We start from the raw sequence: 135,289 nt of genomic DNA on the forward strand, positions 1-135,289 counted from the left end.
GTCGCTGGGTTGGGTCTTATTGTGTCACATCCTTGGGGTTGCCTATTTCTGGGTGCCCAAGAACTGACATCTCTAGCGGGGAAGCTTGATCTTGCCACAAAGTGTTCAGGGAGAAAGAGAAATTTCTCTGCAAGATGCTACAAGAGGACTTGCGAGGTGATTACTGTAATCTGCCTCCATACTCTTGTTGCTTATCTCCCTGAATACAAAAATCTTTATTCCCAAAACGGGGATAACAAGTTTGTACTTTGTTACGGCCTCGAGGCGATCTAGCTGCAGCATGCTTCTCAGGAAGCCAAGAAGTGTGCGTGCAGACCCGAGTCATTTGTAAAGTTATGTAAAAAGTACTCGAGTTATAATGTCGAGTAGTTGTACTGTGTCGAGTACTTATCCTTGTTTTGGAATGTAATCCCAGTTAAGGAAAAGGGTGTCGAGTAATCGACTAGGTATGTGAGTATTTTCTTTTCCAAAATGTAATCTCAGAAAAAGGAATGTCTCTTTAAAATCCCGTTTTTTCCGTGATTTGCAACGGACTTTTGGCCTGTTGGGTGTTTTTACCATGTTGCCACCGCCATTATAAAATGAAGTGGTAACTTAGGTTTTACCCCACCAGCCGCCACTTGTTTTTATTGCTTCAGATCTGTCTTTTCGCTCTCGAGCTCCCAGATCCAAAGTTCTTATTTCCCTTTACTCCCCACTATCGCCCTAGGGTTTTCGCTAGTGTGTGCGCGTGAAGCGATCCATAGATTTCCGGATGGCCCCCAAGAAAACAACCAAGGGAAAAGGTGTAGCTGCAGAGCCAACCCATGATGAGGGTTGGAACACAAGTAAGTGTTTTCAATCTGACTTAGATTCTCTAGTGTCGCAGGGTTTGTTAGTTCCCAGACCTATTATCCAATGGTATCGTGCCTTGGGGAAAGATCATCCATATGAGAATACGGGGGAAATCATTGCTTTTACCTCATACTTGGAATGAGGATTGGGGTTTCCTTGCTCTTCTTTCTTTTCTGGACTCCTGCGCTATTACAGGATCCAATTGCATCATCTGACCCCAAATTCCTTTGTTCACATTTCCATCTTCGTGCATTTATGCGAAGCTTTTCTGGGCATCGAGCCCCATTTCGAACTCTTTTGCTTTCTTTTTCATTTGAAACCGCAGCCCAACAGATTCGTCTTAGATGTAGTAGGGGGCGCGGGTCTCCAACTTAGGCAAAGAAAGGATAGAGTGTATATCCCTTATGACTGTAAGGATCACCGGGGTGTCCGACCCTAGAGGGGGAGGGGGTGAATAGGGTCGCTAATCGCTTTTTAACCTAGGGCTGAATCTACTTGCATAAGATAAACCTAACACGTCCTATGCATGCTAGTTATGACTAAGGTTTATCTTTGTTACTCTCTACTTACCCCAAAAACTTACAACCTATAGCCAATCATAATCAAACTAACTAGGAAAGTAAAGGCACGCAAGAAGAGTAAATGTGGAAATGTAATACGGTAAGTAAAGAGGTAAGTGCAAGAGGGATGCAAACTCCCGAGTAGACACGGTCATGTAAAGTGGTTCGGCACAAACACCTACGTCCACGGGACACCGAGGCTCTTCCGATCACCGTCTTGCACTATGCCACCAAGGTGATGCCGGCAAGCAAAGGCAAGTGCCCACAAGACACCGAGTCTCGTGCACCGCCACCGTCTCTCTCGGTCACCCGGCCGAAATCCAATACGGAGCTTCTCCATCAAGGAGGGGGTCTCCTCTTCCCCCGCACAAAGTGTCGTTGCCACTCCACACCAAGTTGGAGGGTCACACGACGGATCACAAGGATTGCTTGCCGTAGCAAGACTTCTCTCAAGGGAGCTCTCGCAAGAATTAATCCCTATTACAAGCACTAAGCACTCTCACAAGTGTGCTTAAGCCTATATGATGTACAATGAAGCTCTATGGTGGTTGGAGATGATCTTTGGCTCTTGTATACTTCCTTGGTCTCTAGCCTTCACAAATGAGCCGTGGGGTGGCATATATATAGCTCACACACCCCAAACTAGCCGTTGGAAAAAGGCTGACAAAAAGTGCTATCACCGGTTAAACCGATGCTCCCGTTTTTGTCATCACCGGTTTAACCGGTGAGTGCATTTTCCAACTAGCCGTTATACTTCAACGGCTACTCCAATCGACCGACGTATTCAACCGATGCAGCGTCGGTTTAACCGGTGAGTGTAGTTGCTGAAAAACTAACTCTCTGGACAACTGCACCGACGTTTACCAATAACTAGCGTTGGTTTAATCGGTGTATAGATTTTGCCTCAGCTGCTGAGTTCATTGCACCGACGTATTCAAATTCTCTGGTGTTGGTTCAACCGGTGTTACCAAAACTTCCAGACGGGCTCCAAGTCAATGCACCGACGTATATAATTTTCTTAGCGTCGGTTCAACCGGTGATACTAAAATATCTCTGTCTTGATTGTTTTGACTTGGTTTCTTCACGGTCTCTTCAATCTTCGAACCCTTCAGGCCTAGCTACGCCTATCTTCTCCTTGTCATCACTTGAACCTAAAAGCCTAAGAATGGTCATCTTAACAATCATATTAGTCCAAGTGTTGTGTGTGTCATTAATCACCAAAACATTATATTGAAATATGGCATGAGAGGCCATTTTCGCTACAATGACCTTAGTAATAAAGTAATCGAATGGAAACCCAAGTGGTTCTATGTTGAGAACCAGTCGAGAAGTTTTCCATCCATTACTCCCGGCCCTCCAGTCCAATGGCTCGAGTGGAATAAAAAACTAGTCGACGAGAGTCAGATTTCTGAACTACTCGATCGGATTGCCATCTTGAGACAAAACTTGTTAACTGGAGAGGCGGTCGTATTTGACTGGATGAAGAGAAGGATCCAGCCATTGCAGGCTCGGGAATCGCTTGGGTTCCAGTATCAGGGAATAACAGACCCGTCAAGATACTCGAAGGAAGAGATCTCGAATGATGTAGTTTTTAATCGAGTACAGCGACTTCTGAAGAATGTAAATAAAATCTCAGTTGTTCCTGGTACTTTTTCTACTGCGAATCCGCCGAAGCAGGTACTTGATAAGAGTAGTCAATTCGTAGAAATCAAGTACTTTACCATAGTATAAATCTGATAGGATTTGCTTTCTGTAGGAGGATGTGGATCACTTTAAGAGTAGGCCTTCTCTACCAGGCATTTGTTCGCCCTTTTGTTATTCTAATTTCCTCGATCTGTTAATCAAATCTTAGTATGCTCATATGAGATTTCATATAAATAGTACTGATATCCAGACTTGGTTGTGCAGATGAGGCAGCGTCTGGGGAAAGGTGTGATGGGGAGCATAGCCCCACTCCAAGTGCTGATGCCCAGACCGAGCCCCCAAGGAGTACTCGGTCAGCGGCGAGGAAGCGTAGCAGCTCCTCCCATATTACTAGCGACAGGTAAGTAGCTAGTTATTTTGTAATCGAGTACTTTCTAGTTGTCGATTTGCAAGTTTTGATTTGTGTTTTTGCTTTTCTCAGTCCGGCGGCTAAGATGCCACGGACCTCAGTATCTAGGGATGATGCTGTGGTGGAACAAACAGTCCCCTCCACCACAGTGGACCCGTTGAGTGGGATCGGGGCTACCCATTCAGTGAGTAGTTCCGATGTAAATAAGACCGTCAATGCGAGTAAGCTGGCCGTGATCGCAAAGCCTGCCCGCAAATTTAGCATCAAGGTGTTTGCCCTGATAAGAGCTCCTGCGTAAGTTCTTTAGAACTTGTATGTGTTGGATCTGTTTTGAATCTAGTAGTTTGTAACTACTTTGTCTTTGCAGAGACGCAGTCCTGGGAGAGGACGTGGGAGCTAATAGCCACTCGGCTTCTCAGCCGGGGCTGGAGAAGCCCCCGAGTACTCCTGAGATGAGTGCTCATGATGCAGAGGTGATGGCCAATAGTATGCTTCTAGATTCTCCATTGCTCGATCCTGAGAGGGCCAATGAGGAAATCCCAGAGGATGGTGGAAGCATCAAGCTTCTAGGAGAAGGAGAAGGCGAGAAGTTTCCTAAGGGAGGCGATGATAAACAGCTTGCGGAGACCCCTGCAGGTAAGCCTGTAGTGCCTTGTAGAAAGGCATCCTTTTGTTTGCTCTTAATGTAATTAAATAGTATGTTCTTCCTTTAGATTCCCAAAATATGGGGAATACTGTAGGAAGAATTGAAGAAGTACCCAAAAAGGCTGTTGTTGTGGCGAGTATTTCCCAAGTCACATCGGGAAGTGACTTGTCACGAGAGAAGGTGGAGCATGCTTTTAAGCTGCTGGAGGTAAGTAGTCGAATGCTTCGAGTACTTTTATAGTAGATCGAGTAGTATACTGATCTTTTTGTTTTGCTGGAGGCACTGGGATGAAAGGGTGTGCAGACGCCAGATGAGATAGAGCTAAATGCTCTTAAAGAGAGGGTTAAGACGCTCTCATCTGAGAAGACTGCTCTTGAAGGGAAGCTGAAAAAGCCTTCCCAATCTAAGAAAGGTTAGTCTTTAGCATTTGATATGCACTCGACTAGTAGATCTACTTAGTGTTTATAAGATTTTCTTTCTATCGAGTACACAGCTTGTGCCAAATCTTTAGAGATTCAGGAAAGCTTGGTACTGGATTTAAAGATTCTTATGTACCGAAACGCAGATGAAATAGAGAAGCTCAAGATGATCAAGGAGGACTTTGACTGTGAGGCAGCATCGATGCTGCAACAACTCAAGACTTTGTCATAGTCTCGAGACTCGATGCAGCGAGAACTCGTGGAGCTGAGAGATGTCAGATATGCCGCCCTGGAGGTAGCCGAAGCCATGGATATCCCAGTTAGAGATGGAAATGAAGCGCTCACACTGGCAGGGAGGCTTCGCAAAGTTTTCGGAGCTTTTGAGAGGATTGTTTCGATCATCACTCACCAGTACGTGGGTCACGTACTTGGGTTGATGAAATCTTATTGGCCAAGTACTCGTCTGGATGCTCTTGGACGAGGAGCCAAGGCTGATTGTTCTGAGAATCAGTTCCGTCAGTATTTGGCGGAAACTTCCGGGGTGGCTGATCAGATTGTAGAAACCTTGAGCAAGGCAGAGTCTCCTTAAGCTTTTCTTGTAATTGAGTTGGCTTGTGAGCCGGAAGTACTTTGAACAAATGTTGGATATTTGTGTAATGTTAAGTACTTGATGGTAGGATTGTGGAATCTCTTGTTGTGTCGAGTAATTGTACTCGTGGGTCCTGAGTGTAGGCAGCATCGGGCCCACTCAGTCATAATGGTAGATACGATGCATTATATCCGTGGGTGCCTTAGGAGGCAACATATTCTCGAATCAAATCGAGTTTGTATGGTTTTGAATCATAACCATAGTGCTGACCGGTTAGGATTGAATCCCGCGGGATTAACCAAGTGGGAATAGCACTAGAAGGTATAAGAAGCCGTAGCTTAGAATAGATTTCCTTTTTTGGAGGAAATTTTTTTTCACTAGCATGTGGCTAATATGGACTTTGTTGTCCAATCGGGGGGAGAACTCTTATTGAGTATTTTAGGAGGTATAATAAGTTTCTTGATAGATAAGAAGACAGGCAGCTCTCGACAACTACTCAGAGCACTAAAGGAAAACAGGAGTTCTTTTTGTATCTCAAGCAAGCGAGTAGTACCTGTCAAGTACTCGAGGCAAAAAGATTCTGTAACGGAGATTCCTATAGTAAACCAAGCAAGCGGGAAACTTGTGTCAACTTATTTTAGAGTATCAAGGGCTTATCTGTACTCTTTGAGGAGTTTTCGTAGTTGATCATTTTGGATAGACCTTGTTCGGTTACCCAGATAGTATGCAGCTGTTTACGAAAATGGCCCGAACTACTCGATCGTATCGAGTAGTATGTCCTATTAATGGACTGGATTGATTTCTAGAATAGGAATGTTAGGATTGAACTCCGTCGAGTTAACCAAGACGTGAATATTCTAGAAACATCCCAAACTTACTCGAGCAGAGCGAGTAAGGTGTCCAAGATGAAGGACTGAAGTAACTCTAAGGCAAGTCTGTTAGGTACTAACCCCGTCGGGTTGTCCAAGATGAAGGTGCCGAAAGATTATCCAAGACCTTCTCGAGCCAGCGAGTAGGGTGTCATTTAACCAAGGACTGGAGTAATCCATAAGACAGAACTGTTAGGTACAAACCCCGTCGGGTTGCCCAAGACGTAAATGTCGAAGGGATATCCAAAACTTACTCGAGCAAGGCGAGTAAGGTGTCCTTTAACCAAGGACTGGAGTAATCCTTAAGATAGAACTATTAGGTATGAATCCCGTCGGGTTGCCCAAGACATAAATGTCAGAAAGATATCCAAAACTTACTCGAGCGGTATGCCCATCTCTACACGGATGGCGTTCTCGTTCATCCAGTGTAGCCATGATTGAGTAGGAGTTAGCCCCTCAGGCTCCTTAATCCTGGGTTTGTCATAGTTTGAGTCGCTGGATTGTTCTGGAGCCTTGGCTTTTCCTTTTTTAAGCTTGGCCAGTTCCCAAAGAGCGTCGGCATGCTCGGTTGGTTTGGCCATAGCGTCCATGAACAGCTCGATGTTGTCTGACCACTCTTCAAGATCGTCAAACGGTTCAAAGTTCTCGAGACTGTTCATGAACGATCAAAGTCCTGATCGAACTTGGACTCGACTGGTTTCGGAGTCCGAGTGTGAGCAGGTTTCGGTGAAGGGCTCTGAGGTATCCTGGAGACAGACGGTCCCATCCGAACAAGCTGGGGGTTTGTCTCACCAGCTCCCCCGCAGATTCCTCCTCCTGATTTCTGCTCTTTGTTTTGCAGAGTGCTTTCAGCCACCTTAATGCAGTTGGCAAGCTTCGGATTTAACCGATCGACCCCTGAGAGCATATCGCCCGACCTCTTCTGTGGTGGGTTTAGTGCTTTAGGGTTCTGCTGTGGCGCAGATGAGCTGAGAGCGGTTTCTGCAAGTTTGATGCAGCCCTCAATTGATCGTGAAACTTGATCTACTCCGGTGAGTAGTTCTGAGTTTTTGATGTTAGGGCGTTTGATTGTCTTGAGATGAGCCAGGTATTTTCCAAGAGTTTTGAAAATGTGAGGCTTTTCGGAATCAGAATTTATGTCGAACTCGACCAAACCAGGAGTTCGGTTTTGAATTGACATGTTTCCCGGATTGTCCGAGTCGAGTTCGGGTGGAACTCTTTCCTCGTCGAGATCCGCGGACTCACGGATGTCGGCGAGTTGGGAGCGGGTTTTCGATTTAGGCGAGTTAGGTGTGACAAGGTGGCTGGAAAAGCCTTCCGTTCCGTCAGCCGTGCAAGCCCAGGAACCGAAAATGAAGGTCGTGCCTTCTGGCCCTCCGTTGGCGTTGCTTGGTCCGGCCATCGAACTCGTTGGTGAACTCGCCGAACCCCCTACCTGGCGCGCCAGCTGTCGGTGTTTACCGCCAAGCCTGCTCTGGGATACCCTTAGCAGTAGGGTTTGTAGGTAGGAATCGACTGCTCTAGAACTCGATGGTACAAGGAACACAAAGATTTAGTTAGGTTTGGGCCGCGGGTTTGCGTAATACCCTACGCCCTGTGTGGTTTGTATTGCCTTATATGTTGATGATGATTGTTTGGAGGGGGTCCCTGCCCGCCCTTATATATCCGGGTGGACAGGGTTACATGGAAAGTCCTAGTCGAGTACAGTTGGAGTCCTACTACAACACAATTGGGTAGTTTCCTTTGTACTGCAGCTAGTTCTATGTCTATTCAGGTAGTTATAAAAGAGGTAATGTACATCCATGAGCTATCCCTTACTCTAGAACATTCTATATCTATAAGCAGTCCCGCTGTCCCGGGTCTGACATACTCTGTTGACCAGAATTATCCCTAAATGCTTTCATATCTAGACATCTAAACCATTGCTCAAGTATCTACTACTATGAGCAAGGGGTAGGTCTTAAGAGTCCGAATCTGTCATTTTACAATTCCTGTAATCACGACAATCTTCAACAAAGTTGTTTTTCCTTTAAATCGACTACTTGGCTCTCTCTCAATTATGGCCCATACCCTTTTCTACACTACTTCGAACTTTTTGCTCAGCATTCTCATCAAAAAGCAACTATCGAGTAGTCTTTAGGCTACGGCTGTCGGTGTTTACCGCCAAGCCTACTCAGGGATACCCTTAGTAGTAAGGTTTGTAGGTAGGGATCGACTGCTCTGAAACTCGATGGTGCAAGGAACACAAAGATTTAGACAGGTTCAGGCCGCGAGTTGCGTAATACCCTACGTCCTGTGTAGTTGTTTGTATTGCCTTAGGTGTTGATGTGTTTTGAGGGGGTCCCTGCCCGCCCTTATATATCCGGGGGGACAGGGTTACATGAAAAGTCCTAGCCGAGTACAGGTGGAGTCCTACTACAACACAATCGGGTAGTTCCCTTTGTACTGCAGCTAGTTCTACGCCTATTCGGGTAGTTACAAGAGAAGTAAGGTACGACCATGAGCTATCCCTTACTCTAGAACATTCTATGCCTATAAGCAGTCCCGCTGCCTCGGGTTTGACAAGACCCCGAGCTCTTCGTAGCCGAGTCCTGCAGGCGTCGAGTACTTGGTCAGGCGTCTTCGAGTACTTCAAGTAGTCAGAATGTCCTTCTGGTTGCTTCTAGGCATTCCTTCAAATACGTTGAGTAGTCCTCCAAGTACTTCCAGTTGCTTCGAGGCTGTGAGGTGCTCAGGCCCCGAAATCTTGATCATATATGGTGTGCGAAGTACTCGGGCTCCATATAGAGGAGCCCCCGAGCCTTAGGTTGAATCGCAGAATCAGACTGAGGGTCACTTCAGACTTTTTTCTTCATTATTTTCCAAAAAATTTAAAAAATAAATCTCTGATACACATATCCCGCAGTCCCCGAGCCTTAAATCAAAATCCCTTATTCTGCGGGTAGCTCCCGAGCAAAAATTTGGAATTAAAGATCTAAGACGTGGCATCAGAATTTATTCTTTAGAATATCTGCAGGTTTAATCAGATCCGGTATTCGAAAAGACCTCTTTTTCGGGTAAAAAATCCTAGAAAAATGATTCGATTGGATACGTCACACTGATTGCACCCGAAATATCTTCAGAAAAAAAACTCAGGATGTATATCTGTTTACTGTACGCTCACATGGGACTGTACTGTATGGCAAATCTGTATTATTACATTCATGAGTGCTGCCACTGTAGCATCACAGGTTATCCTCCAGTACTGTCCCTTGTGGCTATAAAAGTTGGGCAAGAGATCTTTGCCAGAAGCACCAGCATTCTAAAATCATGGCTTGCATTTGGTGTTCTTGCTCTCGCCCTCCTGAAGTTTGTGTAGTCCTTTCCAACAAAAGATGCAAGAAGAGAACTTGCGAGTGACAAGAGAAGCCCCTGCTACCTCATCCTGCAACCCTGCTTCTCTTGACGGATCCATGCTGGACATCATGTCCTTGCATATTCCAATGAGGCAGGTTCTTTGTGGACTGGTTGAGTCTTGTTGTGTCACATCTTTGGGGTTGCTGTTTTTGGTTGCCCAAGAACTGACATCTCTGGTAACGAGACTTAATCTTGTCATAACGTATTCAGGGAGAAGGAGAAATTTCTCCGCAAGATGCTACAAGAGATCTTGCAAGGCGATTACTGTAATCTGCCTCCAAACTCTTGAAACTTTTCTCCCAGAATATGAATATCATTATTCCCTTAATGGGAATAATAAGTTTGTACTTTGTCATAGCCTCAGGCCGATCTAGCTGCAGCAGGCTTCGACTAGAAGCTCCAGGAGATCTAGGAGGTGTGCATGCTGGTCCGAGTCGTTGTAAAGCTAGTTAGGAAGAAGTACCTCGAGTTGTAATATCGAGTAGTTGTAATGTGTCGAGTACTTTTCCTTTATTCTGGAATGTAATCCCAGTAGAAGGAAGATGAGTCGAGTAGTTGTCGAGGGATATGAGTGTTTTCTTTTTCCAGAATGTAATCTCAGAAAAAAGAAATATCTCAGAAAATCTCATTTTTTCCGCAATTGGTAACTGACTATTGGCCTTTTGAGTGTTTTACCATGTTGCCACCGCCACTATAAAATAAAACGGTAACTAGGTTTCTACCCCACCGGCCGCCATTCGCCTTTACTGTTTAGATCTATTCTTGCCCTCAAGCTCCCAGATCTAGAATTCCTTGCTTTCTCTTGCTCCCAAATCTCCTTAGGGTTTAGCCAGTGTATGCGCGTGAAGCGCTCTGTTGATTTCCGGATGGCTCCGAAGAAGTCGAACAAGGGCAAAGGTGTAGCTGCAGAGCCAACCCGTGAGGAAGGATGGGTCGCAAGTAAGTCTTCTAAATTTGACATAGAAACTTTAGTTTCTGCTGGTCTTTTGACGGAGAAATCCGTCATCCAATGGCGTCCTGCCTTGGGTGAGGATCGTCCGTATGAAAGTACGAGTGAGATCATCACTTTTGTTCCTTATTTAGAACGGGATCCAGTTTCATCACTTGACCCCCAATTCCATATTTCTATCTTCGTGCATTTGTGCGAAGCTTTTCTAGGCATCGAGCCCCATTTTGAACTCTTCCGATTTATGTTCCATCTTAAACCGCAACCAGATTCCTATGTTTTAGATGTAGTAGGAGGTGCGGGTCTCCAGCTTAGGCAGAGGAAAGATAATTTGTATATTCCCTATAAGCTTAGTAGCAAGGTGATCGACTGGAAACCCAAATGGTTCTACATAGATAACCAGTGGGAGAGCGTACCAGCAATTAACCCAGGTCCTCCAATTCAATGGCCTGAATGGAACAAAAAACCAGTCGACAACAGCCAAATCCCTGAACTTCTTTCGAGAATTACCGATCTTAGGAAAAAGTATTTGACTGGAGAAGCCGCTGTATTTGACTGGATGAAGAGAAGAATCCAGCCGCTACAGGCTCGGGAAACATTTGGTTTCCAGTCTCAGGGAACAACTGACTCATGACAATTCTCGGAGGAAGAGATCTCGGATGAACAAGTGTTTAGTCGAGTCCAGCGACTACTAAGGGATGTAAAGAAAGTACCTGTTGTTCCTGATGCTTTTTCTGCTGTGAATCCTCCAAAGCAGGTACTTGAGAAGAGTAGTCGATTTGTAATAATCGAGTACCTTACCCTAGTGTGATTCTGATAGAATTTTTTTTTCTGTAGGAGGACGTGGATCATTTTAAGAGTAGTCCTCCACTGCCAGGCACTTAATCGTCCTTTTTCTTTCTCCATGCGCTCTTGTTCTGTCAACCAAGTCCTAGAATGTTCACATGAAGTCTTATATAAACAATACTAGTACCTGACCTTGGTTATGCAGACGAAGAGGCAGTTGGTGAGAAGAATGACAGGGATCACAGCCCTGCTCCTAGTCTAGATACTGAAGCCGGACATCCGAAGGGTGTGCGGTTAGTGGTGAGGAAGCATAGTAGCTCCTCCCAAACCACCAGCAACAGGTAAGTAACTAGTCGATTGTAGTCGAGTACTTTCGTCTTTGATTTGCCAGTTTTGATTTGAATTTTTGTTTTGTCAAGTCCGGCGACTAAAATGCCACGGACTTCAGCATCAGGGGATGATGCTGTGGTGGGACGAACCGGCGAGTAGTTCCAATGTAGATAATGCCAGAGATACGGGTAACCGGGCTGTCATCGTGAGGCCTACCCGAAAGTTTGGCATGAGGCGGCTTGCCCTGACAAGGGCTCCTATGTAAGTTCCTTAAGACATGTAATTGTAGGGCTTGTCTTTGTTTTGAGTACCTGATTTGTCTTTTCAGTGACGTACTCCTAGAGGCCAGGGGGGAAACTGAAGATGATTCAGCCCCCAAGTCGGTAGTGGAGAAGCCCCCGAGTACTCCGGAGATTAGTGCTCGCGATGTGGAGGAGATGGCGGATGCCATGCTTTGGAATTCTCCACTACCGGATGCGGGGAGGAGTGATGAAAGGCTCCTGGAGGGCAGTGGAAGCGACAAGCTTCCAGAAGAAGGTGGCGACGAGAAGTTTCCTGGGGAAGAAGGTGGCGAAAACCTTCCTGAGGAGGAAGGCGGGGAGAAGCTGCTTGAGGAAACCCCTACAGGTAAACTTATAATGCCTTGTACTGAAAAAGTACTTTTCTTTGCTCTTAGTTTGGTTAAGTAACCCTTTTGTCCTCTAGATTCCCAAAATCTAGGGAATACTGCAGAGAATGTTGAGGACGCGCCACATAAGGTAGTAATTGTGGTGCAGGCGATTACTTCCCAGGTCACATCGGGAAGTGTCGTTGGGGGTAAGTAGTTGAAGCTTGCTTACAAGCTGTTGGGGGTAAGTAGTTGAATATGTCGAGTACTTATATATAGATCGAATAGTATATACTGATCCTTTTGTTTTTATTTCTTGGCAGGAGGTATTGGAGGAGGAAAGTAGCCAGCCCCCGGACAATGCGGAGCTAGATGTTCTGAGAGAGTGGGTAAAAACGCTCTCGTCTGAGAAGGCTATGCTTCAGGAGAAAATCAAGAAACTCTCCAAGGCCAAGAAGGGTTAGTATCTAGCATATATGATGCACTCGACTAGATTGTTCTGCCTGGTATTTATAAGTTTTTCTTGTAATCGAGTACACAGCTTGAACAAAATCTTTAAAGATTGAGAAAAGCTTGGTACTGGATCTAAAGTTTCTTATGTACCAAAACATAGATGAAATCGAGAAGCTCAAGAAGATCAAGGCAGATTCTGACCAAGAGGTGGCAACTTGTCTTCAGCAGCTTAAAACTTTGTCAGAATCGCGGGACTTGATGCAGCAAGAGCTTGAAGAACTCAGAGATGCTGCTCAAGATGTGGCCGGACTTGTGGAGATCCCGGAGGGGAATGAAGACGAACCGCTTACACTGGCGGGGAGGCTTTGGAAAGTACCCGAGAGTTTCGAAAGGTACATTCCCACAACCACCCGACAGTACGTGGGACATGTACTCGGGTTAGTGAGGTCCTACTGGCCACGTACTCCCCTTGATCCACTTGGGAAAGGTGCAAAGGCTGACTGTACTGATGAGCAATTCAATTAGTATCTGCAAGAGACCTCTGCCATAGCGGATCAGATAGTGGAGACTTTGAACAAGTCTGGGTCTCTCTGAACTGCTTGTGAAAGTTGTTTGGCATGTGGGCCACAAGTACTTTGAACAAATGTCTAATATTTGTGTAATGTCAAGTACTTGTTTTATTGTAGGATTTTACAATCCTTTTTGTCGAGTGATTGATACTCGAAAGGAATGAGTTCTAGCGGCATCGCGCCTGCTCAATCGTGATATTGGATACAAAGGGTTGTACCCATAGGTGCCTTAAGAGGCAGAGTATTAGGGTTGAGTTGTATGGTTCTTAATCAGAACTCAAGTGCTGACCGGTTAGTATTGAATCCCGCAGGATTAACCAAGTGGGAAAAGGGCTAAAAGGGGCAGTTTAAGCCGTAGCTTATTAATTTGAAACTCTTATGGATTTGATTGTCCACTTAGAGGGGAACTCTTATCGAGTACTTGGAGAATTAGGAGCCTTGGATTGCATAGGTGAACAGGAGACTCTCTATAATTACTCAGAGTATCAAGGGAAAACATAACACTTTTGGTATCTCGAGCAAGCGAGTAAAACCCGTCAAGTACTCGAGGCAAAAAGTTACTTAGTTGAAAACTCCCTTAGTGGTCCAAGCAAGCAGGAGACTCGTGTCAACCTAATTAAGATACCAAGAACTTGTTTTATGCTCCTTGGAATAACTTTCAAAGTTGACAGTTAGGATAGACCTTATCTGGTCACCCAAGTGGGAAAAACTTTTTGTGAAAATATCCCCAAACTACTCGATCCAGCAAGTGGTATGTCCTGTACAAGGACTGGATTGCCTTCTAAAATAGGTCTGTTAGGATGAACTCCGTCGAGTTACTCAAGACGAAAATATTTTAGAAGTACCCCAAACTTACTTCGAGCAAGGCGAGTAAGGTGTCCTCCCCAAGGACTGGAGTAATTCTTAAGATAGATCTATTAGGATGAACCCCATCGAGTTACCCAAGATGAAACCATCTTAAAAATATCCAAAACCTACCCGAGCCAGCGAGTAGGGCGTCCTAACCAAGGACTGGAGTAACTCTTAGGACATGTCTGTTAGGATGAACCCCGTCGGGTTACCCAAGACAAAAATGTCGTAAAAGTATCCAAAACCTACTCGAGCCAGCGAGTAGGGTGTCCTAACCAAGGGTTGGAGTGATTCTTAAGACAGGTCTGTTAGGATGAACCCCGTCGGGTTACCCAAGATGAAAATATCATAAGAATATCCAAAAATCTACTCGAGCCAGCGAGTAGGGTGTCCTAACCAAGGATTGGAGTAACTCTTAGGACAGATCTGTTAGGATGAACCCCGTCGGGTTACCCAAGACGAAAATATCGTAAAAGTATCCAAAACCTACTCGAGCCAGCGAGTAAGGTGTCCTAGCCAAGGACTGGAGTGATCCTTAAGACAGGTCTATTATGATGAACTCCGTTGGGTTAACTAAGATGAAAATATCAGAAGAATATCCAAAAACCTACTCGAGCCAGTGAGTAGGGTGTCCTAACTAAGAACTTGAGTAACTCTTAGGACAGGTCTGTTAGGATGAACCCCGTCGAGTTACCCAAGACGAAAATGTCAGAAGAATATCCGAAAACCTACTCGAGCCAGCTAGTAGGGTGTCCTAACCAAGGACTGAAGTAATTCTTAGGACAGGTCTGTTAGGATGAACCCCGTCGGGTTACCCAAGACAAAAATATCGTAAAAGTATCCAAAACCTACTCGAGCCAGCGAGTAGGGTGTCCTAACCTAGGACTAGAGTGATCCTTAAGACAGGTCTGTTAGGATGAACCCCGTCGGATTACCCAAGACGAAAATGTCAGAAGAATATCAAAAAACCTACTCGAGCCAGCGAGTAGGGTGTCCTAACCAAGGACTAGAGTAACTCTTAGGACAGGTCTGTTAGGATGAACCCCGTCGGGTTACCCAAGACAAAAATGTCATAAAAGTACTCAAGGTAAACCATAAAAAACTACTCGATTGCTGCTCTAGTGCTGAGCATAGCTTTCAGAGTGGTATTTAGAGGTGGGGTATGGTTCAGATAAGCGAGAACAAAGTAGTCGATTTATGAGGAAATCAACTTTTATTAAAGATTTGTCAAGATTACAGCGATTGTAGAATGACAGACTCTGTCTCTTAAGACCTACCCCTTGCTCGTAGACGTGAGCAATAGTTTACATAACTAAAAAAGTATTCGGGGGTAAACTAATCGATACGGCGGTCGACTAGATTTTGGGTAAAGTCTCTTTTACCAGTGGTGCCCCAAGGGCCTTGCGAAGCGAGTTGCACTCAAAGATCGTGTGAGAGCTCTTTGGGTGCATAAAGCACTTGCGTAGGAGTATTTTGTTGATCTTGTCTCCGCCTAGAGATGTTTCTCCATGGTGTTGGGTGCGAGGCTTACCCTAAAAAGGGGTACCTACCGGCTTGCGCTTCTTGAAGGGTGTGGAAGCATGTGGTGGAATGCGATAGTTGGAAGAAGGGTTGTATGCTTCTATTTCCTCGCGCTCCTTTCTCCTTGAGATAATGACATTGCGTGCATCGCGACCAATGTTGATCACATTGCGAAGGTCACTGTTGGAGTAGTCGTAGTTGTCGCCTTGCTGTTCCTGCTGGTGGTTGGCGAGGCGCCGGCGCCTAAACGCCCTTTTCTGGTTAAGCAGGCGACGACGCTCGTAGAGGTCTTCTGTTACATGCTGCTCTTCCATTTGGACGGTAACTGTTACTGCTGGAGGAGGTGCAGACGGATTTTGCTTGGTAGCAGCTTGGACTTATGTATCCGTGGGAGGAGTAGGTTTCCATATTGTCGAAAAGGTACTCGTCAAAGTCATCAGAATTGTAGTCGTTGAAGTTGAGACGCTCCGTGGAGTCATCCTCTGGTTCATGAACTTCAGAAATGCGAACCATGAGGATTTCACAGCAAAGATCTTGAATTTCTTGGTCTTGTTTGCTTGAGGGCGGGTCTAATGGAGTGCTCTGTTGAAAGGGAAGATCTGTTGGTGGAGAGCTGAGGGCGTTAGGATCTTGTGTCCCCTTCAGGCGCACTGTACGTCCTTGCGGCGTTGCATATATGACCAAGTTTGGGAGAGAGTCCTGATCAGACTTGGAATTCTTAGTCGAGTTGGATTCGACTTCCTTGTTGTACTGGATTAGTTCGTCCAATTCATCCTCCGGGTCAGAAGAGTAATCGGAGTCGGAATCGGTTAAGCCACCGATTTTTGAATATGTGTGCTTTGGGTGAGTAAGAAGTGGGATGCTCATCTCTATGCGGAGGGCGTTCTCATTCATCCAATGAAGCCATGATTGCGTGGGAGTCAATCCTTCAGGCTCCTTGATCCAGGGCTTGTCGAAGATTGACTTGCTGGATTCTTCTGAAGCTTTGGATTTTCCCTTTTTGAGCTTGGCCAGTTCCCAGAGAATGTCAGCATTCTGGGGCGGTTGGGCCATAGCGTCCATGAATAGATCGACATTGTCAGACCAATCTTCGAGATCATCGAATGGTTCAAAGTTGTCGAGGATGTTCATGAATTGATCAAAGTCCTGATTAAATAAGGGTTTGGCTCGTTCAGGAATCCGACTGTGAGCAGGTTTCGGTGAAGGATTTTGAGGTTTCCTGGAGAAAGACGGTCCCATCCAAACAAGCCGGGGGTTTGTCCTTCCAGATCTCCCGCAGATTCTTCCTCCCGATTTCTGCTTTTTATTTTGCAGAGTGCCTTCAGCCATTCTAATGCAGTTGACGAGCGTAGAATCTACTCGATCGACCCCTGAGAGTATGTCGCCCGACCGTTCCTGTGGTGGGTTCAATGCCTCTGGGTTCTGCTGTGTTTTTGATGAGCCAAGAGCGGATTCTGCAAGTTTAATGCATCCCTCTATTGATCGTGAAACTCGATCTACTCCATCGAGTAGTTCTGAGTTGTCGATCTTGGGGTGTTTGATTGACTTGAGATAAGTCAGGTATTTTCCAAGGGTTTTAGAAAATTGAAGATTTTCGGGGTCAGAGTTTGTATCGGACTCGGCTGACTCGAGAATTCGAGTTGGAATCGACACATTTTTTGTAATATCCGAAGTAAGCTCGGGTGGAGCTTGATTTTCGTTGAGTTCTGCAATTTTGCAGACGTCGGCGGATTGGAAAGTGGTTTTCAGTTTAAGCGAGTTGGGCGTGACAAGGTGGCTAGAGAAGCCTCCCGATCCGTCAGCCGTGCAAGCCCAGGAACCAAAAACAAGGGTTGTGCCTTCAGGCACATTGTTGGTGTTGTTTGGTCCGTCCATCGAATTCGCCGATGAACTCGCCGAACCCCCTACCTGGCGCGCCAGCTGTCGGTGTTTACCGCCAAGCCTGCTCAGGGATACCCTTAGCAGTAAGGTTTGTAGGTAGGGATCAACTGCTCTGGAACTCGATGGTGCAAGGAACACAATGATTTAGACAGGTTCGCCCTGTAGTAGTTCCCTTTGTACTGCAGCAAGTTCTACGCCTATTTGGGTAGTTACAAGGGAAGTAAGGTATGACCATGAGCTATCCCTTACTCTAGAACATTCTATGCCTATAAGCAGACTCGCTGCCCCGGGTCTGTCAACGGCCTAGCTTAAGGAGCGCCTCTAAAGCGAGTCCCACTTGGGTAACCTGACGGGGTTAATCCTAACCAGCCGCCTTTCGAGAATACTCCAGTCCTTAAGTAGGACTCCCTACTCGCTGGTTCGAGTAGGTTCTGGATACTTCCAAAATGAGTCCCACTTGGGCAGCCTGACGGGGTTAATCCTAAACGTTCGATTTTAGAAGTTACTCTAGTCCTTAAGTAGGACGCCCTACTCGCTGGCTCGAGTAGGATTTAGATATCTTTAAAGTAAGTCCCCTCGGGTAACCTGACGAGGTTAATCCTAAACGGTCAACTTTTTAGATTACTCCAGTCTTCGAGGAAGATACCCTACTCGTTGGATTGAGTAGGTTTATGGATATTTTTGAAGTTCTTCCCACTTGGGTAACCTGACGAGGTTCACCCTAACCGACCAACTTTGGAAATTACTCTAGTCCTTAAAAAGGGTGACCTATTTAAAGGGCAGAACAATACTTAAGTTCTTAATACCCCGAGTAGTTGACGAGAGTCTCCCGCTTGCTTGGACCACCGAGAGTGTTACACTAAGGGCTTGATGCCCTGAGTAGTTGATGGGAGTTTCCCGCTTGTTTGGGCCACCAAGTTCATAGAGTGTTTCATTAATGTAACAAAACCGCCTCAGTTAATATGTATTAACAGAGGCGGTTACGTTAGACCAACTGCCTCTGTTAATACATTAACAGAGGTGGTCCTCATAATCTAACCGCCTCTATTAATGCATATTAACTGAGGCGGTTAGATTATGAGGACCGCCTCTGTTAATACATTAACAGAGGCGGTTGTGCAGCCGGCGGCCCGGACACCATTAACAGAGGTGGGCAGGCCGGTGGCCCGCCTCTGAGCCCTTTTTTAAAGTGCCTCGGTTAATCCCAAATTGTAGTAGTGTGCACTGTCGTATGGCCTAGCCGCGCCGGCCGTGCCGGTAGTAAGAGGGGTAATGCTGGCAGTGGAGGCCCCTCCCAACGCCATGTCCAGTGCTCTAACCCTAGCCAAAACGTTGCTACCCACTGCTCCTCTTTCGGCAGTAGAGTACAACCTTCCTATACTTCATGTGCAAAGGTAATGGCCATAATGATTTCTGTTTTTTACCAGTACAATAGTCGATGATACAAAAGGTAAAAGGGCAAAAGGGTCACAAGAGGGCAAAATGCATGTATTTTATGTTATCAAATTGATTAAAAGCATCAAATCTGAAGTATAACAATGTGCCAATGTATCAAAGGTCATTTTAGCAAAGTCGACCTTTGGTGTACTATAGTTGCAATTTTCTCCTTTTGTTGGCAAGTGTGACAGCTGACTATGGCTGATTCAATTAAATGCTCTGATGCAGTAATGATCCGCGCTCAGTGATATAGGGTGTGTTTAGTTCACTTTGCATTTTACATTTTTGCATTTTTAGAAGAGAACATTCAATATTTGAAGTATTAAATATAGACTAATCACAAAACTAATTACAGATCTCGTCTGTAAACTACGAGACGAATCTAATGAGCCTAATTAATTCATCATTAGAGCTTTTTACTGTAGCATTATTGTAGTAATTTAGTGTCTAATCACGTCCTAATTAGGCTCATTAGATTCGTCTCGCGATTTACAGTCCATTTGTGTAATGCGATTTATTTTTTGACTATATTTAGTACATCATGCAAGCGATTTACAAAAATTTTGTATTTTGCGTTTTGGAATCTAAACAAGGCCATAGTTTTCCCCATTCAAGTGGCATTTGATATCGTTTCATCATTTTTGTTTCTCTCAGCGCAATGCTGCAACATGGACCTTTGGCTTCCGAAGAAGTCTTCCTGTATGGTGACACAATCCCAGTTTTAATTATTATCTCTTGCTGATGCAAGGTGCAATTTCACAACAAAAGCAGTGAGAAAGTCCAGTGTCTCTTCCTCAATATGAAAAAGAAACACATTTATACCCATCCTTATCGAAAATATTTCTTTGTCTTTTTTTTACGGAGTTAGATTCTGATCTTCTTGTGTAGAACAAGAAATGACTTGACACTGTGGCCGTCTATTGGAACATAAACGTTGAGTCGTTCATGGATAGTGGACTTTGTGATTCTTGACGCGTAACAGACATCTCTTGGGATATATTCTTCACACCATCACCTGATGAGCATAGAGTTCCTTAGGGATTCCTGAGTGGTCGTTCTCTTTCCTGTAGGTTTCTTTTCAATGCAGTGCCAACGGTGTGAGAAAATTCCCTACTTAACACTGAAAATTCAGAATTACTTATTTGACATTAAAATTTTCAACTTCCCTATTTGCCACTGAGTTCAACGTTTGTTCCTCATGTGAACAGTAACATGTGGACTCTGTCCTCAAACTAAAATGACTATCAAATCACATCTAAATTAATTAAACTTTTTTGAAGGGATATAACGAAGGTTGATGAATCCATTTTGCATAAAAACACATATGTGGCTCTTAAAACCTTGAAATGAAAATTATCAAAATATATGATACTTTTGAAGATTATCTGAATATTTAGTGCACATAAATACTTTCCAAAAATTATAAAAAATACTTAATATTCCTACATTTGGATGAAATAATTCATAAAACTATCTTCAATCATAAGTTTCATGGGAATTGATGGAGGTGTCTAATAGGGAACAAAAATTCAACTTACTGCCAAATAAGAAAGTTAAAAATTTCCAATATCAAATAAGTAATTCTCAATTTTATCAGTGTTAAATAGGAAAGTTTCTCAATTAGGGGCCTGTTTAGCATGGCTCTCGAGCTGAACTCCACGAACTCCAACCAATTTTCTAGCTAAACGCCCAGCTTCGAAACTTCATGGAGCGCCCCCAACTACCCAACTATGGAGGTGCAGTGCAAATGGGCTTGGAGTTTTGGAGGACATGTTTTGCAACTCCAAACCTCAATATGCCCACCACTGTCACTAATTATAAAAAAGTCATTTCGATCTTTCTTTTTTTCTTCCTTGACTCACGGAGACCCCGCACCTCCCTACTCGCACCTTCCTCCCCCGCTACTGCTAGCGGCTTGGCATCCCAGGCCACGCCACCTCGCCCTCCCCTCGCCACCATTATCGCCGGCGACCCCTACCTCACTGGCCGCGCCACCCCACCCTCCCCTCCCCACAGCTCGCCACCAGCGGACCCTCCCTCCCGCAGCTCGCCACCACCACCGCCGAAGAGCACGTAGTGCGCGTGGCCGGCGTGGTGGGCCTCAAGGTGGACCATAGGGGCGTCATCGATGCAACGGATGAGGAGGCGTGAGGATACGATCCCAAGGCTTAGCCGCCGCCACCTCCTGCTCCTGGCAGGCCGCCATGTCTCTAACAACCTCCTCTCCGGCAGCGGCTGCGTGCGGGTGCAACAAGGCCGTCCTTGCCCAAGAGGATGGTCTCGAGCTGCGCACAGTTGTCGCTGTTGGGGAGCCGGAGTGGCTCCAGGCTAGGGATGGCAGCAGGTACCTGAAATCCGAAATTCGATGGATTTTTTCTCTATTAGGGCATGGATCTGGGGTCAATTTCTCGACCCGTGGGCTACGCGCCCGCCAAGCCCCGCGCCCGCCAAGCCGCGCGCTCGCTGGTCCGCCTTGCCACCGCCTTGTTGTGTTCACACGGGGTGCGGGCGCCCCCTCGGCTCCACCTCCACCCCACTGCCAATGTCGTCGGTTCAGTGGTGCCACTCTCGGGCACGGGCAACCCACGGGTCACCCCACAACCCGAGCAGGCACGAGTTTGGACGCAAAATCATACCTGTGACGGGTCACGGGTTTCTTAAAGGACATTTTTTTGTTGACGGGTATAAGTTTGGAATGGGTAAACCCAGCAGTTTTGTACCTGTTGCCATCCCTACTCCAGGCCCTAGAACACACCGCGGTGGCCTCATGGCGCTGCATTCGCCGGTGCTGCGTCGAACCCTTATTTGCATTTTTTCTAAAGCCTGTTCAACCTCATATCACCTAGAACAAGTCATGGACTTCTTCAATGAAAGAAAGTCTCATGAAAATGTTTTCAACGAAATAAGAACATACAAAATAGATTTCTTTTTTAGGAAAAAATTTTTATTTGCTGTTTTTGTTTTATCCTAAAGTCACCTCGCCGCTGTGGGGCTCGACAAGGGAACCCGTCGTGGCCCCAAGGCATGTCCTCCAGCAACGGTGAGTAGAAGATAACGCAGAAAAGAAAAATAAGACAGAAAAGAAAAATAAGGATAAAGAGTATGACATGGGGTCTCACGAACCAATGAAAATTATGTTTTTTTACTTGAGAACACCCTCAATAGCTAAACACCACATTCAGACAGCTCAACTCCACCTAGAGGTAGGTTCACCTGGAGTTTTGAAGTGGAGCATGTAACGATCCGACCCGGGATAACGGCTAAGATCTACTCATAAATCACATCTGCTAAATAACTCTTTTACGATTTCATCCTCGTTTCGGGTAAAAAATTGCAACCGAAGTTATTCAGCTTCTCTGGGCCTGGTATTTAGCACGGGACTAAATTCGTGATGCTACAGTAGATGCTACAGTAACTCCGGATTTGGCCCGGCCCATCTGGCCCATGGGCTGTTACAGACCAACTCGAGGCAGAGTTAGAGCTATGCCAAACCCTAAATACGGGAGAGCAACTTGGTCAATTAATACAGAACTACCTTTCCTTCGTGGATCATAAGCTTCAAGATAGGCCTTGCTGCCAGCCAAGAAGCCCACATCACGCCTAAACAGGCCGTACGAGAGCCTGTCAGTCAGTCTGTCACCGTTCCGACCGTGGGCCGTTTCGTCGAGCCGAGCTCGCCACGCGATGCTTTTGCGAGCGAGCACGCGGGTGCGGTGGCCGGCGGACGAGCGGGCCCCGCTTCGCCGCCCGCTCTGCTTCCTCCCTCCTCGAACTCCGCCGCCGAGGCAGGGAAAACTGCAGGCCACTCCGGGAGCGACGCCGAAGCATGCGCCACCGGGAACGCGGAGGGTTGGGGTGGGCGTGCCGCTGCCGAGGAGGAGGTGCTTCCCCCAACCATCACTGCCACTGGCCGTGGCGGGGCGCTCCCATGGCATGCCGCGAAGGACATCCTGGCATCGCGTCCATCTGCAGTTCTTCACCGAGCAAATGCAGGTGCAACCTCGACGGTATACTGTCTCCGCCGCTTGCCCCTCCACGTACGCCGCCCCCCCCCCTCCTTTCTCAACACACACACAGTGATTAGCGGTAGCACCACCTGGCACCTGGTTATATGTGCACTTGTCACAAAAGCTCTTCCCTGATGTGAAAAAAGGTATATAGTAATCAATTTATTTATCATGTGGAAACTCAAGTATGTAGCCCTGCCATTATTTGCTAACCTATGTCTGATACTAAATTAATTGGAAATGGGAAAATCCACTCCTTTTCGGGTTCGGATAAACCATTTGATCCAAGAGAACCAGACTCTCTGCTTCTGACCTTTGAGCTTCAAACATCAACTGAGCCTAGTCCATTTAGTTGTGAAACTAAACTTGAGCCACTTGGTTACCTATGCTAGTTCTGTCTCCCCTATGAGCAACTTGTGAACCATGGTGGGCGGATGCTGTTGCCTTGTTATTTTGTGTGCAGTGCTGTAGCTGATCAGTATTTGTGTTCGGACTATGAGGCATGGATATTATTGTTGCTTGGTTCTCTATATCATTGCATCTTTCATTATTTTTATTGTTTTTGTCTTCTTCTTGAACATGCTCATTTTCTTCTTGTTGCCCATGTCTGTATTGACTCTGATCATCCATGTTGATCCTTGCCTTTTGTTGACCCTTTTTGTAGTGGTTGGTCAACAAAGCTATAGAAAGGGAACATGTTGTTACAAATCCAGTTAGGAGGAATAATCCCCCAAAATTGCCAAAAGTGATAGCACCCGAATCAGCAATTTTTTCGTCATTTTGACAACTGTTTTGATCAGTCCATTTCTTCTCGATTTGAATGATACTGTCTCCTTCTGTTATGTTGAGGATTGCCCTTGATATTTCATTAAGTAGTGGAGATCACTTCGGAAGTGCCTAATTGTCAAAGAGAAAGTTCTTATTAGCTTGAGTATACAAGAATACTACATTATATCTGACTCCGTAGTCTGTAGGAGGCATGAAAAGTTAAATTTCTGAATCTCACCCGATTGATCTAACTTTTGGAGTTTAAGTGATATAATGGAATAAGGAATTCAATGCACCACGTGGAGATAATATTTCAAATTTATATTTTCTATCTTAACTTAGTAGAATTTTTTTTTCACATATTTAGGAGAGCTCTAAATAATTGGCTAACAAAGAGTAGCTGAACTTACAAATGCAAAGCCAGCACTTTTGTAAATAGGTCCAACCATTGTGTAACCTTTGCAGTATTTGGCAAGAAACAATTTGATGTATGGGACTTCCAGAACGAGAGCAGCAACACCACCATATTTGCCTTCCTTAGAAAGTGCACTGTGGAAGTCTTCAGGAGTATCATAGGCTCTTATTCTTGATCTGTCAAAACCAATATCTTCCAATAAACCCTCTATGTAGGAACCTCGGTGGAATCCTACATACCCTCCTTGCTTCTGGAGTTCATGAATGTCAGTCACCGTTGGTGAAAGCTTCTGTACAGTAAGCATCGATGCAAAGCTTGCTGTATAACTTGATGCAAGCACTAGAAGAACAAACATCCAAACAAGTAGAACTATTCGAGATAGAAAGCACTCCAGCTTCTCCTCTGCGAAATTAACCACAAAAAGGTCATTTTTCTCATACACTAAGTCAATTTGTCAAGCAGAGGTACCGCGATGCATACTACCACAAAGATGGAATGTGCAATATCTGTTACTTTAGATGATAAGTTCAAGTCTTCATCCATCAAGACTACTTAATTATTAGTTTAATTTTTAATAACTTCTAATATGACTTACCTAAGATTTGTTTGCAAAAAGTTAACACTACTGTTTTGTTGAGGAATTCAAGATCAGTCAGAACGCATTGTTCTTTATAAAAAAGTATGAAGCTTTACTTTCACAATCTTTCTTGCAGGTACTTTTCAATGCTTTTTAAACTTTTTTAAGGACGTTCAGTGTATGTTTTATCTACAAAAACTATAGATCAAGATATTTTTGTCACTAACAGTCATGGTTGTTCGAAATATGTATATAGCAACAAAATTAGTAAGAAATCTGTTTGAGTGATTTACTCAACTCTCTTCAAATATGGAGAAAAACATCAGAATCCCAAGTTGTTTGAGAGAAAAGGGACCATGAAGATACCCATTGCCATTTAGACGCTCTAACAGCCAGACTACAAGTGCAGTATATATAAAGAACATGATGCTTCCAAACCACATTCCTTTGCTTAGTGGTTTTGAGAAAATCCACATATTGTTCACTTTTTCCTTGACTGGTACAATCATCGCCACTCCTGATTCTGTGTATGGTACCGTGAAATCGACATACAGCGTTCTGTTATATCTGATTGTTATATCTCCAATTGCTATGTCATATCTCTGCATGGCATCAGTTAGTTATATTTGATTGTGATTTGTAAATTTAAAAGGAAATTCTACTTACTATGTCATATGCACTACAACTGATTTAACAATGCATGCTCATTTATTTAATAAAGGGAAATAACTAGTGATCAATAGATATTGCTTTAGGAAAGCAAGATACAAGCCATTCTCGTTTATGTCCATTCAGTAGACTAACTGCAAGGTTTGATTGTGATGGAAAATAGAATTATAGTGTTACTCTGGGTGGAATTATGAAAATTATAAAATATATGCAAATGCGATTGAAAATAGAATTATAGTTTTACTATGGGTGGAATTATGAGAACTATAAAATATATGCAAATTGTAGTTCCTTCACTTGGCAGATTGAGAAATTGGATAATATCTTTTAGAAATTATTTCTTACCTGAAGATAAACTTGGTAAACAAAATCATTATAGCTCCCTGTACTTTGTGTATCAACTGTATCAAATGCTTCATATTCGTAAGAAAGTGCAAAAGGCAATTTCTTTGCTGCCTCCTCAAATATGTCTATTGAAAGGCCACTTGCTCTTGTTGCACTCGTGGCTGGATCCTTCGATGTCCTTATAAACTCTGGATATGCACTTGTGTGCACACCAACCCTAAGCTTGTTACCACTTGCAGGAAGTTCCCAACCCCTTGGTATTTCTGTTGACTCTCCTGGCCAAATTACTGGATTTAGATTGAGCATTGAGGTTGACCTTGTTATTTCCGAACCATTTTGATTTAGCTTGCGTGAAAGGCGATTTTCCAAACTCCAAAATCCAATATGTCTCCAACTTCTCCCAACCACATTTATTATTTGTAATGCAGAAACTTGCAGTTGTCTGTCTGTCACGTCGAAGTTTCCACTTAAGCCTCTAAATTTGCTTTGTACAATTTCTGTTAGGAGCTGTGGACCATTTGTGGAAACAGCTAGCGACTCCAAGCATGTAGAGTTTTTAGCGGACTGCAGTCTATTATTTTTGTTACTCAATACCCTAATCTTTTCTGCTGCTAGTGCCAATGCCCAAACTGTATCGTATCCCCATAGCTCAACAACACTCAGTTTATTAACTGGCGATTCATTTGGGTTATCTTGGTGGTACATTTTGTTCCATCTTATGGAAAAACTATCAAGTTCTTTTGATCTGGGGACATGAAACCTTACTCCTATTACCCCATTCATTGCTTCAATAACAGATGGATTGAGTGAATCGATTATGTTTGCTAATCCATTTGTTATGATCCACACATATCCTTGCTTCATCATTCCTGCCTCCTTGGCCTTTGTAAAGAGAAGGGATGCCCTGGTTGATGACATATGGACAATGAATACCCTCGTTTGCATCGTCCTTAGCTTGTAGAGCTCTTGTATAATGTTTTCACTTGTTGCTGCCATAGAGATAACACTGCGATATGGAATACGAGCATCTATTTGTTGAAGAGCATCAATGAGGTGCGGTAGAATGCCCCTCCCATAGTCGGTATCATCATATACCGGTACCACCTCTCTCCATCCATAGGCTTTGATAAGAGAGGCAATACTATCCACTTGAACTGAGCTGTTCAATGTTGCACGCACAAAATATGGCATAACATCAGAAGTGGTTGAGGGGCTTGTTGCCGTGAAGGATACAATAGGTACTCGGGCTGTATTCCCTAGCTCGGATATAAATGCAGCTTCTGAAGATTTCTGGGGACCAATGATGGCTTGCACTTTGTAATTCTCCAGCAGTTCGATAGCTTTGGAATTGCATAAGAAAAGAAACTTCAGCCAATAATATCAGCAAAATAAAACTGTACTCAGCATCTTTATGTCATCAATGCTTTCATAATTCCAAAATGGAAAGTTTTGGTATAGGAGTCAAGGTTTTAAAAAACGCTAGACGGTAGGTGAACGCTAGCCTATGGTTTAGAGTTTTTTGTGATTAAAAGTAGATTAAACGTCTTTTGTGATTAAACGACACTGTGATTAAACGCAACGCTAGGCCAAAGTTTAGCGTTTAATCAAGATTAAATGTAGTTTTAAAACATTTTTTAAAACAGGGATAGGAGCATAGGACTGCGTTTTTTTTTCTGGTGGACACTAAATGTCCGGGGAATCTATTCATCGCGCGCGCGAGTGCGAGCGATGCCGTCGCAGAAGGAGGATGAGGGAGAAGAAGCGCCGCCACTGTTCATCTTCCTCGCGGAGACGAGCACGCCAGTGAGGGGTGGGAGGTGGGGAAGGTCGGCCGGGGGTGGGAGGTGGGGGGAGCGGCCGCCGGCGAGGTCGCTGGCGGCCGGGGTGGTGAAGGGCAGGGGCGGACCTTTAGGGTTTCGGGTTGCCGGGGCTTCCAATGGCTGGCGGCCGTAGAAGAGGGGGCCGGAGGCAGCGGAGGACCGGCGGCGGCGATGGTTCGGCCGGCGGAGGGCGAGGCGGCGCGGGAGCGCCGCCGGCCGGGCAGGGCAGGAGCCCTCGTGGGCGGTGGTGGCCGTGGGGGTGAGAAGGTGGCGGCGGCGCGACGGCGAGCTTGGTTAGGGTTGGCGGCGGCGGAGGGCGGCGGCGGAGGCGCCGGGGCGGCGCCGATGGTTCGGCCGGCGGAGGGCGAGGCGGCGCGGGAGCGCCGCCGGCCGGGCAGGGCAGGAGCCCTGGTGGGCGGTGGTGGCCGTGGGGGTGAGAATGCGGCGGCGGCGCGACGGCGAGCTTGGTTAGGGTTGGCGGAGGCGCCGGGGCGGCGCCGGAGCCGAGGGAGGTGGGGGTTGGCGGGGGAGCGACGCCGGAGAAGCTTCTGCGACGCAATCGTCGCGAACCGCAGTTAGCGACAAATAGACGCCCCCCTAAATGTCTGTCTATGGTTGAAAATGGATATCTGCACTTTTCAGAAAAACAGTGTCCACCTGCAAAAACCAGTGTATCTTACAGCACAATTCGACTCGGAGAAAAAGGATGACAAGTTTTTTTTTCTCTGTTTATGTTTGTTTGAGGGTTCTAATCTAGACTTACAATTGATACCCAGCCTCATGTCTCTCTCCAAATGATATGCTTTTTCTTTGTCTAAGTTGCAGGTTTTTGACATTCTTCTATGATGTTCATGATAATGCTACAAAACACATACCTGCTGAAGCAGCTTGGACATCGTTGCCCGCGGAATCCCTGACATGGAGGACTAGTTTCCTGCTGCAATTCTGGCAAGCTGCATAGAAATCTTTGACAGCCAGTGAAACGCTGGTCCGTGCTACTTTCCCCACCAAGGAACCCAAGTCGAGGATCACACCGACATGGAATTCATTGGAGCTGCTTCCTGTGGTGTTCTGAGCTGCAGTGGAATTGAAGATGAGTAGCAGGAAGAGGACGTACTGATTTGCTCTCGCCATTTCCCTTTTTGTGGAAGGTATGCAAGTCCTTTGTGAGAGCAAGGCAGTGGAACTGATATGTAGTCTATTATCAGGATTGCGAGATGACTTTAGGCACCGGTTCCTAAGTCAGGTGACCTGGTCAAGCCGGAAGTTGCAAGGTAGTTCAGTCACTAATTCCGGTGATGCAATGTCTCCCTACCAAGTATTCACCGGTGACTGAAAATACTGGCACATGGAGACCCACTTGTATCAGTTTCGATGTTGATTGGTCCTGTAACAGTGTAATGTGATTGCCGGCCAATTGTTTGAATGGTCGCGCAAGCGCTGGGAATTTCTGCTGAGATTCTTACTCTATGATTTACATTTAATATTTAACTTTTCGTGTGCAGGTAAATCGAGTCTGCATCAGATTTGACCGGGCAAAAACGATGCATTGACTTTCCCTCAAATTTTTCTTTCATTCATTAATGACCTTATTGGGGGTGGGTTAGAAATTTGTCAGCCCGACAAACTATGGCGGTGTTTGTTTTTGCTTCTCCCAGCTACGCTTAGATTATAAAATGAAGATTTTATCACTTATCGCTTTTTGTAGTTCATTCAAATCTCTAAAACGGGCTTACCACAGAAGCGAAAATAAGCAGAATATTTCGTAACATTATTGCTTATTTTTGCTGATAAGCCAATTATAATCAGAAAAAGGCCTATTGATGATTTGCACGGCAATAGGCCGCCCGTCAGAGAATATGCTTGCGCCCAGCCCAGCCCAGTGTCCAAAACGCACATCTTTTTCCGACCCACCTCCTCCAATTTGTTCGTAGGCCCGTGTTGTGTTGTCTTCGCTGTCCGCCGCCGCTACGACAGTCCCCGACTCCGCATCCCTCCGAGGCTCCGACGTGCGGCGCCGAGGCTCTCTCAGGTACCCCCACGGCCCCACCCTCGCGACAAGAGGGCCGAAGCGGCGGGTGACAAAGGTCGCCGAGCTGCTAGCTCACTCTGCCGCCTCTGCGCTACCCTTCAGCTCTCAGGTTTCCTCGATTCTATCCGGTACCGTCTGTGCAGTGCTCCTGATTGTTTCTTACGGCAGTGTTTCTATGTAGGTATAGTTTCCAGCGCGAACGTGTCTTCTCCACTTTCATTTCTGTTCTTTCTGCTTAGTAGGGTGCTTGGTTTGAGGAATTGGGTCATCTATCGTCTTCTTGTCCCTCACGTTTTTATTTTTGTTTATTTCGAGTAGAGTGGGTTGATCCGTCACCGCCTCATTATTAATTATTAAAAAAGTGAGGGTTGGAGTCACCCCAATAAAAATTCATTGGGTAAACATATTGTGGACCATCTCATCTCATATGAGAGAATCCCTCAAATCAAACACTCCCTAGAAGTCAGTAGATTCCAGCACTGTGGTTCTCTGTTCATCATGAGATTTATGCAGCCAAGATGCAGTGCTACGGTTTGTGCCATGTTGGTGATCTTTAGAATGCCAGTACAAAAGTGGGGAAAGGATTTCAAATTTAAAGAGAGAAAAAATGATAAAAATGTAGTAACAGGAAGTTCCGTGTGCTGGTGTAGTGGTGCACTTGTTGCTATAATTCTTCTCTGATGTAAAAAGGAGGGGGTTCGTAATGATCAATTATTCATGTGAAAAGTAGGAGGCACTCAAAACTCTCAAAGGAAAAAAAATGTATGGGAATTGAGTGGCCTTGATGTAACTCATGTCTAACATAGAATTATCTGAAAATTTACTTATTCGAATCAACATCAACTAGGCGGTCCCCTCCCCTGGAACCTACAATGTAACGTCAACTCTGCTTGTCTCATTTAGTTCAGAAACTAAGAGCAACTTTGTGACATACTAGCTTCGCCCTCCCTGTGAATGACTTCTGAACCAAAATGAGTTGTTGCTGTCATCATGTTATTCTGTGTGCAATCTCCTGGCAGGTCACAATTTCTGTTTGTACTATGAGGCACCAACATTCTACCTTGATTATCTATATCGTCGCCGTCTCCATTTTCTTCATTACCTTGATCGCCATCTTGAATATGCCCATTTTCTCCTTTTTGCACATAACTTTGTTTATTTGGCTCATCTTGTTTGGTCAGTGCCTTTTGTTGATCTTTTTTATAGTGATTCATCAGCAATGCCACAGGAATGGAACAGGTTGTCACAAATCCAGTTAGTAGGAATAATCCCCGAAAACTGTCTAAAGTGATAGCACTGCCTGAGTCATCTATTTTTTCCTCATTTTGACAACTGTTTTGATCAATCCATTTCTTTTCGAGTTGAATGATAGTATCTCCTCCTGTTATGTTTATTATCGCCCTTGATATTTCCGCAAGTAGTGGAGATCGCTTGGGAAGTGCCTAATCAGTAAAAAGAATGTTTATATTAGGTTGAGCATACTAAACTAAAAAAAGAATACCACATTGTATCTGATTCAATACAAGCCATAAAAAATAACTTTCCACATCCTGATTTATCTGACGAAAAGAAAACTCGACCATTGGAGGAGGCTCCCCCCGGGATTTGTTCTAAGAAAATGTTGAGCTTCAATTTATCTAACCTTTTCAGTTGAAATGATAATACGTTGGAATGTGGATCCAATGCAGCACATGAAGATAATGTTTTAATGGTACATTTTCCACAGTAGCTTATTAGTCATTTTTAGGTGAAAAATAGAGATCTCGAAATACTTGGCTAGCAAGTGTAGTTGAACTTACAAATGCAAACCCTGCACTCTTGTAAATAGGCCCAACCATTGTGTAGCCTTTGCAGTACTTGGCAAGAAATAATTTGATGTATGGAACATCCAGAACAAGTGCAGCGACACCACCATGTTCACCTCCATTAGAAAGAGCAATGTGAAACTCGTCAGGAGCATACGGTCTCATTTTTGATCTGTCAAAACCAATATCCACCAGTAGACCTTCTATATAGGAACCTCGGTGGAATCCTACATATCCTCCTTGCTTCTGGAGTTCACGAATGTCAGTAAACATTGGCGAAAGCTGCTGTACAGTAAGCATTGATGCAAGGCTTGCTGTATAACTTGATGCTAGTACCAGAAAAACAAACATCCATACAAGTAGAACTAATCGAGACAGAATGCATTTCAGCTTTTCCTCTGCAGAAAAAACAATAAAGAGGTTATTTTTATAATACACCAAGTTAATTTGCAAAGCTGAGGGACAAACAAGCATGCTAGTATGGGATTTCCAACTAAGCATTTGCTCTATTTCTTTACACTACACATCCAGTCTTAGTTAATTAAGTCTATTTCCTTCTACATTTTGATAATTTCTAATTTGGCATTCCAAAGACTTGTCTTGCATTAAAAAGTTAAACTACTTTTTTCCTGATGAAATCAAGATGAGTAAGAGTGCATTCTGCTTTCTAATACAATGGAGCTTCAGTGTCACAATCTTTCTTGTAGGAACATTTCAATGTTTCTATTTTTTAAGCAGGTTCAGTACTTCAGTGTATGCATTATCTAGGAAAATTGTACATTGAGCTTATTATTTGCAATGACTGCCATGGTTGTTCAAAAATTTGCATAGATAGATCAACAAGAAAGAATTAAACTGTTTAAGCGTTTTACTCAACTCTCTTCAAATATGAAGAAAGACATCAAAATCTCCAGTTGTCTAAGTGAAAAGGGACCATCTAGATGTGTGTTGCCGTTTAGATGCTCTAACATCCAGACAACAATTGTTGTGTACATAGTGAACATGATGCTTCCAAACCACATTCCTTTGCTTAGTGGTTTTGTGAAAATCCACATGTTTTTCTTCACTGTTTCCTTGACTGGGACAATCATTCCCACGCCTGATTCTGTGTATGGAATTGTGAAGTCGACATACGGTGTTCTGTTGTATATGATTGTTATGTCTCCAATTGCTATATCATATCTCTGCAATATCATTAGTTAGATTTAATAAAGTTAGAGCAAAGGAAGTATTAAGTTATAGATCTCACTGAGAGCTATAATTTTCATATAAATTTGTCTCCATCTTATTTGATATGAAATAATTATGAATTTTCAAAGTAAAGCTGCAAATTTGGATCAAATCTATATTAACAGTTCTTAGGTTTAAACATGTCATGCGATTATCACAGTTGGTTGGTTGATAGAACCATTGGTAAATTCAGTTCGTGTTTGAACCAATTTTGTTCTAAATTTAACATGGTAGTTAGACAAAAACCAAATGTTTTGTTTTTTAACTGATTGTACGAGCAAGTTCTACACTAGTGATAAACCAGCAGCAAGGCATGATTGTTGTTTGAAGGCATAAAATTATTTACACTAGGTAGGACTTTGGAAAAGAACAAAACACAGATTGTATGCTGTCTCAACCACCAGAATATGTTTGTACAGTAAAGCATGTGTAACTTTTTGTTTACTAGGCAGATCTAGAAACTGAATGGTATTCTTTCCAAATTTTATTTACCTGAAGATAAACTTGGTGAACAAAATCATTATAACTTGTTGAACTTGTTGCATCAATTGTATCGAATGCTTGGTACTCGTAGTGAACTGCAAAAGGTAGTCTCTTTACTACCTCCTCAAATATGTCTATTGAAAGGCCAACCGCTCTTGTTGCATTCGTGACAGGGTCCTTTGATGTCAGTACAAACTCTGGATATGCACTTGTGGGCACACCAACCCTAAGCTTGTCACCTCTTGCTGGAATTTCCCATCCCCTTGGTATTTTTGTTGATTCTCCAGGCCAAATTACTGGATTTAGCTCAAGCATTGAGGCTGACCCTGTTATTTTCAAACCATTTTGATTTAACTGTTGAGAAAGTCCATTTTTCAAAGTCCAAAACCCAATATGTTTCCAGCTTCTACCAACCACATTTATTATTTGTAATGCAGAAATTGGTAGTTGTCTGTCAGTGAGGTCAAAGTTTCCACTTAAGCCTCTGAATTTGTTTTGTACAATTTCTTTTAGGAGCTCTGGACCATTTGTAGAGACTGCCAACAAGTCCAAGCTCGTGCTATTTTTACTGGACTGCAGTCTCTTATTTTTATTTCCGGATACTCCAACCTTTTCTGCGGCCAGTGATAATGCCCAAACTGTATCATAGGCCCATAGCCCAAAGATGCTTGGCCTGTATAGTGGCAATTCATTAGGGTTAAATTGCCGGAACATTCTATTCCATCTTATTAAGAAGCTAGAATCAAGTTCTTGTGATCTGGGAACATGAAATCTTATTCCTATTACACCATTCATTGCCTCAATGACAGACGGATTGAGTGAGTCGACGATGTTTGCTACTCCATCTGTAACGATCCACACAAATCCTTTGTCCATCATCCCTACCTCCTTAGCCTTTGTAAAGACAAGAGAGGCCCTGATCGGTGACATATGAACAATGAATACCCTTGTTTGCATTGCCATTAACTTGTAGAGTTCTTGCATTATGTTTTCACTTGTTGCTGACAAAGGGATGGCACTGCGATATGGAACATGAGCATCAATCTGTTGAAGGGCATTAACGAGGTGTGGTAGAATGCCTCTCCCATATTCAGTTTCATCATATACCAACACCACCTCTCTCCATCCATAGGCTTTGATAAGAGAGACAATACCGTTCACTTGAACTGAGTCGTTCAATGTTGCACGGACGAAATATGGGATACTGTCATAAGTGAGAGCAGGGCTTGTTGCCGTGAAGGATACGATAGGTACTTGTTTTATACTCCCAAGTTTAGATATGAATGCAGCTTCGGATGATTTCTGGGGGCCAATGATGGCTTGCACTTTGTAGTTCTCCAGCAAGTCAATAGCTTGAGAATTGAATGAGGAGAGAAAGTTTGGTCAAATAATATTTGTGAAAAACAATTCTCCACATATTTGTATTCCCAGTGCTTCAAGATTGAAAAATAAAAGGAAAAGCAGGCAATTTCATCCCTCAACTTTCTTCACAGGCTCAAATTCATCCTTCAACTACCAAAAAGAAACTATCGAAAAGGCTAATTTAATCCTCAAATTTTCATTTGAGCTCAATTTCAACTCTGGTGTGATCTGGCACATCTACGTGGCATGCTAAGCCATCCCAAAGCACATGTCAAGTTCTTGCGGTATGTTATGTATCAATTTAAGTGCTATATGAACCCATAATTCATTGATATAGCAAAAATAAGTTATTATTGATCTTATGTCTATGGATAAAAGGTTTACACTTTTGCTTATTTGTGCACTCTAATTGATTATTGAACCATTTTTTATGAAACATCGAACGTGAGGAAAAATATGAGGTTAAAGAGTTTATTTATATCTATCGACTCATTTTAGGTCACCAATTGTTGACTAGGAGTAGGACTAGGGATGAAATTGAGCCCAAATAGAAAGTTTGAGGACTAGGTTGGCCAATTTCATAGTTGAGGGATGTATTTGAGGCTGAGCCAAAAGTTGAGGGATTAAATTGGCTATTTTGCCAAAATAAAAATGAAAGCTCACCCGGCCTATTAAGGGTTATAAATGATTTTAGTGATTAGTGTCAACATAGTCATTTTGGCTAATAATGTGTTTCAATAGTATTCTAGGTTTTCATCTAATGAAACTAACAGCCAGTTTGGATGTCCTCGGCATTGGCGGGTGGAAATGCATCACAATGCCAATCGGTATTCACCGCACCTACAGCCTGTCGCCCGCAATACCGACCCCCTACCCCTCGGTTTTGCGTGGAATTTGCCTCGCCCTTGAAAAGAAGCAATTGTACATTTTCATGGAGAAGGGGTAGCGATGGCTAGCAGTATATGTGAGGCACCATCAAGCAATGCAGATACCATGGGTATCTACAATGAGCCACGGCCACACTGGTGGTCGTATTTGATTAATTGGTGCCCCCCCTAAAATATAAGGGACTAGTTTTTCCAAAATGAAATTCAAACTATTTCAAGTCTGATCAAGTTTATTGAAGGAATAATGATATTTCTGATATCAAAGACCATAGTTGGATCAATATGAAATGTATTCCTTATTTGATATTGTTGAAGTTAATACTCTTCTCTATAAACTTGGTAATTTAGAATGTTTGACATAGGAAAACATATGATCAAGACAAATGGAGTATATTGCTGATGAAGTCTAACCAATAACACAAAATCTAACCCTTCCAGGTAGGCCCTGAGGGCCCAGCAGGAGCCTCTGGCAGCCACCCACTAGTACTACCAGTGTCCAGTTGAGATAATTCTTGTGCCGATATGAAGGGATCTAGGGAAAATTTTCTCCACGAGCTAGTTTTCTAATATGTTTTGTAACCAAGTTTCTTTAGGCGATCATGGTTAGGCTTGCTAAGTTTTTGATATAGTAGTAATTGTGCTTTTCATGCATAGGATTATTCCTTTCCATTGACTATATAATAGAAATGTCACCCCACCTCATTTGGTGTGTGGTGTTTACTCTCTACATGGTACCAGACGATCAGGTTCCTGATCCTCCCTTCCGCTGCTTCCTCCTTTCCTTTCCATGCTTCTTTTCCACAGCAACTACGTCGTGAGATCATCACGGCGCGTCCATGCACCAGCCGACGGGGAGATCTAGCATCCGCACAAGATGTTCAGCACCATGCTCATTCAGGGAACTAGCTCTGTCCACCAAAGACGAACACCAGCAAGCCCCACGGCTGTGGCAGAGCGCCGCCAAATGGATAAGGTGGCTACTCTAGCTACCACCGCCCCCTCCCCTCCGACTCCAAGCGCCAGGGTGGCGGCGATGGCAGGAGCGGGCAAGCATAAGGGGAAAGGGCAGGGGGGTCGGGGCGCCCAGGGTAGTGGATCCAAACCGCAAGCTGCCCCTCTCTCCCCCACCTAGCAGGCCTCCTTTTTCCCCTTCCGTCATGTAGGCACGTGGATTTGCTTCAATCCATGTGCCACGTAGTATGGGGCCACAACCCACTACTAGAGTGGGGGAGGCCACCATCCGAACGCAGGCTGGCGCACCCTAGCCTCCTCGGGGCATCTCCATAGGCCCATACGGCCTTTGGTCCAGTCCCGGTTTCGCCACTAGCCCAAGGATGGGATCAGGCTAGGCTGATCGTGGCACTGAACCAGATGGCCGACGCTCCAGAAAAGCGGGTGGGTGATGGACTCCAGTGCACCCACTCACATGTCGTCCATGGATGGTATACTCATTTCATGCCTTCCACCCTCCCATTCTGTCACCACCGACGGAAATGGCAATACCATTCCATTTCTATCGTGGCACATCTATTCTACCCACTGCTTCAGATTTTTACCCTATAAAATGTTCTAGTTGTCCCATCTCTAGTCCGTAATTTGATATCCGTTCATCAATTTACATGAGACAACAATTGTTCCATCGAATTTGACACTCTTGGTATCTCTGTAAGGATATCCAAATGAGACATGTGCTTCATTGTTGCAATAGCGATGGTTCCCTATACATCTCCTGTAACACCCTAATTTTCATTTTAGCAACCCAAATAAATTTAATTGAACTAATTATAGGTTCGATAAGGTTCATTTCAATTTATCTTGTTCTCAGAGCATTTATCGCGAATTAATAATTTATTTAGCCATAAAAAGAAATATAAGGGAATTCATGCTGCCTTGCATCATTTTACTGTCTGTAGTTCAATTTGAATTTGAGTTCTATGAATTTGAATTCAAATTGAATTTGTTTGTTGCCTTTTTCAGAAAAGTGCAAAACCCTCTCCATTTCCTTTCTCGCTTTTGTCCCAGCCCACTCCCTCTCTTCCTTTTCTTTCTTTTTTCCACCCGGCCCGACCTCCTTTTTCTCCAGCCCAACTTGCGCTCGTGGACCAGCTCCCGCACCGCAGCCCGCTCCGCCCCCACTCTCCTCTCTCTCGCTGACAGCGGGTCCCGCCCATCAGCCCCGTCTTCTCCGCCGCGCCGGACTCAGGTTCGAGCCCGAGCTCGACCTGGCGCGCCTCTCGAGCCCCGACCCGCACGCCGAGGTCCCTTGACCTCTACAAAAGGTGCCCGCGACCCCCTTGACCCTAACCTCAAGTTGCAGACGCCGCCGCCGCCTTCAAACCCGAGCCGCGCCATCGTCCTTGTCGAGCTCAGAGCTGCCACCGCTCCTCGACGACATCGCCGCCCCGGAGCTCCGCACCGCGGTGAGAATCACGCCGGCCCCTTTTTCCCTCTTTTTCCCCCTCCGTTCACACGCGGATTCCTCGCCGGAGCGAGCTCGCTCCGCCGCTCGCCGCCGCTGGACCCGCTCCGCCCTCCAAACAGCCGTACCGATGCCCTAATTGGGTTCGCAGTGTCGCGCGCATGCTCCCGAGCGAAAATCGAGCCGAGTTGGGGCCCGGGCGGCCACTTTTGGCCTACGCTGGCGAGCCCGCCGCCGTGCGCCGCCGCCGCCGTCGCTTAGCGCCGCCACCCGAAATCCCAACCAAACCCTAGCCGTCCGATCCTGATCCGGCGGCCCAGATCCGATCTAAACCAAGTCAAATAAACAGGATACCGGTCAACTAGGGCACTTTTGCGAAAGAACCCTTGGTTTTCTTGAAATCAACCCGCGGTCCGTCATAGTTCAAAAATAATTGCAAAATAGCCCTTTCTGTTTAAACCCCTGCTCTTTAATAAAATTAAACCCACCGTCCAGGGGCTGTCCCTTTGCGTGCTAGCCCCTATGAATTAGATTTATTTATGTTTAGGCCCTCAATTTCTTTACCAGAGCCCCTGTTCTTTTAATTTCTTCGCAAATAAGCCCCTAGAACTTGTTTTGGCCATAACTTTCTCGTTTTAAGTCCGTTTTAAGCGATTCTTGCGCTCACGCGATCCTTGCAACGCATACAACAGTTCTTCATTTTGTATTGTTTATATTGATGCTTCTATGTACATGTGTGATAGATGATACATAGTTCGAGCAGCAGCCCGAGCAAGGATTTGAAGACGCGCAGCAGCAGCAGCAGTTTGAGGAAGGCAAGTGACCCTTAATCATACTTTGTCCCAAATAATTCACAAGTTATTCATATTTACTTTATTACGTGCATGAGTCTATAATATGTTGGGAACCCAATTAAGGATATGCTTATACTTGGATCATGGTTAGAAATACTTGAGACAAATGCTACATATGTTACTTCATGTTCTTTGGTTAATGTTGTTAAGCAAGATCATATGCTTTAATTGGAACATGGAGAACCAACCAAGAAAACAGTGCAACCACAATACTACATGGCTCTGGTCTTGGCTAATTAATTAGAAACTCTAGTTTATGATGATCTTATCGAAAGGGCAAGAGGGGTTGCATCGACGGGGTATAGCTCGGTCATCTTGGGGTAGCGGTCTTTGCTAAGGAGCTGACCATTAGGGAGGGTTATGACCACTTTGACTTGAAATCTTAGAGGGTTGTCAAGAATTAGGGAATTTTTGTAAAGGCCTCGTAGTGAACCTCTCGTCACTCACCAAAGGAAGTGTTTAAGGGCTTTGCAAACCCGGGTGACATAGGGGAACACGAATTGTGGGTAAAGTGTACAACCTCTGCAGAGTGTAAAACTAATATATCAGCCGTGCTCACGGTTATGAGCGGCTTGGACCCTCATATGATAATTAAACTTGAAGATGATCTAAATCGATGGGTTATTTATGATGATGCTGTTGTTACTCTACTCTTACTTGGGTTAATGGTATAAACTTACACTTAATTAAGCTTGCTAATAAAACTTGCCCAATTAAAATTGCTCATCGCAGTCAAACCATGTCAGCCTTACTCTTGACTTAGCCTTGCATGTAATATAGTTGTTTCCCTACCACTTGTTGAGTACTAACCATAAGTGTACTCACCCTTGCATAAACGATGTTCAGACCAAGATAACAATTTCCCGGAGTATCTTGAAGACTTTAAAGATTTCTAAGCGTGTGTCTCCTAGTCAATTGCCTGTGAAGAAGATGATTCCGCTGTTTACTTTGAGACGCTATTTATCTTCTTAAGATTAAGACTGTCAGTCATGTAATAATGTTCTTATATACTCTCTTTCGTATGACATTGTAATGGTATTTCACTTTATTTATCTATCGTGTGTATGGAACTTGATCCTAACATACATATGTGATGCATTTCGGTTTCCCTCATAAATCGGGTGTGACATCCCCCCCCCCCACCAAACACACACACCTGCCCGCCCGCCACCACCACCACTCCACATGTCCGCCTCATCGTATCCTCCAATTATGGCATCACTGTCTCAGTCACCCAGGCCCCGCCATCCTAGACATGCTTAGAAACAATTCTTGCCAGTTAAGAAAGCATGTGCGGCTTCCTTTTGAGACATCTACTTCTTACAGTTTGGTTCCCTTTGATATCGTTCATTGTGATTTTTGGACCTCATCGGTTCCTAGCATTTATGGTTTTCTCTATTACCTAGTCATGTTGGATGATTTCTCTCATTTTTGTTGGACCTTCCCTCTCACACATAAGTCAGAAGTTCACACACACATTGCCAACTTTAGTTCCTTCACTCAAACACAATCTGGCCTCCCAGTTACAAACATCCAAGTGGAGTTTGTAAGCCACAACCACAAATCATTTTTGTCCTACCGAAGGATCTACTTGCGGTTGTCGTGCCCTTAAACGTCTCCTCAAAATGGTGAAGCCAAACATCTTCTACGCACTTTGAACAATATCAGTCGTACACACTTGATCCATGCCCACATGCCACCTTCTTACTGGGTCGAATCCCTTGCTACAACCACCTACCTTCTCAACCGGTGGCCGTCGCCCGTCCGCCATACCATTACCTACGAGCTCCTCTATAACGAACCCCCGATTACAATCATTTATGTGCTTCCGGTTCTCTTTGGTATCCGAACCTCACCGCCAAGACAAAACACAAGCTCGCTCCATGCTCCACAATTGGTGTCTTCCTCGGCTACCCCTCCTCTCACAAGGGGTATTGTTGTCTTGACTTGATGACTCGCCGCATCATCATCTCTCGGCATGTTGTTTTCGACGAGGTGTCCTTCCCCTTCAGCTTGCAGCCCTCGCCTCACTCTGGTCTAAACTTCCTCCTAGCCGGTCGTGCCGGCCCTGTTGGCACTCCCTCAAGGCTGCACCTCTTGTGCAGGATCCTCAGCTCACACACACACACACACACACACACACACACACACACACACACACACACACACACAAGCTCTCCGGAGGTGGAAGAAGAAGTGAGATGAAGAGAAGCAGAGAGAGAAACACGGCAAGTGTTGCTGCTTAATCCTGTGAGCTGCAGTTGCTCTCCTCTTTATAGACACATAGACAAAGGTGAGAATTTACATGGTATAGCTCTATAGTACAACGCAGCCTCTACCTCTACTTGCTACAGCTAACTACTGCTACCATGTTGCTACAGGCAGCCGCTACTGTACACAACAGTTCTTGCCGCCCAAAATTCAAGTGGCAGCCTTAACTAAGGAGGAGCTAGAGCTCCTACCAGCATAGAACAAAGACAAGCAGGAGCATGAGTAATTATCTAACAGGCCCTTCATCCTTTAATTGTTGCAGCTGCAGGAACCCCTACAGCGGCTGCTTTGTCGCTTGCCGACATCGAGCAGCCACATGCGTCCATCAATGATGAGGATCCGATGATTAGCCTAAGTATGCATCTTGTTTGGTGATTAGCCTAGGATTAAATCAAGTAAGTGCTCGCAGTGTGTCTTGGTGCTCTTGTGGCATCAAGTCTTCTGAGACTCTCTACTCGTGTTTGTGAAGTACCTAACAATGTCTTGTACATGAGTAGAGTGGCCCACATTGGAGTTTTGTGAAGTGCGCCCATGAGTGAAACAATGGAGAACAATAAGGTCAAAGACCCTTAATTACATTACGCCAAATTTGCATTCTATAACTTCTACATGATGCATTTACCATATGTACCTTCGAATGTCATGTGTAATTTATAAGATCATTAAAACTTAGGTTGCAAATACGAGTAGGTTATCTTTATAGCAGTAGAGAGCTAGATATAGAAACATATAGAAAAGTCATAGTGCAATTATAGAAAACTTAGGTAGGTTTTTATATGTGAATCCTCAATCTTTTCGAAGCCTAATTTAGCCCATCTAGAACATCGCAGCCCCCTCAAAGGTCTTTTCGAAGCCTAATTTAGCCCATCTAGAACATCGCAGCCCCCTCAAAGGTTAAGGCAACTTTAATTTAGTTTTAGCTTTCTGTTCATGTTAAGCTAGGTTTCTAATTTGCTGTTCAGTGATACCCAACCTCATGCCTGATATGCTATTTTGTCTGAGTGACTGCTATTTGACGCATGTCACTGTCCCCTCCTATACCTTTATATGCCATTGGCACTCAGAAGCCATTTGTCTTGATTGTGATATGTTTGACTTCTGATGTAAAAAAATTTTAGAACATTTCTAGAGGATTATATAAATTTATATGACTGAATTATTTCGAACCATGACAGAAATTTATCTACTTCAGTGATTTTGTTTGACCAACGTACCTGCTGAAGCAGCTTGGACTTCATTGCCCATGGAATCCCTGATGTGAATGGCTAACTTCGTCCTGTAGCTTTGGTGGACTGAATAGAAGTCTTCCACAGCCAGTGAAATACTGGTTTGTGATATTTTCCCCACCAATGAACCCAAGTCAAGGATCACCCCTACATGGAATTCTTCTGCCCTACGTGCGGTGCTATTTTGAGCCGCACCAAAACTAAAGACAAGTAGTAGGAAGAGGATGGCTTGAGGTTTTTTCTCCATTACCGTAGCTTCAAGGCTAGTGAATTTTTACTCCTGTGCAGCATTTATAGAACTGCTGGTCGAGGACCTAGATAGTTCTTAATATAAAAAATTTCACTTTTCAATCTTTTAACTGTATATAGCTTCAGTGGAAACCACGTAGAAAAAATTAATCCCTCTATTATGAAGTCAAATGAATTAACGCCCTTTGCCTTTATCATGTCATAGAAGGTTTTGCTGTGACATGGCATCCACGTTGGCATGTCATGAGTCATGACTCAGCAAGAGTCACATAGCAAAAATAAAATATATAATCCCCATTACCCACATGTCAGATTCAAACCCATTTTCTTCCCTCTGCACGTGGCCAAGCTGGACTGGACTAATCATCATCATAAACTCAAAAAAACATGATTATGCAAATGGATCATAATGTGGCGCTTGTACTGAGTGCTTGCATATGAAGAAATGGCACATGTACTGAGTATCTGCATATGAAGAAGCTGTGACCGGTGCATGATCTCGCGTCATGATAAAGCGGTAAAGATCTAACCTGAATAGCTTTTCGTATTGCAGACTTGTAGGGTAAGAACAAAAAAAATATATCCATATTGCAGATTTGTGGGCTAAGAACCAAAAACTAAAAATGCAAAAGAAAATCGCCCACATATACTTCTACGTTTTTACCAGTGAATCTTGTAACCAGTTCTGTATATGTTGATTAATTCTGTATCCAGTCTTAGTAGACTTCTGGTCTTTGTTCCTTTGGTAGTCCAAACATCGGAAACTTCAGCTTAGTTGCAGCAAGATATATGCAAGTCAAGTCCAAAGTAACTGGTTAGTGATGGAATTTATTCTCAGGAAGAAAAGGGTGTGTTGCAAACTGCGACTTGCGAGGCAGTTCAGAGTAAGTTTCTGTCATCTAATATCTCACGCTACTTAGTGGGGAGGCGTAGACATAGCACCATATGGCACATATGCCATCGGCGTATAATCTTATCAGGGTATGTCGGCTCATTTTCCTTTTATTCCCGGAAGCTAAGGCGGTGTGTGAATGTACTTGCACCGCACATAATCAAGAATCTTGGTTCAAAAGATAAGAAATTAGGAACCGAAGAATATGTGAAAACGTCAGCACCATTTAGCTGACATGCATGAATAAGATCTCCCTCTCTTTCGTAAAAAGACAAATCAGGGTCTCTTATCAGAAACTTCGTCGGAAGGATGCAATGAATCCGATGCCATCAACTCTAACTGAATGAACTAGTAAACAGCGGACCCGACTCGGTGGTCTCCTAATTTTCCAGCCAAGCGAACAACAGGGAGCAGTGCGCGAATTGATTCTAGTAACTCGCCGTGGGCGTCGATTTGGACGAAGGAAGTAAGTGGGACTACTACTCCCTCCGTTTCAAATTGTAGGTCATTTTAGCCAGTCTAGATGCATAATTTTTATCATGCATCTAGATATAGTGTTTATTTAGGTGCATAATAAAATCTATGTATCTAGATTTCCGAAAACGATCTACAATTTGGAATTGAGGAAGTAGTTGTCATTTGACCTAACGATTTCTGGTCATCAACGTCTGTAGGACCCTTTGGATGCCCAAAACTTTTCCATTGAGTTTTGCAAATTATTTGACAGCGAGATTCAAGAGGACGCGCTTTGCGACGACATCCTCTTCCAAGTCAAATTAGAGGGAAGGATGATGGGCCGTATCTTAAACTGGTTGGGTGGGAGGGAGGAAATTTGTTGGGCTCGGCCCAGTCTAGTATTTATTAGAACTGCAGTACCCCTGGGCAATGGAACCATTACAGCGCTTATTTGATATTGCAGCTGCTGAGGGATACCTCTCACCATTGGGAGGCCGGGTTACAAAACTGAGGGCAAGTCTGTATGCGGATGATGCGGCAGTGTTTCTAAATCCGGTCAAAGAAGAAGTGCAAGTGGTGGCTGATATTTTGCAAATGTTTGGAGAGGCGTCTGGTCTCCTTTTTTTTTTTTTGAAAAGGGAAATTTTATTGATTTCAAGCACAATACATCAAGGTGATACATCGTCTTGAAATTTTCCCGACCTCTGCCTAAACGACACACAGCCTAAAAAGAGTTTGATAAAGATTCTTCCACACTAATGACTGTCAATCCGAAGACTAGACCGCCACCCATGTGCCCGGGCAAAAAAATCCTTGGCCACCTGTGCCAAGAAATGAGAGGCCGCTACAAGCTTGTCCTGCAAAGTATACTTCTGAAGGATAGCCCATGTACGGAGCCAGTGCGTAGTTGAGTAGATAACCTGCAAAAAAGAAGATTTTTTGTTATCGAACACCACCGCATTTCTGCATAGCCAAACAGACCAACACAAGGCTGTCGCGCCCAGAAGTACTAGTGGCTTATATTCTTTAGAAATTCCATTGAGCCAACTCCCACACATACTAGGCATATTATGAGGTTTTGGTATGCCCCAGGCCGCATAGACCGAAGCCCATACCATTCTCGCGAATCGGCAGTCAAAAAACAGATGTTGTATCGTTTCATTCTCATGACAGAAACAGCACTGTTGGTTCCCCTGCCAATTCCGTTTTGCTAGATTATCCTTTGTAAGAATGACGCCTCGTCTAAGATACCAGAGGAATATCTTTATCTTGAGTGGGGCTTTTAATTTCCATATTCTCTTATTTAGATTAGGAGTGTTCTGATTGATTAAACCCAAATAATGTGACTTTACCGAAAAAACACCTGTCTGGTCTAGGTTCCATTTAAATTCATCCCTTTCTTGGCTGAGAACTATAGTTGATAGACGTGAGACAAGATTATTCCACATCACCAACTTATTGCCAATTAGATCTCTACGCCAGGAGAGGTTCGGGATCTGTGTACTTAGTACATCAGCCACCGTATCATGTTTCTTCCTGACTATATTATAAAGTTGTGGGTATTGATCGCGTAAAGGACTATTTTCTAACCAAGTGTCTTCCCAGAATCTTACTTGAGACCCATCCTTTATCACGAATGTTCCGAATCTTAAAAAATCTCGTGTTACCTTCATCAGGCTTGCCCAAAAATGTGAATCTCCGCTCTTCCATTGGGCATGTACCAACGGTTTAGACCCTAGGTATTTATTGCGTAAGATCTGCTGCCATGTACCATCTGTTGTTAACAGGCGGTACAACCACTTACTGAGCAAAGCTATATTTTTTAATTCCAAATTATGAATCCCTAGTCCCCCTTGATCCTTGGGTTGACACAAGATGTCCCACTTTGCTAGCCGATACTTTTTTTTATGCTCGTCACTTTGCCAAAAAAATCTAGATCGAAAATAGTCCAACTTCTTACGAACCCCTTTTGGGATTTCAAAGAAGGACATCATGTACATAGGCAAGCTGCTAAGAATAGAATTAATGAGTGTTAAACGACCTCCAGCTGAAAGGTGTTTACCTTTCCAACTACTGAGACGTTTTTCAAACCGTTCTTGGATCTTCAGCCAATCGCTATTAGACAATTTTCTATAATGAATCGGAATGCCTAAGTATCGGATTGGGAAAGATCCTGGATTGCAACCAAACAGCTCCATGTACTGACTTTCGCAATTCTTCGCTTCTCCAAAGCAGAAGATTTCACTCTTATGGAAATTAATTTTGAGGCCCGATAGCTGCTCAAAAGCACAAAGAATAGTCCTCATGTTATGAGCCTGCTCCAGGTTATGGTCCATAAAGAGAATTGTATCATCAGCATATTGTAGTATTGATAGCCCGTCATCTACCAAATGGGGAACCACACCACTCAGCAAACCCTCTGCTTTTGCTCTCTTAATGAAAAGTGTGAGCATGTCGGCTACTAAATTAAAAAGGATGGGTGAGAGTGGGTCTCCTTGCCTAAGTCCTTTCTTTGTTTGAAAATATGGACCCACCTCATCGTTGACATTTATTGCAACACTTCCACCTGAGATGAAAGACTTAATCCAATCAATCCACTTGTTTGAAAAGCCTTTCAGCCGAAGCGTCTGAATCAGGAAGTTCCACCTCACTTTATCATAGGCTTTTTCAAAATCTATTTTGAAAATTACCCCACTCTGGTTCTTGCGATGTAATTCGTGAACCGTTTCATGCAAGATCACAACACCTTCTAAAATATTTCGGCCACGCATAAATGCCGTCTGTGAAGGGCTAACTATGTTATCTGCAACCGAATTGACACGGATTGTCGCCACTTTCGTGAAGATTTTAAAACTCACATTCAGGAGGCATATCGGCCTGTATTGCTGGATTTTACTGGCTTCTTGTGTTTTTGGCAATAACGTTATGACACCAAAATTTAGACTGAAAAGGGGAAGATCACCATTATGCAGGTCATGAAACATTTGCATGAGGTCCCCTTTGATGACATCCCAAAACTGCTGATAGAATTCAGCTGGGAAACCGTCTGGTCCTGGCGCTTTGTTATGATCCATATCAAAGATTGCATCCCGAATCTCCTTTTCAGTGAAAGGAGCTACGAGGAATGCATTTTCTAGTGAGGCGTCTGGTCTCCTGGTTAATCTTAGTAAATGCGCAGCCTTTCCTATCAGATGCCAGGACATCAACATGACAGAAGTTTTGGAAAGTTTTCCGTGTCCGGTCAGTGAGTTTCCATGCTCCTACTTGGGATTGCCGCTGCACATACGTTCTCTAAGGCGTGTGGACTTTCAGCCGATAATAGACAAGATTGCAAATCGCTTACCGTCATGGAAAGCAAAATTCATCAACAAAGCAGGCCGCCTGAAACTAGTAAACACGGTGCTGTCCTTGATACCGGTATACTTCCTAACTGCTTTTGAGCCGAAGAAGTGGGTGGTCAAGAAAATCGATAAACTCAGATGAGGGTTTCTGTGGAATGGCACAGCGGAAGCAAAAGGAATTCAATGTCAGGTAGCCTGGGGAAAAGTTAAATGCCCAAAGGTTCTGGGAGGTCTAGGGGTGCTTCATCTGGAACGGTTCAGTAGGGCTCTGCGGCTAAGATGGCTGTGGTTTTCGTGGACTGATCCTGACAGACCATGGGTTGGCGCGGATGTTCCCTGTTCTGCTCTTGATCGCCAGCTTTTTAGATGCAGCACTATTGTCACAATTATCACAATTGGAGATGGGAGGAAAACGCTGTTTTGGGATTCACCATGGTTTCATGGTCATGCCCCGCGAGACATGGCACCAAACCTGTATAAGCTTGCCTAGAGGAAAGGTCTGACAGTCCGGGAAGAAATTGAAAATCAAACATAGACGCGCGGCCTATGGCGGATGTCAAATGCAACTGACATGGCTGAATTTGTGCTAGTTTGGGAGGCGGTTCAAGAGGTCCACTTTTCGGATTTGCCTGACGAAATAGCTTGGAAATGGACGGCTAATGGGGTGTACTCGTCACAGTCGGCATATAGCATCCAGTTTGCAGGGAGATTTTGCACGTCCAACAGTCGTGCGATCTGGAAGGCAAAAGCTGAAGGCAAACATCGTTTCTTTGCATGGCTTCTCGTTCAGGAAAAGATTCATACGGTGGATGTCTTGCTCATCAAGGGGATACAGTGCAACCCGGTTTGTTCCTTGTGTGACCAGGAGCGTGAAACTGCGGCTCACCTTAGTCTGCATTGCTGCTTCGCTCAGGAAGTTTGGTGGCTTGTGCATATTTGGACGGGGGGCCTCATAAGTATTCCGGAGCCTGGGATTACGGTGCAGGATTGGTGGAACTCGTCGATTCAAGCAGCGGGAGCCCAAGACAGGAGTAGAGTGGCGGCCATCCTCATCTACACGGCTTGGAATGTTTGGAATGAAAGAAATCGCCGCATCTTCAACGGGACCTCGCTTTCGCCAATGAGGTTGCTGGACATGATTCAATCAGAGATGGAAGTTAGGAGGCGGGCATGTGAGGCAGCGACTTCAGTGCAAGCGGTGGTTGCGTGCAATCGTGCAAGTACCGCGTCTGGGCCTTCGGTTCCTCATCCGACCACGCTGTGTCAATTTGCAAAATAAACCCCGCACCAGCTGCTGCGTTTTTTCACAAAACACCCCTGCGGCCAATTGACCTACATGCAAGACGTTTGGTTTCTTCTTGCCCACGATCGTTCCAGCCGCCGCCGCCTTGTCTTGCTGCAATTCCGCCTAGATCGATCGGATCCTTTGTGTGTTCCTGCGGTGTTCTGGTCCCATGCAGGACGCCGGCCAGACCTCATGCGATGAGGTCCTGCCCGACGCCGTCCAAGTGCCGCAGCCTCCCGACGTCGTCCAAGTGCCCGACGTGGAGGAGCCAGATGTCCAGGAGCTGGACCACGATGATGACTTGTCTTTCATGGCAAACGACATTCAACCAATGTACGATGACAACAGCCCACTACCTATCCTGCACCATGACATCATCTCAATAGAGCAAGTAGACGACATGGGGCTCCTTAATGCCGGTTTCGATATTGGTTCTTCACCTGTTCGTCAGGAAGTTGTCGTGGAGCAAGGTAACTTGCCATCTCTTTACGTATCCTCTAGTTCAAGTGCAAGTATTCATATATGATATGATTTGGTGTGTATTCATCTGATAGGTAATGATGTAGCCATTGATATGAATGATCCAGTGATCACGACACCAACAAAGAAAAAAAATTGTTCTTAAGGTAACATATTTTTGTATTCATATTTTGTACAGTGAAATTTGTTCACGTGATAGACTACTAATTTTAAGCAAATTTTCAGAAAGGGATGTTATTTGACATTAGACTACTAATTTTAAGCAAATTTTCAGAAAGGGGTGTTATTTGACAATGTCGAATCTGCTAAGAAATTTTACAAGGATTATGCACATGATTTAGGATTTTCTATTCGTACCGGGCAGCAAAGATTAGATGGCAATGGAGTCGTTGAGTGGAAGCGGTTTTCACACATGAGGTTTTTAGAAAATTTCAAGAGGAAGTGTTAGCAGCAAGGGAGCACTGTGATGTGCAAACAACAACTGAATTGGAGGATAGAAGAATTGTCTATGTGGCTGGCAACTCCAACAAAGTTAGAGAGGTGATTTGGAAATATAATGAGCAGGTATTTAATTGCTCATGCATGCTATTTGAGTCTGTTGGAATATTATGTCGCCATATTATACGTATGTTACGAGGTGCAAGGATATCTGAACTGACCATGCAATTCATCACAAAAAGATGGACAAAAAATTGTAAAAGGTAACTTCTATTAATAAATAGCATATGTTCCGATATTGAGTAGTATTTGTATAACACTCAGTTTTTCTTTCTTTAGAGAGGCAGCATATGATAGTCTCGGGAATTTACTACTAGATAACTCAGTTGTGCCCATTGATGATGTTAAAAGAAGGAAGATGTCAATTGCCCAAAATAAATTTGAAGATATTTTTCAAACAGCGAAGACTTCAGAAGACGCCATGGACATTTTGATACAAAACTTGGAGTCTCTCATTGTTGTTTCAGCCACCAACTCGCACTAGACAAGAGGAACAAGAAAGTTTTATTGGGATGTCCATTCCAGAAAATGTAGAAGTCCATCCTCCTAGTGAGATTCGTTCAAAGGGGAAGTGCAAGAGGATACAAGGCCATGCCGACAAGAAAAAGAAACAAGGTGCAGGTCCACGCAAATGCACGACATGCAAAGATGTTGGACATGATAGGCGTAATTGTCCAAAGAAAGATGCAGCCGCACCTTAAGTTCTGAAATTTATGTATTCTTTTTTTTAAGTCATGTTATAATTGTGCAAACTGGTTCTGGACACATATGTTTTTTGGTTTTTATAAACCTGCAAATGATCAGGTTTCATGCAACCAGATTCTTGATATATGTTGTTTAATTCAGTTAAAGTAATAAGATTGTGTACAATCAAATGTCAGAACAGCTGTGTGAGTTTCATAGTTAACTCTCAAATCTATAATGCTTATGGTTGAACCAAGCTGAACAAAAGCGAACCAAGTTAAGCAAAGCTGTAGAAGAACCTTCGGCATAACTGAACCAAGCTGAACCTTTGACATAACTGAACCCTTCGGCATAATTGAACCAAGCTGAAAAAAATCCAAGCAAGCAGCTAGCTGCCGCAGGCCTTCGCTGACGCTTCTGCTAGCACAACTAAACCAAACTTCGCTGAACTGATTAACGGCAGCGGCATGTGCTGACCACTTCGCCGGCGACGGTAGCGTATTCATCGAGTAGACACCCCACGCCAACGCCGGCACAGCAGGGGCGGCGCGGCACGGGCAGATGCGCGCACCCCACATCAACGGCGGCAGGGGCGCATGAACGCATTCAGTTGGTTGACGACCGGGTCAACTCGTCGATTGGTTGGCCGACGGGCGGCGGCGCGAAATTCACCGACGAGAGCATCACGGAGATGGGGATCCTCAGACCGTTTCCATTGTATATTGTAGTGTGGGGTGTTTTGTGAAAAAACGCAGCAGCTGGTGCGGGGTTTATTTTGCAAATTGACACGGCGTCATCGGATGAGGAACCGAAGGCCCAGACGCGGTGCTTGCACGATTGCACGCAAGCACCGCTTGCACTGAAGTCGCTGCCGGCATGTGAGTTCCTTTAGTTTTCATCATGTATCTTAAGCTTAAGAGTGCGAGTTTTTTAGTTTTTTTATGTAATCACAACTCTGTAAGAACCCGCATTCCTCGTCTTCTTATATGATTCGACGGTGCTGCTGTCTTTAAGTTCAAAAAAAAATACCCCTGGCCCGGGCCCGTTTCCCGCGTCAAGCCTGGCCCACAGCAACGCGGAGAATGGGCGAATGGCGCAGCCGACCGCGGCGGCGGCCTCCGCCACGAAGCAGCCGAGCAGGGGGTGGCGAGTGGCGACGAGCGGCGCGGCCTTGGATGCCAGCCGGTGGAGGACCGGAGGGCGGTCTCGGAAGCAGGCAACCGAGGGCACACAGCCTCGCCATCGCTGGGGCTACCCTCCCGCGGGAGGCGATGGGGGCTCCTCATGCTCGTCGGCGCCCATGATGAGATCAGATGTCAGGTGGGCGCAAGGGGAATCTGTCAGTTTCTTTTTTGGTTGTTTTATGAGATTTTACTGCGCGTGCCGTCGTCCATTGGTGAACCCATACACATGCCAGATTGTTCGTATGCTTGTTTTTCTGTTGGTATTATGGAAGTGAGGAATAAGCATAAAAGAATTAACCATCGGACAAGTTTATTCGTTCTGGCAATTCCTTGGATCACAGGAATGGTATGGCTGGTTGATGTACAATTGATGCCTGATGACTAGACTACATATGGAATTAGCTTACTGTTTGGTTCCTGGTTTTGACTTGAGATGCAGTGATTCATCAGTTTACATATGCGAGTAACTTGCTGTTGGGTTGCTGGTCAGCTGGTGTGATGACTAAAGTCCAGGATTGCACATATCAGCATGCATATACTTGTCACGGGCAAATTCTGGAGAATGAGGCATGGAAATCTAGATTAGGCTGACTTGTCATTGTACGACAAACTGTTGTCTGGTGTCACGCGAGATGCAAATATAGGACTTGGTTGGACCTCTGAACCAGGGCTTGCGAATTCTATGGATATTTCTATCTCTTGTTGGCATGTACCATCTTCCGGATCGTTTGGCACTATCACCTGCATGCTCTGGGCCTGGTCGTAGTCTAGTTCCCTTTCTTCATTGTGTTTGTTTGCATGCTCTGGCCCATATCCTCCCTGAGTCTGAACTCGACTTATACTGTTTCTTATCTTGTGCTTATTCTTGTAGAGTAACATCACCAGGGCTATTAAAAGAGCAGAAGTTGAAGCAACTCCTGTGACCAGAAAGAGTCCTGAAAAACTTTTGAAGTTTAGACTGCTTGAACTGGCAATGGCACCATCATTTTGACAGGCATGTTGATCTCCGACCCATTTCTTTTCTATCTGAATGATAGCGTCTCCTTCTGTTATGCTGAGGATTGTCCTGGAGAAGTCATTGACCATAGGGGATCTCTTGGGGAATGCCTACTCAACAATTAAAATAAATTCATTAATATATAAATTGATTAAACAATGGATCATTTTTTTATAAAAAAAATAAATGGCTAGCATTCTAGGATTCTCCATAGAGATAAAAGAAAATAGAGTAAGATTAATGAATTGAATGGTAGTTCACAACTTTTGCAGATAAATGTTTGTGGTTAGAATGATTCTTTTATTATTTACAATTCTGGTTTCAAATCTGTGAATGGCTGTTGTTTACCTTTTTGTTTCCCCTTGTCTTTTTTTTTGCAAGGACCCCTTTCTTAATTGAATTGGGATATGATTTTTTTTTGGATTGAACAATTTTTTCACTGCATATGCTCATACTCTATTATACATATATTAGAAGTTAGAACCGTCATGCCACTATTCATTTGCAATAGCAAAAAAATGTGATATAATAGTAACTAACTGCAAGTCCTGTGTGCTTGTAACTCGCAACATTGTCTAATGGTCTCTGTTACCTTAAGCTTCCTACAATAAGAAAAGGTTTCTTACAACCATATGACTTACAGTAGTCACTTATTACTTTTTGCGATAAATGATACTGCGGAAGATCCATCCTGGCTGGCCTTGTTCAATTGATTTGTTTCTTGTTATTGTAGAATAATAGGATTGGTGTAACTGATGGATTGTATTGCATTGAGGCCTCGGCCGGTATATATAAGAATACAAGACTTGGGGTGCAAGGCAACCCCACCGGATATGTATGGCAGTCCGGATACAATATCTAAACTACCAAATATACTCTAACATCCCCCGCAGTCACAGCGGGAGCACTGTAGACGGTGAGACTGGAGGAGAAGCCGAAGGTAGGAACTACCATGTACGAAGGAGTAGAAGTGGACGGCGACGATGGCGACGAGGTGGTGCTGGACGAAGCGACGAGGTAACCCCGGACGATCTGGCGCAAGGCCTGATGATCCGGAGGACGCGGCGGCGGAGCTCGAAGAAGGCGACGAAGAACTCGAACAGCTCGGTGAAGACCATGTGCGCACAAGGCGCGCACTGACGTAGTCGTAGACGATGTCGAAGATGCGGTCGAAGTGACCGGCGTGGACGAAGTCGAGGACGTAGTCGGCGGCGGTGAAGATGCAACGACGAGGAAAACCATAGATTGTACCACTGCTGCCCGAAGAGGCGAAGCAGCGACCACCCTCCATACTCGGGGAAGAGGCGTGCAATACGATGACGAACGTCACGGGTGTAGGGTCGAGATGGCGGACTAGAGGGGGGGTGAATAGTCCTTTCTAAAACTAATTGCGCCGGCTAACCGAAACTTATGCGGAATTGAAACTATTCGCTTAGCCAAGACTACACCCCTCTAACTATAACTCTAAGGCACCTCCAAAAAGATTCTACACAAAGCAAATGGAGTGCCAAGCTAGTAAGAGCTCTCTTAATAATTCTAATGCAAAGTCACACAAGCCTAAGCACTAGTACTTCACAAACCGGGGGAGCTCCTACACAATTCTAATGAGCAAAAGCACAAAGCCAACCTAAGCTCACTAGATGCTCAAGGACAAGGATACACAATCCAAATCCAAGAGCTCAACTTGCTTAGTTACACAATCTAAGCAAGAGCAGCTAATTAAGCTACACAAGCTAACTAGATACACTAGGATCTCTACTTCTAGCTACACAAGCAAGAAGATGATTAGCAAGCTACACAAGCTAACTAATCACTAGAGAGCAACTACACAAGCACAAGATATAGAAGAATGTAAATACAATGCTTGTGATTTGGAGAATGCAAACCACCGAGAAGAGTAGACAAAGTTGACACGGTGATTTTTATCCCGAGGTTCACTTGGTTGCCACCAAGCTAATCCCCGTTGAGACAAGCTCCAAGGTTGCCGCCGATCCTCTTGCTAGTGGTGACTCTCAAGTCACACTCTCCCACGTGGAGTGCTCACACCGAGCTCTAGCACATGATCCGGCCGGACCACTTGTTGCTCTTCACGTCTCGCTCAACTAGAGTTGCTCTTCGCGGCTCCCGCGGGGTGAGCACAATACCCCTCACAATCTCTTCTCCGGAGCACCGCACAATCTTCTTGCGGGCTTCAACGGAGCCTCTTGCCACCAAGCCGTCTAGGAGGTGGCAACCTCCAAGAGTAACAAGCACACCGGCTTGCAACACGATCACCTAGTGCCACTCGATGCAAACTCTCAAAGCAATCGCACTAGAATCGCTCTCTCACTCGATCGGATGATTACTATCAAGTTAGAGTGAGTAGAGGGCTCTCAAGCACTCTCACACATGGACACCAAGTCCCCAAGGTGCTCAGCACCTCAAATGGCCGGCCACACCCTCTATTTATAGAGGGAGGCCCCAAACTAGCCGTTACACTCAAATCCCGTGAAAACTGAGTTTTCGCGGACTGTCCGCCTCACAAAAACCGGACCGTCCGCCATTTAAAACCAACGGCTAGAACTGCAATGATTATGTGTCAGAGTCGACCGTTAGAGCCCCGGGCGGACTGTCCGCGCCCCTGGGGCGGACTGTCCGTGGTTCAAAACTTCGAACCAACCGATTTGCAAACGTCTCTGACTAAATCTGGAAGTTACCGGCGGACTGTCCGCTCCCCAGGGGCGGACTGTCCGCAGTTCAAAACGTGAGCACACACAGAAACCGCAGTGTTTCTGTCCCAGAAATTTCAGTAGGAGGCGGACCGTCCGCCCCCAAGGACCGGACGGTCCGCAGGTCATTTTGGGCACCCAAGACAGAACAACCAAGTTTCTGCGCCCGTTTCAGCTTTTAAAGGCGGACCGTCCACCCCCATGGACCGGACGGTCCGCAGGTCATTTTGGACCACCCACAGAGCCAAAAACGGTTCTGTTTGAGCTCAACCGAGATAACGGCGGACCGTCCACCCCTTAAGGGCGGACCGTCCGCAGGTCTAGGGCGGACCGTCCGCAGGTCTATTTCCAGCAGAAATGTACCTCGGTAAAACGGCCATAACTCTTAGCTCCGATGTCCAAATTAGGTGATCTTGGACTCTATGGAAAGCTAATTCAGAGGGCTACACAACCCAACTGAATTCTTGATCCAAAACACAATGGATCAAAGCAGTATTCCACTCCAAGAGACAACCTAATTTCCGGAGAAAACCAAAAGACCTTTCTTGCTTCCCAAAGTTGATCAACATCAACTCCAACTCTTTCTCCTTTGCAAATGTGCCAACACCACCACGTGAACAACACCATGTGCATGTGTGTTAGCATTTCACAATCATTTTCAAAGGATTTTCACTTGATCTCACCACGCCACTCGATCCTAGCAACATCGCAATGTTAGATCGCTCAAGTGGCACTAGATGACCGATATGCAAACAAGTTTGCCCCTCTTGATAGTACGGCCATCTATCCTAAATCCGGTCATGCACTTCTCTACACAACCTTTGACCGGTGAAATGAAATGCCCTACAAGTCATACCTTTGCCTTGCGCATTCCATTTCATCTTCCCAAATGTTGATGCCACACAAGCACCAAACTCCATCAAGCCTTTTGATCATCATTATGAGTCAACACTTGGCTTGATCTTTCTTAAATGATATGATCCACTCCATATCATCACATGACCTCTTTGGTCCATCGATCTTGACCTTGCTCGCTCTTCACCGTTGCCTCGGTCCATCGGCGCCAAATCTTGCCCAAGCTTCACCGCCTCGCGGTCCCTCGCTTCAAAGCCTTGACTTGCCCTTCTCCATTGCAACCGGTCCATCAAGCCAAGCCTTGTCTTGATCTTCTCCACTTTGGTCACATAACTCCATGTCATGTTTCATATACAATGAGCTCCTCGATCACACTATATGAGCATAGCATCAACACTTAGCCATTTCTCCTCCATGGCACATGTTGCTCATACTAGTGTCTTTGTGTGGACTAATCTCCTGTGTATGTCAACATAAACACTTATTAGTCCACATAAGTTGTCACTCAATTACCAAAACCAAACAAGGGCCTTTCAATCTCCCCCTTTTTGGTAATTGATGACAACTCTACAAAGATATGGAAATTAAGGATATTCCAAGCTAGCACTTCACATACGTGTAAATAGCTAACTTGGTTTGGATTTTATGTTTCTTATCCACCATTAAGACCACTTGTAAAAGATTGGATAAGCACCATAAAAATCCAACTTGGTAGTGATAACTCCCCCTACATGTGTGCTCAAGAGATTTGGTTTTAAACTCCCACACATGCATAAATATGAAATTTGTGGAATTGTTATCACTACTAAGTGATGCTAAGGTATATAGGATAAACCTTCGAAGCGTGATACCAATTTGAGTTGCATCCTTGAAGTTCATTCCTTAGCATCAATGAGTAACTAGACATTTATCAAAAAAACTCAAGATACCTCATGAGATCAACAATATTAGCAAGGCTCTTGATTCACTTGTAAAAAAAGTCTAGCTACAATCTATGCATGCTAGTTATCAAATCATCAACCAAGTTCTATGACTAGCATACATCACACACAAGCAATGCATATATAAATTTTAAAACTTATGCAAATGCAAACAAGCACATGAATATGCACATATCAAATGCAAACAACTAAGTTCATGAGCTTGCTCCCCCTACTTGTGTGCTCCTCTTGTCCAAGAATATTGATCCTCCTCAATATTGCTCCTCTTGATCCATGTCCATGATTGCACTCTCATCTCATCTCTCCCTTTGTCATCCAAGGATAATTCATATCTTTGTTCATTTCTCTCCCCCTTTGTCATCAATGACCATAAAAAGGCCGAAACCACATGAAATTGGCCATGTGAAGATAAATGGCTACCACTTGAGGTTGTACCTCTTGTACTTATAGGGTTACCACTTGAACACCCCTTGTAGGCAATCATATGAAGCATTTGTGGTTTGATACAAAGAGTTGGACTTGGGTAGATGGTTGAGTCTTGAATCTTCATTTTTGATGGACACTTTCAATTTGATTGGAATTGACACCACTTGTAACAACAACATGTGGAAGCATGAAGATCACCTTGAAATGCCACATGTAGGATACTAGTAGGATCCTTGACCTTGATACTTTGTAGTGGGGCTCCTCCCCCTATGTCAAAGTGTTTTGTCAATCTACTTGAATCTTGAGCTCTTCTTGATGAGGATAGCTTTCTTGATTTGAATTGATCACTTAAAGTTGAGGATCACTTGTGGAACCAACATTATTGCACTAGATCTACTTGAATGAATACTACTTGTATGACCATGTATATCACTTGTAGAGATACAATGATATACCTTTTGTTGAATCTAGTATCACTTGTAAAATCATGATGGACCACTTTATTGAATTTGACATTGATAACCAATTCTTGAATTAGATTGTTTCCATGAGCTTCTTTCTCTTTGACTTGATCTAGACTACTTGCCCAAATAATTCAACTCGGTTTGAACCAATGACAAGCTTCTTCACACCTCATTCAAAGGGTTATCTTGACAATGTTGAGTTAAATACTTGAAAACTCATTTTCTAGATCAACTACTTGGGTTTACTAGCTCATGAACATGTCATATGTTACCACTAGATCATATCAACCATAGAAGCAATAGTGGCATCATAAAACATTTAAAAATATTTTATTTTTCATGAATGATCACTATATATGACTATATGCACTAATCATGTCCTTAGCATATAATGAATGCATATGTCAAGCAATTTCACCTTGCTATGTTGGAGTAGAGGATAGTCATTAGATTCCGATTTAGTTCTCCAACTAGCATCATGAAGTCCAATTATAATAGCTTGGTGAAGACAATGAATACCATCCTTCACCCATATGAAATGAATACCACTTATCATAAAATGCACTATTTTGTTGTGGTTGGCTTGCTTCATCTCTTTGATCCTTACTTTCATGAGAGAATACCATTTGAATATCACTTGAATTATCATGAATTTCTCTATATTGGGTATTGCTTACTTTTCTTGATCTTCCAATTTTAGTACCAAAAATGTGATAAGTACACTCTACAATCAAATGGCCTTGTACCTAATACTTGTCATGCTTCTTGTCATGCTTCTAGATCCTCTCAAAACCAAACCTAAGTTCCTCAACCACTTGTAACGATGATTCCAACTTGAGGACCTTTCAATTTAAGTGACTCAAGATCAATCCAACATTTGTCACTTTTCTGGCAGATTTTGTACTTCTCAAAGAATACATCAAATCTCTCAAAGTACATGTTGAATTGCCACAAAAATTTGTGGAGATGTGTGGCACTAAGTCATCTAGTAGTCATAAAAACTTGAGCTTCAATGCTTTTCTAGATTGCTACCAGATTTCACATCTTCACTCATGGGTGCATGCTGAAAACTGCTGCACATGCATTGACAAGATCCACTCCAAAACTAAAGTATTTCTCATCATATTCTCATGAAATTTGTACAGAAACTAGTACCATAAGTGTAGGGCATGCATACCAAATTTCAAGCCAATCCAAATAGATTTGATCATCCAACTATGGCTATCTTCTCAGCTTACTCAGATTTTCAATAAAGGATAGATTTTGAGCAATTGAGCTATACTTCATCAAATTGAATCAAACTTGATGTCAACTTGTTTGAATACTCTCACAAGACATATATTCAATTATATCGCATACTAAATGTCATCTCAAGATCATATCCTTTCAAATTAACTCAATTTTGAATACTAAGCATTTAATCCATTCAAACATCTTATAGCAAGCAACACGAGCATATATATCCAATTCAAACATCTCATATGCACCCAAATGAATGTGATCAACTAGGGATATACCTTTGTAGCTCATGATAAGTTCAGCTGTCAGGATCCTCCTTTTTGTCCATTAGCGGACTGTCCGCGATATCCTAGCGGACCGTCCGCCTTTGAATTTTCACATTGCCGCTCGACTGAAACTGCCTCTGGCAAATACTGCCCAACACAGGCGGACCGTCCGTGGTCCTTTGGTGGACTGTCCGCAGTGTATTTTTGCGATTGAGAACTTCTCTGGTGAACAAGTCCCATGAACGGCGGACTGTCCGCCTCTTACCTGCGGACTGTCCGCACTACCAAAATTCAGACAGCCCAGAATTTTGCCAACTTTCACAATTTCAATTTTGAATTTGTATCATTGCTCATATAAAAATCCAAAAAAACTCAAATCTTGCATGAAAACCTTCCAAAGACTCATATGAACAAGTTACAATAAGAATTCAAAAATAAAACGAGTAAAATCATGAAAACTCATAAATGGCTCAAAATTGCTTCAAAAAATCAGAAAAATGAAACAAAGAGTATCCATAAGAACCAAATGTCATATGTACTAGTTTTCAAATCATTTTTGAGAAGTCAATGACATTTAACTCATTTTCCAATATGCAAAATGATTTTTCATCCAAAACAAGATTCAACTCAAATAAATTTGCACGCCATCAAATATTTCCAATAAATCATCGCAACTAGAAAAAGATACTTGTATGTTGTAGTACTTGGACTTCATTGTTTTGACTTGACATTGGGATGAGAATAGCACTAGGCTTCAATTACTTGACTCAATCACATGATGAACAAGATAAAACCAATTGAGTCAAGCCTCCAATGTCATTGGTACCTACACACATTTATCCACGTTTTGATGGTACCCAAACTAGGTTGGGTCCTCTCAAGTTATGAGCAACATACTTTGGCAAAGCCTTAGTATGAATAGCGGGATGTTTTGTAATAGCAACAAATGAGGTACCCTTACCATCCTTTCTAAGCATAATATTTGCATCAATTGAAATAGGCTTAGAATTATTACCTAAGGGACATGAATAAGCCATGTGTCCCCTTTCCCGGCATAAGTAGCATCTTCTCTTTTGTTGAGCCTTTTCTTCCTTACTCATTTGATGCTTCTCATTGCCTTGCTTCTCATTGTTTGCTTGAGCCTTCTTCTCAAACTTGTTTGGGCAACCCGAAGCTAGGTGACCCAATATTGCACAACTATGGCACTTGATGTGAGCATGTGGATTCTTATCTTGAATCTTGTTCTTGCTCAACATCTTGGCATCTTGAATATGAGTTGGATGCCTTGCTCTTGCCTTGCCACCCCTTCTTGTTCTCTTTTTCATCATATTCAAATCATCAACTTGATCATCATGGTTGATCTTGACTTGAAGTTGGGGTGCCTTCTCTTGCTCAACTTGTGGCTTTGGTTGAGGTTCTTGTTGCTTCACCAATTGCTTGGTTGGGCACATTGAGGTGAGGTGACCCCAAGTGCGGCACTTGAAGCATTTGATATGTTTAAGCTTCTCTTCTTCCTTCTTCAACTTTAGCTTTTCTTTGTTGGGGCAACCATTTGCAAGATGTCCCATCTCATGGCATTGAAAGCACATGAAATGAGATAGCTTCATTTCTTCTTGCTTCTTCATCTTTCTATTATATTTATTTTTGCCCCATTTCTTGCCTTTGCCTTTGCTCTCGATGAAACCAATGCCACTCATGTCACCGAAGCTTCTTTGATTTTTGATTATGCTTTCAAGGGTGACTTTTGATTTTGTCCATCTCTCTATCTTGTTGCTCAAATACTTCACTTGACTTTGGAGCTCTTTGTTTTCTTCTACAAGGTTAGTCTCATATTGCATAGTAGAAGAAGAACAAGCATCTATATGTGAAGTACATGGCATAGACAATAAATCATCACATGAGCTGGATACATGTTTCTTTCCTACATCACAAGGGTTAGCAATATTTTGCAATTGATCTTTTAACCCATGTGATGAGCTCTCACTAGTTTTAATTCCTTTATTAGAAAATTTGTTAGTGAGTAAAGCATGGTCTAGTACCAAATTCTCATGAGCAACACTAAGCTCCTCATGAGTCAATTTTAGCTCATCATGTGAACAACTCATGACATAAAGTAGATGCTTTTGTTGTTCACATGTGTCTTTGAGAAAAGAGTTTTCTTTTTCAAATTTGATTGTTTTGGCTAACACTTCCTCAAATAATTTGGTCAAGCTAGCATATCTACTCAAGAGCTCATCATATGAATTAAGATCAATCACATTGCAATTTGATACCTTTGTGTCACCTTGTGACATGAAGCAATGTAGAGATGGAGATGAGCTTGACATAGCAATATCATCCATACATGAGCCAACTTGATCATCAAGTATGCTTGGAGTAGAATCATAATTTGCAACACTTGAATCATCATCAATCATGTCAAGTGAACTTGTTGTAGATTGATTATCATCGTCATCACTTGACCATGAGGTGGAGCAATCTTCCACAACCACCATGTCATGGATGTGCTCATCATCCTCATGCACTTCCTCCTTGGTCTTATAATCATCATGATCATCGGAGGCCGCCCCACATTTCTCATTTAGATAACTCCAAATCTCATGGGCGGTTTCCTTGTCCATGATCTCATCAAAAATGCAATTATGCAAAGATCTAAACAAGATGTTAGTAGCTTGGATGTCTAGATCTAGGCATTTCTCTTGTGTTGGAGTTAGATTTCCTTCATCTAACACATGAGAAAAACCTACATCCACCATCCACCACATTTGAGGGCAAATAAATTTAAAATTACATATCATCCAATTTTTCCACCGTGCAAAGTGTGTGCCATCAAAAATATGTTGACACTCAACATCTAGCCCATAAGTCGCCATCCTCTCGGGTCGGTAAGGACCACAAATGAGAGACCTCGGCTCTGATACCACTTGTAGGGTCGAGATGGCGGACTAGAGGGGGGTGAATAGTCCTTTCTAAAACTAATTGCGCCGGCTAACCGAAACTTATGCGGAATTGAAACTATTCGCTTAGCCAAGACTACACCCCTCTAACTATAACTCTAAGGCACCTCCAAAAAGATCCTACACAAAGCAAATGGAGTGCCAAGCTAGTAAGAGCTCTCTTAATAATTCTAATGCCAAGTCACACAAGCCTAAGCACTAGTACTTCACAAACCAGGGGAGCTCCTACACAATTCTAATGAGCAAAAGCACAAAGCCAACCTAAGCTCACTAGATGCTCAAGGACAAGGATACACAATCCAAATCCAAGAGCTCAACTTGCTTAGTTACACAATCTAAGCAAGAGCAGCTAATTAAGCTACACAAGCTAACTAGATACACTAGGATCTCTACTTCTAGCTACACAAGCAAGAAGATGATTAGCAAGCTACACAAGCTAACTAATCACTAGAGAGCAACTACACAAGCACAAGATATAGAAGAATGTAAATACAATGCTTGTGATTTGGAGAATGCAAACCACCGAGAAGAGTAGACAAAGTTGACACGGTGATTTTTATCCCGAGGTTCACTTGGTTGCCACCAAGCTAATCCCCGTTGAGACAAGCTCCAAGGTTGCCGCCGATCCTCTTGCTAGTGGTGACTCTCAAGTCACACTCTCCCACGTGGAGTGCTCACACCGAGCTCTAGCACATGATCCGGCCGGACCACTTGTTGCTCTTCACGTCTCGCTCAACTAGAGTTGCTCTTCGCGGCTCCCGCGGGGTGAGCACAATACCCCTCACAATCTCTTCTCCGGAGCACCGCACAATCTTCTTGCGGGCTTCAACGGAGCCTCTTGCCACCAAGCCGTCTAGGAGGTGGCAACCTCCAAGAGTAACAAGCACACCGGCTTGCAACACGATCACCTAGTGCCACTCGATGCAAACTCTCAAAGCAATCGCACTAGAATCGCTCTCTCACTCGATCGGATGATTACTATCAAGTTAGAGTGAGTAGAGGGCTCTCAAGCACTCTCACACATGGACACCAAGTCCCCAAGGTGCTCAGCACCTCAAATGGCCGGCCACACCCTCTATTTATAGAGGGAGGCCCCAAACTAGCCGTTACACTCAAATCCCGTGAAAACTGAGTTTTCGCGGACTGTCCGCCTCACAAAAACCGGACCGTCCGCCATTTAAAACCAACGGCTAGAACTGCAATGATTATGTGTCAGAGTCGACCGTTAGAGCCCCGGGCGGACTGTCCGCGCCCCTGGGGCGGACTGTCCGCGGTTCAAAACTTCGAACCAACCGATTTGCAAACGTCTCTGACTAAATCTGGAAGTTACCGGCGGACTGTCCGCTCCCCAGGGGCGGACTGTCCGCAGTTCAAAACGTGAGCACACACAGAAACCGCAGTGTTTCTGTCCCAGAAATTTCAGTAGGAGGCGGACCGTCCGCCCCCAAGGACCGGACGGTCCGCAGGTCATTTTGGGCACCCAAGACAGAACAACCAAGTTTCTGCGCCCGTTTCAGCTTTTAAAGGCGGACCGTCCGCCCCCATGGACCGGACGGTCCGCAGGTCATTTTGGACCACCCACAGAGCCAAAAACGGTTCTGTTTGAGCTCAACCGAGATAACGGCGGACCGTCCGCCCCTTAAGGGCGGACCGTCCGCAGGTCTAGGGCGGACCGTCCGCAGGTCTATTTCCAGCAGAAATGTACCTCGGTAAAACGGCCATAACTCTTAGCTCCGATGTCCAAATTAGGTGATCTTGGACTCTATGGAAAGCTAATTCAGAGGGCTACACAACCCAACTGAATTCTTGATCCAAAACACAATGGATCAAAGCAGTATTCCACTCCAAAAGACAACCTAATTTCCGGAGAAAACCAAAAGACCTTTCTTGCTTCCCAAAGTTGATCAACATCAACTCCAACTCTTTCTCCTTTGCAAATGTGCCAACACCACCACGTGAACAACACCATGTGCATGTGTGTTAGCATTTCACAATCATTTTCAAAGGATTTTCACTTGATCTCACCACGCCACTCGATCCTAGCAACATCGCAATGTTAGATCGCTCAAGTGGCACTAGATGACCGATATGCAAACAAGTTTGCCCCTCTTGATAGTACGGCCATCTATCCTAAATCCGGTCATGCACTTCTCTACACAACCTTTGACCGGTGAAATGAAATGCCCTACAAGTCATACGTTTGCCTTGCGCATTCCATTTCATCTTCCCAAATGTTGATGCCACACAAGCACCAAACTCCATCAAGCCTTTTGATCATCATTATGAGTCAACACTTGGCTTGATCTTTCTTAAATGATATGATCCACTCCATATCATCACATGACCTCTTTGGTCCATCGATCTTGACCTTGCTCGCTCTTCACCGTTGCCTCGGTCCATCGGCGCCAAATCTTGCCCAAGCTTCACCGCCTCGCGGTCCCTCGCTTCAAAGCCTTGACTTGCCCTTCTCCATTGCAACCGGTCCATCAAGCCAAGCCTTGTCTTGATCTTCTCCACTTTGGTCACATAACTCCATGTCATGTTTCATATGCAATGAGCTCCTCGATCACACTATATGAGCATAGCATCAACACTTAGCCATTTCTCCTCCATGGCACATGTTGCTCATACTAGTGTCTTTGTGTGGACTAATCTCCTGTGTATCTCAACATAAACACTTATTAGTCCACATAAGTTGTCACTCAATTACCAAAACCAAACAAGGGCCTTTCAACGGGAGCCAGGTGGATCGCGCATGTCGGCTGATCAGACCGAGTATGCGCAAGGCGAGACGACGATGGGCAAAGTTGATGGAGGCATCCCGATCGGTGGAGGCGACGACGAGCCGGCGAAGATCGACGTACGGATGAGGCGATGAGGTGGGCGGCACAGATGGGCATCCCCTAGGGCACCGTCCATGTCGCTATGCCGCACAGTTGAAGACGAAGAAGAGGCCGGTGAAGTCGATGCCGACGTCGAAGTAGAGGCGTGAGGTCGACGGGCGATGGGCGACTCAATCTCGATCAGTGATCGAGCGAAGAAAAGATACAACAGCAATTTTTCGTGTAGAACTCTTGATATGCGCTTAGCAGAACACATCACCCATCTTATCTTCTCCCCTCTCTGCACATCACGCATCACAGTCTTGTGCGAGAGAAAGAGAGAGTAGAGGGGCGTCACGGGTAGTCGATTCGGAGGGCCTGCTTCTTGGGAGCGGAGCCGCCTGCTGGATCCCGCCAGGGAGGGGCCGCACGGAGGCAGCGCGGAGCCACCTGCCACGGCGCCCAGCCTCTGGAGGAAGGGCGCACCCCGGGGCGGACGCGCGCAGCCAGCCGCGGCAACGTCCCCAGACGGACCAAGGCCCGGCGGAGCGGAGCGGAGCGGATTGGCGCGGCGTCGTGGAAGGAGAGCGCGGTAAGAAGCGATGGAGGAGTCCGACGTGGATTCACCGGAGGAGGCAGGTACGCTGGAGCCGGACGGCCGACAGCGGATTCCGCTAGGGAAGAAGCGGTAGAAGGGGAGGCGCGGCCAGGCACGGCCACCGCGGCCGCCGGGGTGCCAAGGCCTGGCGGGCGGAGCCACGCCGTCGGTCGTGGAAGATGCTGCCGGATCCAGCGGAGTCCGCCGGGGAAGGACGTGTAGAGCTGACCTGCCGGCGGCGGATCCTGCCAGGGCAGGAGCGGGAGGAAGGAGGTCAAGACCAGCCCACGGACGGCGACACCCGGGTGAGTTCTTCACGATCTGTTGCTGCGTGACGACGACGATGGCGGCGGATCAGATCGATCTGCCGCAACACCTAGAACAACGGCAGATCGAGGGATCTGCCGGGAAGAAGTGGAGGGCGCGCCCCCCGGCGGAGATCGACATCACGCCGGGGGGGGCGCTAGGGGATCGTCGTGGGGGCTTGCTGGGGGCGAGCCAGAGATGGCCGGCGGCGCCTGAAGAACAAAGGCGCGAGGGGCAGCGGAAAAGTTAGGGTTTGTGGCCGAGGATCCTAAACCTAAACTCGTGATACCATGTAGAATAATAGGATTGGTGTAACCGATGGATTGTATTGCATTGAGGCCTCGGCCGGTATATATAAGAATACAAGACTTGGGGTGCAAGGCAACCCCACCGGATATGTATGGCAGTCCGGATACAATATCTAAACTACCAAATATACTCTAACAGTTATCTTGGTTATTAGCCTCTTAACAATGTAGCTCTTACTTAGTTTAAATTGCTCTTTCCATGTGTCCTTTTTTTATTGAGTATTCTTTCAGGTTCTTCTTAATCCTGAGAAGCTCTACTTTTAAATATTTTGCACAAAATATATCTGGTGTAGTTAACTTACAAAGCCAAAGCCTTCGGATTTGTAAATCGGCCCAACCATTGTGTAACCTTTGCAATGCTTTGAAAGAAATATTTTGATGTATGGAACTTCATGTATGACCGCAGCTATACCACCATTTTTGCTTCCTTTTGAGAGTGCATCAGCAAAATCATCTGAAGTTTCATATGCTCTGACCTTTCTTCTGTCAAAGCCAAGTTCTTCTAATAAATCTCCCACATAAGAACCATTATGATACCCTACATATTCACCTTTTTTAATGAGTTCATGAACATCAGTTTCTGTGGGTTGAAGCTGTTGCACAGTGAGTATTGATGATAGATTGGCTGTATAACTTGACGTAATCACGAGGAGTACAAAGACCCATACAATGACAACCAATCTAGACAATATACTGTCCACCCTCTCCCCTGCAAAATGGCGGAAATCAAATATGAATGAATCTAGGTTTGATGGTATACATTCTTAATAATATATGTTCAAACATCTATCATATATGAAAAATGATTGTGGCAATACACTGCAGTGGGATAATTGCATAGTTCTAAAGGTGTCCTAGGCGTCTAGGTGGACCCAGCTCGCCTTGGGCAACAGCCACACCTTGTCGCCTAGGCGTCCAGGCGTACCCAGCTTGCCTTGGGTCGCCTTGTTGCCTCATAATAGGTTACTTATTTTTCAGTCCCTATTTTTTTTCTAATTCTAATAATATACATGTTAGATTTGTGTCTTCCAAAAGAAGCAATTTACTAGTTGTGAAAAATGCAATTCGTCGTATTGAAAGAAGAAATTCCAATAGCATAACTCACTATCTGAAAAGGAGAAATATATTGCTATCCCAAGCTGGCGAAAAAATGAACCAGTCAGTTCAGCATTATTAATGCGTCTCTCCAATAGCCAGATGACAATCCCTGTGTAAATGAAGAATGCGATGCTTCCAAACCACAAGTCAGTAGTTAATGGCTTCAGGAAAACCCATGCGTTCTTATTTGTGTCATCCTTAACTGGCACAATCATTGCTACTCCAACTCCAGATTCAGTGTAAGGTAGGGTGAAGTCGGCGTAGGAAGTTCTATTGTACCTGATGGTTATATCTCCGATTGCTGCATTGTATACCTGCAAGCATGACCTTTGGTGTTATATAAGAACGAAGCCATTTATTTAATTTAATTACTGGATGATCAATATGCCCTTCCTTAAGCCCTGCATGCATTGGCAATTATGAGAGCTCATGTACAACAAAAATAGTAATAGCAACAGTTACAATGGGGAATTCTATCATGTCCCAGAAAGGAATTAATGTTCTTATGCTTTGAGAAAACATCTAGTGAGTCTTGCCATAATTTGTTGGTTCATGCAATTGATAATGCTCCTTGATCTTACTGACAAAATAAGAACAGCAATTCCTTACCCCAAGATGAACTTGGTAGACAAAATCATTATAGCTCCCAGAGTCTGCATTATCAAATGCTACATATTCGTAAGGTATTGCATACGGTAGTCTCTTTAACACCTCTTCAAATACATCAATGGCATATCCAGTAGCAGTTATTGCACTGGTGATAGGATCTCTTTCCACCTTCATAAACTCAGGATATCCGCTTGTCCGTACACCTACACGGAGTTTTTTTCCATTAGTAGGAATTTGCCATCCCTTAGGCACCACATATAGTTCTCCTGGCCAAATTACTGGATTAAGATCAGGCATTGAGTTTACATTTGTTATTTTTGATCCATTTTGATCCAGCTGCCTAATGATCCCATGCTTTGCTGTCCAAAAGCCTATCTCTTGTGAACCTCGTCCAACCACATTAATTAATTATCTGGAATATGGAAGGTTGCAGCTGCCTATTTTCAAGGTCAAAATCACCACTTAGGCCTCTGAACTTATTGTGTAAGATTTCATCTAGGAGTTTCGGACCAATTGTAGACGCAACCATAGTTCCAAAACACGTTGAGTTCTTCCTGTGCTGCTGCTTGTGAAATATGTCGTCTACCTTGCTGACCTTCTCTGCTGCTTGTGCCAAGGCCCAAATAGCATCATAACCCCAGAGTCCGAAAGTGCCTAGCTGAGATGGGCCGTTTTTTCTTTTTTATATTTTTAAAAAATAAAAATTTCAAAAATATATGTTCGTTTTGAAATATTTCAAAAATATCCCCCTGTCGCCCTCCCATAGGGCGACAGGCCCTAAGTGTAATTTTTTTTCCTTCAAATTCGCAACGAAGTCCCTGGCAAAAAAAAGGGCTTGTCGCCTGGGCGACAGGGGCCTGTCGCCCACCCCAGGGGCGACAAGCCCCTGTCGCCCGTTGGGGGGGCGACAGAGTTCCCTCCCCCTATATAAGCCCTGGCCGCCATATGCCGCCATCCCCTTTGTCATTTGAGCCTAAAAATTCAGGAAAAAAGAGAGGGGTGAGGAGGAGAAAAGCGGCGAAGCTCTGCCGAATTGCGTACTTGTGATCTACCGGTAACTTCCGTATGAATCTATTGATATTGTATAAAAATTTAATTTAATTAGCGGATTAGCTGAATTAGATTTGGTGCTTTAGAACACTCGTTTAGTATTACAATTTCAGTACTATTACAGACTTGTTTTTAAATTAATTATGAATTAGAAAAGAATTACGAAAGTACCTTATTGATATTGCAGCATAAGGCAATGGCTGCCTCCAATTGTGGAGGATTTTCATGGACCGAAGAAAAATCTACTATAATACTTGATATCATGACACATCTTGTTATCAGTAAGAAGTTGGATCCGTTAGCGGATGGTACGATAGAGATGGTGTTGTCCAAAGTAGTAGAGTTTAAAGATTTCACATTATTTCGAGGTATTACGACGCAAGATGTAAAGGGACACCTGCTAGAACGTCGGAAGATATACATTAGAGTATGTGAACTAGCGAATCATCCTAATATCATTGGATTCTTACAAAGTTCTTGTAAGATATGGATGCGGCCAGAGGTTTATGAGATGCACATTAATGTAACTCTCATTCAGTTGTAATCCCGTCCGTCATTTCGAATCCATATTTATGAAACAGTAACATTGTTTTTTAATTATATGCTAGGATTACCCCGAGGACACGGAGTTGATTAACAAAACGATACTAAATTTCCGTAAATTGGTATGTATCTTCGGTGGTGGACTTATGCCGCAAACTAGACGAAGGAGGCGGATAAGATCTTCGGGTGATAGTACTTGGCCTGCGCAAGAACAGATGCCTGGAGGTTCGTCAAGTCATGTTGCACCACCTGCAGCACAAACTTGTGTTAACTGGGATGACGACATGGATGACTTCATGCCCCCCAAATCATGGCCTCCAACACATGATGTTCCTCCCCCTTACATGAACCTAGAATCAGAAAGGAGACAAAGGGAAAGGCAAGAGGTTCGTCAAGTCATGTTGCACCACCTGCAGCACAAACTTGTGTTAACTGGGATGACGACATGGATGACTTCATGTCCCCCAAACCATGGCCTTCAACACATGATGTTCCTCCCCCTATACATGAACGTAGATCCAGAAAAGAGAGAAAGGGAAAGCCAAGAGGTTCGTCGAGCCATACTACACCACCTGCAGCACCACCATCTGTCAACTGGGATGACGACCTAGATAATTTCATGCCATGATCTATAACATATGATGTTCATCGGTTTAAGATGTATTCGCATTTAGTATTGTTAATGTTGTATTATGCTTGTATGTATGTCTCGTACCTAACTTGCATTCACTGGACATGTACATAATGTCGAGTTTGAATCGTAATTAGTCGTAATGGAGCATCGAAGTATAAACATGTCACTAGAATACTAAAAAACACACATTTAATTAATATAAGGATAAGAAATAAGAACTAAGAAATGCATTACATAATGTGAACCATCAAATTTTACATCATAATACAACGATAATGAAACACACATCACACATGCAGTGGCATGGAAGAATCCGTTGCAAACTACGGTAAACAGATTCCGAACTAACCTAACATGCCTTAGGTAAATTTAAATAAAAAACAGAACAAACACAACAATGCAGCATGTCACTACCATTAGGGTAGTCCTAGTAGCCGTACCCCCACGTAGCAAACTGCGTTGAGCCTTCTCCGCAGTATCCACCCATTGCAGGTGGTGCAGGCGGTGGTGCCGGAGGCGCAGAGCCCTTCTTCTTGTGACAAGGGCAGTTGCAGTAAGGAATAGTGCATGGTTCATCCTGTGAACTGGCAGCATTGCTGGAATCATCAACTTCGTCGTCTTTGTTACCCTCGCTCACTTCCTCATAATGGTTCACCTTGCATTCCAGATCAAAGATCTTTATCTGGAGGTACTCGATGAACTCCTGAACAGAATCAATTGGTGCAGGATCGACCCACCTAGTAAAACCACAGTTTTCTGGAGCATCGGAAGACTGCAAAATAAATTTCATGTAAGGTGTCTCATTGAAGATAAAGAAATGAAAGAACCGAGTATTACCCATGCGTGTGGACATTTAAAGAAACGCCGACCGCCATCCATCACGTCGGTGCACATCTGCACTAAGCAGTCCTCACCATGTTTGCATTTTGGCCACGGTTCTCTACGGTTATCGTATTGTCGAAGAGGAGTTTCATTGGTAAATTCACTCTTGTGCTGTGGCGGAAACTCAAACACTGGTTCCGGAAAGGAATCAGGTCCAAGAAGCCCCTCCCATATTATGGGGTCTCCCTTTCTTCCCCCTTTTCCTTTCCCAAAACCGTAGTAATTCTTTCTGCTAGACCCACCTCCAGACATTGGGTATACAATGAGCTTTGGTGTTTAAGTGCTGCTGGGAGTTCACAAACTTCGGAGTATTTATAGACGCACAAAGGTCTGATACCCGGAGTGTGGAGTGTAAATGCACCTAAAAAAACTATATGACAACACAGTGAAGAGGCTAGCTGACCTAACACTGAAAAGGCTAGATTCGATTCTCGAAATGACTACTCGATGCAGACTCACAGCGCTGCATTGATGCCGCTCGGTCGATCGGGCCTAGATGCCGACTTTCCCACTACACGCCACAGACCTGTGCTGTAGAATGACAGGTTCGTCGTCCTCGCCAGAGAGACTGCTTTGAAGGTGAGCTGGAGTGGTTGCCGTGTTGTCACATCTTTTTGAAATGGTGGAAGGGCACTGCTAAACATGTCACGTATGTCTGGGCAAAGAATGCGACATTTGGGAAACCTGTGATCGCCGTGCTGAGCAGTGGCAACCTGTGATCTCGTACTCGCAGCTAGATACACTATGGTTCCTATTTTGAGCTATTCGAGCGTGTAGTCATCATCATCGTCGGCAGGATCTCGGCCGCTAACTCCTACCGCACCTAACTTGTCCTTCATTAAATCACGGAAAAAATTCGCAAGAACTTCCCTTATTTCACGAGCATTATGGAACCCACAAACATAACAAGTTCACATCAATAGTATGTATAGAATCAAATGACAAGTAAACTAGCACAATCATAAACATCGGATACAAATAAGCGGTCCACAGCTATCTCATTACAAATAAACATCAGATATATCTAACCACCCCTAGGGCGTCGGACCCTCTTAGCCCTCTGCTGGGCACGGACATGGCCCTCGGAGTAGGTGAGAACATCCGGAGACCTCACCTGTCGCTCAGGACGCGCAAGGGGCTGCGGTGTCTGCTGCTGAGAAATCCCAAGTGGTGCTCCTCCTAGCTATGAATACCCCAAGACATCGGGGTCACCTTGCACGGCAGGCTCTTCTGGAGACAAGCTGTCGAAGTCGTCTAAGGTGGAGGTCTCGTTATCTGGTCGAAAGGAGGAAGAAGAAGGTCCGGCGCCCGCATCGGGGTAGAATCCTACGCAAAAAATGTGGATGTTAGCGTACGCTCATATATTTCGTAATGACATGTAGAAACCGAAATAAGAAACATAAACTAACCTGTGTAGACCGATATCTGTGGCCCCGGTACCATCCCTGGATACGGTCCGCCAACTGGTGCTGTCCCTCTAAACATTCCAGTATGGCCGAACGCAGTAGCTGGATCGTATCCTGTATGTGATATTAGTAAATATGTAAGAACACTTGATCTAATTTTAAAGAGATATGTACGTTACCTGCACTTGGGAAGAACTGCGACGTCGGCCCGTGCACGGTCGACGGACACGGGAACGACGACGAGGCCTGGGACTACCTGACACGGACACGGTCTTCGTACTGCACACGGCTTCCCAAGTTGTGCACTACCTGACGCAACTGATCACGCTGCCTCGACCATGCCTCTGTCTGCTCAAACTGGGTCATTGGGGATCCGGCACGTACCCTCGTCAGGTAAGTCGAGCAGTCCGTCTCCATCATGTTGCAAAGGCGAAACTGCATCCATTCAGTAAAGGTACAGTTAGAAACACATGAATTATCTTACGAATATGAATATATATATATATATGCAAATATGATCAAGAGACTCACCGCGCCAGCTAGTGCCTCCACGTGGTGCCGGGCATAGCCATCCTGAGGCCTCGCCTGGTGTGGTTGCGGGTGAGTGTCAACATAAACCAGACGAGCCCGAGTCCGGGGTAAGTACCAGGTGAGGTAAGCCCTAAAGGAGCGGTCTGTGTGTGGTCCTGTTGGAGGGACCAAGTGCTCGTCTGCCTGTTCCCATTGGTCCACCCACGGCTGCATCTTGGTGAGCCAATCATCAGAGCACGGCAAGCCACTCCTTGACAACCTACAAAAGTGGACCCCACGAAGAATCGTTAGATTTGACACGAATGTATGAGCCAAGTTCATTCATAATTACATGTGGTCCTGGCGACTGACACGCTCCAACGCGGTGGGCACCGGAAACTCCTGGCGCTGCCCAAACTGTCTCCTGACTCTCCAGGGGCAATATGCCTCAACCGCGATGTCATAAACCAGGACGGCGGTAGTAAGCCACAGCCTCGCATTCGCGGAGCAGTGCGAAGACAGGCCTGCTGGTGCACGGGTAGCCACAGCCTCTAGGCTGTAAGGCTCCCAGACAACGTCCTCGGGCGTCAGCATGTCGAGCTCCGAAACAAACTCAGGATATGCGCGTCTAACCTGCGCATGCGCCCAGGACCTCTGCATTCCGAATAAGTAAAATTAAAAGTGCGCTAATACATCATGTAACAATGAATAACAAAATTAGATTTGTTGCTAACGTACCTGACGCCAGATCCAGATAGTTCCCATAGTGGGCCTCTCGTCCTCCTCGTCGCCGTACATGCCCCCGTGGTAAGACTCGTGGCTGACTATGGGCCGACCAACGGCTAGCCTCTCGTACGACCAAAGCTGTAGCAGTAGTGGGCACCCTGCCAGGATAGCGTTCCCATGTGTCTTCATGCAGCCGTCGCAGAGTCCACGGTAAGTGGCTGCAAGAACCGCCTCACCCCAGCTATAGGGCGGTACGTCCTCGTCCCCATCCGCAATCTCCCGTGCATACGGAAGGAGAATCCTATCGACCGAGTTGCCATGAGTGTTGTTGAACATGATGTAACCAAACAACCAAAGTAGGTACGCCTCCAGCGATCTGGTCACACTATACTCGCCGGCATCCGCAGCCAACAGGGGCAGGCTGCATAAACAATTAAGATTAATGGTTTCAACTGTCAATGGAACATGTGAATTGTAACAATTAAATTTATATATGAAATGAATACGTACTGTAAACTGCAGGAACCAGGTCTTCGAAGGACCTGCTGCTCGCGGGTGTGGGTTGATCGGACCTGCTTCTTCCACGCGGTCAACCAGGGCAAAACGGGCCTCCAGCTCATCCTTCCACGAGGCCGCCACCACACGCGGACCTACAGCCTCCCCGACGATAAGGAGGCCGAGGAGGTAGGCCACGTCCTGCAGCGTAGGAGTCATCTCCCCACACGGAAGGTGGAACGTGTGTGTCTCCGGCCTCCATCTATCAACGAGCGCCGTCAGGAGGGATCGGTCGAGCTGAATAGGCCCAACCTCGACAAGACGGCTCAGAGTCAGTAGACCGGCCTCACGTAACCTGCAAAAAAACAAAATTGTCGAAACAAAGGAATACCGACGAATACATAAGTGATAAACAATAATATTTCATTACATACCGGTCAGACCAATCGTGGTGTATAGAGATCGCCTCCCCGGGTGGACGAGAACGTAGCACCTCTAGGGCTCGGTGCTCAACAGCTGCAAAGTGAGACCTGTGGCTCGAGTCGATCACTGGGTCTAGCAAGGAGTCCATCTCCATACCTGCATTCAAAAATATATGAGAACACATAGGTAAATATATATTTCATACAAACTGGACACATAGGTACAATAATACTTCATTACATACCTGCAATATTTCATTACTACATATTACAAATAATGAAATACAATTGTGGATCATGACACCGAATGCCTTCCACGAGGAATTCTCGCCGATGCTCATCTGAACGTAGGAGGTGCTCCATCTCTGGGATTTCCGGAAGGACCGACGTCAGCAGCATCGTGAAGTGCATTCTGAGGACACTTCTTGTAGTTGTGACCCAATGCTCCACATTGGCTGCAACACTTTTGTGCCTTGCTTGCTTCCGACTCGTCCATACCATTCCGAATACGACGTGTCTGACGGCGGCCTTTGCCTTTCTTAGTGGCTGGATCAGGAATAAACATCTTATTCTCATTATCCTGAGTGAAAGGCCCCACAATTCCAATCCCGTATACCTCATGTCCCCAGGTGGATACAGCTGCTTCCTTGCTGAAGTAAGGTAAAACAAATACTCCAGCCTACAACACAGACTCTGCACATGCCGCAATGAGATGGAAGCATGACAAATGCAATAACTTAGGCTTCATGCAGGAGCAGAAGGCTTTGCCATCTACTGTAATCAAACTCTCCTTTACCACCCTATCTCTACGGATACCACGACCACTTCTATCCTTGCATAGAACCTCAAATCTATGCTCCATTGTACCTGTCGATATGACGCAGTGCAGTTTGACCTTTTCAATCTTCTCTTGAATATATTGTGTCACTCTTTTGCAAAACTGAATTTGGGGGTTGCTGATGTTTATGCTTGCAACCGTGTAACGCTCTCTGAAATACTTCATGCACCCATACATGATGAACTCAACAATTCCCACAAGAGGAAAGGCACGACAAGAACGCATAACCATATTGAAACACTCTGCATGGTTCGTTGTCTGAATACCATATCGTATTCTGTTGGTATCATAAAGGAATGACCATTTCTCCTTAGGTGCACCTCGAATCCAGTGTGAAAATGGCTTTTCAATTGAATCCCTAGCCTCTGCAGCCTGACTCGTGCCTGCTCCTGATGCCCTTACCTTCACTAGCTCTGCAGTCAACTGATCAAGCATCTGCCATAATGCATTGAATTTTCTCTGTTGATTTTGGGTGCACAACCTCTTAAACAGGTTCTTAAGATCCTTGTTCTTGAAGTGGTCATAGAAGTTTGCACCCATATGCCTAATGCACCACCTGTTTTGGACATCGGGCCACAATGGAGGCGTTGTCGCAGTTCCACGTTGCAATTTCAGTATTGATTGCAGCAGACATGCATGCCTATCACTAATAAGGCACACATCTGGGCGTGCAGCAACAACATGAATCTTCACTCGTTCAAGGAACCAATACCAACTGTCTATGTTCTCATTCTCAACAAATACAAATGCAAGCGGAACTATTTGGTTGTTGCAATCTACACCGATTGTGGTGAGTATCTGACCTTTATACATTCCAGTCAAAAATGTGCCATCAATGCAGATCACCGGAAGACAAAACTGAAATGCTCTAACACAAGCACCTATGCAAAAGAAGGCTCGTTGCATAATTCTTTGTCCCCTAGTAACGGCTGGTACGAGGTATGTGTCATAAAAGCTTCCAGGATTACTAGCAGCAACCTGGGATAACATACGAGGTAGGTTATCATATGATGCCTTGTATGTGCCGAACCGCATCTCGAACACCCTTTGTTTAGCCCGCCATGTCTTCAAATAACTGATGGTGTACTGGTAAGTCTGCTCAATGTGTCGAACAATCATTTTTGGCTCATAATTAAGGTTGTCCATAATAAATCCATACATTTGCTTTGCAACAAAGTCGCATGATATATTACGATGCGAGGGAAGAACTTCTGACAGCAAACAAGTGTGTTCTGTCACAATGGAACATTTCCAGTTGGACTTCCATTTTCCCTTGAATGCATGTACTCGCCATGGACATCCATCATTCACACATTTCACCTCATATTCTTTACTGCCAGACTTTACGACTCTGAATTCTCATTTCAATGATATTGCCCATAGTCTCACTGCATCTTTTACGGCTTCAATGTTTGGATATGTTGCACCTTGCACTACCTCATTCCCTCTGTACTCCCACTCCTGATTTCGTACATCTTCTGCGACATGACTGCCAAAACCATGCTACTTCCACTCTTTTGGCAATGAGTACTGCTCGTCATCAGAGGAGCCCTCATATTCGTCCATCTCTATTGCGGTTTGGTCTTCTTCCTCCATCTCGTCCACAATGCTATGTATTCTCTCTCCCTCGTCCCATGTTTTGGTTCTCTGTCTCTTCTGACTCATCTTGCTCAACATAATTGGTCTCTCTTCGAATACTCAGAGTTCCTTGATCTGCACAATGTTGGATTTCATTTTGTGTCTTCTCTCGGATTTGAACAAGAATGGCCAGAGGCCACCCACGCTCTAGAGCTGCTTGCATGTACTTCTGCCAGTCATCAGTGCTTTGTATCATCATCAATTCCCATAATTCACTTTCTACCTCCCAATTAACAAGAGACTGGACGGTGATCACATGTGTCAACAGATCAACACGGAACCCACGCTGCAGTCACTTACATATGGAACCAAAACTCCTTTCTAGAGGTTTATCTATGGCGCTAGATGTGCACTTAAAGGCAGAAAGATCTACTCCATTTGGCCCATACATAACATTGTAGTCACCATAAAATACTTGAAACTGCATCTTGCTCGACATATCTGTATATCACATAATACTTATCGAGTTATACTCTTTACTTCACTACCTTATTCAATAATCCGTAAAAACTAAGTATAAGTATTCATAAGTACGTGATGACACTCAAATTCTATACTGCATATGCCAAATTCTATTCTAAATCATAATTAATTTATAAACACGTCTCTAATAGTACTGCAAATGTAATAATAAATGCGTAGCACTAATTTTCTAAACTAATTTACTACTACGTAACTACAAACTAAAGTATCATTAAACTCCTACTTAAATGGTTCTACTATAGCACTAATTAAATTAAATTACTCACCCCTACTTAAATTACTCCTACTTAAATGCGTAGTACTTAAATAGAAAAATATATAAACTAAATGTACTAACCTGCAGATCACAAGTGCTGAATCCGGCAGGACTTCGCCGCTTCCCTTCTCCTCACCCCTCTCTTTTTTCTGGATTTTTGGTGGAATTTTCGGGCTCAAATGAGGAGGGAAGGGGGGTTGGAGCTTATATAAGGGGGGCTCCCCGGTCGCCCGCGGGGGGGGGGGGCGACAGGCCCCCCTGTCGCGCCCGTGGGCTGGGCCCACTGGTCGCCCGAGAGGGGGGCGACAGGCCCCCCCTGTCGCCCGTTGGGGGGGCGACCAGCCCCTTTTTTTCCAGTGACCTCGTTGCAAATTTGAAGAAAAAAATTACACTTAGGGCCTGTCGCCCTATGGGGGGGCGACCGGGGGGTATTTTTGAAATATTTCAAAACGGACATATATTTTTGAAATTTTTATTTTTTAAAAATATAAAAAAGAAAAAAGTGCCTGAGATGGCGGGTCATTTGGGTAGTCTTGTTTGAACCTCTTGTTCCTGTTAGAGAGTTGTATAGGCTGGCCCATGGGCCTTTGGTTGTGCCAGTCATATTGGCCTTTAGGGTTGGGGCGCCCGCACTGTCCAGGTGCGCCCCCCTAGGATTAGATCTGGTGATTAGGATAGGCAAGGATTCCCTGATAGGATATTTCCATATACCTAGGCATCCTTGCCTATATGTACTTGTACTCGTGCTTTGCACCCTAATCAATCCAATCCTATTCAGCCATACCTTCCTTCAGTTCCATCTTGTAGTGAAATCATCAAGTTCCTTTGATTTAGGCACATAGAATTTCACACCCAGTGCACCATTCATTGCATCAAGAATTGAAGGGTTCAATGAGATAATGATATTTGCTATCCCATCTGTTACAATCCATGCATACATTTCACTCATCATTCCTAACTCCTTGGCCTTTGTGAAGAGAGTAGAGGCAATAGAGGATGACATGTGCACAATGTATACTCTTGTTTGCATTGTCATTAGCTTGTAGAGTTCTTGTTCAAGTTGGTACTTGCTTGCTGATACAGGGATTGCACTACGGTAAGGTATAGAAGCTCCAAACTCTTGGAGGGCATCAACCAAGTATGGTATGATGCCCCTACCATAGTCTGTGTCTTCATAGATTGGTACCACTTCTCTCCAACCATAGCCCTTAATGAGAGCAGCAATGCAATTCACTTGAGCTACATCACTTAGTGTTGCACATAAAAAGTAAGGCACAGAGCTAGATGACAGAGTGGGACTAGTTGCAGTAAAGGAGATAACCGGTACTTGACTCTTATTCCCAAGATCAGAGACAAAAGTAGCCTCAGAAGATTTTTGTGGACCAATAATGGCTCTGACATTGTAATTCTCCAGCAGGTCAACAGCTGTGTAATTGAGTAGGGAAAAACTGATTTGATGAGAGGTTTGTGTAGATTCTAGTTGCAGTTAAGAACTTCTGATTTGACATAATGGAATGACACAGGCTATCTAGTCATTTCTTCAGATAGTGTTGGATTCAGAATTTTCTGACATGGACACAGCAGTAGTGAGCTTGCTCTACTTTGTAGCAGCTATATTTTGTATGAATTTAACTTTAAATAGATGTTGGGTTTTTTTTTTCGTTTAACTTCACTGAAACTTGCTCCTTCAAAGGGTTTACGATGCACAGATTTGACTTCATTATGATGCACAAACCCAAATACAGCTGTTGTTTTGATTTATAAGTTGCATCCTGTATAAAATTTAGTGACAAATTCTTGTAATACTAAATGTACCTTCTGATGCAGCTTGGACATTGTCTGCATTGGAATCTCTGATTTGGAGAACGATCTTTGTTGTATAGTTCCCATGGACCACATAGAAATCTTCCATGGCCATCAAAATACTGGTGCGTGCCATCTTGCCCACCAACGACTGCAAGTTGAGGATCACTCCAACATTGAGTGTTGCTGCTCCACTCACAGTAGCCCTATGAGCAAAAATGGCATTAACGAACAACAATAAGAAGGTGGTTCTAGCTGCTATCTCCATCCCTTGAGCTTTGTGAGTTCTGGAGAATGTGTGGGGCCAATGAAGTATTATATGGAAACTCCGATAAGTCTGGAACTTTTGCTTTGACTTAGTCCAATCACACTTCAGTAAGTTCTCAATTAAAAAGCTGAACTTCCATTATGTATTGTCTTTCATTTTGAAAGCCCCTGACATTCTGTTTATACAAATTCAACATATCTGACTACCTCATTCTGAAGTTGCTGACTGTGGAATTTCGAAGAAATTCATGGTGACAACACTAAGTCCAAGAATGGTATGGACAGCTGTAAGCTCTGAATTAAAATTTCAAAACTTCCACCATGCCTTCTCTTTTCCTTGTGAAACAAGCTAATAGTCTATCTGTTTATAAATATATAATAATCCAAAGTTTATGAATACCTGCGTGGTGAAGTTGATAGCTGCAGAAGTTCAAGGAAATTCCGGTGACAACAAATAATGATATGGACACAAGGAAATTCCGGTGACAACAAATAATGATATGGACATGTTCTTTGGTCAAGCAAATGTCTGATCCTTACGGAATGGAATTTCAAGAATAAAGTCAAGAGCGAGTTGCATGAGATGACCATCCGTGCATAAAGCAATGGAGATATTGTTGACAGTGAGCAGCCAAGTGCCCAAGTCAATGGGGCTTTCTTGTGAGGGTAAGTACCGACGGATTGACCTTGAGGGAATTGAAGTATCATGCTGTGCATTAGAGAATCTTATCGCTTGCTGTCTGGAAGTTTTATTCATTAATTTATGCATAAGGTAGTGGTGGAAAATATACTTTCTCAAGGTAGCACTTGAAAATGTCGGGGAAAAATATTCAGAACATAGTTGCCGTCTGTTTCGTCGCCCATGCATACGTGTTCAAGTGTTGCTGCTGTTGTTTAAACTATTAGCACAACTTGGGAATTCAACTTGCGCCAAGAAATGCCCTCTGATCTACTCTAACTCGAAACAACAAAACGATCCACGCCATGTTCTGCTTCCAGAGGTGGCGGTGGTGGAATATTCTCATCTGGGTTTACCGTTGACAAGCCCTACAGCGAAAAAGTTCGGCGACCGCTTCATCTCCTTTTCTTCCTCGACGCGGCAGCAGCACGATAGCCCTTGAGATTGGTGATTGACAGGGAAAAAGATCATGGTTGATAGATGCAACATTTTATTTTGATTCCAATTTTACCACACAAGATAGTGGTTCAAGTCTTCAAGAACTGAAGTAACGTATTAGCAAGATTGCTAATACAGGACGAAGAATAGCGACAAAGGAACATAGAAGATTAGAAGTATGGGGCCGACCGGCCAAGGACTGAGCTAGTATAGTAGTATGGGATCATTCCAGTGAGAATTGAGAAAGGATAAGTACCAAATGGTTGCCCTCGTTCTCGTTGGAATAACCAAATGGTTGCATAGATGAACCCCGCAGCGATCCATATTCCATAGCCCAATAGTTTCAAAAAAAAAAATCCATAGGCCAATAGTTATGAAGAACAATCCTCTTAAGCTGCTTATGAGCAAGCTTGTTATCTTTGGTCTTTTACTAGGTTGGAGGAAATAATAGTGTCACTTTCTTTATGAAAATTATTTCAAAGAGTCTCGACAAATTTAGGTCCAAGCAAAATTACCAAATTTGAGTCTCGGCAAAAGAGGGTATAAATTACACCAAGTCAGATTCATTTTTTTTTCATTTCGGCAGCAAAAGCCGTCCACTGTTTTCTGCAGCTTCAGTTTCGTTGATCGCGGTGCGCAATGGCGCAACATTTCCTGATGCAGCGTCAGCAGGGAGCAATGGGAGCTCCACAGCCTGCACCTGCTCCTCTGGTCCTCCAAGATTTTGGACATCCGGTGGTGGCTCTACGTCGTCATGTCCTGCTTCTGGCCGTGCCGCACCCTCTTCAGGTCCTCCATCTCCAGATGGTGAAGGATTACCACGCAACTGAATAACCAGATGGCTATCTCTGCTGATGTGCCAAATGATACTATCGTCTCCGTTGACATGGACATGCTCAATAGCAAGTTCAGCGACTGCTTCTTGGACTTGCTCTTCTTCTTGCCTCAGTCGGAACCACAATGCTGCGTAGATGATCCCCACAATTGCCCATAGACCAATGGTTATGAAGAACACTCCTCTTAAACTGCTCCAGGTAACAACAGAGGCTGACTCAATGGCGTTCGCCTGGCTGTTGCAGACCAAGTCCCCTCCGAACCACTTCCTCTCAATGTCCATAATCTTGTCTCCTTCCGTCACCGTCAGTATGGCCCTTGACACATCGGCAACGAGCGGAGAGCCCTTGGGGAAGACCTGTCAGTCGCCAAAGCCACCAGAACAAGATTAATTTTGAAACGATACGTAGGAAAATCGCACTGCTTGTAGAACATTGGTAATGAGACATAAGCGCTCCTGCCCGACAAGTACCCAAAGCCACTAATTCATATATTCCACCTTTCACCAAAAAAAAATGCTATTTTGGACATTGTCAGTTTCAATAAGTCAAAGCTACAAGCCTACAAGAGTGTTGGTTATGTGCAGCTGTTTTTAAACTTCCAAAACGACATGCATTTGTGACGTGCGGCACAAATCAGGATAGGAACTGGTGCATCAGAAAACAAAACTTACAAAGCCAAATCCACCAGTCTTGTAAACACGACCAACAATACTGTGGTTCCTACAGTATTTGGACATAAATAGCTTGAGGTATGGAATCTCGTCAAATACTGCTGCAACACCACCATTCCAACTCCCTTTCATCAAAGCCTCAGCATACTGATCTGTAGTTCTGTAATTTCTAAGTTTGTGCTCCTCCACTTTACGGCTCTTCAGGAAATCCTTGACAAAAGAACCACCCTGGTAACCAATATAATCTCCATTACTAATAAGTTGATTCAAGTCAACAACCGTTGGTTGGAGTTGTCGTGCAGTCACCATGGAGGTCAAGCTTGCACTATAGAGTTTCTCCAACAACCAAACCAGCAACACCAAGTTTATTAGTGCAAATTTTGATAACCATTTCTTCAGTTTTGGGTCTGCAAAAATATATAGCACAAACATATCAGGGGTATGTTTGGTTTGAAAACAATATACCCTACAAATCCTAATGAAGTCCAGTATTACCAAAAATATTTTTTTATCGCCAAATCAGTTCCCTGAGAATTTGGCATGGTTTGGCTACAAAATAAGCTCAATGCCAATGAAAGGAGAATAATAGCCTCATTAAAATCTTATCAACACACTAAGAGAATTCAATGTCTGGTCAAAGTTGCCATGTTGATTGTTGCAACAACAACAATTGCGTAAATTGGTCTCATCATATATTTGCGAAAAATATAGAGACTGTTAACATTTGTGTTTTCTTGTGTATGTTTCCAACATTCCATTTATATATATAGTTCCACAATTTATGAACTGCATTTTCTACATCCATATCAAAGGTTGTTAGTATATGAATCTAAGCACAAAAGGGTAGTAAAAAATTGCAAGCCATCCATACAAATGGAGGGAGACACTTTTGATAATTCCGTTTAGCGCACCTTTTGGAACAGCAAGAAGTGCTTGAAAGCTGAAATAAGCAATGTTGACAAGCTGCTTCCCAGCACTGCCACCAAAATCTCTGTTTTCCTTGTGCTCAACAAGCCATATGACAAAACCTGTGAACACAAAAACAGCCAAGAAGGCCACCCATAGGATTGGTTCGATAGGCTTCAGAAAAACCCACAAGCTCGTGCTCCAGCGCTCCTTCAAGGGAACAACCATCTGCACTCCCGATTCAGTGTAAGGTAATGTAAAGTCCACGTACGAGGAACGATTAATGATTATTGTGGTGTCCCCAACCATCGCGTCATATTTCTGTTCAACACAAATAAGTAATTAATGGAGCAATTGTCCGAGTTAATATGGATTGCTCATCTGTTTAACCTCATCTGCTTGCTTCCATGCTTCTCTTTTAGCCTACAATTGCCTAAAATAATCATACTGAATCTTAAAGATGGGAACAGGTCAACAGCACAAGTGCAACATTTGGTATAAAATTTCTCTGCTTACCTTCAAGGAAACCTGGTGACATATCTCACTGTACGATATCGTCAAGTTGGTGGCTATGTTAGGGTCCACAACAGGAACATACTCATAGGGGACAGCGTACGGCATCTCCTGCACAACAGCTTCAAAGATATCTATACAATATCCAGTCACATAGAATTTCCCAGTAGCCAAATTCTTCTTAACATTCACGAATGGGTTAGGAGCAGGCTTTACTGGCACAGCAATCTTCATCTTCTTTCCAGCCACTGGCCACTCCCAACCTTTGGGAGGTTGTGCTGAACCACCAGGCCAAATCACTATGTTCAGTCCAACATTATCACTTGCATCAGAAGAGGTAATCAGTTTCTTGGTTATACCAAGATTAGGTGTCCAGAACCCAATACTTTGATATGAATTACCAATCACATTAAATATCTCAAATACTGATCCCTGCCTCTGGCCATCTACTAGAATAAATTCACCTGATATGCCTTGGAACCTGGTGGTCCGGATGGAATCAATAAGTCCCGGCCCATCTTGTGATACACCAAGCATACTCAGATCATTCGAGTTGTTGCTGTTCTGCAATGATGGCAATTTCAAGCCCAATGTAAGGGGTCCAGCCTTCCTTAGGGCCGTTGCGATTGCCCATGCTGTGTCATATGCCCACAGATGGAAAATATTTGGACTTGCTGGGTCAGGCATTGCTTGGTTCTGTTGTCTGTACCGTGAAAGAAATAGAGCAGGGAATGCGAGGAGCTTGTCCGATTGTGGAACGTAAGGCCTCACACCAAGAACACCCTGCATTGAATTGATTATGTTTTCATCAAGGGTGCTAAACATGTTGCCAACACTGTCAGTTATAATCCAAGCATAACCATAAGCAAGCATCTCAGCATCATGGGCAAGGACAAAGAGGCGTGCTGCAATGTTGGGTGACATATGCACGACAAAAACTCGTGCTTGCATAGTCTTTAGCTTGTTAAGCTCCACCTTTATCTGATCATCAGTAGGAACAGAAGGGATGATGCTTCGGTATGGGATGTGTGCGTCAGCGTCTTGGAGAGCATCCACAAGATAGGGTACAATGCCTCTACCAAAGTCAGAGTCCTCATAGATAAGTACGACTTGGCGCCAGTTGAAGTATTGGATCAGAGAAGCTATTGCAGGAACTTGAGAGGCATCATCCAGGGCAGTGCGAACAAAATACTTGGACTGGTTAGCTGACAAGTAGGGACTAGTGGCTGAATAAGACAAGATGGGTACATTCGTCTTATTGCCGATACCAATGGTGAACCTCGCCTGCATTGACGTCTTTGGCCCAATGATGGCTTGCACCTTGAAGTCCTTCAGGAGGTCTATTGCTGCAACATGGAAGAAACATGGGAGGAGGGGGTTATTTAAGCATACACTCATCGATGGCCTTGGCCAACACTAGGGTAGTAAAGTAACCACAGCAAACATGGTGTGCACACTGTAATTATTCACCCTTATCACTTTATCCCTAAAATGGAGGTATTAACATTTGCCACCCCCATCAACAAGTCAGCCAAGCCAAGCCAAGCTGATTTTTTGTATGTTATAATGGCCTTGTCTGCTTAAAATCGTAAGCATTAGCCATAGTGACTAACTGAAAGTCTTTCCATTGGATGAAATTACCCATCCTTGTTTTTCCCTTTACAATTTCAATCAAGCATGCCTTTGCTAGTTTCCTCTCAGCCGTGGTTAGGGTAGGGCACATGCTGAATGATGCCGATAAAACTACAATTGGGTTCATGGCATTGTCATTTGCATAGTTTTGATTTTTGAATTTTTGAAAAAAAACTAAAACTATAGAATAGGGCACAATCGTTCTAATTGTTGCAGTGTAATAGCACTGTAACAACCCAAATTTAAGGTAGTCTATGCCACAATCAGAAATTCTACATATCCTGCAAGAGCTTGTGAAATTACATCCGTGTGGCAAAATATTCCCCCGCACTCACCTCGCCGATACAGCTGAGTAGTGAGTAGTTAGGAGCCACAGATCCGCTGGTACAGAAACGGCCTTCCGAGCCAGGACTGGCGGGTGAGCCTACTCCCATCCGGCTTCCGGGCGCCATCACGAAGTCTGGCACTCGACCAGCGGCGGAGTTTAGCCACACTGGGCACCGGCGGCACACTGCCCCCGCCCCGACAACTCCACTCTCCGCACTTGGGAGTTGGGACTCCCTCCCCAAGCCCCAGATACACCCGGAATTCGGTTGCCCAAGGTTGGACGCGCGCGCATGGCGGCATCCCTGGGCGGGTAACTCCTACCACGGCATGCTGCATCCACCGGCGCCGCCATTCCACCTAGGCGCAACAATCCCCCGCGGTCGCTGGCCGTACAGGCAACCATGGCCAGGGCGCCAGGCACGGGCCTAGTGGGCGGCATGGGCTCTGACTGCATCAAATTGGAACGGGCCTATGGTCTATGGAGCATTGGAACATTTGTCTGGATCACCTGGTCTTTTTCTTTCTCTTTTAGCAAAGTCTTAACCCAATTACCCAAGCAATGCTAAGTATTTTTTCGAGTAAAATACATTGTGGGTCCTTAAACTAGTTGAGTTGTTCTGTTCAGGTCCATAAATTTTGAAAATGCATTTTTAGATTCAGGATCTATTTAATTGAGTCACTTGAGGTCCAAAACACCTCTGACCGCCTTTGAGTCTACGTGGACGACCAACTCAGATCCAACGTGGACTAGGGCTGTGTGTTGGCTTCTAGGCGCGCCCTCCCAACCACCAGCATCGCTGTTATGGTGGGTCCTCGGCGCCGTACGGAGGGGGAGCCGGCGAGGTGCTCGGAGCAGAGCGTCCTCCGCCCCGCCGCATGCCCCCACGGCTCGCCGGTGCATGAGCTGGAGCTCCGCCGCCGCGGCCGGAGCCAAGCCGGGGCCGCTGCGAGGGAGGAGGAAGGGGGCGGCGCGCAGTCTTCTAGGAGCTCTGCTCCGCGCGCGAGGCCCCTGCTCCGCTGCGAGAGGGAGGGGCCGGCCACCCGCCATGGAAGCGAGGAAGGAGGGGCCGGCCGCACGGAGAAGCTTAAGATCGGACCAGCTTGAACTCGGCGTCACTGCGCCTCGCTCGGCTGGCTCGCGGCCGCCCCTGCTCCTTCTCCTCCTCCTCCGTCTCGCACGAGCGCCGCTGCCGCTCCACGGCCCCTGCGCGACGCTCCTGGAGCGGCCTCCGCGTCCACCACACGACGCCTCCGCGAGCCACCTCCGCTCCGCGGCCTCTGCGCGCCGCCTCTGCCCGGATGCTGCAGGCCGCACCACCGCGGAACGCCGGAGCCCCGCGCGGCTTGGAGCCCGGCTTGCCCCTGGCCTCGGTGCGTGCTACGTGGCTCGCCGCTCCGCCCTCCCCGCCCCTGACCACGCGTGCTGCTCCGCCCGTCCCGCCCCGACCGCCGCACAGCAGGGGAAGGGGGCGGAGGGAGCAAGGGAGCTCGATCCGCCGGCGTCCGCGCCCGTGAGGATCCTCGCCGGGGAGGCCGGAGGAGGCCACGGCGAGCAGCGCCTTGGGGGCGCGCGCGGGGCAGGTGAGCCGCGGAGGTGAGGAGACCCGCTCCCCACGAGAAGGCCGCCAGGAGCCGAACACGGCCGCGCGAGAAGCTCCGTGCGGCCGCCGTGCGCTTGCAGGCCCGCCGCTGCGTCCTCAGCCAGCTCCGCGCAGCTCCTTGCGCTTGCGGCCGCGCTGCTCTCTGCCCCCGCCGGCGGAGGAGGGAGGGAGCAGAGGAGGGACGGCGCAACGGGAAGGACGCCGGAGGAGGGGATGGGGAGGAAGAGAGAGACAGAGAGGCGGTCCATGTTGGATCTGAGTCCATATTGGATCCAAGTTGGCCGTCCACATAGACGGTCAAAGGCGGTCGGAGGCGTTTTGGACCTCAAGTGACTCACTTAAATAGATCATGGATCTAAAAATGCATTTTCAAAGTTCATGGACCTGAACAGAACGGCTCAACTAGTTTAAGGACCCACAGTGCATTTTACTCTATTTTTTCTCTCCAAACACAAATACACAGGTACTACTCACCACTATAAAACGTACATACAGAGAGTTTACCCCTGTAAACCTGTACAGAGTTATCTATGGTCGGATCTCTCATAGCAACCTTTGAAAGAATAATTAACTGCGCATATGAGCATATACGAGAGAAAAATATTGCTGGCTAGTGGCCGGTGCTGATTTGATATGAGAGAAAAACACTGCTGGCTGACTGGCTGACAAACCAAGCGAACAGATAGTGTATCACGACAATAGATGGAGACCCGAATCCATGTAGGCAGCTCTCACGACCAAAGAACCTAACCAATGCAAGTGAGTTACACTAAGTTTTTCGTCACACTAAGAAACAGATGAGAACGACAAAATCTTTGCATTTCAAAATATCAATTTAATTTGAAAGGATGGAAATGACATACTTGGATATAGTGTTTGTATCCAAATATCAATTTGAAAGCAAGGTGGAAATGGCATACTTGGATAATTTGTTTATTTGTTGATTTTTTTATCTATATGCGCAATTGTGACCATTTATATGTGAGAGATTTTATGATTTTTTTTCAAAAACTATCCATTTATATGTATGATGGATTTAGCTATTTCTTCAGAGTTAAACCTTGAGAAGTTCTCCATTCAGTGGCTTCGTGAAACAGTTTCCGGCTTCGGCGCCGCGCCAGCTGTTCACAATCGCTAGCAAAATGGAAGAGAAAATGCATGTCGAAAATATCGACAAAAAAGAAAATGTGTACTACCTGTCGAAGCGGCTGTGATCTCGTCGTCCTTGCAGTCCGCGACGTGCAGCGCCACCGTGGCGCCGGAGCCCGGTGGCTGCGAGGCGTAGAAATCCTCCAGCGCGAGCGAGATGGACGCCCGCGACGCCCTCCCACCGACAGACCCGAGGTCCAGCAGCGCTCCGACATGCACGACGCTCGACGCCGCCGCCGCCGCGTCCGGCCGCTGAGCCCGCCCCAGCAGCCCAGCAGGCTGATCGTGGCCGGCGAAGAGGAGCCAAGAGGACAGCAACACGAGGAGGGAGATGATAATGTTCCCACCAACCACCATGATCTTTCTTCGTTCCTTGCATGGACGATATGATACTTCTCCGACGACCTTTGGTGCCCTTATATACATACAAAGCACTAGCATGTAGCTACCAAACCTAGCTGCATGCCCGTGCTAGCTAGCTAGCTAGCTTCGATCCATGGCGCGCGGTTGACTTTTTGGTGACTGATGATGGTGAGAGCTCTGAACCACCGTGCAAGTGTAGCCCTGGATCGGAGGCCCTGACGAACCCAAAGCCAGAAGTCTTCGGTCGCAGGGCGCCATTACTTTCGTTAGGCATGGACCTGCGACTTCTTCGCAATGCCGTATGCTGGATCTCGCTGTCCTTTCGAACGAGGGGAAGATGACTGGATGACGAGGAGGCGCCGGATCTATGGCGCCGCCACGCAATTATTGCTTGAGCGACGCCGTGTGGTGTGGTGTGGCCGTGTGGGTCAAGCTAGCACGAGTTCCCCATGCATCATGCCCAGTCGCAGATGCCGGCTGACGGCGGTCGCCGGCTCGCCGACGCCGCGGTCCTGCCTGGTCCCTGGTGCCTGCTGCAGCTGCAGCTGCAGGCAATTGGTTTGACACGGTCAGAGGAATAGTAGGGTAGGGAGAGTGGCAGGCCGAAAACATCCTGGGCTGCTGTCTATGGGTCAATGTTGCCTGTTTGGCAACGACCCAGGTTTGGTTGGCCCAGCAAAACCTTACCGCTCTGGGTTGGGCCATCTATGCACATCACTTACGTGCCATCTAAAATTGTCATCTCTTTTCAATGCTACTTCCTCCATTCTAGATTATAAATCATTCCAACAATTTTGGTGATTTGGAGTTTTTCAAATTTGATCAAATTTATATAATAATATAATAATATTTATGATACCAATTAAATATTATTAAATTCTTTGTTAGTTATATTTTTATAGTACACATGTTTGATATTATAAATTTTTAGGTTTCTTTCTATAATTTTGGTTAAGTTTTGAAATGATTTGGATCTCTAAAATTCTTAAAATAACTTATAATTTAGAATCTAGGGAGTATTTATTTTACTTTTATTTCCCGTGGCTGCCATTGCCATCACAATCCTGCTTACGGCATTAAATCAGCTCTCTCTGCACTCATCCGTTCCCTCTCTCCACTTCCACCTCCATTCAATTCATCCATAAATCAACTGCCACCGGCAGCCATCTCCGTCTGATCACCCACACGCGTCATCGGCGTCACCGCGCGGGCTTCGACGACGCGCGCGTTGTCGTGGCCCTGTTGCTCCGGCCTCCGGGTGCGCTGTCGAAGACGGATCCTTTTTTTTTTTGAAAACCGGGTCATATTTCATTATATAGAAGATTACAGTCATTGCTTACAAGAACACCCCACATAAAATAGAAATTACATCCAGATCCTTGTAGTACAAACCCAGCCGCTTTGACACCTTCACTGCTGGTCGCCGGAGCCGCCGCCCAACGCCGCATCCCTAGAAGGAACTGCCGTTGAACTTGCGCCCTGAAGCCGAGCTCCAGCTCGACGAAGGCACTTCCGAAAAAAGTCACAAAGCTTTTCAAGAAACCAACCTTGGCAACAAATGGTACACCGAAAGCATCGATGCGCACTATAATCGCTGAAAGCCCACACAAGCAATCTCTTGCCGAGAGAACGGAGATCTGGCGCCTCAAGGGTTGCAGGCAACCCAGAAGCAGCCAGCAACGAAGAACTCCAACCCGATCCGTGGTAGGAGTAAACTAACCTCACAAAGCAGACTTCAACGCCCAAGCCGCTCTGGAGGGACAAAAACACCAGCTTCCTCCTCCCAGGACCGCCGCCGCACATGACGCCGGAATCGAAGATGAGGAACTGGTAGAAGACGTACCCCATCTTAACCGCAGGCAGCAGATCCTCGTCGGAGGTCACCGTCGCCGGAGACCAAATTGAAGCCGCCGCCGCCGCCGCAGAAGAGAGGTACAAACATGAACTCCAAACCCGCGACCCCGATTCAGAGGAACCAAACCCTTGCTCATAGAAACCTAGTCTAATAAAGGTGGGTATGTACACCGGCCATCGATTCCACCGCTCCCCTCCACATCCAGCGCCGTAGCAGCCGCCGGAGGCGAGGGGGAGCCAACGGAATTGACACCGGGACACCAATCGCCCTTCAGTCGTCCTTCTCAACTGTAGCAAGGGGAAGAAGAGACGCGAGAGTTCTCCTATCGAAGACGAGGATCCGGTTCCTCTGAAGTTGTTACATCTACCTCAGAGGCACGTCGGAGCTGCGGCACCGTTCAAACAACATTCAACGGCAGCACACAGGAAGGAGCGCTGCGCTGGTTTGGCCCAGAAGCATGATGTCCGGCCTGCTTGCTTTGGCCCATTTGCTGACCAATCCGGCGGGTAAAAATCACGGAGACCGATGGAAAACGCGGGAGGGCGACCAAACTGGCGCGAGACTGACGGAAAAGGGCGGGAGGAGCGCCAGGCCTCGCCTCGCCGGACACCTCGCCGAACGCCTCACTGGACAGCAGAAATTTCAGAGCACTGCAATCTTGTGCGTAAGTCTGAGTTACCTTCTTCTCTTGAGAGGCATGTTTTCTCGGATCTCTTTTCTCACGGCTCACTTTGTCACCGTCAGCTTGTTATTGTTCCTGCTCAACCTTCCCTTTTCTCATGGAAGAAGCAACCTGATGAATTTTTTTCAATACTTCTGAAATGGAAGAAGAGGCTAACAAACAAGAGGCCAACAATGCACACCATGATTCCACTACGTCAGTAATACAACCCGTCTTATATTAATCTCATGTGACTTCAAATGAATTTTAGTCCAATATTTTATCTGCACTTGCATAAGTCCCTGCTCATGTTATGTTTCAATTGCAGAACTATACTGCTTGGTTTGGTACGTTTGGTACCTCAAGTTGGCATGGAATTTAGAACATCAGATGAGGCTTGGGCATTTTGGCTTAGCTATGGTGGACATAAAGGATTCGAGGTTAGAAAAAAGTATACAAACAAAAGGCCATCTGATGGTAAAATTACATCATGTAGATTTGTTTGTGCAAAAGAGGGTCGTCGATCGCAGGACAAAAGAGATCATTTAACAAAGTGCCCTCGAGCTGAAACTAGAACTGAATGTCAGGTCTATATGAATCTTAAAATGGATCGAAAGAAGGAAATCTTGAAGGTGTCAGAGCTGGTTTTGGAACACAACCATGGACTACACCTACCAGAAACATTGCACTTAATGGTCTCCTAAAGGAAAATTACAGATTTACAGGCTTTTGAAATAGAAACGGCAGATGATGTGGGAATTGGGCCAAAAGCAGCGCATGAGTTGGCTAGTCGTCAAGTTGGTGGACCACTCAATCTTAACTACACCCTTCGTGATCACAAGAACTATCTGCGATCCAAGCGGCAACGGGAGATGGGATATGACCAAGCTGGTAGCATGCTTAAGTATTTTCAACATAAAATTGCTGAAAATCCATCGTTTCAATATGCATTGCAAATGGATTGTGATGAACAAATAGCAACCATATTCTGGGCAGATGCCAAAATGATCATGAATTATGCACATTTTGGTGATGTTGTTAGTTTTGACACTACTTTTGGAACAAACAAGGAGAGTAGGTCTTTTGGTGTCTTTGTTGGATTCAACTATTTTAGAGAAACTGTAGTTTTTGGTGCTACTCTCTTGTATGATGAAACTATTGATTCCTTCAAGTGGTTGTTTGAGACCTTTCTAAAAGCTCATAATGGACAGCAGCCTAAAACATTTTATACAGATCAAGATGCTGCAATGGAAAAGGCAGTTGGAGAAGTGTTTGATGAAGCATGGCATGGATTGTGCACCTTTCACATCATGCAAAATGCTGTCAAACATTTGCATGAGGAGAATGAAGAAAAGAAAAAAGAGAAGAAGAAAGAGAAGAAGAAAAAAAGGGAAGAATAAGGAGATCAATGAAAAGGAATATGAAGAAACGAGCATTCTATCTGATTTTAGTGCCGGTGCGTAATGGGATCCTTGAGCTAGTCGATAATGTAAAGAGGGGTAGAGGTAGACCTAAACTGACGTGGGATGAGTCGGTTAAGAGAGACCTTAAGGATTGGAACATCTCTAAAGAGATAGCTTTAGATAGGAGCGCTTGGAGACTAGCTATCAATGTGCCTGAACCTTGAACTTATTTCTTTCGGGTTTCATCTCTAGCCTACCCCAACTTGCTTGGGAAAAAAGGCTATGTTGTTGTTGTTGTTGTTGTATGTTTGAGTATGAAGAAATTGCAGACCACCGGAAAAGAAATATAATCGAAAATCCAAATATGGATGCTATACTTCGCTGCAGGTATATGTCTTACAAATTTCTCAATTTGGCACATCGAGCAGCAAACTTTCCAGAATGCACCATGTTAGTAGACAACACACTTGACATTCTTGGTAAGCAAATTGAAGAGAAAATCAATGCATGTGCAAGCACTTCTAGTTATCCGTGTATAATTCCCAGAAATACTAGTCTATTAAATGATTGCTTGAGTACTGCCCATCTAAAGAAAATAGAGGTTGAAACCAAAAGTTCAAAGAGAAAAAGAACCTGGCTTGATAAGAAAAAGAAGTTTAGGAAAAAGAGACAAAATACAGCTATACCACAGGTTTGGGAAGAGGCAGGCAGTGGTGGCGCACAAGCACAAAAACAAGTTGCAGATGATACCAAATGTTCAGTTCTGGGAGCATAGTCATTTTGCAAGCAAAATACTCATGGAGCAAAGGTTGGCTTCCTGCTTCTGAACTTTCGTGTATAACGTGTGATACTATTGTTCCTGCTACTCTGAATCTTGGCTTCTGAACTTTCATTTGTTCTTGCAAAGTGAGACCAGGTCATGTGCAAGGGTTGCCTTCCTCTTGCAATGGTGGGAAATAGCAGCACCGGTTGTGCTCCCATCCGGCCGTGTACGAGCTTCTCGGCGGCGGCGGCGGCGGCAGCGTATACAACCATTTTGCGATGATGGATGGCCGGATCGGGCAATAGGAGCGAGAGCTGCAGCATTGGGCGCCGGTGAACCGTGGAGACCAGTGCGTGACTTCGCAACAGTGGACGGCGGCGAGGGAGCTGCGACACCGGCGTTGAGGCGGCGGCGGCGGCGGCGAGAAGACACCCTGTATCAGCATCGTTTTTCCTTTTGTGTGTGTAGCAAACAGATGAGTAGTAGGCCTGGGCTATTTCTTTATGGGCCGACAACATGGGCTCAGTGTTTGGACTCTTGTTTTTCAGAAATGCCGTTGGATGCTAAATGAATGGCCAACAATCGTTTACGTCTCTCTGAGGTAGCTGTGAAAACTTCAGAGGAACTGCACCGCTAATTTGCGGTTAACCGTGGGGAATGGATTCGTGCGGTCGATTTTCCGACATAGCATATTTACATATCTGGAATGGAGCCCCGCTGCGCGATGGGAACACTACTGCGTTTTTTTTCCTTTTCCAGTAACTTTTTTGTCGTTTTTTGATAAAAGTTTTTCTAAAAAAAATTCGAAGAAATAAATTGAGATGAAAAAAACTTACGAGAAAAATTTTGAAGAAAAAAAATTTAAGAAACAAAATTAGAAAAATTGATGAGAAAATTTTTACAGTCAAGACAAAAAAAGGCTCGGATAAAATTTTTTTGCATCCGAAACAAAAGAAAGTCTCTGGTGAAAATTTTTTTGCATATAGTTTTGAAGACAAAAAATTGTGAGAGAAAAAATAAAAATGCAAAAAAAAACTGACGAGATCCAGCGGGATCCGCCGGGAGGCCACCGCAGCACCGCCGCTCGCTGTAGCCCACGTCTGCGCCGCCGCTCCTCCGTGGGCGGCCAGCTCGCCGGCGAGGTCGCAGCCCGTGTCAGCGCCATCGCTCCCCCGTGGGCGGCCAGCTCGCCGGGGCGTCCTACCTGCCGCGGCACACTGGGAGACGGGCCACCCCTCGTCGTCGTCGGGGATGACCTCCCCTGAGCCGCGCAGCTCCTGAGGGGAGAGCTCGCCTCCATGCCTCCAGCAGCCCGATTCAGATCTAGAGCACAGAAAAAGAGAGAGAGGGAGAGGAAGAGGAAGAGGAAGGAGACTGGGAAAGGAATCTCACGGAGGGGCGCCAGCCGCAGAAAAGAGGAGTCACGTGGGTGGGCGTAGGACCCACCATGGGAGTCGCCCGCGAGTTGTCTTGGTTCCGGTCACCCGTAGAATCAAGATTGCGACTGGACCTGTCGAAGACACGTGCGTTTGGATGGCGAGGGGTACAGGCTCGGGCGGCAGAGATGCCACGTCAGCGTAGTAGTCGTAGTTAAGGATGAAAACGGAACGAATTCGCATAGAATTGAATTCGGATGTCACCTTTTACCACATTTTAAATCGAATACGGATACAGAATCGTATATTCTCGGATACGAATATAAAACGGATGCCTCGGATTCGGATTCTAATTTATATATTGACTTGATATACGAGCTAACGTGTAGTTATTTTTTTATTAGTAGTTTTAGATTATAAAATCGTTATATATACAAACTAATGTATAATAATATAATAAAGATAGCTAGTTAAAAATAATTTATTTATAAACAAATATGTTAATAAATAAATATATAAAGTAAAATTAGAAATAAAAATGTATTGCAATAAATATATAAATAATTTATTATATATAAATAAAAATATAGAATTAATATAGAAGTAATTCTAAGAGAAAATAAGAATATTTAAAAGTAAATATGAGTTGTGAGAAATAAATATAATTTTTAAATAGCTTTTGAATGAAAACAGATACAGATAGTGTCAGATATTGTCAAATACGGATGTAGAATCGGATAAAGAAAATCAATAAAAATCGGATTCGAATGTATCCACCTTACTAACATATTAAAATTGAATACGAATACATATATCTATATTGATGTTTAAGCGAATACGAATAATTCGAATATCTGCTATCCGTTTCCCAGGGCGACCACGTCAAGCCGAGCGGCAGCGTGCCGGGCCTGTTTGCGCTCTCACCTGTGCGTGTGTTCTGGTGCCCGCCTAGCACCTGCAGCTGCAGGCTGCATCACGCGGAAGTAACGCTACAGTCGGAACGAGGGTGACTGGGGTGAGAGCGCTGTGGCTATGCTAGAAAATATGGATCATAGTCCGAAAGAAATTGATCGGGCCGCGGGTGATTTCAGCCCAAGGATGCGTGGAAGCCCACGGGCCACATGGGCTTCACCTTGCGGAGGCACAGCCCGAGTGCCCGAACCACACGGCTAGCTCGCGGTGGTAGCAGCCCCGGTCCTGAACGGCAGCAGCCACTCTCCCTACCGGCGTGTGCCCCCAGCCCACTCGAGGCGCTCCATGTCCAAGGTGAAAGTGCTCCTCCGGATCGACCAGCAGCCTCCATGGCAGGTGTTCGAGGCCAAGAAGATATTGTCCGCGATGCTAGTAGCCGAGCCTCCTTGGTAGTAGCCGAGGATTGTACACGATGGAAAGGATGGAGCTGAGCCAAGCCGATTTGGAGCCGAGCCAGGGCTGTTTTGGTTTAACTGAAGACGATATTTACAGCTGCCATCTGATTTTATTTTCCCATCCACACGACATCCATCGGGCATGGAGTCGCACGCCGCGTGATGGATCCATCACCCACCCCATTTTTTCTAGTCCGGAAGAAAATGGGGTGGGCGATGGGTTCATAACAGCGCTCGTGATGGTGCGCCTCGTGCCCGATAGATGCCGTGTGTCCTTTCAGCCCATCCGAGCGGAGCGAGCCTACACGGAAAAGGAGGCGAGCCGAGCTTTCTTCGGGGGCAAGCTAATTCGCGCGCGCCCCCCAGCAAAGTAAGTAACAAACGATCGGACAACTAATCTAGTACATTCTATTTTGGGCATTTAATTCTCTTTCTTTTTTGGTCGGTCGCATAGGGAAATGGAAATCTAGTTCAACAAGCGCTCGCTAGGGAGCGTCCGAACTATCGCGCTCCCATGTGTGGGTCCCCACTGCTTCTATTTTTCATTTCCTTTTCTTTGAGTTCACGTGAACAAGCACACGAAAACAATAATATTTATTTGCTTCCTCTTTTTCTTTTCCATTTTTTGATTTGACGTTCTGTAATGGCAAGGGTCATCACTTTTTTAAAAGTTCTATTATCTTTTCTATGAAAAAGTTGTCTTGACAACTATTTTATGGAAATCGTACTAAACAAACTATATCGGAGATGTGCTTTGAAGTTGTATAGTTAACTTGTGTGAAAAAGTTGTATGAGAAATCTTCATGATAACATCTTCATAGAAGTTGTGCTAAAAAATTATCCGTCACAAGATCTTTAAAGAGCTATGCATTAAAATTGAACCTATCGTAAATGTTGTATCAAAAATTGTCTGTCAAGAAGGTGTTAGGAAAGAGTTATGCGTAAAAGTTTTGTGCATCATAAAAATTATGATGAAAATTTATCCTCTCAAAAGTTATACGCAAAAATTTATATGGTATAATATAAGTTATAACTGTACGTATCATAAAAGTTATACTAAAAAGTTATTCTTTAAGAAATTTTTGGAAAGAGTTATATGTAAAAATTCAGTGCATGTAAAAATCTCAGCATATATTCTAGGATATGCATAATTTTTACCCATAACTTTTTCCAATCAAATTTTTATAGGATAATTTTTCAACATAACTTTCACAATACGTACAAGTTTTACTCATAACTCTTTTAGCCAACTTACTAAAGGATAATTTTGAACATAACTTTCATGTAAATGTTATCAAAAAATTTCTCACACAACTTTGATGCATAAGTTCGGCATATATGTGTAAAAAATACAACTTCTCGATATATTTTTTTAGCAAACTTTGTATAAAATATTTGTTAGAAAAACACCTCAAAAACACAACATAAAGAAGGTAAACAGAAAAAAAAGAAATAGAATACTAGTTCTCGCAAAATGTAAATGAAAAAAATTTGATAGGTGTGTGCTGATATTAATTAACCGCATTGATGATATGTAGAAGTTTTTGGTTGAGGCCCTCACGTATGCAACTGGTATGAGTATATGGATTCCAACTTGACAACGAGGCTCTTATATCCTATACTCTGTTCGCTGGGCTGGAGCTGGAGCTGGTGGCTGGAGTGGTGTGAGAGAAAAATACTATTGGCTGGCTGGTGGCTGGAAGCTGGTGCTGGAGCGGTGTGAGAGAAAAATACTGTTGGGCTGGAGGCTGCTGGAGCTGCCGAACAGAGTGTATATACATGACAATCGTATGTACGTACATAGTTTGAGCCTTACAAAAACAATGAACAGCCGACTGTAATTGGATTTTTTGAAGGATGTGATGCGCCATGCGGAAAAGAAAAACGCAAGGGGGAAAAAAACAGTTGTGGAGCCCACACACGTGGAAAGCAAGCGGCCGGATCGGTCGCTACAAAGCTTAGCTTGCTAACGCTCGCTTGCCGGATTGGATTCGCGCTTTCTTCGCGGTCATTTTCACAAACGGTTATTTTGGTCCTGTGTTTTGTGATTTGTGAAGAAAGCGAAGCCTTTCTAGAGGAACGACGAACTTGATTCCCCCGTTCCAAACGGCATGTGACGTCAGCAAAACATAGGAAATAGATTCCTTTAGAATTCCTTCAATCCAAACAAACAGGGCCAGCATTCATCTCCGCGTGTACGGAACCTAATGCTACCAATTCAGCACACAGCCTCGCCAAGCAAGCTGCTTCGGTGCTCCTCGTTCGCCTTGTCTCGCCTCGCCTGAGCTCTCTCTTGCCTCTCCTGCCATGGCCGGCCGCGCCCGGCGCCCTCCCCCCTTCCGCCACGTCGTCCTCCTCCTCCTCGGCCTCGCCGCGCTCATCCCGGCCACGTCGCGGGCGCAGCAGCAGCCGCGGGCGAGTGTCACGGTGGGCCTCATCATCGACGCCGACTCGCCCGTCGGGAGGATCGCCAGAACCACCATCCCGATGGCGCTCGACGACTTCTACGCCGCCTTCCCCAACGCCTCCGCGCGGGTCCGCGTCGTGCAGCACGACTCCGGCGGGGACGTCGTCGCCGCCGCGTCCGCCGGTATGGACACGCCGCCCCCACCCTCGTTGCTGCGTCCCTCTCGCGCGGTTCCTGACGGCGGCTCGTCGCGTGCGTGCCCGCAGCGCTGCAGCTGATGACGGCCCAGGGCGCGCGCGCCATCCTGGGCCCGCAGTCGTCCGCGGAGTCGGCGTTCGTCGCCGACCTCGCCACGCGCGCCGAGGTCCCCGTCGTGTCCTTCTCGGCGACCAGCCCCTCGGTGTCCGCTTCCGCGGCGCCCTTCTTCGCGCGCGCCGCGCTCAGCGACGCGGCGCAGGCGGGCGCCGTCGCCGCGCTCGTCACCTACTTCGGTTGGCGCCGTGTCGTGCCCGTCTACCAGGACGACGACTACGGCGCCGCCTTCGTGCCTTTCCTCGTCGACGCGCTCACGGCGGCGCGCGCCGAGGTCCCCTACCGCTGCGCGCTGCCCGGCGGGGCGTCCAAGGACGCGGTCGCCGCCGCGATGTCCCGCCTCGAGTCCGAGCAGACGCGCGCCTTCGTGGTGCACGCGCGCCCGGCGCTCGCGGAGCTCGTCCTCGCCGCCGCCGTGGAGGCCGGGATGATGGCGCAGGGCTACGCGTGGGTCATCACCGACGGGCTCACGGGCCTCCTCGGCTCCATCCACCCGCCGCAGGGCATCATCGGGCTCGTGCCGCACGCGCCGGCTACGCCGCGGCTGCGCGACGTCCGGAGGCGGTGGGCGCGCAAGTTCATGCGCGAACACCGGGACGCCGATCCGGCTCAGGCCGAGATGGGCTGCTACGCATTGTGGGCGTACGACGCCGCGTGGGCCGTCGCGTCCGCCGCAGAGCGTCTACGCCCCGGCGACTTATCATCGCCGCCGGGACTGGTCGGCGGCAGGAGCGGCCCCACCGACTTCTCCGGACTCGGCAAGTCAACGTCCGGCGAGAAGTTCCTCGCGGCAATAACCAACACGACATTCGACGGCCTCGGCGGAAGGTTCGAGCTCGTCGACGGCGAGCTTGCTGTGCCGGCCTTCCGGGTCGTGAACATCATGGACGACGCCAAGGAGCGGAGCCTCGGGTTCTGGACGCCCAAGCACGGGCTGCATCGCAGGCTGGACGGCGGCGCAAGCGCGTCCAACAGCGGGCTTGCGCCGGTGATCTGGCCGGATGAGTCGCTCGTGGTGCCGATCGGCTGGGTCCAGCCGACGAGCGGCCGGAAGCTGCGGGTGGCCGTGCCGGGGGACGTCGACCCTGCCTACCGGGCGATCATGCACCTGGACGTGGACCCGGCGACGAACCGGACGGTGGCGGGTGGGTTCGTGATCGAGGTGTTCGAGGCGGCGGTGCGGCTGCTGCCATACGCGCTGCCGTTCGAGTACGTGTGGGTGAGCTCCATGCGATACGACCGTCTAGTCGAGAAGGTCGGAAACGGGGTAAGTGCAGTATCAAATCTGAGTTACTTCTACTCTTGTTTCTGTGTTATACATTTTTTACATGCATTGCTAAGATCCATATTTTTTGTTTGAGCATCACCAAAATTCTTTCTAAATTTCATATGAAATAATTAAAAAAATTGGCTAACCTGTATTTCGTAGGTTAAACTTCACCATCCCTAACAACTAAAGTCACCATGCATGCATGATTAAATAAATTAAGTAATAATTGAAATCAAGAACCAAAAACAGATCTGTAACACTAAAAATTACATGCTTCCTAGTACAACTCTTAAGCCATATATAGCATGCACTAAAGGCAGGATTTTTTTTTTGACATATGTAAATTAGCTATTAGCACCCATTTTTTGACAGCTATATACAGTCCAGTTGTTGCTAGTAGCTATCCCGAACAGTGGATCGATCAGATCGGCTTTAATCCGTTGCGAGTTGCATTCAGTACATTTTCTAGCTACACGAGGGACATCTTCATGGTCTGCTACTGTTAGATGTTCTCTCTCTATATAGATATATATATACACCTATTCTTAATTTTATTCTCCCACAAATTTTGTGGCCCTAACATTATTTGAAAGGAATTGTACCTGCAATCTACGTCGATAGACTAGTCTTCGATTGACTTTGAAAGAGCACGAGGGCAGCGTTATGTTGACTTCAGATTCCAGGGCAGAACAGGCCTTTTGGCCAAGTTTTATTTTGCCACATTCGTGATGATTAACTAAGTTTAACACTAGAATATGTGATGGAGAGAGGAATAGGATGCAAGTCAACAGACAAGTTTCCATACACTTTCAAAGTCGTTTTCAGTGGACAAAATAAATAGTCATTGTTTCCCATGCTAATCCCAACATAGTACTATAGTATACGCGAAAAAGACTTGCATTTACAGAAGTCGAGCAATAATAACCTACAAACAAACGACGCTACTCCCTTTGTTCACTTTTGATAGCTATATTTCACCTTGACACAATTACAAAAAAAAATAACCTTACTTATCATATATTAAATAATGCAAAATAAGCTTTACTTATCATATAGTAAATAATGCAACACAAGCTTTTTTGTTGGTCCTCTAATATTTTAACTGGGAACTCCTCATTACTAGTGCTATTATTGCCACAGGCCATGCCAATAGCAAATATATTTATCATTTGTGAATATTATTTGAATTTTTGAAATAGTATATCTATCAAAGGTGAACGGAGGAGACTCCGTATATACCGACTGGACGCAAGGTCGCATATTTCAAGGCGATTCTTTGTGTGAAGCTTTAAGAACCTCTCCGTGCGTGGACCCTAGATTTTGAATTAGAAAACATTGACCAGTTGACCCATTCCAACTTGGAATGCAGTAGCCCATGGACTTGGAAAAGCATGACCAACTTTTAATGGACAGAGCGCCAATAAACACACATGGTCGATCTTGTCTTTTATTTGTCTCTTCATGGGAGTAGTACCACATATTATATATATATTTTAAAAAGGACCATATTTGTGGTGTATGATCAGTCTGTGTACTCACGTAACTTCGTCCACTACCTATGACCCCTAAAATGTATTCTTCCCCCTCAGCATGGAAGAGACTTCAGTTCTCCAAAAGGCTTTATTAGCAGCACACCTTGCTTCTCCCTGACCATGAAAAAGCTGCTGGTAGACCCAACACACATGGCGCGCGGCGTACCAGAGCGGATAGACGATAGTAGTGACCGAAATTATTAGCTATATATACCCTGCCACGACCACCAAGCACAAGTACTAGCTATGTTTAAAATCAAGTCATAATTGGTTACTTCAAATTTTCAGAACTACGTACGTTCAAAAAAAAGATTTTAATTTAAGCAAATAAAGAGGTTACATGTATTTAAACGTTAATTTATTTATGGTCTCTTTGGTAGAGCTCCGGCCACCCGACTCCAACTCCGGACGTCCTTATTAGTGCGTGGAGCCTAGTGCACATGTATGACGCAGGAGCGTACGTGTTTTGTGTGACGCCGGTTAGCTAGCTGCTGAAAGTGTGAACCCATGCGCGGATGCAACTTGCCGAATCTGTCGTCCGTCGTAAAATAGATGGCAACATATGCTATGCAAAGCCATCTTCGTATGCAAACTATGAAAAATTTAATCTGAGCCATCGGATCAACATCCAAAGGGATATACACGCCGGCCGGTAGGAATCAAATCGTTATCGGTCGTCCGTCACTGACTGTGTTGTAAGCGATAGGAGAGCAGGGAGGATCGCAACAACCACGATTTGTATTGATCTTCTGCAGTGCAGTTAATATACACACGTACAAGACTTGAACAAAGTCAGCTAACTAACCAACTCAGCGACAAATTAAATTAAATAAGGAGTGTTACAGAACGTGAACACATACATAGTACATGTACATCTCTAACACTAATTAATGGTTCAGCTAGCAACTTGATGTCAGTCTCCTAGTAAGTCTTAGGTTCACTTACTTCAGCTTAATTTTCTTTGTCGAGCTATACTTACTTCAGTTCGCATATGTATATATGTACTACCACCAGTAGTTCTGTACGTACACACACACACCCCCCGTACCATCAATGCAAGCAAGTGCCTTAATTTTATTTTAGGTGATTCTTCTAAAAATTTATTTACGATTTCAGGACTACCTACTTCGCTAGTATTTTTCACACTTCGACCTGTTTCCGAGAGAATTCTTTGAGAAATAGGGTCCGGCTTTGCCGACAGTAGTACTAGCTACTTTACAGTCCTGGAACAAAGGGTCCATGCCAGCCATGTAGCTAGTTCACTCTTAGCACCAAAGGTTCTTGCCGAGTTTGGCAGCAGCAATAGATCTATAAAAAAAAAAGAGTTTGGCAGCAATCATACATGCCGGTTTTCCTAAATACTAGCATTTTCTTGGCACTCATCCTAATCCTTATTTTGTGCCCCCTTGCTTCAAAAAAAAACCTTTGTGCCCTGTGGCTAGCTCCGATATAAGAGCAACTCCAGCAGACCCTCTAAACAGTCTCCTATCCCAAGTTTAGAGAGCTAAGCCAAAAAATACACTCCAACAGACTCTTTACTTCACCCTCTATTTTAGGGAGGCCTCCAAAATCTTTCCTCCACCCTCCATTCCTAGGGGGTCTCTAGGGAGCCCTCTATTATATATTGAAATTGAGGGCTATTGTTGGAGTTGAAACAAATTTAGAAACCTCTAAAAAATAGAGGCAACCCCCCATTTAACATTTAGAGGGTCTGATTTATGGGCTATTGTTAGAGTTGCTCCAGTCAAAAACTACATATACATGTGGAAAAGGTCCATTCTAATAAATAGCTTTTAAAGACGTTTGAATTTGGCACAAAGAAGAAACTAAATCATTCATCAACTCGACGGAAGAAAAAAAAGGTCCTTCTCATGAAATGTGCACCTAGACATATCCATTTCAGTTTCAGGATTCTTTTGGATACTTCATAATCTATTTCCCACCACAATCCACACGTATTGATATATATGGAATGAGTTTATCCAAACAAGACCTCCCGTATTTAGTATTAGTTCCATTTTTTAAACTCAACCCACCAAAACTGTTGTACAATAATTTGGCTAAAAGTCAGGTGGCCAGAATATTGGCCCAACTTTGACTTGCATGGATTTTGGTATGGTCATAATCTAGGTCCAACTGAGTTGGGCTTGAGCCTACAAAATTAGGCCCAGAACATCTGGGCCAATAATAAATTTGAACAGTTTCAGGTCAACTTACTTGCCGCGCGCCTCTCGTGCCCTTTGCTTGTGTGTGTGTGTGTGTGTCCCAGGACTTCGACGCGGCGGTGGCGGACATCACCATCACGGCGAACCGGTCGCAGCACGTGGACTTCACGCTGCCGTTCATGTCGTCGGGGATCGCCATGGTGGTGCCGATGCGCGACCAGCGCAACACCCGCGCCTGGGCCTTCCTCAAGCCGCTCCGCTACGACCTCTGGCTCGTCAGCTTCGTCTTCCTCATCTTCACCGGCTTCGTCGTCTGGGCCGTGGAGCACCGCGTGAACACGGAGTTCCGCGGCCCCCCTTTCTACCAGATCGGCACCCTCCTCTACTTCGGCTTCTCCACCCTCGTATTTGCACACCGTACGCGACCAACCTCTTGCATACCATCACCATTCGACCATGACTCCTCTATTTCCTGCATTGAGCGCGGCACTTGGTGGACGCAGGGGAGAACCTGAAAAGCAACCTGTCGCGGTTCGTGGTGGTGGTGTGGGTGTTCGTGGTGCTCATCCTGCAGTCCAGCTACACGGCGAGCCTGACGTCCATGCTGACGGTGCCACAGCTGGAGCCGGCGATCAGGGACTACACCTCGCTGTGGCTGGGCGCGGACAAGGTCGGCATCATGAACAACTCCTTCATGCGGGCGTCCATGACCAAGTCGGGCTTCCCGCCGTCGAGGCTCGAGCCCTACCGCGCCACGCACAGCTTCCACGAGGCGCTGCTCAACGGCACCATCGGCGCCATCGTCGACGAGACGCCCTACCTCAGGATCTTCCTCAGCGCCTACTGCGACAACTTCACCAAGACCGCCCAGACCAACAAGACCGGCGGCTTCGGCTTCGTAAGCGCGCACACACACACCACCCTGCTGCTGATGCCACTGCGCATCTTATTCTCATCGATTTGGCAACTGATTCGTGCTCTGGCCTCTGGACGATCGAGCAGGCGTTCCCCAAGGGGTCGCCGTACGTAGCGGACCTGTCGCGGGCGATCCTGAACCTGACGGAGAGCGACGGGATGAGCGCGATCGAGCGCAAGTGGTTCGGCGACGCCGAGGGCTGCGCCGCGCAGGGCAGCCAGTTTACGTCGGACAGCCTCAGCTTCGCCAGCTTCTGGGGCCTGTTCCTCATCACCGGCGCCACCTCGCTCCTCTGCTGCGCCGTGCACCTCGCCACCTTCCTCGTGGTCGAGCGGCGATGGATCTCGGAGGTCGCGTCGACGCCCCACGTGCCCTGGAAGGACAGGGTCTGGATGCTCCTGAAGCGCTTCGACCACAAGGACCTCTCGTCGCACACGTTCAGGGCCAAGGACGGCGGCGGCCCGTTGGCCGGCCGCAGCGCCGACGACGCGGGCGCCTCCCCGGGCGCCGCGCACATTGCGGCCGGGAGCCCGCTCAGCGTGTCGAACCAAACGTACGACACGAGCGAGTGGTCGTTCGGTGCGCCGAGCCCGGCACCTGCATCCGCAACGGGTGAGATCGAGCTGGCTGCTGGCGATGAGGTGGCGGCGGAGGTCGCCGCAGCTCCCAATCCCATCGTCTCCCATGATCAAACTGGCACAGGGCATCTGGCCAGTAACTGATTGCCATTATTTCACGGCTTCTCCAAGGAAATGGAGTAATGGACAACGACTGATCAGTGACATACTGATATGTGTTCTGGAGGGTAATATTGATGGTAATGTCATCGTTTAAAAAAAATGATGATGATGTCAACACAGCATGAGCTGATTAATTGTAAGAACTTAAAGGATACTGTACTGTCTATATGCTTGTAGTTGTAGCTAGCTGGGGCAATTAACTGTGCATTGTAAACTTTTCGTCTAAGAAAATGAAACAGGTGAGATGGAGTTGGCTGCCGGCGGCCAGGCTGCCGGAGGAGGTGGCGGCGGTAGCTCCGGATCCTAATTGACAGCATCATCAGAGTATCTCCAAGAGATTAAGTAAATTAGATAGGATAGGTAAATATAGCTAAACTTCCACAAAAACGGGATCCAACAGACCATCTAAACTCGTCGGCTGGTTAACCTGCTCGGCATCAAACCCCGCTCGCTTTGTAAAGATTCCGAGCGACTCCGCCTCGCCATCCCCTCCTCCCGCATGCCCGCACCCCCTTCCCGCGCCCCGCTCCGCTCTGCCCTGCGCCATTGTGAAGCCGCCGCCGCCGCCGCACCAGCCAAGTCGTCAGAGCTAGGGCTCGATTCAAGCGCATGCGTCCTCCACCTGCTACGACAACTGCTGCAGGCTGCAGATGGTGGCTCAACGGTTTGTGGTCTGGCGGGGCTCGCCGCCGGTGGCTCCGGCGAGGGGGAGGTGGAGGAGCACGAGGGGGAGTACAACACGGATCATGGCATCGATAGCCTCCGCTTCCAGATCTTCCCCTCACCTCCGTCCCGCCCAACCTCCAGAAGGATTGCCCTCGTTCCCTCGAATCCCAATTAGCACCTCGTGCTCTCCCTGCCCCTCGCCCCTGACCAGTTCACCTTCCTGCGTGTCCTCCCCGGCGCCCACCCGCTCCACCTTGTCGCCCAGCCCCACGCGCTGCTCCTCAAGCTTGGCTTCCGCGCCCACACGCAGTCGCTCAATGCTGCTCGCCGCATACCTCACAAACGCGCGCCCGAAGCTCGCCTCCCGTGTCTCCACGGTGGGGGCGGCGCTCTCCGGCAGCGGAACTCGAACCGGCGGTGGCTTTTCGCACGGTGCCGGCTTCCGGGCTGGCAGCACAAGTGAGAGAACGAGAGGGATCAGAGGTGATTAGGAGAGCCAATTTGGAGAGGCATTGGTTTTCCTACCCTTTTGAGAAGTTTTTATTGTTTTAGCTAGTCTTTTAACTCTTCATTTAGTTAGACGGACTCCAACCGAGACGACAAATGCATTTTTGTCCCTCCAAAAATATACTGTTCACACGAGGCATCGGATCCAACAGCGCAAGGCATCACACACGAGGCAGTTTGCGTTCAAGGAGAGAGGCGATGCAAAATTGCAATCCCTCTCTCCTCGAAGGCATATGACGCCGTAGACGGGCGGCGGCGGCCGCCTAGGCGCGCTCCTGCAGCAGCGCGGCGCGCGCCCGGTCCCCATGCCCACCGTCGCCGTCCAGCCGCACGACCCCGACCACCTCCGCCCCTTCCTCCTGCCCAGCGCCCTGGACCCCTTCGCAGCGATCGCCTTCACCTCCCGCTCCGGCATCTCCGCCTTCGCCCACGCCCTCCTGTCCTCCCACCGCCCACTCTCCGGCTCCAGCGCCTCCGTGCTCCCCTTCACCGTCGCAGCCGCGACGCCGACCTCCTCGACCGCGCTTTCCTCTCGCGCCTCTGCGGCGGCCGCCGCCATCGGAGCCGAACGCCGAGCGAGGGCGGGGAGTGGCCGGAGCGGGGACCGGCGGCCTGAAGGGAGCCGGACACCAGGACGCCGGGCGAGAAGCGGCCGGAGCGGCGCGGCGTACCCGGCCTCCACCTCGTCGCCGGGGCGGGAGGCGCGGAGGAGGCTGTGCTACTCCGCCGGCCGCCGACCCCTCCACGACGGCGGAGGGAGGAGCAGCCCGGGCCGCCTCTCCCGCGCGCTGGCCGGCGGATCGAGCTTCCCCTGCCGGCCCGTCCTCCCGCCGCCTCCCTTCCTCTCCAGTCCGACGGAGGAGCAGAGGCGGGGCTGCAGCGGCGGCGCGTCGATCCAAGGGCGGGCAGAGCTCCGGCGGCGGCGCGGGGCAGCATCGACGGGCGAGGATGTGCGCGGCGGGCCTCCCTCTCCTGCTCCTGCGACGGCGCTCGGCCACCATCATCTTGAAAGGCAGACCGTCCGTGGTATGGATGTGCCTCGCGTTGTTGGAGACAATGAATTTTGCGTGGGCGAAGCAACGACTGTGCGCGATGCAAAACAACAAATGCATCTTGTATTTTGGCTCGTATTGTTGGAGTCAGTCTTAGGATATTTATCTAATCTCTTAAAGATGTTTGGGTTGAGATGGGATAAATTGTGCATTGCAAACTTCTCGCCGTCCAATGGTGCCGATCAAAAGAAGAAGAAAAAAGTCGAGTAGTGAAATCTAGATATTCTGTGGTACAGTTAGTTTGCTAACATATTTGTTGTTGACTTGTCATATTATTCTCTATTTTTTTTCCCGAAACACAATATAGACACACCGTACCTTATCCTAATAATATCCTTATATACACACGCGCACTCTCACCTATTATGAATACACATATGCAAACTGACCCCTATGAATCTTCGATAGACTGAACTGGAAGATCTCGAGATTGATGAGGTCACTACAGTCATCTCGTTATCAATGTCGCCTACCATTAAAAGAAAAACGTCGGTTAAATTCTGAAATAGATCAAGAAAAAAGTACGAGATTCGAAAACTTGAACCCGGATAAGTAGGAACCTTATCAGTTGAGCTACGCTCAATTGGCATATCACACTCCAATATTTCCAATGAGGTTTAAGGCTATCCGCACTCATCATGCTCTATTTTCATTCTCTAGAAGAATAATATTATGTCCTGGTTATCGAGATTCTTTTCTCTATACTCATTTCTCCCGCACTCGTCATACTCTATATCCTAGTTATCAATATTTTCTACTCAAATCTACTCTACCCACCCCTTCTATAGCGGCTGATGAGTGAGACACACCCCAGCCTTATCTCCCACCCCATCCACTCCTTATCCTTCCTCCCCACTCCATCTCTCTCCGCCCTCTCCCTTTCCTCTCCTTCCCTGCTTCTCCGCCGGCTAGCGGCCCAGTCTCCCTCTCCAGGTCCATGGCACGCGCGATGGCCTCGAGCTCTCCTGCCCCTTCTTGCGGTGGCTCAGTGGCATGGCAGCGGTGGCGGCCAGTGCCTTGTCGGAGGTCTCTCTCTCCCTCTCCCTCTTTCCTCGGCCGGCGGTGGCGCGGCGCCGATGCATCAGCGGCGCAGCGGTGGCGCGACAGAAGTGGCAGAGCGCGCGGCGCCCAAACTACGACGATGCAGGGTGTGGCGGCAATGGCGTGGCAGGCGGCAGGTGCCACATAGGTCTTGTTTGGTTTTCTCTCCACAATCCTTAGCGCACGCAAGCCGAGAAAAGAATCTCGTCTGCATGGAGTCCAGAATGAAGTCTATTTGCAAAACCTGAAGGGATGGGTGTAATTTTTCGTGACGAATCTAATGACGGTAATTAATTGATGATTGGCTACAGTGATGATAAAATAATCATCCTCTAATTATGCGGTCAAAAGCCTCATTAGATTCTTCAGGGTTCCTAGCGCAGGGGTTTTGAAGTTGGTTTTGTAAACTGACTTAGTTTGACACCATAATTAGCAGTTAAAGTGATGATTTCCTAGCATTCTAGAAAACCAAACAATGCCATAGTGCCATACCAGAGCAACGCTATCACATTGAATATAGAGGATCGCTCGGCTTCCGCTATTTTACCATAGGCCATCCAGTACCCCGGTGCACCATTTTTCCTCTATGTTGGTACTGGAGGGAGTTTTACAGTATCCCGGTGCGGACAGGCTAAGACCCATTCGAAAAACCTTTTCTAAGTAGTGATTCTCTAAGAAGCTTGCTGCCTTGAAAAGGGAAAAGTCTAGCTTACATCTTTGAATTATCACAAAAGTCTGATTTTCAATCTTTAATTGTAAAATCGGATAACGGAGGCCATCCAATTGTCGAAACCAAAGTCTAGCCCTTAGGAGGTTTCAAAGGTGGTATTTTTCATTTTCTAAAAATTAAAAAGATTCAAATTGAAACTAAAAATTTATAAATAATTCATTTTAAATTAGAAAATATTAAATTAGTACCAAATTTTTTTTTTCTAAAAGGGCAACCTATTTATTAGCACTCTACTTCTTAGTTATTCGGATCCACTTTTTCATATTCCTAGTATTTATCTGCTTTATCCCTATTATTTTTTGAATAAATAAGATTCAAATTAATAGAGCAATAATATATAATTTACATTTTAAAAAATATTTAGTACATGTTAGAAAAACAAACTGAACATGTGAGCAAAGAGTCTGACCACACATCTAGGCTATATAACCATACGTCCTTGCTGGTTCACTCCAATTCGATGAATCGGGTTTCAGAATCCTTGTCGTGCCAAAATCAGAAACATAAGCATTAGATGATGCATCTAGCAAGATGTTGGGACTAGTTATGTCACGGTGGATTATTGTTGGGTTGCGCTCATGGTTTAAGTAGAATATAGCTTGAGCCACCTCTCTTTGCAATGGCTGCCCATCTTTTCCGTTTTTTATATTTTTATGATTTAAAATAAATTAGTTTTATTTTTTAGATCTAATTAGATTTTTTATTTTAAAAAAATACAAAACCACCTCTCAAACCACCCTGGGGCTAATTTCTCCGGTTACGACAGTTTGATGGATCTTGTTATCTGATTTTGTAGTTGAAGGTTGAAAATTAGACTTTTATAATAGTTCGTGGATGTAAATTGAAATTTTCTCTTTGAAAATCTACTGTCCACATAATCTGCTGATAGGAGAATACAAGAGTTTGGCAATCTGATTTTTTGTTGGGAGATTGTCCGTGTTCAGTGCATGACAAGTATGGCCCTGAAGCTGATAATGGCTTGTTTGTTTTCTAAATAAGCGCACAAAAACAACAATTTGACTATTTTTAATCTATCTATCTATCTATATAGTATACTATAAGGATCCTAAACAATTGAAATTAACATGCACCAAGACTATCCTACTCATCTCCCTCACAAACCAGTCCTTTAAGGCCCATATGTAAGGCGAAAAGTTTGACGAAGGGCGGTGGTGAACAGATTTTCGTCTCCCGCGCCATACAATTCCGGCTGGGCATCGAATTTTTTTGACACCGCGCCAACTTATACCCACCTCCACATTGGTAGTCAATCCAATCAGTGTGATTACCTGCAAAAAAAAAAACGATTGCTCGGCAATCACACCTTTGATCCCCGGACCCCTGTCAATCTCGGATCCTCTCTCCCCACCCTTCCTTCTCTGTGCCCCTTGGCTCCTCTGCCGATGCCATCTCCATCTTGCCTAGCGGTCAGCGCGGCGGGCGTCCCATGACACGCGAGATCATCGACCGCCTCCTACACCCCAAGATCGTCGGCAACCAGCCCCTCCTGCGCGCCGACCGCTTCGTCCACGACGCCGACGTCTACGCGGCCGCCCCCGACCGGTTACGTCCAATTTTGGCTGTAAACAGAGATGACACAGGGGGCTTGCGGGTCGTTTTTTTTTTCCAAGAAAGGTTACCACCACTTGTAAAGAAAGGTCCATATTTTTATTCTTACTTTTAGTATTCAAGAATCCGTTTTCAAGGCATCCATATTCCCAAAAGGCAAAGTTACCACAACTGCTTTTGCAAATTAGTATTTCAGAAAATTACATTTCCTAGGCAGACAAATTGAATATTAACAAATCCTTCGCGAAAGAGAGAAATAGAATACAATTACTGAGAAAAGTATGCTCATTTCATTTCGTTTTTCAGCAAAAAGCTAACAAAGTGTACTTTGCAGCTTCAGTTTTGTTGCCCCTGACACTAGTGCCGCGAATCAGCGTCTGTTTTCAGCGAATCAGCGTGGACCAAAGCCGCGAGCTCTTGTCGTCCTTGCCCTTCTTGCGGGGGTGTCTCTCCTCCGTTACCATCTGGTAATGCTGGTTCTACTTGAGGTCCTGCTACCTGTGGTGGTGGTGGCGGCGGCGGTGGGTCACCACGCAGGTGAAGCACTAGATGACTATTTTTTTCGATTGCCCATGTTGTATCACTCCTGGCGTCGCCATTGGCATGCTCAATAACAAGTTCCGCGACGGCTTGCTGGACTTGCCCGCTTGTACCTTGCCACCATGGTGAGAAGTTGATGACCATGTAGATGATCCCTGCAATACCCCACAGACCGATGGTTATAAAGAACACTCCTTTTAAACTTCTCCAGGTAATTACAGAGCCCATCTCAAAGGCGTTGGTCTGGCTATTGCAGGCCATGTCGTCCAGTCCCAATAATCACTTCCTCTCAATGCCCACAATCTCATCCCCTTCTGTCACCTTTAGTATAGCCCGTGACACATCAGCAACAAGTGGAGAGCCCTTTGGGAACACCTGATAACAGTAGTCAAAACCACAGGAATTAGACAACTGTTGAAATATGAAACCTATCGGTATGATGTGAAGGAAACTTGAACTGCTTGCTGAAGAGCATCAGTGACGACTTGAAATTAATAAAATTTTCCTTTTCCAAAAGAAAATAAGCAGCTAAGCACCTAGCCAACAGCGACCGCTTGAAACTACCACAGATGTAGTCAGGACCAAAACAAATCAATGGATGGACAATATAAATTATAAACTTACATAACCGAATCCGCCAGTCTTGTAAACACGACCAATGATACTGTGGTTCCTGCAGTGCTTGGACATAAACAACTTGAGGTACGGTATCTCGTCAACTATTGCGGCAACACCACCGTTCCAACTCCCTTTCATCAGTGCCTCTGCATACTGATCAGTTCGGTAGCCTCTAATTTTGCGCTCATCCACATTAAGGCTCTTCAGCAGGTCTTTAACAAAAGAACCACTTTGGTAACCAATATAATCTCCATTGCTAATAAGCTGATTCAAGTCAACAACTGCTGGTTGGAGTTGTCGTACTGTCATCATGGAGGTTAAGCTTGCACTGTAGAGTTTCTCCAACAACCAAACCAGCAACACAAAGTTTATGAGTGCAAATTTCGATAGCCATTTCTTCAGTTTTGGGTCTGCAAAAATTTACACCACCAAGTCTTTAGGGCCTGTGTTTGGTTGGCAATCAGATCAATGCACAATACAAAGTCTTGCCACGACTTTCATTAAATTGTTTGCCAAAGATATCGGCAGGTTTTCAGCAGCAAATGAACTACAAAAACCAGCGAATGGATAATGATAAAGTTATCAAATAATTTTGCAACAAACCGGTGAAAGTTCCTAAATGTTTGGTAGTTTCTGAGGCAAAATTTAAAGTAAGCTTTGTCATCCATGTCTAAAATTTGAAAAAAAATGTATAAATCTTTACTATCATACTTTAAAAAATTAAGTATGATATGTTAGATAAAATGCAGTTAGGAAAGTGTTGAATTGAGTTAAAGTTATCATTGATGTATGTTTTTAATGTTCCACAGTATTGTAAGGTTGTTTAGTATAAGTTAAGTGCGAAACCCAGAAAAGAAAATGATAGTTTCAACAACAAATGTTTGTTCATTGCAAGATACCCTTCTAATGAAATAAGTCATTCTTTTATGAATTCTGTTTAGCTTACCCCTTGGAACAGAAAAAAGTGCTTGAAAGTTGAAGTAAACAATGTTTACAAGCTGCTTTCCGGTGCTGCCACCAAAATATCTGCTCTACTTGTGCTCAACAAGCCATATGACAAGACCAGTAAAAAGAAAAACAACCAAGATGGCTACCCAGAGTCTTGGTTCAATAGGCTTCATAAAAACCCACAAGCTCTTGCTCCAGGTCTCCCTCATGGGTACGACCATCTGCACCCCTGACTCAGTGTAAGGTAAAGTAAAGTCAACTAACATGGCACGATTGAGGATTATTGTGGTGTCCGCAACCATTGCATCATATTTCTGTTGCACGAAATGAGAAATTGAATCAACACTTGTCTGAGCATAGATATTAAGGAGATTGAAAAAAGAAACCAAAGTACCAATCACTGAAAGGATAATCAGCAGCTGAACACTAGAATCTCAACTTCTGAATGCACACCCAGCCCATTGAGTAAAGACGATGGACTTCTCTTCCTTTTCCCCCATTTTTTTTCTGCATGCTATGTTAACTATATTACCATGCTTCTCTTCCTTTTCCCCCATTTTTTTCTGCATGCTATGTTAACTATATTACCATGTTATGCTGTTTTTTTAGACGAAAATATGTTCAATTTCACTAAGAATATGAAAGGGGTCTCAGCCTCTGTATCATCCAATACGTTTGGCTGTTACCGTACCTATGGTTAAAGTATAGGCATCATCTATGGTTTTTATGGTTTAACATGAAGGCTATGTACATGATGTCCTTTTTTTGAAATCCCAAAAGGGGTTCGTAAAAAGCTAGATTACTTTGGGTCTAGGTTCTTCTAGCAAAGTGATGAGCACAAAAGAAAATATCGTCTGGCAAAATGGAGTATTCTGTGCCAACCTAAGGATCAGGGTGGACTAGAAATACATAACCTAGAGCTCAAAAACATTGCTCTGCTCAGTAAGTGGTTATACCGTCTTCTAACGACAGACGGTACTTGGCAGCAAATCCTACGTAATAAGTACTTAGAGAATAAACCTTTAGTACAGGTCCAATGGAAGAGTGAGGATTCACATTTCTGGGCAAGCCTAATGAAGGTCAAAGCAAACTTTTTAAAATTTGGCACCTTCATCATTAAGGATGGGTCTCAGATAAGATTTTGGGAAGACACATGGTTAAGTAATAGATCCCTTCGCGAACAATACCCACAACTTTATAACATTGTTCGCAAAAAACAGGATACGGTGGCTGAGGTAATGAGTTCAGGTACCCCCAATCTATCCTGGCGAAGAGATCTGATTGGCAGCAAATTAGTAATGTAGAATAATCTTGATGCACGCCTATCTAATATTACACTTAATCACGAACGGGATGAATTCAAATGGAATCTGGACCAGGCAGGTGTTTTTACAGTAAAATCACATTACCTCGGAATAATACATCAGAACATCCCAAATACAAACAAAAAAGATATAGAAACTTAAAATCCCACTCAACATCAAGATTTTTCTATGGTACCTAAAACGGGGAGTCATACTTATAAAAGACAACCTAGCAAGACGTAATTGGTAAGGGAGCCAACAATGCTGCTTTTGTCATGAAGATGAGACAATACACCATCTTTTCTTTGATTGCCGCTTTACACGGTTGGTATGGGCCTCGGCCTACGCGGCTTGGGGTTTACCTAAACCAAGTAGTACATCTAATATGTTTGGAAACTGGTTGAATGGTATACCAAAAGTTTACCAACCACTTGTCCTTGTAGGTGCTGCAACCCTCTGCTGGTCTGTTTGGCGCTGCAGAAATGCGATGGTTTTTTATAACAAAAAGCATTCTTTCTTGCAGGTTATTTTCGCGACTACACATTGGCTACGAACATGGGCTATCCTACAATGGCCGTCTTCGCAGGACATCCTTGTGGCGGCGTCGCATTTTTTGGCCCAGGTGGCCAAGGACTTTTTTGCCCGGGCACATGGGTGACAGTCTAGTCTTAGGATTGACAGCTATTAGTGTGCTTGGATTCATTGATTCATTCCAAAACTTTCTGTAGGGTTGTGTGTCATTAGGGCAGAGGCCGGAAACATTTCAAGACGATGTATCACCTCGATGTATCAAACTTGAAATTAATAAAGTTTTCCTTTTCTAAAAAAAATGAAGGCTATGTCGAATGAAGTTTTCATGTCAAGACAAAACTCCTGGTATATAATATTTTGGTTATATGTTTTTTTAAAAACCGTTATATACCTATATTGTATATAAATAAAATTGGGTATGTACTATACATCAGAGACAGCTTCAACATATTGCACCCTGGATAGTGTTATTCTGAAAAAGAGGCTACATATATAATTCAGGCACCAATAATATATCATAAATTTTAGAAAAAGTTTTGGTCATATGAAAAAGGAGAAGAAAATCTACAAGTTCCAGAAGGGAAATTCGTAACTAGATTACCTTCAGAGAAACCTGATAGCATATCTCACTGTATGACACGGTCATGTTGATGGCTATGTTAGGATCCACAACAGGCACATACTCATAGGGGACAGCGTATGGCATCTGCCGCATGACAGCTTCAAAGATATCTATGCAGTATCCAGTCACGTCAAACGCTCCAGTGGCCACATCCTTCTTAACATTCACAAATGGGTTGACAATAGGCTTTACTGGCACAGCAATCTGCAACTTCTTTCCAGCCACCGGCCACTCCCAACCTCTGGGAGGTTGTACTGAGCCACCGGCCACCGCCAAATCACTGTATTCAATCCAACAGTACCACTCGGACCAGAAGATACAATGAGGTTCTTACTTAGGCCAAACTTTGGCGTCCAGAACCCGGCATTCTGATATGAATTGCCAATCACATTAAATATCTCAAATACTGATGCCTGCAGCTGACCGTCAACAAGAACAAATTCACCTGATATTCCCTGGAACTTAGTGGCTCGGATGGCATCAATAAGCCCTGGTCCATCTTGCGACACAGCCAGCATACTCAGATCATTTGAGCTGCTGCTGTTTTGTGGTGATGGCATCTGAAAGCCTTGTGTAAGGGGACCAACCTTCCTTAGAGCCAGCGCGAGCGCCCATGCAGTGTCATAACTCATAAGCCCACAGTTGGAAGACATTTGGATTTGCTGGGTCTGGTGAGCCAGGGTTCTGTTGTCGGTACCGTGAAACAAATCGAGGAGGGAAGTTGAGGAGCTTGTCCGACGGTGGCACATAAGGCCTCACGCCAAGAACTCCCTGCATTGAACTGATTGTTCTCGCACATAAGGCCTCACGCCAAGAACTCCCTGCATTGAACTGATTGTTCTCTGATCCAAGGAGCTAAACATGTTTCCCACACTATCAGTCACAATCCAGGCATAACCATCAGCAAGCATCTCAGCATCATGAGCAAGGACAAATAGGCGTGCGGCAATATCAGATGACATGTGCACGACAAAGACTCGTGTCTGCATAGTCTTGAGTTTGTTCAGCTCCGCCATTATGTGATCGTCAGTAGGAACTGTAGGGATGACGCTTCGGTATGGGATGCGTGCATCGACATCTTGGAGAGCATCCACAAGGTATGGTATGATGCCTCTACCGAAGTCAGAGTCCTCGTATATAGGTACGACTTGGCGCCAGTTGAAGAGTTGGGCCAGAGAAGCAATTGCTGGGGCTTGAGAGGCATCATCCAGGGCAGTGCGAACAAAATACCTTGACTGCTTAGCTGACAAGTAGGGGCTAGTGGCTGAATAAGACAAGATGGGTACATTCGTCTTGTTGCCAATGCCAATTATGAACCTCGCCTGCGTTGATGTCTTCGGGCCAATGATTGCTTGCACTTTGAAGTCCTTCAGCAGATCTATTGCTGCAACATGAAAGAAATGTACATGAGGTGGATGTTATTTAACAATGATTTCTTCCGTTGATCGGGCATCACTAGGTTAGTGAGTAACCACATCAAAAAATACATGTATAATCCTGCAAAGCACTTGTACGTGCCGCACGCAATGCAATTTCGGATTTCAGCTGAGCTTATTTTTCTTGTATGTTGTATTGTTCAGTGACCCTGTCCGGTTCAACTCAATAGAGAAGGGAGGGAGGGACCTTGATCCCAACCTTCCCTAGTTCCTTTCTTAAGAAAACCTTATCTATTTATATAAAAAAAGAGAACACCTTATCTAGTTTCCTCTAGCAGATGTTCTTTCAGTATATCTTAATTCACAATTTTCTTTTAATTTGCACTGAAAACAACAGCTTCCACTATATTTTTTCGATCTTTCAAGGTGTTTATGGGTGATGGGTGGTAACCAGTGGGTGGTTGAATTCCAAACAAAGGTGGAATGTGTTCCTCAAGGCCGGAAAGCCCAAGTAGCAAACCGCTAATGTGTGAAGATCAAAGAAACTTAGCAACAGCTGCCGCTGTGGGACGGCGAGCTTGCGAGTCGGATGCTGATGTGGACTCGAAAGCTCGCCGTCCCGCTTTGGTATTGGTATTGAAACCCAGTTCCAATACTAGTCTGATTTGGTATTGGTTGCCATTTCAATTCCAGCTGCTCAATATCTACATCCAAACGAACCCTTAGGGTTTTCAGGAAAAAAATAATTGTTTAATTGCAATTATTACTCTTGAAATAGAGGTCAGGCTGGTACATGGGAGGTTCCCTCTAGAAAGCTTTATTTTTGGCATCTTACTATTACTAATTGGAGGGCTTTTTTGGAGGCTCCACATGAAACCACCAAGGATCCTAGATTGATACTCTGAAAAATAGAGAAATCCTATGAATTCTCATAAAAATCAGAAACATCTCGCCATCAATCCAACAACTCTAATTATAATAACCATCGGATTTGTTATCTTTCCAAATAAATTACCCACCTCTGTCATTATGAAAATAGATTAAACTAACCCCCTAAACATGTATCTAAATTAGCCACCTTTGCCGTTAAAAAAATCTAAAGTAACCCCCTAACATTTGTGTAAATTACTCACCTATGTCATTATAAAAATAATACAAGTACCCCCTAAATTTGCATACAAATTATCCAATTATATCATTATTATTACAAGTTAAATTACTGCCAAATCTGAATCTAAATTATATAATTATAATAAAATTTTAAAGTGCACCAATATAAAATTTTAAATTACTATTTCTATCATTATTAATATATTATTTATATTATTATTAATATAAAAATACTACCCACGATGTATGTCACCATGTATTTATGTATGATGGAAGAGATAAAAATACTTATTCACAAACAAATATTTCAACTAAATATATAACGAATACATATGGAGGTGTGATGCAAAATAAAATCTATTGTAACTAGATAATAATAAATGTATATTTTAGAGTATGTGTTAGAATATTTAATTGATGAAAAATGACGTGAGATGGATAATTATAATTATTAACCTTATTTTTATATCACTTCTAATTAGCCCGTGCGGGAGCACGGGTTGATAGACTAGTTAGTAATATAAGAGAAAAGTTTATATCGCCCCCTGAACTTGTCACCGAATTTAAGAAACCCCCTTAACTTCAAAACCGGATATCCTACAACCCGAACTCTTGAAACTGTTTAATTTGCCCCCAATCAGACAAAAACCAGCCTGGGTTTCACCACGGTGGAGCGGTTTTCCTTTTTCATTTCTCCCCCTAACTTTCATAGCAAAACAATAGATAAATGGGTCTAAAAATTATGATTTTTTTTATAGAGCTAGAGTAGGTGATAGGAAACTATTTTAACTATTGTTGTAGTTAAAATACAAAAAATTTAAAACATAAATATTTGAATATGAAAGTTCCATAGAAATATTTTAAGTTTGTTCGTAAAGGGTAAATTTGCACCAAATTTGATTACTTTAATAAAATTTTGAAAATTTCTGTGGAACATGAGTGAAATAAAATTAACATGAAAAACTAAGTTCAGAATGAACCTTAAATTTCAAATTTGATAAATTTTAGAGCACGTTTTGATGCCCTAAAATTTCAATGAAACTTAAATTTTACCCATATTCAAATATTTATATTTCACAATTTTTTGCATTCCAACTAAATAAATTTGTTAAAATAATATTCCTATCACCTACTTTTCCTCTTAAAAAATTTCATCATTTTTGGACCCATTTAACTATTTTTGTCTTGCTATGAAAGTTGGAGGGAGAAAAGAAAAAGAAAAACCCGCTCCGCTGCGGTGAAAACCAGGGTGGTTTTGGTCCAAGCCTTCAAGGAGGGTAAATCAAATGGTTTTAAGAGTTCGGGATGTAGTATGTTCGGTTTGGAGTTAAGGGGGTTTTTTAAACTAAATGCTTGTGAGTATAACGATGCGTCGTCCTTTGCAGTATGGAGTAGAAATTTCGTGAAAATGTATACCAGCCGAAGTCGCAGTGATCTCATCGTCCTTGCAGTCCGCGACGTGCAGCGCCACCGTGGTGCTGGATCCCGGCTGCGAGGCGTAGAAGTCCTCGAGCGCTAGCGAGATGGACGCCATGGTCGCCTTCCCGCCGGCCGTCCTGAGGTCGAGCAGCACCCCGACCTGCACGGCCCTCGAAGGCGCGCTCGACCTCTGAGCGCCCCCAAGCTTGGACTCATGGCTCGCGTAGAGGAGCACGAAGACAAGCCACGACGACACAAGCGCGAGCACCGGGACGACGGCGCCGTCGTTCATCATGTGGGTTGTCTTGCTGTAGCTGGACGGCCTGCTTGTGTGAAGTGTGATGAAGGGAGAGATTGGGTCGATACATGGCCCTTGGTTTGGTGCCTTTACATAGCTCGTGCTAGCTAGATAGTGAGATGTGTACATACTTCAGTCACGTGGGGTTGGTTGTTTAGTTGCAGTTGACTTGACTTGGATCGATGATCTACGAATACGATACGACCGTACGTGGGCGATTCTTTCTTTCCTAGTTAAGTGCTCAAGTGGTGCCATGATGGTGAGATTAGGAATCTAGGAGGGATTAGGATACGTAGGAGGTGCGACTTCGTTAACAAATGTATTGACAATGTCCCTTCGGATCGAAGGACGATTGGGCTGGCGTCGCTCAATCATCGCTTGCTGCTTCGGCGTGTCATGTGGAACGATCTGGCATTAATCGCGCCCATGTCCATCGTTGACCGTGACTGGTCGGGGCGCTGAAGCTAACTGGTTGACACAGTCAGATTCTGATAGATATGCATGCATGCTTTACCATGACCAGGATGTCTGAAGTGCATCTAGGCCGATAGATGTAATGGTAAGTTTCGGTGATTAATGACAACCATATACGACTAACGTGTGTTTTGAAGGAAAAATTACTGTTTAATTTAGTCTCATATGAAATGTGAAAAGAGACCCCTCAATTCGGAACAATCATGCGTGACAAGGACTCAATTTCAAAGATTAAGAACCTTTCTAGTCTCAAGTGTCACAAGGAGATGAAGGACACTTGATTTAGATAGGGTTTATAGTTTTTAGTTCTTGACCGTACTTTTAAGAGGGGTTCATGAGTTAGTAGCTTGATAAAAATTGAGTTGGCCTTAGAAATCTTGCACACTCGCTCAAAAACAGCTCAAGATGGTCAAAAGAAGTTAACACAACACTTGGAAGAAGAAACAATCGAAGTTACATTGAAATCCAAGTCAATTCAGCTGAAAACCAGAAAAAACAGCAGCACCGGTTGAACCGGTGCCCTAGCGTCGGAGCATCCGATGCTTGGCGGAAGGACCGATGCCCTGTCGGTCTATCTTCTCTGGATGAAGGCACAAATCAAGTCTAGCACCGGTTGAACCGATGGTCAGAAAAGTAAGCACCGGTGCAATGGAAGTTCTTTGTTCCAGAGAGCATGTTTTGGTGGACTTCAACTTCTCTTCAGCACCGGTTGAACCGACGCTTCGGAATCAAAGCACCGGTGCATTGAGCGTCCTATGTTCCAGAGAGTTTGTTTGAATTGATCAGTGAACCTCTTCAGCACCGGTTGAACCGATGCCCCTACGAAGCATGCACCGGTGCATTGAAGCAAGCCTGGACACTGTGTCAGAACTCCAACGGCTACAATTTGGACACAGAGAGACCGGTTGAACCGACGCCTCAAAACAGACACCCATCGGTTCTTCCGGTGCTCACGGTTTTTCTGCAGTGGACCTCCAACGGCTATGTAACTCCTTCCACTCTATATAAGGGCACCCCATGGCTCATTTCAGTTGCCTTTAACACCCTGAATACCTGAGGCCACCCTTGAGAAGAAGAGAAAGTGCATTGAGCAAACAAGAGAAGATCTAGCAATTTGTTTGTGCTTCAACCTTGAAGAATCCATCCTTTACAAGTGTAGCAAGTGTGCTTGAGCTATGGCCAACTGAGTGTAGGTCAAGTGAAGGCTTAGGAGCTTGTTACTCTTGGTGTTTGACGGCACCTAGCCGGTCTTGGTGATCGGAAGGTTCTTGGTGAGCTCTTGGTGTTTGTGGGAGCCCCAAGACAAGAAGATTGTACACGGTGTGAAGCTCGCCGTTCCGGAGATGGAGAAAGAGCATTCTTAGTGATCACTTGCTCCTTGGTGAAGCAAGGGAGCTATACCCTTGTGTGGGTGCTCCAACGTGGATTAGGGGGGAGCGTCAACTCCTCGATACCACGGGAAAAAAATCCGGTTGTCTCGTGTCTCTTACTTTTATTTCAAGCAATTAAATCCTTTTGTTGTTACTCTTGTCTTTGATTGCTTGTAGTTTGACTAGGACAACTTGCATGGTAGTATGATCGTTTGCTTAGGTTTTGTTCTTGCTAGTGTGATATCCTTTAAGCAGTATGATCATGATAGTGTGGTTACCTACCTAAGGACCTTGTGCTAGTATGCTCTAGTGACTAGGTTTCAAATTTATAGATTGGGCAATACTAGTTTAGGTTAAGGACTAGTTAGAAATTTGAAAAAGTCCCAATTCAACCCCCCTTCTTGGGCCACGATCCTTACAATTGGTATCAGAGCGAGGGCTCTCTTTTTAGGCTTTAAATCCTAGAGTATGGCCGGGGGAAGTGGTGGTCCACCCAAGCTCGATGGGAGAAACTATGCTTATTGGAAAGCTCGCATGGCGGGTTACCTTGAGGCTATTAATCCCATCGCTTGGGCGGTCACGGAGAAACCTATAGTCGGTCCTTGGAATGAAGACCAAGTTAAATATGGTGCTAGAGCAAAGAATGCTTTATTTGATGCTCTTAGTGAGGAGATCTTTGCTCGTGTTCATAGCAAAAAGACCTCTCATGAAATTTGGGAAGCACTTGAAGCTATTTATGTTGGTTCTAAAAAGCTTCGTGAAGAAAAATATCAAGTGCTTAAAGAAAAACTTAATGAATTCAAAATGCTTCCAAACGAGTTGGTTGAACAAATGTTTGCTCGTTTGAATGTGCTTATTGAGGACATTAACGCTCTTGAAATTTCTCCTTTGTCTAATAGTGACATCATCCGAAAGATCCTACATTGTCTACACAAGCCCAAGTACAACATCGTCACCTCATTGCTCTATGAGAAGGATCTTGAAACGCTTGAAGTGAGTGATGTTGTTGGGAAAATTCGGTCTCATGAGATGTTCCTCTTGGGAAAAGTTGATCCACCGCAAGACAAGAGAGATCTTGCACTCAAAGCTAAGAGTGATCATAAGTCCAAGAAAAAGAACAAGTGCAAAGTTCCATCACCAAACTCAAGCGAAGATGAAGCTAATAAAGATTCAAGTGAGGAAGATGGTGATGTTGAGCTAGCACTTCTCATGAGGAAGACCTCCAAGATGATGTCAAGGTTAAACAAGAAAGGGTACAACTATGACCCCAAGAAAAACAAGTTTCGTACCCGGAAGAACAAGGACAATGTCAAGAAAGTTTGTTACAATTGTGGCAAATATGGTCACCTCTCATATGATTGTCCGGAGCCTTCAAAGCTCAACAAGAAACAAGAAGATGGTGACAATCAATACAAGACTTCAAAGAAAAATTATGAGAAGAAGGACCACAAGAAGAAAGGATCTTTCACAAGAAAAGAGAAAGTCAAGGCTTTCCTTGGAGAATGGATCACGGATGGTGAATCCTCAAATGATGACTCAAGTGATGAAGAATCCAAGAAAAAGATTGTGGGAATTGCCATGCATGATGATGAAGATGATGGTGATGAGGCACCTCTAGCTCCACCACCCATGTGCTTCATGGCAAGAGATAACTCCAAGGTGAGCGATAATGATGACTCCTCTAGTGATGAAAGTGAACATTGCTTATCTCCTATTGAAGTGCAAAACATCCTAGATGAGTACCAACAAGTGATCAAGAATTACAAATCAAAATGTAAAGTTCTTGAAATTGAATATGCCAAGCTTAAGGCCTCAAATAATGAGTTGATTGTTAGGCATAATGAGGTAGTAGAAACTCATGATTCAAGCATTGTTCCTAGCAACCAACTTAAAGAGGAGCATGACAAGCTACTTATTAAGCATGATGAATTAAATGTTAAATATGAGGAAGTAGTTGTGCTTAACAAGTCACTTACTTCATGCAACAAGAAGCTCAAGCTTGACTATGCTAACTTAAATATGAAATATCAAGAACTTGACCTTACTTTTGATGCTTTGGATGAGGAGCTAAAAGAAACTCAAAAGAAAGTCATCAAAGTTAATATAGCTACTTCTTGTGATGATCTTGTGGAGTTGCCTCACCCTATTACTTGTCATCATGCTTCTCCTTCTTGTTCAAAGACTAACCATAATAGGGAGAAACAACTTGAGGAGGAAATTGAAAGCATGAGCAAATGCATGTTCAATGTGACAAGAAGAGAATACTTGCATAAGGAGATTCTCTTCCACAATGCAAGACACTATGGGACAAATGAACTTGGATCCTTTCCCAACCCTCCGGAAAATTGTCCCAAGTCGCCGGAGCTCATGGCATGCTTCAACAAGGAAGTTGGCTCATATTGTCAACACTGTCAAGTCACCGGGCATCACACAAGGGAGTGTCCAATTCCTACTCATCCACCTCCTACCTTGCCTCCTAATTACAAGTCTCAATTCAATGAAAATCATTTCTTGTTAAGCAAGCTTAAAAGTGGCAAGGTTAAGGCAAAGTTTATTGGCACTCATATTAAGGGAAAGCTACCACGCCAACTATGGGTTCCTAAAGCTTTAGTAACTCATGTCAAAGGACCTAAACTTGCATGGGTTCCCAAACCTCAAAAGTGATTCACTTGTGTGTAGGTGAACTACAAAGCCGGTGGCAAGCATTGGGTGCTTGATAGCGGATGTACACAACACATGACCGGCTATGTAAAGATGTTCACCTCACTAGATGAAGATGTGGGCGATTATGAACATGTCACCTTTGGTGACAACTCAAAAGGAAAAGTGGTAGGTTTGGGTAAGGTAGCCATAACCAAGGATCTCTCTATCTCTAATGTGTTGCTTGTTGAGTCGGTTAGTTTCAATTTGTTATCTATTGCTCAACTTTGTGATTTAGGACTAATATGCACATTTAGTGATAGTGAGGTTGTAGTGACAAGCAAGGAGGACAAGAGTTTAATATTCAAAGGATTTCAACATGGTAACATCTACCTTGTTGACTTCTCATCTAATGATGCAAGCTTGGCGACATGTCTCTTCTCCAAGAACTCCATGGGTTGGCTTTGGCATCGCCGCATTGCTCATATTGGCATGAGTCAACTCAAGAAGGCCTTCAAACGAGGTATGGTGGTTGGTGTTAAAGATGTTACATTTGACAAAAACAAATTGTGTAGTGCTTGTCAAGCCGGGAAGCAATTTGCATCATCACATCCCATAAAAGCTTATTTGTCAACATCAAGAAGCTTGGAGCTACTACACATGGATATCTTTGGGCCAACCACCTACAAAAGTCTTGGCGGTAATCTCTATTGTCTTGTAATTGTTGATGATTATTCTAGATATACTTGGACTTTCTTTTTAGAGGACAAGAGCAAGACTATGGGGATTTTCAAGATTTTTGTCAAGCAAGCTCAAAATGAATTTGAGTCAAGTGTTGTGAAGGTCCGGAGTGACAATGGCACGGAGTTTAGGAACACTCAAGTAGAAGAGCTTTGCAACGACTTGGGGATCAAGCATGAGTTTTCATCAACATATACACCCCAACAAAATGGAGTGGTGGAGAGAAAGAAGAAGATATTGATCACTCTTGCAATAGCAATGTTGGATGACTATGGTATCTCACAAAGATTTTGGGCGGAAGCCATCAACACCGCATGCCATGCATCCAACCGAGTTTATCTTCACCGCTTCTTGGGAAAGACACCCTATGAGCTTCTCATTGGGAGGAAGCCCAACATCTTCTACTTCCGGGTGTTTGGTTGCAAATGCTACATCTTCAAGAAAAGGAATCACCTAGGCAAGTTTGAAAGTAGATGTGATGTTGGTTTTCTAATTGGTTATTCATCAAACTCCAAAGCATATCGAGTATTCAATAGTGCTACAAACAAGATTGAAGAAACTTGTGATGTGGAGTTTGATGAGACTAATGGCTCCCAAGGGGAAGTTTTCTCTTGTGATGATGTAGGTGATGAACCACTTCGAGAAGTCATGAAGAACATCACCATTGGGCAAGTCAAGCCAAAGGAGGAGGTAGAAGAGCTACAAGCCTCATCCACTCAAGTTGAAGTCACTTCCAAGGATGACTCAAAGGATGAAAACAAGTCTACATCATCCCATCACCATGATGAGTCATCCGATGAAGAAGATGATGCCTCACCTCCTTTCCATGATGCCCAAGATGAACAAGTGATTGAAGAACAACTTCCATTTGATGACACGTACATCACAAGTGAACAAGCCCAAGCTCAAGATCAAGATGACGAATCACTAGAAGAATCAATGTCTCAAGCACAAGAGAGGCTTACAAGAACTTCAAAAAATCATCCCATTGACTTGGTCATGGGTAACCCCTCTAGTGGAGTAAGAACTCGAAGACGTCAATATGCCTCTTTTTGTGAACATTACTCGTTTGTTTCTTGCTTGGAACCCACAAATATAGATGAAGCTCTTGAGAACCCGGATTGGGTGATAGCCATGCAAGAAGAGATCAACAACTTCACTCGCAATGAAGTTTGGGTTCTTGAAGAACGTCCTCAAGATAAGAATATCATTGGTACCAAATGGGTCTTCCGCAACAAACAAGATGAGCATGGTGTAGTGATTCGCAACAAGGCAAGACTTGTGGCAAAGGGCTTCGCACAAGTTGAAGGGTTGGACTTTGGTGAAACATTTGCCCCCGTTGCAAGAATTGAAGCCATTCGTATCCTTTTAGCGTACGCTTCACATCATAACTTGAAACTCTTTCAAATGGATGTGAAAAGTGCGTTCTTAAATGGCTTGATTAATGAGTTGGTGTTTGTTGAACAACCTCCCGGGTTTGAGGACCCTAGATATCCTAATCATGTTTATAGGTTGCACAAGGCGCTCTACGGGCTCAAGCAAGCGCCAAGGGCTTGGTATGAACGCCTTCGTGACTTCCTTATCAACAAGGGCTTCAAGATCGGGAGGGTGGATACAACTCTATTCACAAAAATCATCAATGAAGAGCTATTTGTATGTCAAATTTATGTTGATGATATCATTTTTGGTTCAACTAATCCCACTCTTTGCAAAGAATTTGGAGAAATAATGGCTAGGGAATTTGAGATGTCCATGATCGGTGAGCTCAATTTCTTCCTTGGGTTTCAAATCAAGCAATTGAAGGAAGGGACTTTCATCCATCAAGAAAAGTATACAAAGGATATTCTCAAGAAATTCAAGATGGATGATTGCAAGCCGATCAAGACTCCAATGCCAACTAATGGACATCTTGACTTGGATGAGGGAGGTAAATCGGTTGACCAAACTCTCTATCGTTCTATGATTGGGTCACTTCTTTACCTAACCGCATCTAGGCCCGATATCATGTTTAGCGTATGCATGTGTGCCCGCTTTCAAGCTAATCCTAAGGAATCACACATTAGTGCCGTTAAGAGGATCCTTAGATATCTCAAGCATACGCCTAGCATAGGCTTGTGGTACCCCAAAGGCGCTAGTTTTACTCTCTTGGGATACTCGGATTCGGACTTTGCCGGATGTCGTGTTGATCGCAAGAGTACATCGGGTGGGTGCCACTTGCTAGGGCGTTCTTTAGTCTCTTGGTCGTCAAAGAAATAAAATTCCGTGGCCTTGTCAACCGCGGAGGCGGAATACATTGCCGCCGGGGCTTGTTGTGCTCAAATCCTCTACATGAAGCAAAGCCTCTTGGACTATGGTGTAGTATTAGATAGGATCCCGCTCCTTTGTGATAACGAGAGTGCCGTTAAAATTGCTAATAACCCGGTTCAACACTCTCGCACCAAGCACATAGATATTCGCCATCACTTTCTAAGAGATCATGTGGCAAGGAGTGATATACTACTTTGTGGTGTTCGTTCCGAAGATCAATTGGCGGATATCTTCACCAAACCACTAGATGAGAGCACCTTTTGTAGGTTGCGAAGTGAGCTTAACATTTTAGATGCTTCTAACGTCATATAATTGCCTTGTCATATAGAGGCATTTCATATGTACATGTGCTAGGGGCTTGTCTAACCTTGTCAAGATAGTGATGAACATGGGTCTTGCATAAGCCGGTGGTCCTTGTTTCGCTCATGGCATGAAGAATGGTTCATCATGAATAAGCTTGCCAAGGGTTCAAACTTGACAAGATAGATTTAAATTCTTGCAAAGCATGTGCTTGTCATATAGAATGCATCCATGTTTATTTTCTCGCTCTGCATTGGCATTGCATCACGTTAGTAGCATCACAAGGGAGCAAATCACACTTCGAGAAAGATATTCATGCTAAATATGATATATCATCTCCACAAGAGTGATAAGATCAATGCTGCGCTTTCATGCCTATTGAGTCACGTCCTATCGAACTTAAAGTTCCAATCTCTAAGTTCATAGGCAAAGTGGCTTATACATTTGGTTTTTGTGTTTAAACCTCGCTTGGTTCTTATTTTGCCTATGTTTATGTAAAAGCTTGCGAGCACTTAGAATGAGTATTTGAGGGGTAAGGTTATCTCTCGAAAATGATCCAAATTGAGTGTTTATGGCTTTGGTTTTGCAAATTTGGATCAAAAGTAGAGTTTGTCGTTCAGCAGAAAATTTCCTTAACCACCGGTTAAACCGACGCCTGGTTTTACAATGCATCGGTTCAACCGGTGCTTAAAGTCTTCGTGGCTCGGTTTCTTCATCGTTTCTGGAACAACCTCCTTCTGTTAAACCGATGACCACCGGTGTTTCCGACGGTTGGCGGATGAACCGACGCCTCAGCATCGGTTCAACCGGTGCTTCCGGGTGGAGTGTTGGCCCTTGAAGAGTCTCTAGACCTTACTCCTACCAATGCACCGACGTCCGTTGGATATTCCGGTGCCTCAGTAGCGGATCTTCCGATGCCCCTGTTGACCAAGTTTTCGTCTCAATCAGATCTGGTCAATATTACACCGGTGGATACACCGATGCCTTTTTCACCGAACCATCGGACCATCCGGTGCTTTAGGGTTGGCGGGCCCGCACGTCCTGTTTCACTTAACCATTCCGCGGGCCCCGCGAGTCAGTCTCACGCTCACCCCCCCTTCTTCCTCGTGAACCGCCGCCCGCGCCCTCGCTCCGCCGCCACGCGCCAACTCACCGCCGCTGCACCACACGCTCCGCCCCTGCGCCGCCGCACCGCCGCCGCACGCGCATAGCTCCTCCTCGCCCGCGCCTCACCCGCTCCGCGCCTGCGCCGCTTGCTCCACGCCCTCGCCACGCCTGTGCGCTCGCGCCACGACTGCGCCGCCCTGCGTCGCCCTGCTCCGTGCGCCACCGCCAGCACCAGCGCCGCTCCACGCCGTGCACCTCCATCCTCCTCTGGATCTCCTAGAGCACAGGGAACCAAGCGCACAGTGCTCGTTCCACCTTGTGCTAATCTGCACTTAAGGTGTTCGATAGATTGTCTCTAAGACAATTTGTATTGTTTCTGTCGGTTTTTCCTTGCTTGATCTATCAGGGTATGAACTTAACCTCCTCGGCATGTGTTGTATCTTAGATTTCTTATCCTTTGCACACTGGTTTACATATATCCTTGCCTTGATCACTCACATAAGAAACTTGTCACTTATCTTTGCACATGCTCACATAAATATCTTTTAAAACTTTTAGCGTGTCATCGATATCAAGGCTGCTATCCACTAGAGTTCACGTCATAGGCTCAAATCAAATCTTTGTTTTGACTCTCTATGTCAGATGGCTGGTGACAAGAAGGGAAAGGGTATGGTGGTTGTGCAGAAGAAGAAGAAGCGCACCCGTGAGGACCGCGAGCAAGAGCAAGCTGAGGCAGTTGCAGATGCAGCCGATAGGCAGGGATCACTCAGGATCAGGGATCCTCTGGTTCAGGGGGAGCCACAGCAGCAGTTACGTCGCTCAGGACGTACTCAGATAGCTCAGGCCACACCTGAGTCCCGCTCACGTCCACGGACTCGAGGTGGTGGCACTCAGAGGGGAGCAGGTCATGCACCGCAGCAGCACACCGACAGTCAAACTCAGACAGGAGGTCAGGACAGTGGTGAGGAGCTGCCCGAGGTTGAGCTTTTTGATCTCAGGGGTATTCCAGGACCTAGGGTCAAAAGACTGAGATATGTCACTCCGGAGCAGTGGTTTCCCGAGCAGAGAGATGTTGGAGTTGATCGTCGCTTTTACACTCTGCTTCAGGAGTCTTTTTACCACAACTACTGCCAGTTGGATATCAAGATCAGTGAGCACAAGATGCTCCACTGGTTAGCTATGCGTGTAGCAGCAGGTGGAACTCCAGTGCTTCCTCTCTTCGAGAGATATGTTGGATTGGCTGCTCTACTCAGTGAGAGGTCCAGATACATTCGAGAGTGGGTTCGAGTTTTCTACGCCACTCTGTTTATTGAGGAGGACCAGCAGTTTATAGACTTTATGTTCCAGGAGAGGCACTATCGTTTGACCCGAGCAGGACTGGCTACCTTTCTTGGAGTTCAGATAGCCGAGGAGCCACACTTCATACACTATCAGGCTTATGGCAGCACGGTACCTCCTCGACGTCCTCATGAGTCTCACGTTACATCTGACGAGGAGATCAGTGTTCTCTTTCAGCAGCCCTTCCTGCCTGGCACACCGAGGACTCCGGACAGGCTGACTCCCATGGCACACTCTATCCACCTAGCTTTGAGGAAGAGTCTGTTGTTCCGGATTGGATACAACGAGGGGATTACAGCTCTGCAGCAGTGGCTCCTACTATACATCATGACAGGACGAGACTTTGACCTCGTCGACTTCTTTATCTGCGAGCTTGAGGATGTAATTCTGGATGGGATGACAGTACACCGTCGCCATCCTTTTGCTCATTGGATCTGCTGGATTCTTGCTCAGCTCAGTCAGAATGAGCATATGGATGAGCTGGAGCACTCGAGGACACACTTCAGTTTTTACTCACCTGCTACTCCTCGAGACGGTCGTCGTGGCTCGTGCGGCCAGCGTCGAGCACAGCGAGTTCTGGATGAGCGGTTCTTGGCAGAGGACAGAGTTGCAGATGATCCGACAGCAGCCGAGGATGCTTCACTAGCAGCAGCAGAGGCCCAGCTCCCACACTACCTGATCACTGACTCAGAGGACTCGGAGGATGACGAGGACTTCATTCCCACTGTTACCGTCCCTCAAGGAGCTCATGATGATGAGGCAGGATCCTCCGGTGCAGCACGAGCCCCTGCTCCTCCAGTTACCACTGCACAGGTCACACAGCCAGACTCTCTTGCAGCGATACTTACTCGGCTCTCTGACCAACAGGACCGGTTTGCTGTAGCTCAGCTGAGCATGCAAGCCGAGCAGGCTCGCCAGCAGGAGGCCCAGACACTTGTTCTTGAGGGCATTTGGCAGCAGCAGGAGGCCATGAGGTTACAGCTTCAGCAGCAGTCCCAGATCCAGCAGCAGATGTTCACTTTCTTCTCGGGATGTTTTGGTCAGCTGTACCGTCACACTGGACTGCCTGAGCCTCAGCTCCCTACACCCCAGCAGCTCCAGTTCGACCCCACAGCTCCTGCTCCACCTGTTGGCGGTTTTGTGCAGACACCCTTGCCATCCTTCCCGATGTCACCATTTCTTCAGACTGGGTTGTTTGCCAGTCCTGTTCCTACTGCTGCTCCGGCTCCTGCTCCTCAGCCTAGTGTTTGGACTGCCGAGTAGCGTGCAGAGTTTCATAGACAGCAGCAGATCCTACACCAGCTCCAGCACCCCTCGGCTCAGTCACTCACGTTCGAGTCACCTTCACAGCCTGAGGTGCTCCATCCGTCCGTCGTGCGCCCCACTCAGCCAGACCTGACTCCTGTCACGTCTGCTCCTCCGACGGACTCCACGGTCGTCGCCGCGCCAGCTTCTACCGCTACTCCAGCTACTTCTGCTGCTCCGACGACTCCGGTCGAGCAGAAGTCTTCTTCGGTCGACGACGACTGGACGGACGACGACTCCGCCGCTCAGTTTTCCACCGGACCCAGCAGGAAGACCCCGCCTTCTCCAGCTCAGGATTAGATCGCCTTTCTTTTTGGTGCTTTGTTGCCAAAGGGGGAGATAGATAGGGGGAGTAGAGATAGGGGGAGCTTGGTGGTTTGTGGCGTGATTGGATCTTCATGGATTTTGTGTATGGACATGTTATTTGGATATTGTGTATGCTCTGTGTTGACATGTCCCTACATGTGCTTTATTTCAAGTAATGCATGCTTGTTTATCGCTTTCAATTTCATATCTTGTGTATCTCTACTTTGTGTTGTCATCAATCACCAAAAAGGGGGAGATTGAAGTGCATCTAGGCCGATAGATGTAATGGTAAGTTTTGGTGATTAATGACAACCATATACGACTAACGTGTGTTTTGAAGGAAAAATTACTGTTTAATTTAGTCTCATATGAAATGTGAAAAGAGACCCCTCAATTCGGAATAATCATGCGTGCCAAGGACTCAATTTCAAAGATTAAGGACATTTCTAGTCTCAAGTGTCACAAGGAGATGAAGGACACATGATTTAGATAGGGTTTATAGTTTTTAGTTCTTGACCGTACTATTAAGAGGGGTTCATGAGTTAGTAGCTTGATAAAAATTGAGTTGGCCTTAGAAATCTTGTACACTCGCTCAAAAACAGCTCAAGATGGTCAAAAGAAGTTAACACAACACTTGGAAGAAGAAACAATCGAAGTTACATTGAAATCCAAGTCAATTCAGCTGAAAACCAGAAAAAACAGCAGCACCGGTTGAACCGGTGCCCTAGCGTCGGAGCATCCGATGCTTGGCGGAAGGACCGATGCCCTGTCGGTCTATCTTCTCTGGATGAAGGCACAAATCAAGTCTAGCACCGGTTGAACCGATGGTCAGAAAAGTAAGCACCGGTGCAATGGAAGTTCTTTGTTCCAGAGAGCATGTTTTGGTGGACTTCAACTTCTCTTCAGCACCGGTTGAACCGACGCTTCGGAATCAAAGCACCGGTGCATTGAGCGTCCTATGTTCCAGAGAGCTTGTTTGAATTGATCAGTGAACCTCTTCAGCACCGGTTGAACCGATGCCCCTACGAAGCATGCACCGGTGCATTGAAGCAAGCCTGGACACTGTGTCAGAACTCCAACGGCTACAATTTGGACACAGAGAGACCGGTTGAACCGACGCCTCAAAACAGACACCCATCGGTTCTTCCGGTGCTCACGGTTTTTCTGCAGTGGACCTCCAACGGCTATGTAACTCCTTCCACTCTATATAAGGGCACCCCATGGCTCATTTCAGTTGCCTTTGACACCCTGAATACCTGAGGCCACCCTTGAGAAGAAGAGAAAGTGCATTGAGCAAACAAGAGAAGATCTAGCAATTTGTTTGTGCTTCAACCTTGAAGAATCCATCCTTGGAAAGTGTAGCAAGTGTGCTTGAGCTAGGGCCAACTGAGTGTAGGTCAAGTGAAGGCTTAGGAGCTTGTTACTCTTAGTGTTTGACGGCACCTAGCCGGTCTTGGTGATCGGAAGGTTCTTGGTGAGCTCTTGGTGTTTGTGGGAGCCCCAAGACAAGAAGATTGTACACGGTGTGAAGCTCGCCGTTCCGGAGATGGAGAAAGAGCATTCTTAGTAATCACTTGCTCCTTGGTGAAGCAAGGGAGCTATACCCTTGTGTGGGTGCTCCAACGTGGATTAGGGGGGAGCGTCAACTCCTCGATACCACGGGAAAAAATCCGGTTGTCTCGTGTCTCTTACTTTTATTTCAAGCAATTAAATCCTTTTGTTGTTACTCTTATCTTTGATTGCTTGTAGTTTGACTAGGACAACTTGCATGGTAGTGTGATCGTTTGCTTAGATTTTGTTCTTGCTAGTGTGATATCCTTTAAGCAATATGATCATGATAGTGTGGTTACCTACCTAAGGACCTTGTGCTAGTATGCTCTAGTGACTAGGTTTCAAATTTATAGATTGGGCAATACTAGTTTAGGTTAAGGACTAGTTAGAAATTTGAAAAAGTCCCAATTCAACCCCCCCTTCTTGGGCCACGATCCTTACAATGTCACTCCGGGCCGGCCTCGTGGGCCTGCCCAGTGCCCTCTCCTGTGTGGCGTAAGATGTTTGGGCCGGTGAATCAAACTAGCTAGACTTTAGGGGAGTCTCTCTCTATATATACATGTATTTCTACTATCAAAGAGCTTGTAGCCAGTGGCGAATCTAGAATTTGGATTTAGGGGGAGGCTCATCTTCCTCTTCTTCTTCCTTCCTCTTCTCTTTTTCTTCTTCTTCCTCATTTTCTTCTTCCTCCTCTTGATTCATGATTGAATATTGTTGGGGGGGGAGGTGGGGGGCTCCATGAATTCCATAGAGGTAGTGGGGCTGGAACACCCCCCTAGCTCTGCCGCTGCTTGTAGCTTAGGGGGTATAAGAGCCTTAGTAGCACTTTTGGTCCTGGATTCGATCGACTCCTCATGGAAGTGAATGTTTTAGAATTTGACAGCGTTATGTGCTTTCAGTGGTAGGGTTAATGCGCATAACCTTCCTCACTCCCCTCTGCACACACTACAAGAAAAATGACCACCCATCCCTGGTTAGTACCGGTTATAATTTGGTTCCGTACTGAAGTTGGCGCGGAGCCATTTTAGTATCGGATCCAAATTTGAAAGCCCTCGGAGCTATTTTAGTACCGGGTCATAACACCACCCGGTACTAAAAGGTATCGGTTGGTGTTTTGGCCCGCGTGGTCATTTAGTACCGTTTAATGACACTGACCGGTACTAAAGAGTTACATTCAGTGCTAGTCGGCGTTTTAGCCGGTATTAAATAGGTCTTCATGGTTACTTCAAAAAGAAAATATCTCGTACCTAATCATATGTGATGCATAGATGGAATGACAAATGAAGCTTTATGCGAGGATTGAGGTCGTGGGTTGACCATGAGCTGCAATAAACCAACCCAAGCACGTGTTCTATTGAACCAATCAACATTCTACATGTCTTGTATAGCCACTGTACGGTGTGGCATAGCATTGGTGGCTGTTTTTTATTCAAGAATTGTCGGTTGCAACTAGCTCTTACGAAATTTTACAATTGTATTAGTGTTGCAACTGCTTCTTTTCCACTCAGTCTGTGTATCGTGCACTACGTGTCACTCATGCATGGAGAGAATCTTTTTTAGCTTTTACACAACTTTAAAAATTAGGTATCTCTAAAATCGTAAATCAGATTCTTGATTTGTTTAAAACAATATACTTAACAAATGAGATCCATCATGACTATATTCTTTCGAAGTTTTCAAAATCACGTTCAGTGCCCTTCAAGTTTATTGGTTGATATCCTAGTTGCAACAGTATTAGGGGCCAGTTCCAACTAGTTTGTCACACCCCAAAATTTTAATTTTGGGTTGTTAATAATCTTTCGAATACATTTATCCATCTTCTAGAGTTTTTTGAGAATATTTTCAGCTTTTGCTGGCATTTATTATCAATTTCTTAGAGCAAATCCAGTATTTTGGGCAACTCCTGAATCCCTTTTCTTGAGTTTCAATTATTTTAGTTGGACTGGTCATGTTAGAAAATATTTATGAGATTGCAATGGAGAGTGCACCAGGGTCAAAATTTCTTGAGTTCCAATAATTTTACTAGCAGTTAACTGAATTTTACCATATAAATTATACTAGCTCGGGAGATTCTAATTTACGGTCGCCCGTGAGTTTCCGTCCGTA

At 45.2% G+C, this 135,289-nt stretch overlaps 5 protein-coding genes, 4 long non-coding RNA genes and 1 pseudogene across 12 annotated transcripts; 5 read left to right on the forward strand and 5 right to left on the reverse strand.

Moving 5' to 3' along the window:
- Window positions 1-22,069: 22,069 nt before the first annotated feature.
- LOC120660722 lies at window positions 22,070-28,856 on the forward strand. The gene is made up of 2 exons (XR_005669712.1): window positions 22,070-22,782; window positions 28,172-28,856. It is a non-coding gene; the product is annotated as an uncharacterized LOC120660722 (long non-coding RNA).
- Window positions 22,885-28,512, reverse strand: LOC120660721 (glutamate receptor 2.2-like). Its single transcript, XM_039939347.1, has 5 exons — window positions 28,222-28,512; window positions 25,527-26,866; window positions 24,811-25,114; window positions 23,931-24,337; window positions 22,885-23,649 (listed from the first exon to the last, which is right to left on the reverse strand). Exons 1-5 carry the CDS (start codon window positions 28,478-28,480, stop codon window positions 23,635-23,637), a joined length of 2,325 nt encoding a protein of 774 aa, XP_039795281.1. The 5' UTR covers window positions 28,481-28,512; the 3' UTR covers window positions 22,885-23,634.
- A 1,342-nt stretch (window positions 28,857-30,198) lies between the features above and the next one.
- On the reverse strand, window positions 30,199-42,162 carry LOC120662676 (glutamate receptor 2.8-like). Its single transcript, XM_039941772.1, has 6 exons — window positions 41,904-42,162; window positions 32,906-34,248; window positions 32,061-32,367; window positions 31,178-31,581; window positions 30,439-30,820; window positions 30,199-30,245 (listed from the first exon to the last, which is right to left on the reverse strand). Exons 1-6 carry the CDS (start codon window positions 42,160-42,162, stop codon window positions 30,199-30,201), a joined length of 2,742 nt encoding a protein of 913 aa, XP_039797706.1.
- A 5,921-nt stretch (window positions 42,163-48,083) lies between these two features.
- Window positions 48,084-49,023, forward strand: LOC120658854. Its single transcript, XR_005668867.1, has 3 exons — window positions 48,084-48,608; window positions 48,693-48,764; window positions 48,893-49,023. It is a non-coding gene; the product is annotated as an uncharacterized LOC120658854 (long non-coding RNA).
- On the forward strand, window positions 49,024-49,983 carry LOC120658855. Its single transcript, XR_005668868.1, has 2 exons — window positions 49,024-49,319; window positions 49,396-49,983. It is a non-coding gene; the product is annotated as an uncharacterized LOC120658855 (long non-coding RNA).
- A 1,583-nt stretch (window positions 49,984-51,566) lies between these two features.
- LOC120662677 lies at window positions 51,567-79,969 on the reverse strand (annotated as a pseudogene).
- A 1,114-nt stretch (window positions 79,970-81,083) lies between these two features.
- Window positions 81,084-88,896, reverse strand: LOC120660723 (glutamate receptor 2.4-like). Of its 4 annotated transcripts, XM_039939350.1 has the most exons (6): window positions 88,331-88,896; window positions 83,578-84,920; window positions 83,067-83,382; window positions 82,462-82,562; window positions 82,156-82,383; window positions 81,084-81,840 (listed from the first exon to the last, which is right to left on the reverse strand). In XM_039939350.1, exons 1-6 carry the CDS (start codon window positions 88,722-88,724, stop codon window positions 81,223-81,225), a joined length of 3,000 nt encoding a protein of 999 aa, XP_039795284.1. In that variant the 5' UTR covers window positions 88,725-88,896; the 3' UTR covers window positions 81,084-81,222. The 4 variants fall into 4 exon arrangements, with proteins under 4 accessions (XP_039795284.1, XP_039795285.1, XP_039795282.1 ...); XM_039939351.1 differs by having other exon boundaries at window positions 82,156-82,562; window positions 83,067-83,289; window positions 88,331-88,894; XM_039939348.1 differs by having other exon boundaries at window positions 82,156-82,562; window positions 88,331-88,891.
- Window positions 88,897-91,057: 2,161 nt separating this feature from the next.
- Window positions 91,058-92,614, forward strand: LOC120658856. The gene is made up of 3 exons (XR_005668869.1): window positions 91,058-91,165; window positions 91,246-91,378; window positions 91,491-92,614. It is a non-coding gene; the product is annotated as an uncharacterized LOC120658856 (long non-coding RNA).
- A 5,653-nt stretch (window positions 92,615-98,267) lies between these two features.
- On the forward strand, window positions 98,268-105,720 carry LOC120660724 (glutamate receptor 2.8-like). Its single transcript, XM_039939353.1, has 5 exons — window positions 98,268-98,661; window positions 98,745-100,057; window positions 103,862-104,174; window positions 104,261-104,655; window positions 104,760-105,720. Exons 1-5 carry the CDS (start codon window positions 98,379-98,381, stop codon window positions 105,393-105,395), a joined length of 2,940 nt encoding a protein of 979 aa, XP_039795287.1. The 5' UTR covers window positions 98,268-98,378; the 3' UTR covers window positions 105,396-105,720.
- Window positions 105,721-111,225: 5,505 nt separating this feature from the next.
- Window positions 111,226-119,781, reverse strand: LOC120662678 (glutamate receptor 2.5-like). Its single transcript, XM_039941774.1, has 8 exons — window positions 119,444-119,781; window positions 116,374-116,925; window positions 115,740-116,295; window positions 115,521-115,707; window positions 113,172-113,398; window positions 112,616-112,683; window positions 112,143-112,546; window positions 111,226-111,893 (listed from the first exon to the last, which is right to left on the reverse strand). Exons 1-8 carry the CDS (start codon window positions 119,739-119,741, stop codon window positions 111,798-111,800), a joined length of 2,388 nt encoding a protein of 795 aa, XP_039797708.1. The 5' UTR covers window positions 119,742-119,781; the 3' UTR covers window positions 111,226-111,797.
- Window positions 119,782-135,289: the final 15,508 nt, after the last annotated feature.

The sequence above is a fragment of the Panicum virgatum genome, chromosome 2N (genome assembly GCF_016808335.1).
Source record: "Panicum virgatum strain AP13 chromosome 2N, P.virgatum_v5, whole genome shotgun sequence".
Lineage (NCBI taxonomy): Eukaryota > Viridiplantae > Streptophyta > Magnoliopsida > Poales > Poaceae > Panicum > Panicum virgatum.

Coding starts and splice junctions, on each gene's coding strand:
- LOC120660724 (XM_039939353.1), top strand. CDS start 98,379: ATGGCCGGCCGCGCCCGGCGCCCTCCCCCCTTCCGCCACGTCGTCCTC. Junction 98,662..98,744: donor CGTCGCCGCCGCGTCCGCCG/GTATGGACACGC, acceptor GCGTGCCCGCAG/CGCTGCAGCTGATGACGGCC. Junction 104,656..104,759: donor AGACCGGCGGCTTCGGCTTC/GTAAGCGCGCAC, acceptor ACGATCGAGCAG/GCGTTCCCCAAGGGGTCGCC.
- LOC120662676 (XM_039941772.1), bottom strand. CDS start 42,162: ATGGAGAAAAAACCTCAAGCCATCCTCTTCCTACTACTTGTCTTTAGT. Junction 34,249..41,903: donor AGTCCAAGCTGCTTCAGCAG/GTACGTTGGTCA, acceptor TCAATTCTCAAG/CTATTGACTTGCTGGAGAAC. Junction 30,246..30,438: donor CGACGATATAGATAATCAAG/GTAGAATGTTGG, acceptor GTTACATTGTAG/GTTCCAGGGGAGGGGACCGC.
- LOC120662678 (XM_039941774.1), bottom strand. CDS start 119,741: ATGATGAACGACGGCGCCGTCGTCCCGGTGCTCGCGCTTGTGTCGTCG. Junction 116,926..119,443: donor GATCACTGCGACTTCGGCTG/GTATACATTTTC, acceptor TTCATGTTGCAG/CAATAGATCTGCTGAAGGAC. Junction 112,684..113,171: donor ATATGGCTTGTTGAGCACAA/GTAGAGCAGATA, acceptor TGGTTTTTGTAG/TTCATTTGCTGCTGAAAACC.
- LOC120660723 (XM_039939348.1), bottom strand. CDS start 88,724: ATGCTAGTGCTTTGTATGTATATAAGGGCACCAAAGGTCGTCGGAGAA. Junction 82,563..83,066: donor ACTTCTTGCTGTTCCAAAAG/GTGCGCTAAACG, acceptor ATATTTTTGCAG/ACCCAAAACTGAAGAAATGG. Junction 81,841..82,155: donor AGACTGGTGGATTTGGCTTT/GTAAGTTTTGTT, acceptor GGCGACTGACAG/GTCTTCCCCAAGGGCTCTCC.
- LOC120660721 (XM_039939347.1), bottom strand. CDS start 28,480: ATGGCGAGAGCAAATCAGTACGTCCTCTTCCTGCTACTCATCTTCAAT. Junction 26,867..28,221: donor TGTCCAAGCTGCTTCAGCAG/GTATGTGTTTTG, acceptor GCAATTCCAAAG/CTATCGAACTGCTGGAGAAT. Junction 24,338..24,810: donor TTTCTCCATATTTGAAGAGA/GTTGAGTAAATC, acceptor TTAATTTCGCAG/AGGAGAAGCTGGAGTGCTTT.